At 40.8% G+C, this 137,039-nt stretch overlaps 5 protein-coding genes across 5 annotated transcripts; 3 read left to right on the top strand and 2 right to left on the bottom strand.

The window, feature by feature from the left end:
• Nucleotides 1–13,752: 13,752 nt before the first annotated feature.
• Nucleotides 13,753–14,346, top strand: LOC139455571 (uncharacterized). Its single transcript, XM_071237121.1, has 2 exons — nucleotides 13,753–13,939; nucleotides 14,126–14,346. The coding sequence occupies exons 1-2, from the start codon at nucleotides 13,753–13,755 to the stop codon at nucleotides 14,344–14,346; spliced, it is 408 nt and encodes a 135-aa protein (XP_071093222.1).
• Nucleotides 14,347–44,183: 29,837 nt separating this feature from the next.
• Nucleotides 44,184–50,992, bottom strand: LOC139454936 (adhesion G-protein coupled receptor V1-like). The gene is made up of 4 exons (XM_071236534.1): nucleotides 50,920–50,992; nucleotides 47,333–47,562; nucleotides 46,797–46,893; nucleotides 44,184–44,350 (listed from the first exon to the last, which is right to left on the bottom strand). The coding sequence occupies exons 1-4, from the start codon at nucleotides 50,990–50,992 to the stop codon at nucleotides 44,184–44,186; spliced, it is 567 nt and encodes a 188-aa protein (XP_071092635.1).
• Nucleotides 50,993–66,669: 15,677 nt separating this feature from the next.
• On the bottom strand, nucleotides 66,670–90,843 carry LOC139455570 (coadhesin-like). Its single transcript, XM_071237120.1, has 11 exons — nucleotides 90,774–90,843; nucleotides 88,092–88,318; nucleotides 86,429–86,525; nucleotides 83,370–83,534; nucleotides 77,082–77,246; nucleotides 75,393–75,557; nucleotides 74,265–74,429; nucleotides 73,166–73,330; nucleotides 70,475–70,639; nucleotides 69,030–69,317; nucleotides 66,670–66,684 (listed from the first exon to the last, which is right to left on the bottom strand). Exons 1-11 carry the CDS (start codon nucleotides 90,841–90,843, stop codon nucleotides 66,677–66,679), a joined length of 1,680 nt encoding a protein of 559 aa, XP_071093221.1. The 3' UTR covers nucleotides 66,670–66,676.
• An 8,422-nt stretch (nucleotides 90,844–99,265) lies between these two features.
• LOC139455569 (uncharacterized) lies at nucleotides 99,266–100,919 on the top strand. The gene has a single exon (XM_071237119.1). The coding sequence runs from the start codon at nucleotides 99,374–99,376 to the stop codon at nucleotides 100,832–100,834; it is 1,461 nt and encodes a 486-aa protein (XP_071093220.1). The 5' UTR covers nucleotides 99,266–99,373; the 3' UTR covers nucleotides 100,835–100,919.
• A 12,319-nt stretch (nucleotides 100,920–113,238) lies between these two features.
• On the top strand, nucleotides 113,239–128,045 carry LOC139455567 (armadillo repeat-containing protein 5-like). The gene is made up of 6 exons (XM_071237118.1): nucleotides 113,239–113,573; nucleotides 115,838–115,868; nucleotides 118,318–118,504; nucleotides 122,391–122,531; nucleotides 123,195–125,300; nucleotides 127,259–128,045. Exons 1-6 carry the CDS (start codon nucleotides 113,307–113,309, stop codon nucleotides 128,043–128,045), a joined length of 3,519 nt encoding a protein of 1,172 aa, XP_071093219.1. The 5' UTR covers nucleotides 113,239–113,306.
• The last annotated feature ends 8,994 nt before the right edge of the window (nucleotides 128,046–137,039 follow it).

The raw sequence follows: 137,039 nt of genomic DNA, 5'->3' as shown, positions 1-137,039 counted from the left end.
AATAGCTGGAATATTACTGAGTGCGGCGTTACACAAACAACCAACCAACCAACTACTTACTTCGCGTACCAATTTTGTCAAAAAGATACAATGACATTTTCACCAGTATTATGCATATCACTTCCAAAAATGATGTGATTGTTCTTGAATAGTTATTTATAATGCTTGTGTATCAGATTGGTTGTTTGGTTTGTTTGACGCCGCACTCAGCAATATCCCAGCTATATGACGGCGGTCTGTAAATAATCGAGTCTGGAGCAGACAACCCAGTGATTGACATCATGATCATCGATCCACGCATTTGGGATCGATGACATGCATCAACCAAGTCAGTGAGCCTGACCACCCGATCCCGTTACGGGAAGCATGGGTTGCTGAAGACCTATTCTACCCCGGATCTTCACGGGTCTGTATGAAAGGTAAACTTGGACATTAAACATTCATAACTAGGGTCATTGAATTCAGGTTGTAATATTGACCTAGCGTTAAAGTTACTATGCTGTATGCACCCATGGAAGAAAAACATTTAAGGTATCTAGTATAGTGAGTGAGTTGGGTTTGACGCCGCGTTGAACAATATTCCAGTTACATGTATATCACGGCGTGTCAGCTCTATGTGGGACGAATGCCCGAAGTAATGCAGGTCATAGATCACTTCAGTGAAACCCATGAGCACGGGTATGGTGTAGAAAGCAGACCCATAAACATAATCGGGGTGAACTTTGGTATAATCTAAACCCTACACAAGGACGATTGTGTATGAAACCTGTGCTAAACATTCTAGAATATGCGAATTAGAGTAAAAAATATAATAACTTAATAATCATGCTGGAGCATATTCTGAAGCAGAACGGGCCTTAAAATGAAATAGTGAGTATTGTTTTACTCATCTTTCAGCAAAGTCCAACAATTGTCCCAGGTTGGACGCCAGAGCTGGGTTTCACATATTGGAGATAAGTAGGGAAATCACACTTGGCAAATGAACCAAATTTCAAAAGTCCCCAACCTGCATCGCTGCACAGTAAGCCAAGATATAACAGAAGCACTGTTCAAAGCGGCGTAACAGGCAACTCGCATGCTCAACTATGGATGTCAATCTAAATGAGAAAGCTCACCTGCTATGAAGAGTCACCTTGCAGTCCAACGCTTCTGGATATGTCGTGGAGACAGAAAAGGGCCATCTATATACCACACGTTACGCTTGGATTGGTTAGGGCGGATAGACAATGCAACGCAAGACAGTGATTGTGATAATGCGTTTAAACTTCGTTAGGGTGTGTCGGGTATTATCTTTTTTATCCATTAAGCTGGGTTATTGACGTAAGGTTTTCATTGATATTTTGGCTAAATAATGGTATGCCATCAGGCAAATAATAAATTGAGAGAAAAGAAATTTCACACATCCTATGTTACTGACCGGTTCAAGGATGGTGGTACCTTAAACAATAAACTCATATTAACCCAAAAAGGGTTGAGCATCGATCAACGCATTTGTTTTACGACGACATGCAAAAACCAAGTCAGCAAGCCTGACCACCCGATCCCTTTAGTCGCCAGGTGCGTGTCTTAATAATTAACTATTACTGAATCAAATCTTGTTCATATTTTCTTTTAAATGATGGCAAAATAAATCTGCCCTGAACATTATGTGGTAATACTTTTCACGGATATTTTTTTGGAATGAACAGACATTCTATATAGTATATAGATATTTATTGAGTAGACTGCAGTATTTGTGTCCCCAAACTTTTCACGTCCATCTCATCTTTGGGGTCGTTATGGCTCACAAATACCTCCAAACGGTAGTCGGCTCGCTCTCGCGTGCGCGTTTAAATATACTAGCCACATAAAGAAACTGTGCACGGAGAAAATATGGATATAAGGGCACACCGTCCACATATGAAATATAAGTTTGAACACAGCAATTATTGGAGACATTCAAACGCTCATGCACGTGCCATGCGGTATGACGTCATTGATGGGGGCCTATGGACGTGCAATGTGGTTATTCAAAAATTCAAAACTTCTCAGGCGCAGACACAAGCATATCACAAGCAAATCATGCCAAGATTGACAGCTGCACAGCGTCATGAAGCCATTGGAAAGATCCGAGCGGGAATGAGGCAACAACAGGTGGCAACAAATTTCCAATGCCATCGTAACACGATATCGGCATTGGTGAGGCGTTATCAGAACACAAATGACGTTGCCGACCAGACACGTTCAGAACGTCCCCGAGTAACGACGCCAAGACAGGACAGATGGATTCGAGTTACACATCTCCGACACACGTTCCAAACGGCAGTAACGACGTCCCAGACAATTCCTGGACTGCGCCGTATCCATCCTAACACTGTCAGGAATCGTTTACGTCAGTACGGGATTCGACCACGACGCCCTGCCATACGTCCCATCCTAACACACCGTCAACCTTTTAAGATGGTGTCGAAATCATGTTCGCCAACCTCGAATATGGTGGAGAAATGTCGTCTTTACAGATGAATCGAGGTTCAACATTTCCCACAGTGACGGGCGCCAACGTGTCTACCGGCGTTTGGCGTTTAACGTTATCGTTTTGGAGGTGGCTCTGTGATGATTTGGGATGGGATAACAGCACGGCACCGAACCCCTTTGGTGGTTGTTCAGGGCAATCTCACCGGTGTTGGCTACAGAGATCAGATTCTGAGGCCTGTGGTCATTCCTTTCCTGCAACGTCATGGCCCGGGATTGACATTTCAACAGGACAACGCTCGTCCTCACACGGATAGGGTCGCAATGGATTCCCTTCACCATAACCATGTTACTGCCATGGCCTGCAAATTCTCCAGATCTCTCCCCAAAAGAGCATGTGTGGGATGAAATGGAGCGCCGTCTGCGTCGTCTTCCACATCCTCCAGATAACGTCCATGACTTGGCACAGGATTTGAGGTGGATATGGCAGGCCATTCCCCAGGCCGTACATGCCTATTTGGTGGACTCCATGCGTCGCCGATGCACTGTTGTGATTCACGCACAGGGTGGTCATACCCGTTATTGACATTGTTACTTTGTCGTTTGACCCCCTACTCCATTTTGATCTTCTGACGTCATCGTAACAGATGTTGTTCAGGTTCCGTTGACATTTTCTGATGGTCCGATCATTCAGCTGCTACAGCGTCTGCCGCATTTTGTTCTTGCTGTGTTTTATTTCAATCCAGAATATATTTTCTCCGTGCACAGTTTCTTTATGTGGCTAGTATATAAGGCAGCGTTTCATTACAGAAAAGACCGAAGTGGGAATGGTTTGGTTGGTTTGTTGTTTGACGCCGCACTCAGCAATATTCCAGCTATATGACGGCGGTCTGTAAATAATCAAGTCTGGACCAGACAATCCAGTGATTAATACCATGAGCATCGATCCACGCAATGAGGAACGATGACATGCATTAACCAAGTCAGCGAGCCTGACCACCCGATCGCGTTAGCCGCCTTTTACGACAAGCATAGTCGCCTTTTACGGCAAGCATGGGTTGCTGAAGACCTATTCTACCCCGGAATCTTCACGGGTCCCGAAGTGGCGACCCAAATACTGCAGCGGACCCAATTTATTGAACAAAATCCAATAGTTTGGCTCTTGGCCAATTAATGCAATGTACGTCTTGACCTTTTTCATCTTCATATTTTATCTTCTTGTGAAAAGCATTATGAAACCGTGTCTGATTATTGCATCAACAGTTCATTGATGTTTCATAAGATCTAGCCTGGAATAGGACTAAGCAAACAAACCCTGTAAACTTGCTTCTTGTATACCCAAGATAAACTTTAAAATAAACGTTCATAACTGGCCTTTTTTTTAATTCTGTCATGCATACCTCGATATCTGAGTGTAATATCTATTTTGTGTTGACGTTATTGTTATGAAGCCAGTTGTATGCACATGTTGATGAATAAATTTAAGTTGAAGTTATGATCTAAACCGTACACAAGGGCGATTGTGTATACAACCTGTGTCAAACATCTTACTTGCATATATTTTCGTTAAAAAACATTCTGAAATATGTCTAAAGCACAGCAGTCTCAAAGAGACTATATTCACTTTTGTGTCAACTGTGTTTGTATGATTGTATGCCTCATTTACCAATGTGTACGTATCATCCCTTCAGTACACCTGGGTTTTACATAATGATGTCATGTGGGGAATCAAACTAGACTTACGGTGTGACGATACAACGCTTTAACCACAGGACTAGCTAAGTTTAAAAATCCCGGTACCTGCATCGCTTCCACAGTAAGCCATGATTAACCGAAAAACAAAGTCACGTAACGTAAGTTTAAATAAGAAAGCTACGCAACGCAGAATGTGGTCATCATTGTACAATGGCGTTACAATTTGTTCGGTTAGAGCAGATAGGCAATGCAATCTTTTGATTATATTAATGTTCAAAGGTTTGTTAGGGTGTGCCCAGTAATATAATTAAGCCAAATCCAAACTAAGCTGGTTTATTGACATTAAGGTTTTCCATGATCGCACATTCTTTACAGGCGTTCCCTGGATCAGCAAGGGCAACGACACGGTTCACTGACACAGGATGTGGCTTTCCAGATACCAGCCTTAGTAAAGGTATTGGCCTGGTATCTCAGGGAAGATCATCCTATAAAATAAAGGGACAAAATTCATTCCAAAATCCAAAGAAACATCTGCTAAAAGCAGAGTCCATTGTATGATTCCGACTGCATAATTGACAGCCGTATGTAAATTACTATCAAACAGTGATGATACCAGCTGTTAGCGAAAAGGTGAGCGTATCAAGCCCCATCCCTGGCACCCATTACAAACACATGCAAAGGCAAGTCAACTGGTCACCTTCAAACACACGGGAATATTTATTCTCCACATGTCTGTTATATAAGCTTCACTGAGAACTTGAATGATGTAACCTTCATCAAACATTTTTTAGTGAGTGAGTGAGTGAGTGAGTATGGCTTGACGCCGCTTTTAGATAGCAATATTCCAGCACTATCGCAACGGGGGACACCATAAATGAGCTTCACACATTGTACCCATGTTGGGAAACGAACCCGGTCTTCGGCGTGACGAGTGAACGCTTTAACCACTAGGCTACCCGACCGCCCCTTTTTTCAAAGAGTTGCATGACACCTCTTTTGAAATATTCATGGAAAGAGCAGGCTCAATTGAACCTCAAACTTAGTGACTTTTATATAGTTCATATTCAGTACTATAACAATACTTGAACAATTTTTTTATTTCCCAGGATCAGAGCGTACTCTAAAAATCTTTCGCATGCTAAAGTCCATGATCATAGTGGGCCATGTCATATCTTTATATCGTCTACGAGTAAAAATTCTAGCTGTGGTTGTAAAATCATGGAAAGCATGGTCAAAACAGATTAGTTGACGATAAAACCTCACGAGCATGAATTTCCTAAATGTATCCGTTGTGACATAATGTTACTATCAAGCATGTTTGTATAGTGCAGATTCTATTATTTACAGATCACCATCCTAAAGCTGGAGTATTGTTGAGTGCGCCCTTAAACTAAAACAGACATGAAAACATATGGTATGACACAAGGGTTAGTAAGTAAAAAGCGTTTGCTTTGTTTCATTTCAGTTAACCCCTTCCTAATGCAAGGCAGCGGATTATCTTTTTAACATCTATAATATCAGAATCAATTTTAATATATTAACTGCTATAACAGTGATTGATGTTTCATTTGTTTTCTTTGATGTTTGACGCCCCAGTCAGCGATACTCAAATCTATATGATAGCGGTTTGTAAATGGTCAATCTACATGTACATCTGACCAAACCCTGAACAATGCGCTGAACTCCGTAGGTATTCTCTGTCAGATATAATCCCCAATGTTTTCACACTCATCTATATGACAGCGGTCTGTAAACTGATCTTCTGGGCCAGACAATATATTGATTGACATCTTGAACATCGATCCTCGTAAATAAGGATACGATGTCATACAATGAACCATGTCACCTGGTCCACACCTACATCAACTTCCACACCTACATCCACTTCCACACCCACTTCCACTGCTACATCCACTTCCACTGCTACATCCACTTCCACTGCTACATCCACTTCCACACCCACTTCCACTTCCACACCTACATCCACTTCCACACTCACAACCACTTCCACACTCACAACCACTTCCTCACCTACATCCACTTCCACACCTACATCCACTTCCACACCTACATCCACTTCCACACTCACAACCACTTCCACACTCACAACCACTTCCTCACCTACATCCACTTCCACACCTACATCCACTTCCACACCTACATCCACTTCCACACTCACAACCACTTCCACACCTACATCAACTTCCACACCTACATCCACTTCCACACCCACTTCCACTTCCACACCCACTTCCACTTCCACACCTACATCCACTTCCACACTCACAACCACTTCCACACTCACAACCACTTCCTCACCTACATCCACTTCCACACCTACATCCACTTCCACACCTACATCCACTTCCACACTCACAACCACTTCCACACCTACATCAACTTCCACACCTACATCCACTTCCACACCCACTTCCACTTCCACACCTACATCCACTTCCACACCTACATCCACTTCCACACTCACAACCACTTCCACACTCACAACCACTTCCTCACCTACATCCACTTCCACACCTACATCCACTTCCACACCTACATCCACTTCCACACTCACAACCACTTCCACACCTACATCCACTTCCACACCTACATCCACTTCCACACTCACAACCACTTCCACACCTACATCCACTTCCACACTCACAACCACTTCCACACTCACACTCACTTCCACATTCACAACCACTTCAACACCTATATCCACTTCCACACCTACATCCACTTCCACATTCACAACCACTTCCACACCTACATTCACTTCCACATTCACAACCACTTCCACATTCAAAACCACTTCCACACTCACAACCACTTCCACACCTTCATCCACTTCCACACCTACATCAACCTCCACACTCACACTCACTTCCACTTCCACACTCACACCCACTTTCACACCCACTTCCACACCTTCATCCACTTCCACACCTACATCCACTTCCACATTCACAACCACTTCCACACCTACATCCACTTCCACATTCACAACCACTTCCACATTCACAACCACTTCCACACCTACATCAACTTCCGCACTCACAACCACTTCCATACCTACATCCACTTCCACACTCACACCCACTTCCACATTCACAACCACTTCCACACCTACATCCACTTCCACACTCACAACCACTTCCACAGTCACAACCACTTCAACACCTACATCTACTTCCACACCTACATCCACTTCCACACTCACACCCACTTTCACAGTCACACCCACTTCCACACCTACATCCACTTCCACACTCACAACCACTTCCACATTCACAACCACTTCCACACTCACAACCACTTTCAAAAAAATAAAACCACTTCCACACCTACATCCACTTCCACACTCACAACCACTTCCACACTCACAACCACTTCCACACCTACATCCACTTCCACTCTCACAACCACTTCCACACTCACAACCACTTCCACACCTTAATCCACTTCCACACTCACTTCCACACTCATATCCACTTTCACACCCACTTCCACACCTACATCCACTTCCACACCTACATCCACTTCCATATTCACAACCACTTCCACACTTTCATCCACTTCCACACTCACACTCACACCCACTTCCACACTCACACCCACTTCCACACTCACACCCACTTCCACACTCGCATCCACTTCAACACTTGCATCCACATCCACACCTGCATTCACTTCCACACTCACACCCCCATCCACAGTCACACCCACATCCACACTCACATTCCGTTTGATACAATTTTCCTGCGAACAATGTATTGATGTGTCAACACTTTAGTCAACACCCATAGTATAAAACGGTCAGTTCCTTATAGAAACTGGACGTATAAATAATACACTGCATAACCGAGGAAGTAAAGCTGCCCTGTAAGGTAAGATAGTATCTTTTTACCCCGCTATGAGAAATTTTGTCATGTTCTCCAACACAGAAGTATCATTAGGTTCATATCGTTTTTCTCAGTCGATGGCGGTCTGTCAATGACCATGGTAGAATTGAGATTCTGGTAGATTCATGGTAGATTCTGAAATCTGAATCACAATAACATCTTAGTATTGGTATGATTAACAGCTTGCAAACTTTAGCCCCAAACTAGCATGTTATATGCACACTTATGTACCAACAAGCGGGCTAATACATGACATATGCAGTCAGTATACGTTAGTGCCGATTGTCTTTAGGAGTACTTGTGACAGAAGATATACGCGGAACACCTTGGGAATTCCCTGTTAGAATAAAGTCCAATGTTTGCTGAGACAGTCGACGAAAATGCTTCTTCCCAAGGCTACCTTTTCAAGGTATAATCATAGCGTCACCCCGTTTTGGACTCGAGTTTTGTCCCTCGCAATAAAAACGCAATGTCCAATCAGATACCTCTTTGTATTTCGAATGGGGGGCGGTCGGGTAGCCTAGTGGTTAAATAGTTCGCTCGTCACGCCAAAGACCCGGGTTCGATTCCCGACATGGGTACTATGTGTGAAGCCCATTTCTTGTGTCCCCCGCCGTGATATTGCTGGAATATTGCTAAAAGCGGCGTAAAACCTCACTCACTCACTTGTATTTCGAATGGCTTCACAAAGATGAATATCATAGCAGATAACGAAAATATTTAAGATTTCACTCCTGACACGCACAGAATGACAGATTACCACAGTAAGTATATGTATTACTGCTGCATTGTGCTCTAAAAATACCAGAGGCATACAGACCATCGAGACAACATCCTTGATAGTATCAAGGAAAACTGCACATTGCGTCAACATAAAAGCGCTCATCGGGTGGTCGTCGAAAATATTATTGCATCTCCAACACCCACCTGCCTGGTGTAAACTTATCAATAAAAACAAGATTGAACGTGGGTTCAATATGTTCAATTCGCCGTCATATAGCTGGAATATTGCTGAGGGCGGCGTTAAACAACAAAGAAAGAAAGAAAGATAGAAATACATGTGTTGACCACAATGCAGCTTACCGGTGACACTTCCGGTTAGTCCATAGTAGACCGGTGTAAACTCAATATGTTCACATCTCCCCTTTGAAGTTAAATTTACTCAATTTAACATGTGCAATGTAAATTGCATTTACTTGAACAGAATATCTATAACAAAACATATTCAAATCATTTTTAAGCAACACTGAAATCTAAATTAAAGTTACTTAACACTTTTAAAGTCGTTTGTTGTTATTTTGACTAAGGCACTTTCAACAGTCCATATTCATATGAACACTTAAAACAGTCCATATTTTTCACTTTCACATTAACACTTAAAACAATGCATATTTCTTCCTCCCTGGAAAAATGATTATGAACTACAGTGTAATTAGTCACAACTTAACTTTAAAGTCATTTTTCAAATAATAATCATTGAAGTCATTTTGCCTAGACAAACACATTTATCACATATGTACAGTTTATAAGTCAAGTCTTTTTAGTGGTTTTACACGACAATAGAATAGGTCTTCAGCAAACCCATACTTGCCGCAAAAGGAGACTATGCTTGTTGTAAAAGGCGACTAACGGGATCGGGTGGTCAGGCTCGCTGACTTGGTTGATGCATGTCATCGATCCCAATTGCGTGGATCGATGCTCATGATATTAATCACTGGATAGTCTGGTCCAGACTCGATTATTTACAGACCGCCGTTATATAGCTGGAATGTTGAGTGTGGCGTAAAACAATAAACCAACCCACCAAACAAGACGACCACATGTTGTGACTTTAGGGTTGACTGGAGGCGCTAATGTGCCGCTGGTTGCTGGTTGTGAGGATCGTTGATGGTGTGGTGTTGGCAGCGGACGGAAAGGAGTCGTTGCTGTTGACGACGATGTTGCTGCTGCAACTGAGGTGGTTGGCTCTTGAATTGGACAGAGATGTGTTCAGTTACATCGATATTCATTCCTGCAGTTGTTACTACACTGAAGGATCTAGGGGATTCTAGTTTTGTTTTTACATGAGCTGGTGTCCATTGTTTAGTCTTTGGCACATAGATGCTTACTGGTTGTTTTGGCACAGGATTGGATAGCTCGTTTGATGCATGTTTGTGGCATTGTTGTATTTGTTGAATCTGTCTTTGCTCTAGTTGATCCATGTTGCCGTAAGAGAGAGGTCTATCTCTGGTTTCACCATCTGCCAAGGAGGAGAAGACAGAAGACCATAAGTTGATATTATATTTAGATCTACATCTGTATTTTAGCTGCACTGGTGTGTGGTTGAATTCGGATTCCAAGTGAAGGAATCAAGTTGGACAGATTTTTAAACAGGTTTTCATACTGAGGGTGGAAAACGCAGTGACGAGTCGAATCTGAGGCCCAGGAATTTGGCCTCCTCTACTACCTTGTAAGGAGTACCATCAAAAGATAGTTCTGGGTCCTTTTGGGGTTTATATTTACGACAAAAGTGAATGCAGTTTGTTTTGGATTTTGATAATTTTAAGCTGTTTTCGTTCGCCCATTTTTGAATTTTGTTAAGAAAGAAGCAGTAGCTGTCTTTCTGTTGTATTCACATTCTTACCACGACAAGAAATGTTGAACCCGTCTACAATAAGTGAACCATCAGCACTATTGTTTAATATTTAAGTTATACTATTAATTTTGATGCTGAAAAGTGTGACTGATAGTATGCTGCCTTAAGGGACACCCTGATTTTGATCGAAATGATCAGACAGGGTAGAGCCTACTCGTACTTGAAACTGAGATATGAACTTAGGCAATCTGCCCTTCAATCCAAATTCATGCAAATGTTTTAAAATACCATGTTTCCACGGTGTATCATATGCCTTCTCCAGATCGAAAAAAATTGATACAGTATGCTGTTTGTTGGCAAAGGAATCTTTAATAAATGATTCTAAACGCACCAAATGGTCAATGGTACTGTTATTTCGGAAATTACACTGAATGTCACCGAGTAGGTTATTGGTCTCCACGTACCAGACTAATCGATTGTTGACCATGGTCTCCATGGTTTTACAAACGCAACTAGGTATTGACATTGCACGGTAGTTGGATGGATCTGTGTGATCCCGTCCAGTTTTTGGAAAAGGAATAATAATAGTATTGTGCCATGAAGAAGAAAAAATTCCAGTTGTCCATATTTCATCAAATATATTAAGTAAAGTTTCCAAACATGAATCTGGAAAGTGTTTCAGGAGCTGAAAGTGTATGTTGTCGGCTCCTGTGTCATAAGCTTGCCCTTGGGCAGTATGTAATTCATGGAGTGAAAATGTTTCATTATCGTCCTCACCATTATCAGAGTTAAGATTGACTAAGGAAATTGGTCTGTATAATAAATATGAAATATGTATGTGGATAATTAAATGCTTGTTTTTAAATTTGCTATTATCAACTGACATTATTGAAGGCTCTGTCCAAGGGGTTAAAGAATCGTAACATTATTGTCCCCCTGTGTAACACGTAATCCTTTCATAATCAATGTAACTGTCATCAACCAGTGTTTTTAAGCCAACTCATTATTGAATATTGGCTAGTATTGAGCACAACCACCAGTAGCTAAAGTTATGACATAAATCCTGCCGGAGTATCATGCAGGAAGTAAAGGATAAAACACGCCCCAAATGGTTTGGTTGAAAATGTAATATTGAGGAAGAGGGACAAAAGGCAGAGTGTTTACATTTTCAACCAAACCCAGAAAATACGAAAAATGCACTTTTACATGACAAATTTTATTTGGGTATTTTGTATTTGGAAAATTGTAATGCAGGGAGAAGGGAAACTCAGAAACGAATACACCCAAGCACATGCGCGGGCATCAGACATTCCATGATTTGCACGAGCTGGAAGTTCGCGATTAAAGTCGTACACGTGGGACGTCTTCTCATTTCTGTCAGCAGTACAGTGCACGACAAGAAGGATGGAGAGAGGAGACGGCGATGATATTTTGTGACTCGGTCGAGCGCTATTGAAATTGAGGGAAAGGATGATAGTGACCGTGAGTTTCAGTTTAGATTTGGTGATCCTCTGGACAGCATGGACATTGATAAGGAACTCGAAATTTGTGTACCTAAATCGACAAGGTACAAAAGCGACTGGGCCCTCACGGTTTTCCAAAGATGACAAAAGGAGAGAAGACAAAGGGCTATGGATTGCAATTTGGATCTTCCGACTGAATGTTTGACACAAAATATATTGGAAATGAAGCCTGAAAACATCGGTATAGCAATGAAATTTTTCGTATTTGAAGCACGAAAACAAGATGGAGGCCTCTATCCATCATATACTATTTACGGCATATTCACTTCACTACAGTCGGCTATCAGAGCTAAAGGTTCCCACATAAATGTGTTTGAAGGCGAAGAGTTTGAAGACAGTCGAAGGTGTTTGTACGCCGTCATAAGGAAACGTTCTGCCGAGGGTTTGGGGGCATCATGCAGAAAGCCTACTGAGACCATCACATGTGAGGAAGAGGAGCAGCTTTGGAAATCTGGGATGCTGGTGACCACACACCAAGACAACTGTTGGACTCAATTTTGTACCTTACAGGCAAGTTACATTTTAGTGTATTTGTCGTTGACGTAAGTGATACGAGTTTTACTTAAAAATATAAAATTGTGTAACGAAAGTGTAAATTGCACCTAATTTTACAGACCACATTCTGACCATGAGTGAAATTCAAATTGTAATGACCCGGATTGGATAGTTGATCCGTGAAATTCTGTACATTTAAACCGAAAAATCACAATAAGTCAAGATTAGAAACTATGTGAAACACTTTAATTCTTTTCAAGCTCTACTTTATTTTCGTGTGTGTTGCAAGTACATAGACAGATTTTGACCCGGCCAGTAGTTTTTAAAAAAAAGCAAACTGTTTGTCTTGACCTTATAATTCAAATGATTTGTAGTAGTTCTGTATAGCAAAGTTTCCATAATTAACATAATTACATTTCAAGTATATTTGTAGGTCTGCACTTCACGCTGAGGGGAGGAGCACAGGTCCTTAAGGATGTTCAGGAACCCACAATTACCGGACCACATAAGGACCAGAACGGGCGACAGTTCCTTCTGTACACGGAAGATGTGTCCAAGACAAACGCCGGTGGTTTGAAGCAGCGGAAACAAGCCCCTTAGCAAGTGCGTGCCTACGAAAACTGCGAAAATCACGACCGCTGTTATGTACGACTGTTTGTGAAGTACAAGTCACTGTGGTGAGTATGGTATACATTTGTATCGGAACTTTGTATACAAACTCAGTATTAATCATATGTATGTTCCCCTGTAACTGCAAGTACACAAAAATCTTAAACGAACTTCAGGCTTTCTTTCAAATCGACATTCAGGTATATATATATATATATATGCTTCAAAGATGGCGAAATTGGTCTATGGAAATATCACCTATATTTTAAATTGTTTTCAAAAATCTAAACTCAAATTCAAATTGCGAAGTAGAATAATGTCATCTTTTAACACTTCGTCTTATTTTTATTTACCTTAAACAGGTAACCAGTTTAATCATTGATTAGACCTCAAATGGAATATATTTCATGTTGTATTATATTGTTGATGTTTATATTTTTACTGTTTTTGTAGTGAAGACGGAAAGAATACTGACTACTTCTATGTCACTCCCTGAACCATGCTGAAGGATGGAAAATGGTACCTACAGACACCTGATGGGCATAACACGCTCAAAGTCACGGTCAAGCGCCTGTGCAAAGAAGCTGATTTGGAAGGCACCAAGACAAACCACTCTCTCAGAGCCACGGCTGCTACAAGGCTTTATCAAGCCAACGTAGATGAACGGATGATCTGCGAGATAACTGGTCAGCATAAGGATTTGCTTGTTCTTTTTTAAAAACTACAAATTTTAGTACACGAAAACGCCTACATTATGTCCCATGAATTCGTCATATTTTCCTGTTCTCGCACCTTCAGTGTTTCAGTAATGTGACATTAATTCCACACACTCCATTTGTTACCAGTTTAAGAATATTCCTTTTTCCATGAAGGTCACAAGAGCGAAGCTATGCGAAGCTACAAACGTACATCGGATGTACTGAAGGCTAACATGTCTGACATCCCGTCAAATACACCTAAGCAACTTCAGTCGGAGACGGCGACAACTGCATCGGAAGGGACAACCGGGTGCGTGGTAACGGCAAAGACGGCTACAACCGAGTCGGTGAACAAGGACAAGGCACATGTCGTGTTCAATGTTACAATCTCGTAAATGTAACGATTGGTGTTTCAAGTGAAATAATAAAATTTTGAAACATGTTTTTTTGTACTTTATATATTGCTTTAATGCCCGGGAAATTATGTCTAACATCCCTGGGTCATTCTATAGAATATCCCTGGGATGAGGGACGTTTTATAGAATGTCCCTGGGATATTCTATAGAATAACCTAGAGAGTAGGGATATTCTATAGAATAACCTAGAGAGTAGGGATATTCTATAGAACAATGATAGCTGCCACTGGAAGTTTATATGCAGAGGTACTGTAAGTCCCCATGATCCACAGCGAGGTGGCCTAGCTTTGGTTACTGGTGGCCTATAGCCCATGTTTTAAACTGTATTGTTATGCTCAAATATGTTTCATAAAATGTTTTTAAACATAGTATGCTCAAATAATTCATAACTTGTTTTTAAACATAACTTTTGCATAAATAACTAAATTGTGAATATATTCACTTGGTCTCGTAGCTATATGGCTGAAATAATGCTGATGTGACGTTGAATTTTAACTCGCTCACACCATGTTGCTGTCGTCAGATTCATTGCGTTGAAGGTGACCACTGCAGGGAAGTTGAGTAGTGTCGCATGTGCAGGTAGTTTAGCATAGACAGGTGTTCTGTAGGTAAGTAGTGCTAAGTAAGGACATGCACCTGATATTTCTGATTTCTTCAACAGGTTCTTGACAGTCTGTACCATTCTTTTGATGTGACCGTTGCTTTGCAGGTATAATGGCGAACTTGTTTGATGAGCAATTCCCCATTTACGCAAAAAGTGGCGAACTCTTGACAACTGAACTGGGGTCCGTGATGTGAATGGCTGGTACTCTATGTACTCTGCAAAGATTGACTTCAGGTACTGTATTACTGCTGCTGATGTGTGGCTCTCAAATTTCCTTTCTACCGGAAACTTGTTGTAATAATCAGATACAAGTAAGTATTGATTACCTTTATAGTCAAATAAGTCGGCTCCAATTTTCTGCTAGGCATATGACGGTATGTTATGATCTTGTTCAGGAAGGAAGGTGGTTCCTTCGGCTGTTTCTTGGCAAACTGTTAACAGGTTCTGCATTCTGCTGTGACCTGTTAGTTATCAGATGATATGATATCAGTGGACACTTTTCGCTTCCATTTGTGTCACTATAGATCCCTGGTGTCCCTGATGGATCAGATTCGTTTGTTGTCAGAGTGACGGCGGCGTGAGGATGCGATATCCTTTAAGTATTATTCCATTTACTACACATAGACTTTCAACATACGTCCAATATTCTCTCAGACCTGGAGGACTTTCTGTGATATGTTCTGGGCATCCATGAAAGATGTCTTTGAGGTGATTCAGGGTTCGATCTTTTTGTGTTTCATCATTGATCTCACAGGCAAAGTGTTGATATCAATGTCGATCATAGGAGTCTCACTTGGACATGGTGGGAATCTTGCAACTACATTTTTCTTCGCGGGGTTGTAGGTAATGTCTGTCTCATACTTCGCTAGTCGTAGAAGTCTTCTCTGTAAACGAGGGGGTGTTTTTCCAGATACTTTCGAGTGGTTTGTGATCAGTCTCTTTTACAGTATATCTTCCATAGACGTAGTGATTCAGTTTCTCTAACACCCACATAATCACTAGAAGTTCTCTCTCGATATTGCTATATCTCTTCTCAGGATTGTTGAGTGACCTGCTGGCATAGCACACTGGTTTTCCTTCCTGAAATAGAACACATCCGAGGCCTTTTAGACTTGCAGCTGTTTGTATTAGATTCTTCTTCTTAGCATCATAGTTTGATAGTACTGGTGATTTTGTTTCATCTGCTTCAGGTCCTGGAATGATCGATGATGTATTGCTTCTCAGACGAATGGTGTGTCCTTCTTCATCAACTGACGAACAGACTCAGAGGCTTCTGCTACTTGAGAATCTGTTCAGGTAATTGATCACATCCATGAATGATTGAACTTCTGTGAGATTTGAGGTGTTGAGAGCATGATGGTCTTGCAGGATTTCACTCTTGCCATGGATCAAAGTATCATCAGCTATTCCTGTAAGTCCATCCAGATGTCCAAATACATTATCCATCTTCTCCTGGAAAGTATCACTACTGAGAGACAATCGAAAGGGTAACCTCGTCCATCATTATTTTCCCCAGGGGGCGCTGAACTTGCAAAACTTACTGCTTTCATCATCAAGTTTTACTTGCCAGAAACCATTTCAGGCATCCATAACAGTGAAACAAGTGGCGACGTCATCGACTGTTCTCATGTAGAATGGGCTTCTTAGGAGTGCTCTATTCGAGTCTCTCAGATCCAAACACATCCATATCTTCCCATTGGCTCATGTTGTCAGTACTGTAGAGCTGATCCACACAGTATATTCACTGTCGACATTTCTTCAATATACCAATGCTGACGAGATTGGATAGCTGCTCTCTATACTGTTCATGCATGTGAACAGTAACTTTTCGTGCTAGATGTTGTACAGGTTGTACGTTTGGGTCGATATTGATATTCTGTGGTTCTCCTGGAAAGCACCCTACTCCAATAAATACATCCTTGTATTCTATGACATAATCTTCAGTCAGAGGGAAAGGATGCTGCTTGCCTTTCACGTCATATAACTTCAGATTCCACAGGTTCAGATGATAGTGGGAATGTTAGTTTCAACTATCCTAGTTCTTGGGCAGCTCTGTTACCTATTATCACTGTCCCATTTACATCAGCAACTTCTACCTTGATCTGTTCTGTCCGGTTGCGTCCAGGTATCATCCTGTGAATGTGACAGGTTCCAATATTTTCTACCAGAGTTCCTCAATAGGCCTTCAGCTTCACTGTTGGCTTCTTCAAACAATCATTGTTCTTGGACAGCTTCTAGAATAAGGATGCTGGTAGGATATTACATTCTGCTCCCGAGTCGATCTTACACATGAATTTGTAGCGAGTGGAATCTTTCTTGGCTGTTAGTGATACGTCGAGGTGTGATTTCTTGCAGTCAGAGTCTACTGTGTCGATGGATTCTTCAATCTCTGTTACTTCAATCAGGCCAAGGAACAGTTCATCTTCATCCTCTGATAGATCGTTTGCTTCTAATTCATGAACTTTCTTTTTTTTCATACATGCTCTTGAATAATGACCAGTTCCTTTGCAGTGATAGCAATTAGCATTTCTTGCTGGGCACTCTGATCCTTCATAATGAACAAGTTGGCAGTTTCGACAAGTTACCGTTGTTTACCGGTGTAAGCTGCCGTAATCTATGCCCCTTCAGAGTATATATACCTGGGTAGATTCTGGGAGCTCTGGGGGTGGGGTTGTTGCTGGTTGTGGTGCTGGGCTCAAAGGTCTCTTCTGCATTTACTTCTGCTGTATTTGATGACATGCGTTGAAGTTGTTTACTAGCTGATACCTTGGTTTTGGCTATACTGATGGCTTGTTCTAGTGTTCTAGCTGTTACCTTCCTTCAAGCATTCTTTTCTGACATGATCAGAGTTCATTCCAAACACTAAATGGTCCCTCAGAAATCTATCTCGCTGTTCAGCAGGAAAATTAGCTTCAGTTGCTAAGTAAGGATAAGAATTATTGGATGAACAACTTCTTTATTACAATTAAGAGTGACGTTTCGGTGCAGGTTCTATCACAGTTATCAAGCAAGTGGTACAAGCATATAAATATACATATACATATGTATATGTAGGAGGCAATGTTTATACAGTAGAGTAGATATTAGATGTAGTTATATTTGGGAATGGAGAAGCCTGTTATGTACACACAATATGTTTTTGTTGAAACAAGTTATTCCATTAGCATAATTAGGCTGTCCTACAACTTTAGGAGCCAAGACCCAAGTATTGTACATATTTAGATCAATTACTGAGTTTAATTTTTAATATTTCTTGTTTTCTTCAGGATAAATTTGGCTTTAAGAATGTAAATTCCAATTAAAATTTAAACATAGATCTAATTATACATGACTCATAAAAACATTTTGGTAAGCAAGAAAAATCGATAACATTCATTTTCCTAAATAAGTAAATACATCCCTATAAAATTATTTCAGCTGATGTTTGATAATTTTATCTTCTACAGAATGTGTCCCATCTTATGCCTGGAACCACATGCAAGACTGTTTTGAATCAAGGTATTGGCGAGGATCTGCACATTGATAATGTTGATGAGATTGCTTCACACATGGAGGATACAAGTCTGTGTGATGTGTCTGCAGGGGATTCACGTATACCTGCAGGAATTGTATCGAGACTTGAACATTCCCTCAGAACATGTCACATCAATTGGATGTCAGACATTAGATAATGAAAGTAGCTATTGTAATGCAAGCACCTAAACAGATGAATCATCAACTCAGTGTTGGTATTCAAGCTGACAGACCAACATTGACCTATTAGGATATCAGGTGTTCTAATGAAAGTGTTATGTTTTACACTGGAGTGACAAATTCATCAACATTTGAAGCATTGTTTGAAGAAATGCACGGTGATGAGCATATTTACTCTGACACATCCGATGGTGGGAGGCCACATGATATGAGGCAAATTGATGAATTTTTCATGATTGTAATGGGACTGAGATTAGGTCTGTTACTAGATGATTTAGCATACAGATTTAGACTTTCACGTGCAACTTGCAGCAGACTCCGCAAGAAGTGGTTTGACTCTTTGTATGTCCAGCTTTCATTTTTGGAGCAGTGGCCAAGTAGTGAAAATGTAAATGCAAGATTCATTTAGTAGAAATTATCCTACCACTAGAGTGGTTGTAGATTGCACAGAGATAAGGACAGACTCCAAGTTCACTTCAGCTAGTCACTTTTGTTCAGTGACTACAGGGCATATATGACCTACAAGGCATTGATTAGGATAAGTCCAGGTGGTGTTGTAAAATTCTCTTCAGATTTGTATCGTGGTAGTTTCAGTGGCAGATCATTAGACTTAGTGAACTGTGTGAGCAAGGTGATGCTAATATGGCAGATAAAGGTTTTCTGATCTCTGATTTAACTACACCTAGAGGTATTGACCTCATTATTCCCCCATTTAAAACTAAAAAGCAACAACTGACTTAACATGAGGTGAATGTAACCAGAAAACTTGCCCATTTGAGGATTCATGTTGAGCGCCAAATGGAAAGAATTGAAAACTTTCGCATATTACAAGGAACTATTCCCATCACAATGGCTTCACATGTAACAAAAATATGGCATATATGTATATTGTTTAGACATTTGCAACTGCCTTCTGTCCTTAAATGATATTCATTCACATGAAAATGTAATATGGACAGATTCATGAAATAATTGACTGATGGCAGTACTAGTATGTTTGAACATGTGCCTCTGTTTATATTGTGCAGTACACCAGTGAACAGTTAAGCCCACACAAAGGGAGATAATTTCCTGAAACGACTTTGTAGTGCCTTGTGACATGTTTTGATTCATGCTCTATGTATCCATGTGTAAATGCCAAATAATTATTTTTCATATAATTTATATTCATGCTTGTAAAACATACTCTGAGTCTGAGGCCTAAATACTGCGATGACTTGACTTAAATTTGTTCGACTGAATGGTCTAGAAAATTCAATAGTAATAACCATGTTAAATATTAAATAATATTAATAACATTAATAACAATGTCTCTCTAGCTGTTCAACAGCAATCCACATTTTACCCATGTTGCTAACAGCGAGTCAATATTGATCCGAACATAGTGATCAGTTCATCATTAAAATAATGTTGGTGATCATGGTTTTGACATGAACATGTTTAAAAGCATGGCGTATATTTGAGCTGCAAAGCTGCTATATGCTATCATGGCAGATGGCTATGGAAACACAACAAAAAGACTTATATGAACTAAATATGTATTGTTTGTTGAATTAATATTTATCAAGAGGTGAAGTAATTTACTTACAAAGACGTTTCAATAACATTGTACATTTAAGCAGTAACCATCATTACATGTTCCAGTCATGTGCGCTACCAATATCCAACATTATGGAATTTTTAACAGATTGTTCATACAGTATATAATACACCTATTTCCATACATATCGGCTGCAGTCCTTTCTTTAAACAATATCAGGTTTAAACAATATCAGGTTTTAGTATCAACTGATCAAAATCGTACAGTTCAATACATGATCCATTAAAATGTACCAGTCTAACTTCCTGCAAACAAAAGCCTACAAAAAAACAATAGTATGCACATAGCCAACATTACATAATAGTCATGCACATTAATTTCGAGCAGTACATCGTCTAATCATCAGATTGTTCATACAGTATACGAGCACACAAGTAAGACTTTGGCATATATACATGGATATACTACATTTATTGACCTATTTGCATACATATCGGCCAGTCATATCTTTCACTCCCATCAGGTTGTAGTATCAAAGTCGTACAGTTCAATACGTAATTCATTCAAGTACATTAATCTTATTGCCCACACTGTGTACATGTAAGCAGTAGCCATCATTACATAATCCATTGAAGTATGCCATAAATATGTATCAGTACATCATCCATTCATCTGGACCATAGGCAGATTATTCATATCGTATATGTGCACACAAGTCAGACAGTGGTGTTTAGATATATATGCATACACTTCATACATACACCTGTTTACATTTGAAATCTTAGTACTTCATTATACAGTGGAATTTTCACTCTTCTTGAGTGTAATTCTGGTAGGACATTAGTGAGGTAAAATTTGTTTAAATGAGTCAGCATGTCATTCTAGACTTTTTCACCACAATCCAATTCAGTCACCAGTCCAACCATTCAAATTCCAAACCATGAAATCACACCAGTTTTTCAGTAATAGCCATTTGACCCTGAATTTGATAATATCTATGAGACTCTTTGAGCCCAACATAGCCTTTTTCATCAAGAGAACAGAAGAATCGAGGATCCTTGGCACACTCCTTGGGCTCCATCTATTTCCAGTCACAGCGTGGTGGACACTTTATCTCAAGAACACCACCTGTATGTCTATCAACAGTTTGTATCAAACCATCTGGGCTAGCACCTGGGTGAGGATACTTTGGATTAACGATAAGACCTACCTGTTCCACACAGACACAGTTCTGGTTTTCTGTTTGATAGACCTTGCATGCTGCAGGTTCGTGGCTGGTTCCCCATTTACAATAACTAATATTAGAAATGTCGCTGTAGTCACATACATCTTTCAGTAGATTATCCGGCTTTGTGTCTTTAGGTACCAACACAACATCTCCAAATTTAACAGAAGTTCTTCACTCCTGGCATCTAACCACAGGCCAGCTTTATGCTGACCTCTTGTTAAAGTACCCGTGAAGATTCCGGGGTAGAATAGGTCTTCAGCAAACCAATGCTTGCCGTAAAAGGCAACTATGCTTGTCGTCAAAGGTGACTAACGGGATCGGGTGGTCAGGCTCGCTGACTTGGTTGATGCATGTCACCGATCCCAATTGCCTGGATCGATGCTCATGATATTAATCACTGGATTGTCAGGTTCAGACTCGATTATTTACAGACCGACGTCATATAGCTTGAATATTGCTGAGTGCGGCGTAAAACAACCAACCATCCATGCATACAATCGAATGATGCCTGACAATAAGTGGAATGAAGAGCTACATGATCACAATATGAAAAGAAAATGTTACGAAGGGGAGGTAAAGAAGGTTTCATGTTTGACGGTGTAGAAGTGTCTGTATAAAACTTTAACTAGGCAGCATTTGAGTTACTTTCAAGTTTCTGTTTATATCTGACAGTTGATAATGGGTTTAATGTCAGATGCTTTTTCATTACAACTCGTATCTGAATTTGAACTAATATACATCTTTTTTCCCTCTGTATGTACATCACAGGATGACTTTCTAAAGTTATCATCTTCGGGTCTCTTCGGACTAAGTTTCATCTTGTACGGTTGTTCCACTTGCATGGTTGGGATGTGCATGATGTAGTTCCTGCTTTCCTCCTTGTTGTTACGTCAACTAAACAGTGGCACAATGTAGCAATATCATTACAAGCTTCACCGGCACTGAAAGATAGACAGAAGCTTTAAGAAAAAATCTCAAAATTATGCACAGTTATGCATAATTATGATTATTTGAAGTTTTGTCTTCATACCATATGGCACAAAAAATATTTCTCATGCTTATTATAAATATGCATTTTTTTTATTTGCACATATTTTGTCATGGGCACTATAATGATTGTTTGCCTTGAAAGTAATAGGCGGAGTGTGAGTGAAGTAATCTCTTTACCAATGATTACGAGGGGAGCAGAAATATAAATATGAAAAATGCAAAAAAGGACCACTTACCCAGCTGCACAAGCGCAGTCTGCAGGTTGAATCTTGCCTGCCAAATTTGACAAACTAATCCATGTGGTGTTGTCTGGGCATTCCTTCCTGTTGCTTGTAGGCAGTGATGGTATAACCTTGCATCGAACAATAGCATGGCTGCATACATCTGAGACGGGGCTAAACTCAAGTGAGTGCGCGTGTCTGTCTTCAAAATATACAAAAGACTTATGTTGTGGCTTCACGTTCACGGTTCACTTCCTCAGCGGTACAGCACGATCTTCTCTTATATTAATCGTCTCAAAACTCATTAATCCCACCCTGACACCATGTAAACATATCAATAAAGACAAGACTGAATGTGGGCTCAATGTTTACCCCGCCATGCTTACATGTGTTGACCACAATGCATCTTACCCTTGACACTTCCTGTTGGTCCATATAAAATAGTAGACCGATGTTAACTCAATATTTTCATAAGTGCCCAATGTTTTAATGACCTACACATAAAGGCATGTGACATACTCTATAGTGAAACACAAATGCAGGTAAATGGCCTATCACTAGCAACCTACCCATGTATGTGTGTGGCTGATCTATAGTGACACACAAATGCAGGTACGTGGCCTTATGGCAACATATACATGCAGGTGTGTGGCCTAATCTATGGCGTGCAGGTGTCTTGCAAATCAAAAGTTTCATGATTAACAAAAACGTTCCAATTCTAAATCATCATTGGTCACATGGTAGGACGTTGTGTTACGAGCGACAGTGCGACAGCGCGACAGTGTCACAGTGCGACAACGCGGCATTTTCCAAAGCTAAAATATGTCCCAATGGTTGAAGTAACAAACCTTTACTGCACACATGATGAGTTGTGACGTATGATGAATACACGAAAAATGACAAAGGTCAATGTCATGTGAACTCAATACATCCTGTGTCCAGCATTTCCGTCGAGCACTGCCTGGCATCTCCTGCTCCTGCACTAAACCTAGAGTCCTATTCACAGGTAAGGTCTGTGGTGCATTTGCAAACTTTTGCAGTGTGCGTTCAGAATGACGCAGTCGTACCGGTGATCCAATTTTAGACGCCACAAGAGGGCCTTTCATAATGGTACCGTAATAATGCAGTTTTTATTTGTGATGTAATACTAACAATAAGAATAAGAAGGCTATTTATATAGCACAAAATCCACATCACTGAGGGACAAGCTCAATGTGCGAATTCAGCATATGTACATATATACAACAGAGAGGGGGGCAGTAAGACAGCAATAATATACACATTCAGTTGTAGCGTACAAATAGGTATGTTTTGAGTCCAGACTTAAACATAGTGATATTAGGTGCACTTTTGAGGATGAAGGGAAGGGAGTTCCATATAGAGAGGCGCCAGCATGGGAGAAAGATCGAGCACCAAGTGAGTGGGTGAGTAAGTGAATATTGCTTAACGCGGCTATTTGCATCAAGAAATGTCTTTTGTGCAATCATAGATCAACCAATACAATAAAAGTGATTTTGAAAATCACTAAAATCTCAGTCATGTATAACATTCAGAGGTAAAAGACTGACTGTTCGGGTTAAGATCTATATTTCATCATAGAGTTTGATTTCCTGTAAATACGCTAAAATCAAGTGATTAGAAACTGTGGTAAAAAGTTCAGATAAGGTCTGAACATTATCATAAAAACGTTGTCTGACAAGTGCAAAATCAACACATTCCAGCAAAATGTGCTTCATAGTAAGAGGGCTATGGCAAGGTATACAAAAAGGTGGATCTTCACCCTTAAATAACAATGAATGTGTATAATAACTGTAGCCAATGCTGTGCCGCTGTAAACCAACAAATCATGACGATACAAACCAGAATGTGCGTGGTTTAAAAGCATGAAGCTTGTTCAGAGTCTTGGTATTTCAACTATTTTGCAAATGATCATTCACATATTGTCTTATGGTAGGTTTTAGATCAGAATATGGGAAGTTTGTGTTTGAAGTTGGTTTATTTTATTAAGAGTAGCTTTTGCCAAAGAATCTGCTTTACAGCTGCCACTCATGCCAACATGACGGGGCAGTAAACAAAAAAATATATCTTTTCCAGCTACGGATAAATTGAGATGACACCTTAAATTTCAGCTAAAAATGGATGATCTACTTTTCGGTTTTTGATTGCCTGTAGACAGGACAGACTATAAGAAAATATGTCGAGCACCAAAGGACTATAGTCTATATTTTGGTACAGACAGAAGTTGGCCATTTGATCGGAGATTTCTGGTAGATTTGTAGTGGAGAAACATTTCTTGAAGATAGACAGGGCTAGACTGGTAGACAAGAGAGAGGATTTCAACATCAATCGTCTCACAGATTCGCAGTCAATGCTTTGTTTTTGTTACTATTCGGGCAGCGCTATTCTGTATCTTTAACAGTCGGTTCAGCTGATTCCCTGATATTCCTACAAGTAGGCTATTGCAAAAGTCCAAACGAGACAGGATGAGTGATCTCTCCAGGGCGGCTGTAGCATCAATAGTGAGACGACTGATCCAATATTTCTCAAATGTAAATGACATGTCTTCAGTGAAAATTTACGTATGGTTTTCACAGTTAGGGATTAATCAATAAAACTCCAAGTGAAGAAAAAGGAATCAAGGATTGTCCAATTGTTAGGTGGGTTTGCTGAGATTTTGTTGTCTTGAGGGCGGAGCGATTAGGATTGCCTGTTTTATCATCAGATGGCTTAAGCATGTTGGAGTCATCCAGGATTTGACATTGTTTAGACAGCTTTCCATCTGCATAAAAGTGATGAGCCTCGTGATCTTCTGATATCAAATGTTTAAGTGGTCTTGTGTACAAGATGAACAAGATTGGTCCCAGCACAGACCCTTGAGGGACACCACATGTGAGCCTTTGACTGCAACAGTTCTGCATCACTGGTGAGGCCATAATCTGGGTTCTTGACACCATTGACACTTGACGATGCTGTTGCACGAAAACACCTCTGACGGATCGTCTAGCTCCAAGACTTACGGGGCGGTCAGGTAGCCTCGTGGTTAAAGCCTTCGCTCGTAACACGAAGACAAGGGTTCAATTCCCGACATGGGTACACTGTTTTGTCACATTTCTTTCACATTCCTGGACTTTGTTGTAAAAAATGTTGTGTTTCACTTTTATTGCAAAAGACATAGCTGCATGACGTGCCCTACACTTTAAAAAAGATATCCTTAAAGTTTACAGTTTAGTTGACATGTAAAATAGAACATGGATATATAATGAACTACGTTGACAGGAGAAATCAGTTCGTTATATACCTTTTCTATCGGAAACGTCTGCTATTTTTGGATAAAACAAAACACAATACACGTAATTACAGCCTGGGCGAGTATTAACACTTAGTACAAAGCATTAAATTAATAACATTCATTTCAAAACGTTTTTGGAACATCGTATATTAAATATGCATTTAGCATTTCACGAGTTACATACGTAAAAAGCTTCCTGTATGTCCACGAAACACACATGTAGAAAGTTTATTGATTTTCCTGTTTTTCCTTTTGTATACGCAAAGCATTCAGTTATTAAGTACATTTTTTTCAGGGTCTAAACCATCCTGTTCCTACACAAAGATATCGTTTGGTTCCAACCAGCCTTGTAATCTTCGATTTTAAAAATGCGCTGTAGACTTTGTACAATCTCATTAAAATCAGTGAGTGAGTGAGTTTGGTTTTACACCGCTTTTAGCAATATTCCAGCAATATCACCAGAAATGGGGTTTCACATATTGTACCCATGTCGGGATTCGAACCCGGGTCTTCGGCGTGAAGAGCGAACGCTTTAATCACTAGGCTACCCGACCGCCCCTCATTAAAATCAGATGTAAGTTCTTGCTGCTGCTAAACAAAGATCTGAGGACATCCCATTACGACCGGCTGCAGCTTGTGACTGACTTTCAAGGGCACCTCATGTATCATATTATATATCAAGTTGATCTCAATGGGAATTTGAGAATACACTATTTATGGGAGCTGACATGCATTTTGTCAAACCACGTATGTGTGAAATCGTGTACAAAACAGTCAGAAGCTGCTGGAAATGGACTGGTATCATAAAAGGTGAACACTGTCAGACCATGTGAGTTACAACCTACAATTAGGATATCTCGCACTGGAAACATATCCACATTTTCAATATAATCAGAAGCGTCTCCCAACCGGCATACAGGCAGTCCAGAGCTAAGACTACAATTTTACTCGCACTTCAGTCAGTGATGCAAATATGTCTGCGATTTTATGCTCAAATATATCTTCTGAGCTGTCTATTCTACTGGAAAATGGGGTAATTACTTCTTTAAATTTAGACAAAAGCTGAGCAGTATTTTAACGTCATTGTTCCCTGTAGATCTGCTTTCTTCTTCAGCAATTTCTAGTCCATGTGTGTCTTGGTCTTTGTTTGAACAAACCGTGAAGATCCGGGGTAGAATAGGTCTTCAGCAACCCATGCTTTCCGTAACAGGCGACTATGCTTGTCGAAAGAGGCGACTAACGGGATCGGGTGGTCAGGCTCGCTGGCTTGGTTGAGTCGTGTCATCGATCCCAATTGCGTGAATCGATGCTCATGTTGTCAACCACTGGAATTTCTGGTCCAGACTCGATTATTTATAGACAAGCTCCATAAAGCTGAAATATTGTTGACTGTGGCGTTAAACAAACTTGCACACAAAAGTTGAATGTTAGCCAACTGACATCAACCTTGATACCCTGTTGCAGCCTCTATGATTTCTCCAGCTTCACCTGGACTTACCCTATCTATTTTTAGATATGTCCACCACTTCCTGTCACCGTGGAGCATCTTGACTTCTTTTAATACCTGTCTCATGCTACCTTTCTTCTGATTGGCCCTTTGGTCCACTTCTTTCAACTTCCTTTCTCACCTGCCCTCCTCATGCATTCTGCATGAACTCTTTATGGAGGGAGGACTCTTCTTTCCAGGTGAGAAACATTTCAATATTCTTATCTCTTTCCATCCTGCTTTGGAAACAAATATATTCATAGAAAGGGTATCACAGCTTTTCATTAAAGTAAAATATATTTAATTGCATTATTATTTAATTTGTTCTATCTAAATATTTGCCAGTTTACACATTTGTGTTACATTTATTGAGCACATGGTCTTCAACCATGCGCTACCCCACTTACCCATATAAATCATAGTCTTTTTCCTTAAGTTAAATTATATTATTCTGCATGAATTCTTTAGGGGGGGGGAGGCGACTAATGGGATCGGGTGGTCAGGCTCGCTGACTTGGTTAATTCATGTCATCGATCCCAATTGCATGGATCGATGCTCATGATATAAATCGCTGGATTGTCTGGTCCAGACTCGATTATTTACAGACCGCCGTCATATAGCTGGAATATTGCTGAGTGCGGCGTTAAACAACAAACCAACCGAACCAAGTATATCAAGATACTAACGTGGGCATCCTGGGAGGTTACAATCCACAATTCGGCTGTCGTTGTTTGGCTGTGCACATTGACGGACTCGCCGTCATATAGCTGGAATATTGCTGAGTGCGGCGTTAAACAACAAACCAACCAACAACCAACCCATCATCACCTCCTTGAAACAACAGGAGGCGTGGCAGGTACCTGGTCGCAGTAAGTGAGTGTTGCGTATGGGTTTACTTGACATTAAGCTGCTGTCATCATTAAATTTACATATATATGTAGCAGACAAGGTCGAAGTGTGTAGCAAGGAATGCATGTGATCGAATAATAACAAAGACATTTTCCAACCTTCCATTATTACACTTCGTAAGTTAGTACCACGGGAATAATATATTTTGATCATATTTAGACATTGAGGCCGAAACCATTTCTTTCTTTTTTTCTCAAGTTGCACTTTGACTTTTATCTGTATCATGCTTGTCGTATTTTATACCGAATGTGGTGATTTTGTACCCCCAAACAATTTTTTACACAAACTTTCCGGTGATTTTGCACCCATACCAGAAGATCTATTGCATTAGGATTAGTTTCTAAAATATGCACTAGGCCTTGGCCTCATGTTAATATACTAAAGTGACATTACTATGGACCCGTGAAGATCCGGGGTAGAATAGGTTTTCAGCAACCCATGCTTTCCCCAAAAGGCGACTATGCTTGTCGTAAAAGGCGACTAACGGGATCGGGTGGTCAGGCTCGCTGACTTGTTGATGCATGTCATCGATCCCAATCGTGGATCGATGTTCATGATGCAATCACTGTATTGTCTGGTCCAGGCCACCGTCATATAACTGGAATATTGCTGAGTGCGGAGTTAAACAACAAACAACATTACTATGACTTAGCATGTCAAAGTGTACAGTTAACTTAAGTTTAACTAATTTTACTAGCCTCTTATTACAGTGACAAGATGTCATTTTCCTATCAAGGCCAATCAATGTGTTCCTATGCATTAATTAGTAATAAGTCTATATTGATGGATCTCATACAAGCTCAATCTAGTGATGCATAGTCACATAAGAAACTTGAAATGTTTTTTTTATGTTATGCACATACAGTCTTGTTAACAATATAGTTGTTGCTAGCGTGTTTGTTGTTTGATATTCATCAATATTCCAGCTATATGACGGCAGTCTGTAAATAATACTTTATTTCAGAAATCAACTTAGTTTTAATACCAGTTAGGAAAAGACTGGATATGCATTTTCATGGTACATTACTTCATCATGCTATGTATGTCTACGTGTTCTTTGGAGATGTATTTCAGGTTTCCTTATACCTTGAGTGTTAAGTGTTTTCCTTCATAATAAAATGTATATATGTATATTTCGGGGTATATTGCAGTTCAAGGGAGATAACTGTATCAACCCTGTTAGCAGTTTTCATTCCACTATCATGATACAAGGGAGACAACTCTGTCCATTACTATCCCCGCCACTGCGTGAAATGGTGACAAGTTTTCTCAGAAACTACTGGAGTTACATGGATGAACGTTTGCATGCTTATCTAAGACATACTTCTCACGACTGAGTTTGTGCAACTCAGTACATTTTGTTTGTTTGTTTTGTTTGTAGTTTCATGCCTCACTTAGCAATATTCCAGCTCTATGAGGCCAGTATATTAAAAGAGGAAAAAATCTGCAGAAAGTGCATCAGCACGATCAAGTTTTGGCTCTAAAACCCGTTGACATGTCTATTTATTTTATACAGTAAACTACGGTTATAACGAACTCAAAGGGACCACTAATTTTAGTTCGTAATAACCGTAGTTCGTTGTAAGCATATAAACAGCATACATGTATATACATCAAATGCCCGGACTAAAAAATAAGTTCGTTATATCCGTAAGTTCGTTATAAGCGTGTTCGTTTTAAACGTAGTTTACTGGATTTCAAAGCTCCATGATCATCCGTACATGGAGAGATTGGGAGAGATTGCTGGGTCCTGCAAATTTACCACCAATTCTGTTTCGAATATTAGCCAAATACTAAATACATTCAAAGAAAGTATTTGAGACAAGTGGAAAACATCCCATGTGGATGGTCAGAAACTTTAAAGATTTGCTTGACTTTTTTCCCATGTTGAAATATATCAAAACATTTCATTTTGCAAATTTGTACGCCTCTATCCCATACGACAAACTTAAGGGAAAACTTCATTCCTTGATCCATTGGGGTTTTCTCACAAAACGTGGTGTCCATAGGCATGGTTACATATCTATTTTCAGAGGTTCAGGAAAGCAAATATCATCTTTAATATACTGTTAAGTCACAATGTTTGAAATGCTGGACTTTCTCACCGATGACATTGATAACTTTGGCGGAGGACATTTTGGCAAGAAGTAGGGATCCACCTAGGGCACCAATGGGGTCCCCTCTTTTGCCGTTCTGTTTCTTTGTGCATATGAATCAGAACTCCTGCTCGGATTGCCATAGTTAACAGAAGATTATTCTATCAAGGACCCTTGAAAATCCGGGGTAGAATAGTTCTCCAGAAACCCATGCTTCCCATGCACCCGGAATCGGGTGGTCAGGCTCGCTGACTTGGTTGATGCATGTCTTCGTATCCCAACCGCGTGGATCAATGCACCTAACGTCAATCACTGGGTTGTCTGGTCCAAACTTGATTATTTACAGACCGCCGTCATAGTGCGGCGTTAAAGAACAAACTAACAAAATTGACTAAGAAGTGTAACTTAAGCTTCCAATAAATCGATGATCTGATATCGCTCAATATCCATCAAAAAGCTAATATCCTGCCACTGATTTACCCAACTGAACTAGATATAAAGGACACCAGTGACAGATCTATGCAAAAAGATCTCCACACGACTGTATGACAAGAGGGATGACATCAACTTTCCAATGGTCCAATAGTACAGCTTGCTCTTTCTTCAAAGAGTCAAAGAGTATGATACGGCTCTTGCTTAGAAGTTTTAGAAGAAGGCTACGAATAAAGCTTTCAAGATGTTTTATGGTAGACAAATTTCCGCATCAGTGACAAAAATGATGTCCAATGTAATTCCATATTTTGACTTACAATATGTTCCCTTTATTGCAGGTGAAGAATTGACTTCCATTTGCATGTGTTTGTGATGGGTTCCCAATTGTGAAGGTTCGAACGAAAACCGTCAGATACTTATTCCCCCGGAATATCCACGGTGATCATTTAGTTTCATGGCAATGGGGCATAGTTAAGGGGAAGTCAAATGTCATTTCATGGTCGCCGTTTGATCCTGTAAGCTGACCTCTGTGATTGTTCCTGGTTAGAGTTGATCCTCAGCAGCCTGTGTTCGTGATACAAGGTACATAGATCTGATAGTCAAGTTCGATTAATTTCATTGCGTGTTAAATTCCTAAAATGGCGGTGGACGTTGCACATCATGTCGATGGGTCAATGATCCAGTGAAAGGGATCTCCATTTCTGTATTGATGTAGCCGTCACATGGCCAGCAACGATAAACGTCATACAAACAACATTTTGGGTTTACAGATCGAAAAGATCCGCATAATAGTTGTGTCTTCAATTTTACACCTGTGATGATTCCTGGTTAGAATTGATCAAATGCAGCCTATGCTGGTCGTGAGAGGCAACCTAATGGGATAGGGTGGTCAGGCTTGGTTGACAGCACGCACGCACGCGCACACTCACACACCATCATGGAGGGATGGGGGCGCCTTAAATGGGCTTCGAATATTATGATCATGATGGATATCAAACCCCCAACGCCGGCAAACGAATGGTAACCCTACCGCCCCATCATTGAACAGAATAAATAAGGCTAGATAAACTGCGACAATGAAGCATTTTGTTGCAACAAAAATACAACATGGCATAATCGAGTCACTTGTTTGGTGTTGGAGAATATTAATAACTTGACACTTTGTGAGGTGCACCTTTTATTTGGATCGCTTGAGCAAGTTTTACACCTGTGTCAGAATAGTTGCTTCTGCATGGATCCGTCTAGTCATCTGCAACAGAGTTAATGTATTGTATAAATGACGACGAAATAACACATACTGTCATCATCGTGATCGGTAGGTCAGGCTCGCTGACTTGGCTGATGCATGTCATCGATCCCAATTGTGTGGATCGATGCTCACGATATCAATCACTGTATTGTCTGGTGCAGACTCGATTATTTACATATAGACCGCCGTCATATAGCTGGAATATTGATGAATGCGGCGTTAAACAACAGACAAATTATTTTTCTTATTCATTACAACCAGAGACGGTCAGATACAACGCGAGGTAGACATGAGGACAATACAAAGTTATCCTGAAACTACGACAATGGTAATCTGTACACTGACCTTGACCCTTGAGAAAGCGTAACCTAAAACGTATTTGTTAGAATTGTCTTTTCTCGTGACCTTGACCCTTTGACATACCATGGATCAAAATCACTGTTAGATATTGTCTTGCGCCACATTCAAGAGATGTTACAACTTCATGTCACAATTTCCCTAATGATGACCTTGTTTGTTGGCATAACTGCAGTTGACATGTGTAAGAATTTTTTGTTTGCTTGTTTGTTTGTTTGTTGTTTAACGCCGCACCCAATAATATTCTCGCTATGTGACAGCGGTCTGTAAATAATCACGTCTGAGCCAGACAGCCCAGTGACTGACATCATGAGCATCGGGATACAATGACATGCATCCACCAAGTCAGCGAGCCTGACCTCCAGATCCCGTTTTCGACAAGCACAGTCGCCTTTTACTGTAAGAATGGGTTTCTGAAGACCTATTCTACCCCGGATCTTCCCGGGTCAATGTCCATGGAAGAATAATAACTAATGTCAGTTATCTTTGTGACGTAGGCCTCGTAGGAAAATGAGTCAACAGTCAAATTCCAACAAAGTCTTGAAGCAGTCTCATTTCACGCGCCTGCTAACTATGCCTCGAAAATAGGTTTGTGTGTTCGATTATTAACGCCGCATTTAGCAGTACTCCCATGGACTGTAAATCGTCCAGTTTGATATCTTGACAATCGATCCACGTAATTGAGATACGAGATGTAATTTATTAAGTCAGCGAGCCAAACTACCCGATCTATTTAGTCGATCTTACAACAATAAGGTTGCTTGGGACCTACGCTTTTACCTCAAATCCTGACGGGCCGAAAAGTATAAGAAATCATATGCCTTGATATCAATGTCCTTATCATCACGACCATCAGTTGTATCCTCATCATCGTCAGATATACATATTTATACATATATGTACGTTGCATTTGTGCTGGGGTAGCACAAAACAACCACATAACATTTTTTTATCTACTTACGTTTACGTTTTTATCCCCAATAAAATCTACGCCGCCATGACCCTCGCCGTCTGTTCCTTGTCGACCCTGACCATCTGTTCCTTGTCGACCCTGACCATCTGTTCCTTGTCGACCCTCCTGACCATCTGTTCCATGTCGATGCTCCTGACCATCTGTCCCATGTCGACCCTGACCATCTGTTCCATGTCGATGCTCCTGACCATCTGTTCCATGTCGTCCAAGCAGTATCTGCAAAAGAAAAGGTCTGTTGTTCAACGCAGCATCCAGCAATATTCCAGTTATATGACGACGGGCAGTTATGGTCAAATCTGTACCAGACATTCCATTGATTGACATGATGAGCACCGATACAATTATTTGTGATGCGATACGTTGATATGCTTTCAACCAAGTCACCGATCCTGACCGTCCGATTCGTTTAGTCGCCGCTCACGAAAAGTACAGAGTCTCGACTTGCAATTGTTTTTCATATTAAATGTACTTGTACGAACACGTACATGTTATCATAATAACCAGAACATTGTTACGATATCAGATCAGAAAGATTAACTCTGACTGATTTCGGTTGTTTGGAAATTACTCAAAGGTAACCTTTCAGTTTTCAGTTATATATCCATATAAAACTGTTGACAGTAGGTTTACTTTTAGGCAGTTTCAAACAATGAATACACAATGCCATTTAGAAAGTGGTCAAATGTAACAAATGTGCGATACATGACTGTTCACTTGTTCATTTGCAGAATGACTTTAGAGTTAGTGTTTACACTGCTCCAGACATTTCAACGGTTTTAAAGGAACCTATAGTAAGATATAGAATTTAGCCATATACATAATGACCGACCATTGATTATTGTGGAGGGGTGTTGAGTGATTGGGGTTTCTATTATAAAACGTTCATTTTTACTTTGGTTTCACAATAACACATTGTTCACCGGACTTGCTGGATTTGTATTTTAGCTCCTAATTTCTAGGAAGGACATTGAAGCACAAAGTTGTTGTTTTTGTACTTACGACACGGGGCTTGAGTGCAAGTGACCGTTCTCTCCTCGCGTTTAATACAGTCAGGGGGCATGCAAGTATTAACACAGACCCGATTGCGAGCCTGCATCTGTGTCCCACATCCACATGTCACAGAACACAGACCAGTATTACCCCACGGGCACCAGGGGCCGATCACTGAATATGAAATCAAGACAAGAAGTTTTGGAAATCGAAAGTCTATTTGTAGCCTTCTTACAGCAAGTATTGATCGATTGCAAAGTTCGAATCATGATTTCTGACAATGGTTTACCTACACCATTTCTTGCTGACAGTCGCGACATGACCCTTATGACCTTCATAAATCCCGTTTATATTGAGGTTGCCGATTACCCCCCGTATTGCCTTGCGTTTCTTTGCTTTGGGACTGAGCGACCGCCCGGAGAGGGGAAGGCCCGGGGTTCGATCCCCGGCCGCGTCATACCAAAAGACGTTAAAAGATGGTTCTTGTTGTTACCCTGTCTGGCGCTCGGCATTAAGGAGCTAAAACAAGGACTGGTCGGCTCGGGGTCAGTATACTGTGTCTGAGTGGGGTATTCATGTTAAACTGTGGCATGGTATCTCAGTGAGCTAGCACTATAAATCGGCATCAGTCCGGACTAGTATAAGCAGCCACACACACACATACACGTGCATGCACGTCGCTATATAAGTGCAATAATCTTGGACGCGACGTTAAACCCCATTTCACCTCACCACAACCTTTGGGACTGAAAAACTGTTATCGCTATACTCCCTAATAAATGTCACCATCTATACGTGGACCTGACATAATGTTAATACCACACAACCTTTATAAATCCCAGTAAGATTGTGGTGGCCGATTCTGTGACTGTATCCGCTATACTCCCTTATACATTTCATATCCATGCATGTAGCTGACGGGTCGACATCTTGCCATGGTGCGCAGGTGATTTCTACTATCAGTATGCTGTACTATCTTTGCCGTAGACCATAGCGGAAAACACAAAGTCAGGTCTCTCTTTGTTGGCTATAAGTTATTAATCAATACGTGCAGCCAACGTATTGTACTTGCATAGCACAATGTAACTGTTTTACTTACAACTTCTCCTCACCTGGGCATGGACAAATCTCACACTTATTATTTCGTGTCTGGCTTGATTCAAAGTTGGCCGGGCAACAGGTCGAATCGGTACAGGTCCGGTCCCGTGACTGCATCTGTGTCCCCATACCACAGGTCGTTGAGCAAGGTCTTACATCAGTCCATTGCGTCCACGTGCTGATGGCTGCAAAGGGAATCAAGATCACAATACACATCAAGGTTTTGTATGAAAAAAAGCTACTAAGCTGTCACGTACAAAGACTTTGAACATGTGCTCGGTTGATGACACACGTCCTGGCGATGACTTGAGTAAGTCTGTATTCAAATTGTATAGCTGACTTTCCAGATCAAGATATCATCATACAATCTAATGTTGGTATAAGAATGTACGCCTTTCTTGCAATGAGTTGGAAAGGGTGGTATGTCCATGTTGAGAAACAAAATAAATGTGATGTTCTTTCCGCTTTGTATATTAGGAATCATCAAAAAAGGTCGCAGTCAACTGTTTCGTCATGATATGGCTGAAATATTGCCGATGTGACGTTACATTTCACTCACTCACTCACTCATATATGTACATATCCCTGATGATTGCTCCAGTGTTTTAGTTGGATTTCAAGGCAAAACATCGCAAATAGTTGCTATGTCCTCTCAGTATTGTGAAGGGTGGTATGTCATGAAGATTTGATTTTATGGAGAAACAAACTAAATGTGATGTTATATTGGCGTTGTACATGATACATATCAATCGACATGCTGAGAAACTATGTTTAAGTTGCTTTATGTACCATACACGTTTCCCCATTTATTACTTTGTACAAAGAATTTTCCTACTCACTTGGGCATTGACAAATCTCACACGTATTATTTCGTGTCTGGCTTGATTCAAAGTTGGCCGGGCAACAGGTCGAATTGGTACAGGTCCGTTCCCGTGACTGCATCTGTGTCCCCGTACCACAGGTCGTTGAGCAGGGTCCTTCATCAGCCCATTCAGTCCACATGCTGATGGCTGCAAAGGGAATCAAGATCACAATACACATCAAGGTTTTGTATGAAAAAAAGCTACTAAGCGGTCACGAACAAAGACTTTGAACATGTGCTCGGTTGATGACACACGTCCTGGCGATGACATGAGTAAGTCTGTATTCAAATTGTATTGCTGATTTTCCAGATCAAGATATCATCATACAATCTAATGTTGGTATAAGAATGTACGCCTTTCTTGCAATGAGTTGAAAAGGGTGGTATGTCCATGTTGAGAAACAAAATAAATGTGATGTTCTTTCCGCTTTGTATATTAGGAATCATCAAAAAAGGTCGTAGTCAACTGTTTCGTCACGATATGGCTGAAATATTGCCGATGTGACGTTACATTTCACTCACTCACTCACTCACTCACTCATATATGTACATGTCCCTGATGATTGCTCCAGTGTTTTAGTTGGATTTCAAGGCAAAACATCGCAAATAGTTGCTATGTCCTCTCAGTATTGTGAAGGGTGGTATGTCATGAGGATTTGATTTTATGGAGAAACAAACTAAATGTGATGTTATATCGGCGGTGTACATTATACATATCAATCGACATGCTGAGAAACTATGTTTAAGTTGCTTTATGTACCATACACGTTTCCCCATTTATTACTTTGTACAAAGAATTTTCCTACTCACTTGGGCATTGACAAATCTCACACGTATTATTTCGTGTCTGGCTTGATTCAAAGTTGGCCGGGCAACAGGTCGAATTGGTACAGGTCCGTTCCCGTGACTGCATCTGTGTCCCCGTACCACAGGTCGTTGAGCAGGGTCCTTCATCAGCCCATTCAGTCCACATGCTGATGGCTGCAAAGGGAATCAAGATCACAATACACATCAAGGTTTTGTATGAAAAAAAGCTACTAAGCGGTCACGAACAAAGACTTTGAACATGTGCTCGGTTGATGACACACGTCCTGGCGATGACATGAGTAAGTCTGTATTCAAATTGTATAGCTGATTTTCCAGATCAAGATATCATCATACAATCTAATGTTGGTATAAGAATGTACGCCTTTCTTGCAATGAGTTGGAAAGGGTGGTATGTCCATGTTGAGAAACAAAATAAATGTGATGTTCTTTCCGCTTTGTATATTAGGAATCATCAAAAAAGGTCGTAGTCAACTGTTTCGTCACGATATGGCTGAAATATTGCCGATGTGACGTTACATTTCACTCACTCAGTCACTCACTCACTCATATATGTACATATCCCTGATGATTGCTCCAGTGTTTTAGTTGGATTTCAAGGCAAAACATCGCAAATAGTTGCTATGTCCTCTCAGTATTGTGAAGGGTGGTATGTCATGAGGATTTGATTTTATGGAGAAACAAACTAAATGTGATGTTATATTGGCGTTGTACATGATACATATCAATCGACATGCTGAGAAACTATGTTTAAGTTGCTTTATGTACCATACACGTTTCCCCATTTATTACTTTGTACAAAGAATTTTCCTACTCACTTGGGCATTGACAAATCTCACACGTATTATTTCGTGTCTGGCTTGATTCAAAGTTGGCCGGGCAACAGGTCGAATTGGTACAGGTCCGGTCCCGTGACTGCATCTGTGTCCCCGTACCACAGGTCGTTGAGCAAGTTCCTTCATCAGTCCATTCGGACCACATGCTGATGGCTGCAAAGGGAATCAAGATCACAATACACATCAAGGTTTTGTATGAAAAAAAGCTACTAAGCGGTCACGAACAAAGACTTTGAACATGTGCTCGGTTGATGACACACGTCCTGGCGATGACTTGAGTAAGTCTGTATTCAAATTGTATAGCTGATTTTCTAGATCATTTTTTTGTTTTTGTTTGTTGTTTAACTCCGCACTCAGCAATATTTCAGCTATATGACGGCGGTCTGTGTAAATTATCGAGTCTGGACCAGACAATCCAGTGACTGACATCATGAGCATCGATCCACGCAATTGGGATACGATGTTAATGACACAAGTTCTGGCGATGGTCATACCAAAAGGCATACACAGATTCTAGTTCTTGCTTGCCCGGCGCAGGGGCTTAAACAAGGACTGAGTTGCAAAGCATGTCAAAGGGTGGTATGGTTTGTCAGGGGGCTAGTACATTTCCCCATTAATTGCTTTGTACATAGTTTTTGTTTCTACTTACTTGGGCATAGACAAATCTCACAATCGAAAGTTCTCGTCTCAACTGATGTGAAGTCATCCGGGCAATTAGCGGTACAGGTTCGGTTCCGAAACTGCATCCGTGTGCCAGGCCCACAGGTCGTTGAGCAAGTTCCATTATCAGTCCATTCGGACCAAGAAGTGATAACTGCAAAATAGATAATTTTGTAGTATATAGTATTTGAAATAAGAAAGCTAAACAGAGTCTAAAAGTTGTTGTCTGTTGATGACAAATTCTGGCGATGAAATGAAGGTGGTATGTATTCCAATTTGATATGGGCGATTTAGACATGTGATCAAGTATTTTGTAAATGGAAAGCAATAGAAATGCCATACAGATATAAACAGAATATATCCCCACATTATCCAAGCGTAAATCTGAAAGATCTCTTTTTCCTGTGTCATTTTATTATCAGCTATTTGAAAGAAATTGGTCTGTATATAAATTTTAAATATGTATGTGAATAAAAAAATGCTTGTTTTTAATTTTAGCGTGATGCTATTATCAACTAACATTATTGAAGTCTCTGTCTGAGGGATTAAAGCATCGTAAAAGTATTGTCCCCCTGTGTTACAAATACATGTAATCCTATCATAATTGATGTAACTATCATCAACCAGTGTTTTTAAGCCAATTCATTGCTGAGTATTTTTCAATATTAGCTAGTATTCTGCATAACCACCAGAAGCCAAAGTGATGACGTAAATCCTGCTGGAGTATCATGCAGGAAGCAGCGGTACCGTAAATCCCCATGATCGCCAGCGAGATGGCCTAGCTTTGGTCACTGGTGTCCTATAGCCCGTGTTTTAAAACTGTACACATCATATTGTTATGCTCAAATATGTTTCGTAATTTTTTCTAAATATATTATGTTCAAATATGTTTCACAACTTGTTTTTAAATAAAACTTAAATAACTAAATTGTAAATATATTAACGCTCGTCTCGTCTCGTCGCTATATGGCTAAAATTATTCCGATACGACGTTAAATTTTAAGTCACTTACTCACTCTGGCGATGGGCTTGAAACGATTGCAATCCATTTTCTATCCTAGCTTGTTTAAACATTATTGTTGATTTCACATGATTATGAAAAGGGTGTTTGCGTTTATACAAAAACAATATCTTAATTTGCGTTTACACTTAATTGATGGCTAAATTCCGTATCATTGCCAGCAGCTGAAGTGATTGTGTTGGTTGGTTGGTTGGTTTGTTGTTTAACGGCGCACTCAGCAATATTCAGCGGTCTGTAAATAATCGAGTCTGGACCATACAATCCAGTGACTGATATCATGAGCATCAATCCACGCAATTGGGATCGATGACATGCATCAACCAAGTCAGCGAGCCTGACCACCCGATCCCGTTAGTCGCCTCTTACGACAAGCATAGTCGCCTTTTACGGCAAGCATGGGTTGCTGAAGACCTGCAATAATATTACAGACTATGGCCCAGGGGTATTTCTCCACAAAAAACATGGATGATTTTACTGCCACTTCATTGCATTTCTATGTCAGGTACACACCAATATGAACAGAAACAAAATCAAACTTCTTGCCACGGAAACGGATTTTTTTTATAAATTCTAAAGATGCCTAAATAGCAAAAGGGCACCAGTTGATAACCTGGTCTTGATGTGTGCAGAGTTTCATGAAAGAATAGGGAATGGGTGACCAAAGCTAGGCCACCTCGCTGGGGATCCTGGGGACTTACAGTACCTCAGCTTCCTGCATGATACCCCAGCAGGATCTACGTCATCACTTTAGCTACTGGTGATTGTGCGCAGTACTAGCTAATATTAAAAATACTCATCAATGAGAATAACTTTTGATGATTGGTTTGAAATCACGAGTTACGAGTTACCTATTATGCCTACATGACTTGGTAACCAGCAAAAGACGATGTCCCATTAGCCAGTAGAAAGATCATTGAAAAGTTCTAAAATATCTAGGATTATAGGTGATTTGAGGAGACACATTTAAGTGCCTGAAGCCATGACAATGAATCGGAGAAGATGATGAAATTCTTAGATTGGTTTTGACGTTTGATATAGGTCACAGCTGTAAAGATAGCTTTGGCCTCAGCAGTAAAAATTTAACTAGAATCTGGTATTCTTGAGGACACAGTTCTAGATCCAATGATGGTGGCACTTGCAACTTTGCCACAATCCTTGGACCCGTCTGTAAAAGTGGGCCTGTGAGAATTATATTGAGTTCGCAATTGGTCGTACGCTTTTTGATAAACCAAAGGATTTGTTTCGGAGTTTTTGAGTTGGGTTTGAGTGAGGTCTACATGTACCTCTGACTTCACCATCTGCCAGGAAAGAGACGACAGAAGACGGTAAGGTGATATTATACTTAGATCAATTTTAGCTGCGGTGATGTGTTGTTCAATTCTGATTCCAAGTAGTGGAACCAGGTTTGATAGATTTCGAAACAGGTTTTCATACTGAGGGCGGAAAACACAATTGTATGTTGGATTCATTTTAATTGAGTGCAATTTAGTGATGTATTGCAGTGAAAGTTTAATGCGGCGCAGTTCGAGTGAAGGTTCATCGGCCTGCACATACAAACTTAGGCCCTGATGGTGTATTGTGTCTAATTTTTCTAAATTGCTTTGGCAGGCTCCACCATTGACAGTGGAACAACATTCTAGTTTTGAGTGTACCTTGACCATAACATGCAAACGGATATTAACCCACCCTATAATACACAGATACATTGTATACATTTGTTTGTTATGAAGAGAATAATACATTTATGCCAATAGGATTCGCCCTGGGGGTAAAAAACTGATAAATATATAAACTAATACGGTAAACTACGTTTAATGAACACGCGAACAACGAACGGACAGATACAACGAACGTATTTTTGGCCCCGGCCATTTGCTATATATTTGCTGTATATATGAAGTAAGACGAGTTCTATGGATGAACAACTTCTTTATTACAATTAGTGCGACGTTTCGGTGTAGATCCTAACACCTTTATCAAGCAATAGATGGATAAGGCTTACTTACTTACTTACTTTGGAGATTTAACGTGCGCTTTCCGACTGATGCGTATTTCGCACACGGGCCCGGCCAGGCCATTTAATGTGTTTCCGAAAGGGGCGAGGGTGGTCTGTGCAACCCAAGAGGGGGCTTTAGGGGTTGCTTATATAGAATTTGGGAATTTTGAGATTTGGAATAGATGCCGATGGGGTTGGGGAGGAGAACTAAGGGAGCTGGGTATGGTGGATGATTGTTTGTTTATGTGATTTTGATTTGGATAAGGCTAAACAACATAGGTATATATATACACTTATTGACATCTAAGTTGTTACAGTGACTAGTTGATGGGCACAGAGCGATGATTAAGTTAATTGGAAGCCAGTGGATGACTAATGAACACAGAGTAAACAAGCAGACAGATGGAGATGATGGAAGCCACTGTATTAATTGGATGGACAAAGGGATTTAGCAATTAGGTGATGGTAAGCAGGCGGGATGTAATAGCCTTGGTCTCTGTTCATTGCTGGCTGGATCCTTTTGATGCAGATGGCTTCTATGAGTTATAGGAGAAACATCCAGGCCCCTACCCATTAGAATAAAAGAACACAAGACCTCAGTACAAAAAAATGACTCAAAATCAGCCATCTCCGACCACACCCAAACCCACCCCGATCACAACATCCAGTAGAACAACATCAAGATCCTGACCAACAACCAATCAGACCCTTTGTCCATCCAATTAATACAGTGGCTTCCATCATCTCCATCTGTCTGCTTGTTTACTCTGTGTTCATTAGTCATCCACTGGCTTCCAATTAGCTTAATCTCTGTGCCCATCAACTAGTCACTGTAACAAATTAGATGTCAATAAGTGTATATATACCTATGTTGTTTAGCCCTAGCCCTGTTTAAGCAACCCCTAAAGCCCCCTCTTGGGTTGCACAGACCACCCTCGCCCCTTTCGGAAACACATTAAATGGCCTGGCCGGGCCCGTGTGCGAAATACGCATCAGTCGGAAAGCGCACGTTAAATCTCCAAAGTAAGTAAGTAAGTAAGTAAGCCCTATCCATCTATTGCTTGAAGGTGTTAGGATCTACACCGAAACGTCGCACTAATTGTAATAAAGAAGTTGTTCATCCATAGAACTCGTCTTACTTCATCACTCCAACTTCTAAATGCCAGTGAAAGATGCTGTATATATGTTTATAACGAACTGCGGTTATAACGAAATGAAATAAGTGATCCCTTTGAGTTCGTTTTAACCTCAGTTTACGGTAATTTGTCAATTTGACATCTGGCATCTAGATATGAGATCAAGAATGTATGATTCTGTGTCCTAAGGTCAACTTAACCTTTCCCATCATACATACTGGATATATAACGTTATAAATGGGAAGATTAAAGACCCGTTAGCCGCCTCTTTCGACCGTGCAGTCAACAGTGACTGAAAATGGCTCAATACACGTGTGTGTGTGTGTGTGTGTGTGTGTGTGTGTGTGTGTGTGTGTGTGTGTGTGCGCTCTCCCTTTGTTGTCATTTGTCAATTCCTTTTCAAATAGTTCCTGTACAGAAATAACGCAACACCGCAATTGTCATTGACGGCTTGAACAGCAGATCTTTTCAACAGCGTGCAATGTTCTTCATTGCCAAAACTCATAACAATTACACAAGCGTTTGTTTCTTTTGAAGTATGTCCCTGACGCCATTATTATCATAAAACACTTCTTCCAATTGCGAAGTGACATTTAGTATAATCATGTAGCGTTTCAGCCCCCAAAATGTGATATTTTTGTTTCAGGTAATTTTCAAGTAAATAATAAGAGATAAAACCCTTTCCATAAAACATATCATATTCGAAATGAAAACCACGTTAAATTCATCACATGTATTTCTGTGCCTAATCTTGATAAAAGATCTCAATACGAAAAACATCATATAAATAGTGCGAAAGAAAACAGCATTTGTACAGTGAAGGTCCACACCTCGGAACCCTGTTGGACTGGAAACCATGCTTCCGGATAATCGCTGTTGAAACCGTTTGAATTCAATGCGTGTGAAAGGTGCGTTATAACAAAGTAAGGATTTGTTAATCATAAATATTGTTAATCGGGACAAGTTAACTGGGAATGATGCCGTCCGAACTGAAGGGGTTTCGCTGTAATTTGCATTGGCTCCTTGGTCAGTGGTATATCAAGAGACCCGTGAAGATCCGGGTTAGATAGGTCATCAGCAACCCATGCTTGCCGTAAAAGGCGACTATGCTTGTCGTAAAAGGCGACTAACGGGATCGGGTGGTCAGGCTCGCTGACTTGGTTGATTTATGTCATCGATCCCAGTTGCATGGATCGATGCTCATGATATAAATCAATGGACTGTCTGGTTCTGACTCGATTATTTACAGACCGCCGTCATATAGCTTGAATATTGCTGAGTGCGGCTTTAAACAACAAACCAACCAAACCAAGTATATCAAGATACTAACTTGGGCATCCAGTGAGGTTACAATCCACAATTCGGCTGTCGTTGAGTGTCTGTACACATCGCTCGACTCGTACTGAAATGCAAGTCCTATTCCTCGTTTCTGTCTTGTTCGCTGGACCACATGTCACACTGCAGTCACCGACCCATGGACCCCAAGGGGAATCTGAAAAGCAACAAAGAGATAGGAGTTAGCCAGCAATCAGACATCTTCATTTCACCCTACAAACTTCATTTTTGCATTAAGCAACAAACACTATTGTTGCCATCGTAGGAACACTTGCTAGAATACAAATCACACTTGTCGATTTTCTTAAACATAATTTTGTGGTCAGGCCAGATGACTTGGTTGTTGTGTGGAGTTGTATTGCAACGGCTCATAATTTCAACGACCATTACCATTTTTGCCAAGAAAATATCTGGAATATTGCTACTCCGGCTTATAACAATAAACATTATTCTATATTTTTTACTTTTTTGTTTTTATTCATTTTTAAGAATAAAGTAGGTTTTTTGTAACTGCTTCAAGATATACAATTTTAATTTCTCTGAAAAAAAGAAGCTCAAAAATATATTTTGCAACTACAATACATTTTGTTTTAGGTCATCAATCCATCTCCAGAGGGAAAGGAGTTTAAAGTCCCATTTTTCACCCTTGCCGAACTTGTAGCTCGTTTGTAGCACCACCAGTTGCTATTACGCGAAATGTACCTTCTATGTTCCTCCTATTTACAAATCCGATTCCACCTCACATATCACTTACATTTGATCACAAAACGGTGGCGCCCACTCTACACGTTCTGAACAAGTTAATCGAAGAAAAGTTTTACATTCCGTCACATACGTAACACTTAGCAAAATAATTAACGATAGTAGCACAACACAGCAAGTCGATTAAAAATATGAAAGGGTTTGGAAAATAGCTGTCGGCGACCAGAAGACGTAACACGTTTTTTGCATATACTGCAATCGACCCAATTCTGCTTGACAGTCGCCATGATATTTTTGAACCGGATGTCGATTTACTTACGCGAGTCTGTATTGTACTCTGAATAGAATAGTTAGAATAAAATATAATTCCAGTCTAGTTCGACAAGAGTGGAAACTGAACTTTTACAGTCAGTTAAATGACTGGCCTCGGGAAGATAGGCATCCAACAAATCCATTGAACAAATAATTTGGGGCGATAATAATGGAAACAAATTTGTTTGGGGGCATATGTTTCTCAACAGTGAGGAGACAGGTGGACTATTTTATTGAAAACAAACGCGATGAGGGACGAACACGGTTAGTATTTTTTCCCCACAAAAACGACCTAAAGATCCAAATGGGCACACACTGAACTCGGCTCCTAAATACAAAGTCAGTTCTCAAGCATGGATAAGCGAGTGTGCCTGCGACTTCGTATATGTGAGTGAGTGTGGTTTTACGCCGCTTTTAGCAATATTCCAGCAATATCGCGGCGGGGGACACCAGAAATGGGCTTCACATATTGTACCCATGTCGGGAATCGAATCCGGGTCTTCGGCGTGACGAGCGAACGCTTTAACCACTAGGCTACCCGACCACCCCCTTCGTATATGTGTGGCCACTGGTGAGTTAGGATACGCTCATTTCTTTGCTAAAACACCTGTCGTTATCACTATTTGATAATGATTCATAATCACGTGCTTATGATTCAGTCGCATTCGTGCAACTGATTCTGCTTTAAGAAGAGAATTCTTTATGGAAATTGTTTTGAATACGATTTGTCAATTTCAGTATTTGTTTTTTTCTGATGTTCGTATAATGAGAATATGAGTGAGTGAGCTGACTCTAACGCCGCTTTTAACAGTATTCCAGTTATATCACGGCGTGTCAGCTTAATGTGGGAGGAAAGCCCGAAATGATGCAGGTCTCAGACGTTTACCACTTCGGTGAAACCCACGAGCACGGGTATGGTGCTGACAAACCTAGAAACATAATCGGGGCGAAGCGGAAGTCGAACCCACAATCATAGGTCTCTGGTGTGCCCAAGGGACGCAACTCTGCAAAGCGAATCGCGGCGCCTTAGACGACTGGGCCACCCGTGGCCCCGTTAGGATATGAAATGAAGGAGTCGAAATGAATATTATACACTACATTTTGTACTGAACGTTTTGGTTTGCTAGTTGTCAGTATGTCCGTGCATACTTTGTGACATCTAACAATCAACCATGAGCCTAGATAAAACATGCTATTTTCCTGACACGAATGTCATCAAAAAGTAAAATTGTTAATGGATTAACAGATTCTGGGAAACAATTCACCAATATGTGATCTTACATGTATTTTTCATCGTGTGATTCTGGTTTAGAATTAGTTCTAGCAACCTATGACGATTATGATAATAGATCTGGTTCTCAGGTTCGGTGACTTCGTTGATTTTCCGCTGCTGTATCCCGGCGGTGTTGCTCATAATATCAATCACTGGCTTATGTGGGCCGGACTCGGTTATTCGCGCAGGCAGTTGGGGTTATTGTCGGCACAAGTACAACAAAAATATACCCAGGGTATCCTTTTGTATACACAGGTGTACCATATGGTGATACTACTAACGGTTTGTAGAGTATCAAGGTAAATAGCACACTTACAAACATCATCATCCGCGATGATTGCAGAAGTACTAGTTTCGGCACCAATGGAATCACCACTAAGAATGATACGGAACTGTTCGGAGTCTTCCTGTTCCTGCAAATAGAAAAAAGACGAACATATATATGACGCGGCAGATTCGCAAGTGAGATGTTTTGATAAATTTACGAGATTTGCTTGCCCTTTTGTTATATGAAGGTGGTCTGAAAATATATTCTTTTATTTCCTTCATTAACCCAGAGAACTAACACCTTACACCAATATCTTATGATTTGGACAATATATTTCATCAAAACACTGGGTCAAAAGGATTTCAATATTTATACTTTCTAGCAACAGAATGTATAAGCTGTATCTCACTTCTACTTGTAACTACACATATGCCAAATTCATCACATTTGAACAAAACATGGCGGGGGAAAAGCATGTGCAATTTCCGTCGGAATCGTACATCTGCTTTAAGTCGAGATTTATGAATAAGGTTTTGTATTTTGCCGTTTTTATTTATTAAGAATATAAGCCCTTAAGTATTTACATCGTCGTCATTTATTTTAACTGAAATAGTCGCCATTGTCTGTCCATCCACAAAAGTGACTGTTCCGCTTCTTTCTCCCATTATGTCAGGAGGTTGTGTTGTTTCGTCGACGAGAGTGTAACTGACAGTAACATTTCCCTGTGTGCCTTGTTTTCGTCTGAGTTTGAACACGACTGGACCCTGGTCTTCGTTAGTGTTGCCTCTTGATCGGATGACGCATACTCTGCCACCTGAAGGGATAACATAAAGATTCAGTACTGTCTCACACATTTCTTTTTAATTTTTGAATGAATAAAAACATATTCAGGTCGTGTGTAAAACGTTGTGAAAAAGAAACAACATTCTCATTTTCAATCGCAGACAACTTTTTTCATTTCAGAAAAAGATCGGACGCAGAGAAAATAAAACCTTCAAATACTATGTTGATTGATCATTTAGAAAGGTTATTCTTTAAAGTAACCTTAAGATAAATGAATAATATCAATTCAAGCAACTATCTTAAGCTCCAATCCACAGTTGAAAAAAATAACTGTTCTTTATGTAAAGATCAATAAAGATAAATGTATTGTGAAATTAAATAATGCATCTTTTTAAACTTTTTCATGAAGACATCTCGACTTTAAGGTTGTGATTCACAATTTGCACGTGCAGCACGGCACACAATTTGGATCTGAGCATGTTTGAACATACACGTGGTTTTGTTTGCTGTTTGTTATTTAACACCACACACAGCTATTTTCCAGCTAGGACGGCGGTCTGTAAAAAATAGCAAACAAACACACCTTAATCGAGTCTGGACCAGACAATCCAGTGATAAACATCATGATCATCGATCTGCGCAATTTGGACTCGATGACATGGATGAACAAAGCCTGACCACCCGATCCCGCTAGTTGCCTCTTACGATTGCTGAAGACCTATTCTAACCTGGATCTTTACGGGTATGCTACCTTGTGGGACACCCTGATCTTGTTTGTAAAAATCAGACAAGGTCCCCCCTACACATACCTGGAGGGGCCTATCTGTTTAAAAAGTGTTTAAATGGTTAATGGTACTTCTACTTTTTGTAAAATCACAATCAACATAAAAAAGGTGTCTCTAAACAGGAATCAGGTAACTGTTTAGGTAATGGATATTATAAGCATCTGTATCGGTGTCATAAGCTTGTCTGAAGGTGATATTTAACTCATGAAACGAAAAGATTTCATTGTAATCCTGACCATTTTATAGCAATACAATTTATTTTCCGTCCATCTTGTCCTTTTAAGTTCTAAAATGTCGGCACATAATTTGATGAGGATAAATGTTTTACTTTAGTTTCTCCTAGTTTATTTGCTGTATCACATTTATCGGTTAGTAGTGTGTCACTCTCTGAACAATAGGTTTGAAACCGTTTATCCTTTGGGCCACATTCCAAACCTTGGATATTGGTGTTCGCGAATTTATTTTAGAAACATAGGTTCCCAAGATTGTCGTATATATTTGTTTAAATGTACGACGAGCTTTTGCAATTAAAATATTAAATTCATTATAGTGGTAGCACAGATATTTTTCCTAGCTTGTTTACAATCGGTACTAAACCATGGTTTACGTGTATGTTGATTTGCAGAGGACTTTGGTATACAGTCATCATTTCATTTTAAACAACAGTACAAACTGATTATGTCCAGCATAATTACTGAAACCATTCGTCACCACTCGCCCCTTTCCGTAACCTGCAAGAAGACTCGTCCCCAATTCGTCACCACTCGCCCCTTTCCGTAACTTGCAGGAAGACTCGTAATACATTTTGATTTTACATACGTCTTGCATCTAAAAATATACCCAAGAAACAGTTAAATGTGTTCAATCATACTGTGTAATTCCCCACGTGTCCCGATGTGCTTTCAATTGCATCTGAAATATATATAATATATGGGAGAATAAATGTGAACCATTACGCAACGAGTTTACAATTGTTTTAGGTATGCCCGTTTGCGCTAAGACGGAACCCGGTCGCAAAAATGGCCATGATAGGGGCTCGAGCCGCTATTCGGCTTGTCCCGGAATAACACGAGTTGGTCACGAATATGTACTGAAACACTCGGGTTTTACCACTGATAACTGATCATAGAGAGCTTGAAGCTCAGACAGCTGACGACCTGACGAAGGCGAAATATGCAGAGGGCACAATAAAAGCAACCCACTACAACGTCGTACTACAACGGCTTAAAGATTGTTATCTTTTTAGTTTGACAGGGTTGTGTATAGCATCCTGCCAATGATTGAAGATCCTCCAGTGACCCTATCACAGGGAGGAGAAAAATAATGATATGCACTGAACTGACGTAGGACATACAGGATGTCCAGGATCCAAACTTATGAAATAATTTGATTTGATTGTCTGACCCCAATTGATTCAATGTTTGATTGCGTCATGTTAGCAATGAGTCATGATAAATAAGGCAACATTGAACACAACTATGTTTGATCATTATACACACCAATCATAAATAAAATGTTATGATCGGTCGGCAGGAGAAAGGTCAGGTTTGAAAAATGACAGCTACCAAACCAAAACCGAAACGCCCCAACACACCCGAAACATTGCACATTGACCATGCAATTCCTCCGGGGCCTAGGGTCATTACTCATTTTGACATTCCAGTGAGACCCGTGAAGAATCCGGGGTAGAATAGGTCTTCAGCAACCCATGCCTGGCGTAAAAGGTGACTCTGTTTGTTGTAAAAGGCGACAAACGGGATCGGGTGGTCAGGCTCGCTGACTTGGTTGATGCATGAAGACCTATTCTACCCCGGAATCTTCACGGGCCCCGCCGCCATGTAGCTGGAATATTGCTCTTTGAATTTCTGTAATCATCTGTCATTTTCGCTTACTTGTTGTGGAGGGTATATCAGTAATTACACAGTGGAGAGACTACACGTATTTAAACGGAAAAGAGAGGAACTTATGTCCTTATGTAGTTATCCTGACAATAGATTATGCTATATCTTCGATATGAATACACAATGCCATATAGAAAGTGCTCAAATGTAACACATGTTATATTTGGGATAACACTTTCTTAGTGGAGTACAGATTCTAGTACTTTTTTGAGTTGAGTCCCGTCCGGGATTCGAACCCACACTTGCCAGAGTGAGGCACCTAATCACCAGCACACAAAGACAATTGAGAACATGTCTACATGTCAATATGTCAAGCCTGCAGTATTGATCCACGCAATTGGGATCGATGACATGCATCAACCAAGTCAGCGAGCCTGACCACCCAATCCCGTTAGTCGCCTCTTACGACAAGCATAGTAACCTTTTCCTGCAAGCACGGGTTGCTGAAGACTTAATCTACCCCGGATCTTCACGGGCCTCCAGCACGTAGTCGACATGTCAAGCTTGCAGTCATGAGACAGGCAACCTCACAAAAGGGACTGTGGGGCGTGTAAGCCGTGTCAGGAAATGGGATTTTCCGTGTGGTGTAGTGTGGCGTGGCGTGGCGTAGCGTGGTGCGTAGTGTAGTGTGGAGTAGTGTAGCGTAGTGTAGCGTAGTGTAGCGTAGTGTAGCGTAGCGTACTGAAGTGAGGCGTAGCTTACTTTGTGCTTCTGTCTGATGCACGCAGCAAATTAGAAATAACGCAAAGACTGACAGGAGAGTTGAAGAGGACATCTCTGAAAAATAAAAAGAAATTATCCTCGATTACATTTATGACATGTTTTCAGTATAACTCTTATATACAGGCATTGTTGATGATGGATTATGTAAGAACAGCTACTGCTTCTTTCATTAATAATGCACAAATATCCGTTTCATAACACCTAAAAGGCTTACAGCTTTTTCTCCAATTCCGAAAATACCAAAAAGTTCACAGATTCATGGACTGTCCTTGCTCTCTTGTATGGTAATCAACAGTGCATTAGTTGTATCCTTGCCAATCAATACCATCCTATTGTTAGATAATTTTACAGATGTCGAGTGATAATACAATAACATGAACTACATGTAGCTATGCGATAAATCGTAAAGAACAATGAAGAGCGAAGCGTGGTTTATTACACAATGTATAACATTGTTCCATCATGACGTCATTTCTCAAGGTTTGATGACATGATGTCACATGATGACATCGTAAATTGGACGACGTTGTTTTTGAGAGGGAAGTGTCTAGTCAGCTGCTTCCTTGGACCGATAACTGAGATGACTACCATCACCAGTGTTGGCTCAATACCTTGTACGGTTCCTCGTATCAATGAATTTTCCTACCTCACACAAATCTAGCTTTGCGTTTCTTTTTTTTTGAAGAGTACATAAAAGTATTTTAGAATTTATGTTCCCCCTGGATCCTTGGTATTGCAAAATGGTTGCTGGAGCAGTCAACATCTGGATTCCCTAGCTAACTTTTGATTATATATTGCGACTTCATCATATATGATTATACATGTAGTTGCATCGTCCTGACAACGAGTGGCCCAGACGTTTTTAGGCGGTGCAAATCGTTATTGAGTTGCGTCCTTTGGACACGCCAGAAGTCCTGGTCCGCCCGATTGTGCTTCCAGATCTGCCAGCATCATGTCCATGCTCGTGGGTAAGCATGGCAAGGGTCTGACACCTGCATCATTTGGTGCCTCCCTCCCACATTAAATTGACACTGACACATTAAACTGTTAATACTGTTAAAAGGTGGTCGACCCAACTTACTCAATCAGACAAAGACTACACATTCGATTTTCTTGCCCGCCCTAAAGACTGGGTTATGTATTTTTGGTTTTATTGTGATTTAAAACCTAGTAGTTACAGAAACGAAAGATACAAATCATGCGCATGAAATGTAAATGCTGTTGTTTTCCACCGTTAAGAGATACTGCAAAATTATCTTTATGTAGCTAAATTATGTATCTAAATGTTTCTGGTAATTAAGTGCCATTATTATCCCCTGCCACGAAGTGGAAGGGGGATATAAGAATGGGTGCCGTTCGTCCGTCACGTTTCGTTTCCGGAGCAGAATTAAAAAAACCATGAGAAATAACCTAACCAAACTTGGCACTTGACAGGTCAAGTAGTGAACCGGTGCCCTTTGATACGTTGGGAATTTTGAAAAAAAATATTTTTCGAGTTTCCCTGGCAAAGACTTTGACTTCGACTGAAAATCACCAAACTTGGCAGAGATCTTGAAACTGTGCAATATGTTTTCGCCAAACTTAGTACATAAATATGTCTAGTGGTAAACTGGAGCCTTTTGATAGTGTGGGATTATTTAAAAAATATATATTTCGAGTTTCCCTGGCAACGACTTTGACTTCGACTGAAAATCACCAAACTTGGCACAGACCTTGAAAACCGTACAATATTTCTTCACAAAACTTGGCAAAACTGGTGCCTGTTCATAGTTTTGGATTTTTAACAATATTAGTCTTTGCCTTAACTGGTGCCTTTTGTTAGTTTGGGAGCTTTTACGAATGTTTCCTTAGCAAGAGCATAACTCGGAAGCCGTTTACACAATGTCATTCTTCAAAAATATCTAGGCAGGGTTGTCTGAGAACCGTTACCATTATTACCTAATAGAGATGTGTACCACTTGACAAAGGAACTTGAACAAGGTATATACAATTATATACAACGGTGAGCTGAGTGAAAAATTGAAAGTTGAAGATTTCTTTGATGTTCAGAAAATGAATCAACTCATTCACTCTCTAACTTATTGTCTTGGAGCTACACTGGACTTGTTTACTGATCATGCCAGTGATGTAGCATTCCAGATTCCAATCTACTACACAGATTTCGACCTGTGAAGATCCGGGGTAGAATAGATCTCTAGCAACCCATGCTTGCTGTAAAAGGCGACTGTGCGTGTCGTAAGAGGCGACTAAAGGGATCGGGTGGTCAGGCTCGCTGACTTGGTTGATGTCGATTTGGTAGCAAAATCATCATCATCCATTTTTTTTTGGACAAATACTCCTGCGCCATAGTCTGTATTATTATTGTAGGCCTTCAGCAACCCATGCTTGCCGTAGCAGGTGACTATGCCTTTTGTAAGAGGCGACTAACAGGATCTGGTGGTCTGGCTCGCTGACCTGGTTGATGCATGTCATTGATCGCAATTGCGTGGATAGATGTTCATGTTGTCAATCGCTGGACTGACTGTCAAACTCGATTATTTACAGACCGCCTTCACGTAGGTGGAATATTGCTGAGTGCGGCATTAAACAACAAACCAACCATCAGATTATCAAAAGTTTCAGATTATTGCCATGGCGTTTTAAATAGTATTCAACAGTAACAGATGCATGTACCTATACTGCAGCATTAAAGTTTACAGGGTGGAAAGATATTTCATAGATAATCAAAATATTGAAACTGTAAACTACATCATAGGTGAGGTGAGGTGAAATTGGGTTTAACGTCGCGTCCAAGATTATTGCACTTATATAGCAACGTGCATGTACGTGTGTGTGTTTGTGTGGCTGCTTGTACTAGTCCGGACTGATGCCGATTTATAGTGCTAGCTCACATACCGCAGTTTAACGTGAATACCCCACTCAGACACAGTATACTGACTCCGAGCCGACCAGTCCTTGTTTTAGCCCCTTAATGCCGAGCGCCAGACAGGGCAACAACAAGTACCATCTTTTAACGTCTTTTGGTAAACTACATCATAAAATGAATAGGTGTTGTGTACTCCCCGCACCCCAAAGAAAATACATTGCACCAATATGTACCACCACTTTCACATATGACGTCGACATCACGACAGGTACCCTTTTTTCACAATATATCAGTGGTGGGATGTGTATTTTTGTGCCAACACATCTCCCATTTTGTACGACTTATTTTGGCATATGGAGTCATTATTAGCACCTTCATTTACTCTATTATTACCAAATGCCTCATTCTGACAAGAGCAAAAGCAAATCATATTATGTGATTATACATATTTTGAGTATGTGCATCTATCTTTTTTGTTGGCACGATGCAAATAGAGCAGCTGTACTGAGAAAGAGTCGTAATAAATATTGCCTTTTGGCATACCAGCCTTGTCTCCTTTGTGGTAAATATAACCAAGTTCATAACATGCCTTTCACTTCCATGCATGCCTTGCAGAAGCTCCGTGTAGTATATTCAAGCTACATTTTCTCCCGTTTCATTTGCCAAGCATTATAGTTTTATACCTTGCCCAAGTAGCATCATAAGTATGCATTTCTCAGGCATAACATATCGTGGGAAACTTTTGATGCTCTGCATCAACGTTTTTTGTCTGTATGTTAAGGCCGGATCGGATGGTCAGGCTCGCTGACTTGGTTGATGCATGTCATAGTTTCCCAATTGCGTAGATCGATGCTCATGATGTCAATCACTGAACTGTCTGTTCCAGTATCGATTATGGTGTGTTTGTTTGCTGTTCAAAGCTGCAACCAGCATTAGTTATGCTATATGGCAGTCTTAAAAAGATCGAATCTAAACAAGACAATTCAGTGATCAGCATCATTATTTTGGAGTGAGTGAGTATGATTGTACGCCGCTCATAGCAATACTCCAGCAATATCACGGCGGGGGACACTAGAAATGGGCTTGACACATTGTACCAATGTCGGGAATCTAACCCGGGTCTTCAGGATGACAAGTGAACGCTTTAACCACAAGGCTACCCGACCGCCCTCATTATTTTGGAAGCAATCAACCAAGACACCGAGTCTGAGGACCCGACCCTACAGTCGCCACTTGTGACAGATATGAAATCTGTGCTTGTTCCTTTTCAATGAAGTATTACTGAATAACATATTGTTGATATATTCTTTATGATGCTCTTTTAAACTAGACCTGCCCTATACAATATAAGACACGGTGTTAATGCATTCGTTGACTTATTACTGCTTGAAAAATCTACAGTGATATCTCAAAGCTGATAAATGAAAATACCTGATAAAACACAAAAACTGTACGTTATAGAATTATGACAAAAAGATGCAATGATAAAGTAGGATGTTCTTTATCGAAATATTTGCAATGTTTTCGGCGACTTCTGGAAGTGGACAAACAAGACAAATTTTCTACCACGTATGTATGGTATGTGATATATATTGGTTCAGTTGTCCCATGTTTGATGAAGACTCAAATCCACACTCGAGCATCCACTCTCTTTACAGCACCTTATGTTCAAATTAACCCAGTAGGCCGGGTGTAGGAAGTGTGAATACAATTCAGCAGGCTAAAGTTTAAGATTCGATCTTCCTCGAAGTCAAGTCAAGTCAAGTCAAAGAAGTTTATTGTACTAAAGGCCACCAGCCCATATAAAAGAAAGAGTTACGCATGTAGATAGAATCATATGTGTTACACATTGGGATATACACGTTGTTTGATTAATTCATTTCTTTTGGCTAATGCATGCTTAATATAAAGAGAAAGATTTAATATATTTGATTCGTTCTTTGACGTCAGCATAACTACAAAGGCGTTTATCGGTGACATTGCTATTAAATAATCTTTTATATATTTCTTTCGGAAATCATTGTAAAATGGACAGACAAACACAAATGAATTTCATTTTCTATCTCTAGATAACACAATGGACAAATTCTTTTCATTTTTTTAATGGACAGTTTTCTTCCTTCATTTACAAATAGGTCTAGCAAACCAAGTCGATATCTAATTAACTGTTTTCTTAAGTTTTCCGTAGTGAGTACTGATAAATATATTTCTGGTTGAAATAAAGTCTTGAAAGTTTTGTAATATTCATAACGTGAACTACCCTCTAAAGTGGAGTGCCATTCTTGGTAGAACATATTTATAGACCGATTCCGAAATTCATTAAGAAACATATTTACATTTCCAACTGACTGACATATCCATATAAAACCAAAACCATGCGAAAATAAAAGATTAAATAAAAGTGTTAAATGAATGAGTATGGTTTTACGCCTCTTTTCGCAATGTACAACAATTACCCCGCAGTGGATGCCTAACTTGGCTTCACGTGTTGTAGATATGTAGGGAATCACGCTGAGCTTATGACCAAAGTTTCAAAAGTCCCCGCCCTGCATCGCTGACACTGTGAGCCATGATATAACAGAAGTACTGTTCAAAGTGGCATAACAGGCAACTTACACACAGAACCATTGATGTCAATCTCAATGAGAAAGCTTACCTGCTCTGAAGAGTCGCCTTGCAGTCCAACGCTTCTGGATTTGTCTTCAGAAGAGGACCATCTTTATAGCAAATGTCGTTACGCTTGGATTGGTAAGGGCGGGTAGGCAATGCAGCTGTCTATTGATCATATTAATGCGTTTAAGCTTCGTGAGGGTGTGTCCAATAATATCTTAATCCAATTGCGTAATAACAACTAAGCTGGTTTGTGGACGTGAAAGTTTTCCATGATCCCACCTTCAGTGAAAGTGCAAAATTTGGTACATGGAGTGGACTGGCTCACCTCAGAGAAACTCGCCCCAAACACGTGCTGAAACTAAGGGTAAGAATTGTCACGAGTTATATATGGACACGAACCTGTGGAAAATCTAGACTTGCTTCATTTACGGTCATGGCATTTCTGTATGAGGCGGGCAGGAAACTAAAACAGCAAAGCTACCCTAAAGGCTCACGATACCCCTGCAGAAGGATTTGGTTGGTTTGTTGTTTTATGCCGCACTCAGCAATATTCTAGCTATATGACGGCGGTCTGTAAATAATCGAGTATGGACCAGACAATCCAGTGATTAATATCATGAGCACCGATCCATGCAATTGGGATCGATGAAATGGATCAAGCAAGTCAGCGAGCCTGACCACCCAATCCCGTTAGTCGCCTTTTACAACAAGCATAGTCGCCTTTTACGGCAAGCATGGGTTGCTGAAGATCTATTCTACCCCGGAATCTTCACGGGTCGACGCAATTGGGATCGATGACATGCATCAACCAAGTCAGCGAGCCTGACCACCCGATCCCGTTAGTCGCCTTTTACGACATGCATAGTCGCCTTTTACGGCAAGCATGGGTCGCTGAAGACCTATTCTACCCCGGATCTTCACGGGTTCCTGCATAAGGAGAAATTCCACGTTACAGTAATAGTTCTTCGTCGCAGTCACGTGTATTATTTCCTGTAAGGGTGGCATGGACCCATGGCAAGCCTAATACAATAAGTGAGTTTGATTTTACGCCGCTTTTAACACCAGAAATGAGCTTCACACATTATACTTATGATTTAAACATATTTATTCACAAGGAGTGAACGGGATTGGGGGACAAGTTCTTCCAACTTAGAATGCCCTCTCCCTGGTATTTACAAAATATTCACAATTTCAAATTCAATATATATGCATAAAACATAAAACACTATAGATGAGAGAGAGAGAGAGAGAGAGAGAGAGAGACAGACAGACAGACAGACAGACAGACAGACATTGTTGAATGAACAGTTCTTTACACAAATCTTTTAGTTGTACATATATAATGTTGTACTGCCTTAAATATAGCTTCATTTTCTGTAACAACGTGATCTGCATTGCCGTGTAACAGTAAGTGTACATCAATAGGTATGTTATGAACAATATGTTTAAGGCTGTTTAACATAATTTCACGCTGATGACTAAAGAATGGACATTCCATGAGATAATGATATGCATTTTCACATGTATTCGAACATGTACAGTTCGGGTGATCTTTTATACCAATTCTATATAAATCATAATTCAATTGACTGCACATGTATACATTATACTTATGTCGGGAATAGGCGTGGCGAGGGGTTCTACAGAACAATTTTAACAAATTACAATTTACTAATTCAAAGAACTTCTCCCCTGATGATGATAAAGGTACTTGTGGACCTATTTCCGAAAAGGTAAGCGTACCCTGCTCAACCGGTGACATCAGTCATAAACACATGCAAAGGCAAGTAAATTATTCACATGACAAAAACTCGGGAACACATGTTACACGTCAAAATAGGGTATTGCATCGGACATCATTTTTGTCACTGATTAGGAAATATATATCTACCATTAAAACTTTTGAAAGCTTTTCTGTTACCTTGAATGTTGTAAACCTGATCAACCAACATTTGATAAAGAGTCGTGTGGCGCTTTTTGAAATCTTCAAAGAAAGAGCATGCTAGATTATGCTTTAAAAGTTGTGAAGAGATAGACACCAAAGGCTGGACCTGCTGGGAGTTCTGATAAATAATAGTGTTTTAGAAAGGTTGGAAGGTAGCGAATTGTGACAAATGATTAGCAATGGACAATGTGTAGAAGTACAAATGTTGAGGTATGTATTTTCCTCCCAAACTGTACTCTCTGGAGCCTGAGACACTTCTGTGCAAGCTCAAAATGTCAAACAATTTCTTAGTAAATTAAATTTAAAGATTTGCCGATTGGATCGGTTGGATTTAAATTATTTGAACAACCGATATTGTTTTATGGTGCAGAACTATGAGCCATGAATAAATTGATCATGTAATTATTACACGCATATTTTCGTTAAATGCAGTTTACAAATGTGGCCGTTTCTATTATTAATAATTGGTCCCAGTAGAGTTTCTGGATAAGATTTGCCAGACAGCCATAAACAAGATACTCTAGAAGGTGAAAAGATTTATTAAGATAATTACAGGGACGTAAACGGTGTATCTTCTGGATGCAATCAATTATTCCAAAACGGTTTTGGGCACGTCAACGAGAATCAAAATATGTACATTATTCTGTGTCAAATGTATTATTGCAGCTGAGACACATAGTATGCCAATCTTAACATAAGAGGAGCAAGATTTTCTGAGACCCTTGATATAAAAAATACAGCCTGGTTTTTTATATATTGTGAACATAATGCAGATCAATATCATCAATGCTATATGTCTTGAATGTATTAAAGAAATGATTCTTTGCCTCAATACCTTGTCAATATAACATTTCGTGAAACGTTTAATATTTTACACACTAAACAGATGCTGTGGATATGTCGTTTAAGCTCTGGTGTGCCATATACAAGTATCTACTATGAGGGCTTAGAAGCTGTCATAAAACTGAAATGAAGTACTTGTTTTGTAAACTCGTTCTCATACAGTGTAAAGTAACGATGCAACGGATTTCTGTCGTGTTGGGTTACGACAAGGATGTACCTTGAGCCCGATACTGTTCTCAATTTTTATTTGTGAATTGAATTATGAAACTATATCTGACGGTAAACATGGTATTCAAATGTTCCCAATTGTAATAGAAATTTTGATGCATCTTTTTGCACATGATGTCATTTTAGTATCAGATTTTGTTGTTGGACTTTAGAAACAACTTAACGTTTTAGATTGTTCAACCAAAGAGTAGAAATGAAATGAAAAATGTTTTTTCGATGGTAAATGTGTTAATGTTCTGTGTCATTATACATTTCTTGAAAAGTGGTTCGGACCTAATATTACGTGCAAAGAAAGCCTTCATTAATTATATTTCTGTTTTGCAGAAAGTGGAAGTTTTTGCATTGAATATGTTTGTTTAATTACTTGATGCCCAAATCCAACCAATCCTGTTAAATGGATCAGAAGTATGGGGATTTCAGCGATACGATTGTCACGAAAAACTTCATCTTTTAGCCTGAAGAAAATGCTTTTCCGTTCGCCCATCAACACCCGATTGTATGGTCTATGGCGAGTGGGTAAAGTTACAATTGCATCACATATTAGAAACCTTTTGTTTATTCATGGCTACGGCTTTGTATGGTTAAACAAAACATTTGCTGATGTTAAACTCTTTGTGAAACAATTTCGTGAACAATCTAGAAAACAGCTTTTACCAAGAATGGAATTCCACTCAACAAAACGGTTCAAGGTATGACTTGTATAGAACGTTTAAGAGCCTTATTCAAACAGAAACAAACTTATCTATATTATCTCATGACAAATGCAGGAGAAAGAAAAATGTCCAACGAAAAATCAAAGAGGTTATGCCAATTATGTCATTCAGTTGTGAATTATGTCATGAAGTAAGACAAGTTCTATGGATGAAAAACTTCTTTATTACAATTAGTGCGACGTTTCGATGTAGATCCTAACACCTTTATCAAGCAAATGATGATGATAGCTGAGATTGCCACGTCTCCATGTAGACGACGTATAACTTCTTTAAGTGGCATTTAGAAGTTGGTGTGATGAAGTAAGACAAGTTCTATGGATGAACAACTTCTTTATTACTTGCTTGATAAAGGTGTTAGGATCAACATCGAAACGTCGCACTAATTGTAATAAAGAATTTGTTTTACTTCAACTTATATGTATCTCCTTTGTTTAGGGGCCGGGGGCAAATGCAATAAATATTTTTGACTCTTGACACTTTGACTACAGTATTTTCTCAATGCAAAGCTTGCGCTACAACTGTGTTCACTAGTGTTGTGTACATGTTTGTATTGGTTTGATGGTTTGTTGGTTTGTTGTTTAACGCCGCTCTCAGCAATATTCCAGCTATATGACGTCGGTCTATAAACAAGAGGCCTATAGGCCCGTATCGCTCACCTGGATACTTACGCAATCATGACAAAATATACATTTGTATGTACATGTATATAATACTGCAAATATTTCGTAATTTTGACTGTCAGCAGTTAAAATGGGTTGATGGCAAATCTGACAGCATGAACGTGTATTTCTCTACATACAAATGTAGCATAAAGATCTGAACCGTTTCCATGTTATAATCAAGGATAAATCATATCAAAGGTATTACTCTCTTCATAACAAACAAATGTAAACAATGTATCTGTTTATTTTAGGGGGGGGGGATTATATCGGTTTGCATGTTATGGTCAAGGTTCAAACTCCTTTGGGAGTGGCGGACAGATGAACAGAAGGGCCAGTCCTGGTAGCATATGTGCATTCCTCTCATTGTAGTCACAATTGTACATATGGTTATGGACCCGTGAAGATCCGGGGTAGAATAGGTCTTCAGAAACCCATGCTTGCCATAAAAAGGCGACTATGCTTGTCGTAAGAGGCGACTCACGGGATCGGGTGGTCAGGCTCGCTGACTTGGTTGATGCATGTCATCGATCCCAATTGATGTTGAGTTTTTTTTAATTATAACTTTGAAGTACATATTCAATATGCACGAATATTCCAGCAACGTGACGGCGATCTGTATATTGTCGATGGTTGATGCATGTCATCGTATCCCAATTGCATGGCGTTAAAAAACAAACCAACCAACAAACCGTTGACCCGTGAAGATCCGGGGTAGAAGAGGTCTTCAGCAACTCATGCTTGCCGTAAAAGGCGACTATGCATGTCGTAAAAGGCGACTAACGGGATCGGGTGGTCAGGCTCGCTGACTTGGTTGATGCACGTCATGGATCCCAATTGCGTGGTTCGGTGTTCGTGATGTCAATTACTGGATTGTCTGGTCCAGAATCGATTATTTACAGACCGCCGTCAAATAGCAGGAATATTGCCGAGTGCGGCGTTAAACAAAAACATTTTAAAAATTAAAAAACATCCCCTCAGGAATCCGGGTTACAGTAGGTCCCCAGCGAACGACGACGAAAAGGATCGGGAGGTCAGACTCGGTTGATTGTGTGTCATCCTTCCCCTACGGCGTAGATCGTTGCTCATTATTTCGCTCACTGGATTTTCTAGTCCATACTCGATCATATACGGGCAGCCATTTTGTGTAGGCATGTCGCAGTGCGAGGTTGAAATAACCAAACATCAAAACATATTGCCTCACACAAAAGGGTTCGTGAGTACAAGTCGTTTGTTTGTTTTATTTCAGTCACACCCTTGGTTGTGAGAAGCGGGGATTATCTTGTCAACACACATCATATCAGGATTAATGTCGATAAGTTGGATAATATTTTAATTGTCTGAGCGAAAGCCACCTGGGTTAAGGGTTTATCATCAGCATTGATAAACTAATACCATTATTCCATGTTGTAAATCAATTTGTTTTGTTTGTTTGTTGTTTAACGCCGCACTCAGCAATATGCCAGCTATATGACGGCGGTTTGTAAATAATTGAGCCTTGACCAGACAATCCAGTGATTGACATCATGAGAATCAATCCACGCAATTTGGATACGATGACATGCATCAACCGAGTCAGCGAATCTGACCACCGGATCCCCTTTAGTCGCCCCTCACGACAGACATGGGCTGTGGAAGACCAATTCTAACCCGGATCTTCACGGGCCTTGTAAATCAATATACAAAGGGGATATAGGTAGCCTACTATTACTGTTACTTCGTTTTTCACCCCGAAACTATATTATAATATATTGATGTATGAATGTTGTTTATCACGTGAAGATCCGGGTAGAATAGGTCTTCAGCAACCCATGCTTGTCCCCCGTGAAGATCCGGGGTAGAATAGGTCTTCAGCAACCTTTGCTTGCCCTAAAAGGCGACTATGCTTGTCGTAAGAGGCGACTCACGGGACGGGTGGTCAGGCTCGCTGACTTGGTTGATGCATGTCATCGATCCTAATTGCGTGGATCGATGCTCATGATATTAATTACTGGATTGTCTGGTCCAGACTCGATTATTTACAGACCGCCGTCATATAGCTGGAATATTGTTGAGTGTGGCGTTAAAAATCAACCAACCATCGTTTTTTTTAAATTATAACTTTAAAGTATATATTCAATATGCACGAATATTCCAGCAACGTGACGGCGATCTGTATATTGTCGAGTCTGGAACATGTGCAGTTAATTTCATATGAGCTGCACCCCACATTTGCGTCAGGTGAGGAATTATCTCGTCATGTAGGATTAAATTATGATATCTAAATCACATTAACGTATTAATGACTTAATGAACAGTATTGATATGTTGAACAGCTTGCAAACTATAGCCAAACCCAACATATCATCCCACATGCACATTAATGTGCATTAATCAACAGGCTTCCATGTACGCGACATATGCAGTCAGTCAACATATGTACCTTCTGACCTTGGGTGTGGATTCCCTGTCAGAATAAATCACCTGTGTAACGTGGTTAGTATGAGAGCCGACAAAAATTAGGGTCTTGGTATCACGTGTGATAGTGTGTCGTGGTACATGTACCCATCCTCGGACACAGTGGGATTCTGGGTTAGAATCAGTTCCTTAATGGACTAAAGTCAGGTGGTCAGGTGGTCAGGTTTGGTGGTATCATTCACTGGATTGTGTTGTCCTGACTCGAATATTGGTGCATGGTGAATATATGCATCAAAGTGCGGCGTTGAACAATAAACACACAATCTATCTGTAATAACCTACACATGCAGGTGTGCAGCCTAATCTATAGCTACCTACACATGCAGGCATGTGGCCTGATTTATAGCAACATACACATGCATATGTGTGGTCTAATCGATAGCAACCTACACATGCAGGTGTGCAGCCTAATCTATAGCAATCTACACATGCAGGTGTGTAGCCTAATCTATAGCAACCTACACATGCAGGTGTGTGGCCTAATCCATATTAAACCTACACATGCAGGTGTGCAGACTAATCTATAGCAACGTACACATGCAGGTGTGTAGCCTAATCTATAGCAACATACACATGTAGGCATGTGGCCTAATCTATAGCAATCTACACATGCAGGTGTGTAGCCTAATCTATAGCAACCTACACATGCCGGTGTGTGGCCTAATATGTAGCAACCGGCACCTGCAGGTGTGTGGCTTAATCTCTAGCAACCTTCACGCGCAGGTGTGCAGCCTAATCAAAAGCAACCTACACGCAGGTGAGCAGTCTAATCTATAGCTAGCTACACATGCAGGTGTGCAGCCTAATCTATAGCAACGTATACATACAAGTGGCATCCTGGCCAAGCACCCTGGCCAAGTCGACCTCATGTGATTCAATGCATGCCGTCTTTTGGGAGTACCGAGTCAAGACGACCTTAGGTGATGCAATGCATGCTATCTTAAAAGCATCCCGGGTCAAGTCGACATTAGGTGATGCAATGCATGCTGTGTTGAAGGCATCCAGGACCAAGTCGACATTAGGTAATGCAATGCATGCTGTCTTGAAGGCATCCGGGACCAATTCGACATTAGGTGATGCAATGCATGCTGCCTTAAAAGAGACCCGCGCCAAGTCGGCCTCAGATGATTCGATGCTGTCTATGAATTAGGAGATAAACATACTGTGTTTTCAATGTAGAGCTAGGTTACCTGTAGATTTAACCCCGCTAAATTGAATTTTGAACCGAACGCGAACCGATGGTTTTACTGCTATCACACCAGAGACTCTGTAGTCATTTACGAGCATCTTTGCTACTACATGTCGTGTTTCATTTGAGAGGTCTAATACTACTGTTTATAAATATGAAAGTTTTGTTTATCACATTACTAAAATAATGCATTTTTTTTTTAATTAAGTTAGTTTTTAATAACAATATAAGCTAACACATTCATAACGTCCAGATTAGGCACCTTGGAAGCGAAATTTCTTGCGATTTTCGGGGATATCTAGATTTTATAATGGAGCTATCCACTAACATATTTAATCGGAAAATGATTATAAAAACATTTTTAAGTACGATCTACCTCCGTTTTAGAAGCTTTGTATAAATAACACGCGCGAAGATTCGTTCGATGTTTCTTATCTTTAGAAAGCTCTGAATATCAATGATATTACAGGGACCTGCTTACTTGGAGTATATTGGACAGAAAATGCTCTTATGACGCTTTTGTCGTTATCTAATACAAGGATCGGGATTGGTCAAATCCAAGCACATGACCTAAGGCAGCCAGTCAAATTACAGCTGTGGATACCGTCCTCGTGACGAAAGTCTTTGGTCAGATTCTGTCATTTTAAAGCAGGAATCGCCACCTGTGTTTAACATATGGGACTTCGTGGACATATCGTGCCAGGTTACGACCCGTGACAAAGATTTCTCATGCATATGTTTTGGCATTAAACAACGTGTCCGGGCCTAAAATTCGAATCGTCAAATGCCGAGATGTCATTTGAAAAACATTACACAATCGGATGAAAAGTTGGAAATAGTAAACTGATGTAAGTTTCAAAATAATGAGAAATGATTTGTTGATTTTACTTATCACTTTATTTAATGTATTACTTAAACTACTACTTAAAACTTTCTATTGCTCTTTGACATATTCGATGAGGATCCATTGTCCCAGATTTTTCTTTCACTAACATTGCGGTAAAGTGTTCATAATGAAAACTGTTTCGATCAAATAAAATAAATTGAAATGAAATATGTAATTTCTAACTTTGTGAAAGGTGACAGATTTGACAAACGAATGATATGACTGGCAGGTTCTTGAAAGTATATATGATTCTGACGTGGCTACAGTGTGGCCGGTTCACCGGTCTGACGTGTTGAAAGAGTTAACGAGCGGAGTACTTTGAAGCTGGTCCCTGCTGTACTAGGCAGTCTCAGTGTTATGATCCAATTACCATGTTTACAGCTTAAAATAAACTGCAATCCGTAAAGACCATCTCAAATTTAAAACAGTCAGCCCGAGAACAAATCTGTCGGCCTCGGGCCTACAGACCGACGTCTATTTCGAACACTGGATCATAGGATTGTTCGGACAATTAAAAAATCATGATTATAAGAACTGTATGGTTTTACAGCTTCAATATTGTAAATGTGTGTACAACAAACCAACACTGTGTCAATTCCGGATCAGGACAGGTCACCAGCTATGCTAGTCGTAAGAGAAGACTGCAAGCATTGGGGTGTGACCTCGGTGATTCACGTACCTTTTACCCCGACGGCGTTGACGTTGCTCTAGATTCAGTCACGGGACTCGATGGTTTAGAGACCATCGTCATACAGCTGGATGCATATACAACATCCTGCTGAATAGCAAAACACGAACTTCGATAGTAAGATAGAGCCTTTATTAACTTGTAGTACTCAAACATAGACTCCCATATATTTAACCTTAAAAATCCATCACAACAACAACGCAGTACAGGAAGGTTTATTAGAAATAAAATGCCGGGCAAAAAAATATACACCAATGTTTGATAGCGGCTAAAAATGAATCCACCAAGAAATGATTATTCGATAGTGATGTATCTGATTCTGAAATCAAAGTTGTTTTGAACCTTACGTCCGCGGTGTTTCAGCGTATGTTTTCAGCCTTGTAACGTCTCGATAACGTTTGTTATTTCTTTGTCGGATACAATATTCAAGTGCATAAGTGTTTGGGAAAAAGAAAATCATTTTTAAATATAGTAAAAGATTGAATTATCATAGTTTTTATCAGTGAAATATTTGTATCTGTGCGTCGTGACTTCTGGGTCCATTAACAGTTAAATCAACACAAGCAGTGACTTTAAGAGTTTGAATAACGAAATATCGGAAAAGCATCAGCAGACTTGACGTCAGAATGTTGCTTCGGTAATGTTGCGTCTAGCCATCTGGAACAGATAAGAATCGATGTGTCCCTTTAATACAGTTAAGACCCGTGAATCCGGACGGTATTGTTGACATACAATCGTCCGGATAATCAAATATCGGGATTAACGAATGAGGATTTAGAATCATATATTGCATGCTGGAGGAAGTGTATACGGATTGACGGCGTCCGGGCTAACGAGGTTTCTGTACACGTAGCTGCACAGTAGACACCCACGTATATATACATACACAATGCTGTGTATAATGTCTCAAAACCCATGAAACAAAGAAGCCTGGTGCTGCTTGTATCTGACCCGTCGTGAAAAAAACCAACGTCGTTTATTATGAGTTTATGATAGGTAGGAACTATTTGCCGTGATCAATTTGTAATCGTCGTCGTATAACTGTTCATATATTATCCGGGACCGCCTCCGTGGTCTAGTGGTAGAGCGTCCGCCCAGAGAGCGGAAGGTCCGGGGTTCGATCTCCGGCCGCGTCATACCAAAAGACGCTAAAAATTGGTACTTGTTGTTACCCTGTCTGGCGCTCGGTATTAAGGGGCTAAAACAAGGACTGGTCGGCTCCGAGTCAGTATACTGTGTCTGAGTGGGGTATTCATGTAAATTGCGGCATTTTATCTCAGTGTGCTAGCACTATAAATCGGCATCAGTCCGGACAAGTACAAGCAGCCACACACGGACGTGCATGCACGTCGCTATATAAGTGCATTAATCTTGGACGCGACGTTAAACCCCATTTCACCTCACCTCATATATAATTCTGGTTTTAACAGGACAATATAGCGTTTGTCAGGGGTTCGGCAAGGGTTTTGTCAGGTGGAACAGGCAACTAAGGCGCTACTATCTGCTGTTCAGAGTTTCGTCCCTTAGGTGTGGCAGAATCATGTGGTCGTTGGTTCGAATCCTCAATCTGATTGTGCTTCTTTGTTTTTAAGCATCATGCAACATTCCATGCTCCCAGGTTTCGGTAAACGGACAAAGATTTGCATCACTTCCGGCTTTCCTCCCATTTCAAAGTGAAAGTTGCATTGATATTCTAGAAGTTAATTGGTAAATAAGAAGCGTACAACCTTATGGATAACTCTATTGGAGGCTAATTCAAAAGTCAACAAAATACGTGTACGATATCGATATTATATAGAGAATACTTCACTCATTCTCGTTAGATACCATAGAAAGTTAACGAGTTTCGTGAAAATGGTATCTAACGAGAATGGGTGTGCTATTTTATTTATTACCCACGTTAAACATATATTAAGGTATAAATACATAACAACTTTCGTTCTTTGACAGACTTAACTGAAACCGGTTGCAAAACCTGGTTGCGCATGAATATTGATATATGCCCAAATATGGGCATTGTTGACATTTCTATGCATACGCATTAACAACATGCGCCTGCAATTGTGTTCGCAAACATAACAGCATCGACGCTTAAGATTCTTTTGGAAGAATTTCTTCGACTTAAGGTTATTCAAGCGCCATGTTGTTAGTACGCGGGACCCCTATTAGAAAAATTGAAGAGTCACATTAGCGCCCCGCTTTGAATATCGGACCAACAGTCGGTCACTCGCACTGCCGGTGTTCCGTCTGGCATTCAAAATGGTTCAGTTTCCTTGGTCTATCAGCATAATTTACATCATGTCCGTACCATTTGGAAAGAGGGAATCAGAGTGTTCGCCAAAGACATTCATGTTAACTGTACTACCCTATACTGAAGACGTGAAAATCAACAAACTCAAGTCTGCTTGCATGTCAGTGACAGCTTCGAACGACTGGCGAGGTCACCACCGGAATAAGAAAAGACAACCGTGATCTTCTCACAGCTTTTTGTACGCTAGAGATAGGGAATGTTATTGTTCACATTTGAGATATTTTGGGCCACATAATCAGAAATCAGGCACGGGTATGGTGCTGACAAACCTAGAAACATAATCGGGGTGAACCGGGATTCGAACCCACAATCATAGGTTTCTGGCGTGCCGAAGGCACGCAACTGTGCACAGCGAATGGCGGCGCCTTAGACGACTGGGCCACCCGTGCCCCCGTGTTCAAAGGAACTCTTATACATAGAGGTTAGGAACCTTGTACTTAATACACCGGGAGTCCGGATTACACTATGCTGGTTGCAAGAGGCGACTTAATGGATCGGGTCGTCAGATTCGGTGACATGGTTGATTGTGTGTTATCGCGCCCCAACGGCGTGGATCGTTGCTCATACTATCAATCACTAGATTGCCTGGTCCAGACTCGATTTACAGGTCGCCGTCATATAAGTGGAATATTGCCGAGTGGCGCGTTAAACAACATACAAAAGATTCTAGAATATAAACAGAATTACTTACAATATCTGTAACGACGGCAGTGAGAGTTTGTGAAGCATCTTTTGTAAAATCGCTGCAGACTTCCTCCCGAACAATGTCCACGCGGGCAACTGCGTCTCCGCAAATATATCTGTCTGCAGTTAGACATGCATAATCCTCCGTTTGACCAGCTGCTCCATCCGGACCACCCCGAACCTGAAGACGGACTCGAGCCGGATCCCGTCCATCTAGTCCATGTGGTCAGATGTGTGCCAAACCTCCCATGCCATCCCCTACCCGTCCATCTGTTGTATTTCGACCACCCGGAAGCTGCAAATCGACAAATACAAATGCCAGGAGACAGCATTAAGTGTAAGAGTGAGTGAGTATAGTTTGGTTTTATGACGCTTTTAGCAATATTCTAGCAATATCACGGCGGGGAACACTAGCAATGGGCTTCACACATTGTACACATGGGGTAATCGAACCCAAGCGTGACGAGTGAACACTTTAACCACTAGGCTACCCCACCGCCCCTTTTAAATTTAAGAAACATGAGTGGCTGAAATAGCCTAAAAAGTGTGTGAGAGACAAAATACTGGTGGCTCGGTGACTTGGTTAAATGTGTGTCATCGTACCCTGGGGATTATAGATATATTGCTTAACGTCGCACTCAGCAATATTACAGCTATATGACGGCAGTCTGTAATATATCGAGTGTGGACCAGGCAATTCAGTGATTGATATCATTTGGTGAGTGAGTTGGGTTTAACGCCGCTTTCAACAGTATTCCAGTTATATTGCGGCGTGTCAGCTTCATGTGGAAGGCAAGCCCCAAATGATGCAGGTCTCAGACGTTTACCAGTTCGGTGAAACCCACGAGCATGGGTATGGTGCTGACAAACTAAGAAACATAATCGGGCTGAATCGGGATTCGAACCCACAATCATAGGTTTCTGGCGTGCCCAAGGGACGCAACTTTGCACAGTGAATCGCGGCGCCTTAGACAACTGGGCCACCCGTGCCCCCGATATCATTTGGGATACGATGACATGCATCAACCAAGTCAGGGAGCCTGACAATCCGATCCCGTCAGTCGCCTCTTACGACAAGCATGAGTTCCTGGAGTCCTATATTGTGACCGCCTCCGATCTCCGGCCGCGTCATACCAAAAGACGTAAAAAAGATGGTACTTGTTGTTACCCTGTCTGGTGCTCGGGATTAAGGGGCTGAAACAAGGACTGGTCGGCTCGGAATCAGTATACTGTGCCTGAGTGGGGCATGGTATCTCAATGAGCTAGCACTATAAATCGGCATCAGTCCGGACTAGTACAAGCAGGCACACAAACAAACACACGTGCATGCACGTCGCTATAAAAGTGCAATAATCTTGGACGCGACGTTAAACCCCATTTCACCTCACCTCACCTCCTATATTCTATAACCTGAAACCTCCCCGGGCTTTTGTCTCCGATAAACGAACTTACTGGAACATGGAGCCATGGTGCAATTCACTTTTCTCGTCTGGTATTTGACAAAATTGGCTGGGCAGTTGGCATAACAGTAGCGTGACCGGACCTGCGTCTTAACACCATTTCCACAATAGACAGAGCAGCCACCATACGTCGTCCAGCTGCACCACTGGCTGATTTCTGCAAGGAATTCATTTTAGGAACTGACCATTTGATGTTAGTGGTGGGGCCTGGATTGTATCGAAAAAAAATAGTTTCCCTTAAAATTCTTGAAAATATGATCATGTTTCAGACTGTTGAAAAACAGTGAAATTGCCTGCCACAAAAGAATAAATTGAAGAAAGATTTGTTTGAAGTTTGAAATAAAAATCTGGTTCTGTTGCCGTAGCTTGAACTATATCTATTGAACAGGTTAAAAAGCATCGCAAAAACATTTAAAAAATGGTAACAAAATCGTAACAAATCAAACCGTTGATAGCTGCAGCGATGTAGTTGGATATTATATAAAGTCTGTGACAGAGAACCATTAGCTGGAAAGGAATTAATAGAGAAAGGACGTTTCACATTTATCATCAGAATGTTTCAGGACATTTCATATTTTTCATTGGATTGGTTCGTTGATTAGTTAATGAATCAGCAGAGAGGTAAGATACTTTTCATTTGTAGGATCCGGAGTGAGTCACAAAATCAATAGAGAGATGCTCAATCTGCCACGTAGGCTTCGGTATTTTTCCGATTACGACACACATGAGATCATGGTCAGATCTACTTTTTAACGAATCATGATCAAGTTGAGGCATTATTACATGTGACAAGGAAAGGTCAGACTTGAACACTTAAACAAGATACGTTCAGCATTAGGGTTTGTCCAGTCTATGACGAGTCTAGCCTGTTTTGTTTAGAAGTTGTATTGTGAAAATGGACTGGGGAGTTATTAAACATATGTTAGTATAACGAATGAGTTGTGTTTATTCCTGGTGAGTGCAAGGGTCGGTACGTGCATGCTGATAGAGACAGTTCGGATTAAGAGTCGATAAACCAATCACTCCTTGACTAAGATGACCCTATTATGACCAAGCGAGTTGCTAAGTCATGGCTTACCTTGACTATGGAACGACAATGAAATAGGTCAAATACCTACAATCCGCTATTTCCGAACATATCCTCTATAACCAAGGCCATAACATCATGTGGGACGTCACCTGAGTCATTTCTACCAACAACAACTGGCGACAAAGAAAACTACAAGAAGCCATTGTCGTCAAGATACTCCAGCCAGCCATGAACCGTGACCAGGGAACCGATCTGCCCTGTGGTTGGGACTTTTTACTTTAAATATTGTCTGTGCTCTCATTTGTCCATTGCAATTTCCATTCTATTGTCTACCAGTACTAATCACCCTGACCTCCAGTTTGTCCATTGTCCATTGTCCATTACCTATTACCAATCAGTCCACTGTCCCTTGACTTTACCAATCAGAGATAATTTAAGTCTTGGCTTCCATTTGTCTATTGCTATCACCTAACAGCGCCAATTAACTGTTGGCTTGCCTTGTTAAGTTTATATGTTCTGTGCTTCTTTATATTCACCTGATGAAGGAGTAAGTATATACCCGAAACTAACAAGTTCTGCGTGGGACTTTTGGTCATGTTCTTTTCTGGACAGAAGTCTAAACGTGAGCTGGGTGAGATCTTTCCCTGGATCTTGAACAAGTGTCACCGCTTATCAAAATAACAAACACCGATGGGAATGAAAATTTTTTATGGATGTCAACTTCTTTATTATGAGGATGAATGGATGAGAATGGTTTTACGCCGCTTTTAGCAATATTACAGCAATATTACGGCGGGGGACACCAGAAGTGGGCTTCACACACTGTACCCATGTCGGGAATCGAACCCGGGTCTTTGGCGTGACGAGCGAACGCTTTAACTACTAGGCTACCCGACTGCCCCTTATGATGAGGAACACAATTTTTTACCTCATGAAGTAGAAGCATATACTCCGAAACGTTATAAAGAAGCTGACATCCATGAATTCTCATCACTTCTTAATGCCTTTCAAAGATTTGATTCATGGGAAGGTCCGAAGGACCAATCAATCGAAAGCAATTTTGCCAACTGTCTTGCTAGCATGTCGCAACCCTGAGATTGTTTTGTTTCCTAAATGTGTTTGTGTTTGGTTTTTGTTACGTGTGATCTATTGATACCGAACTAAACATTGAAAAACACCAAAAGGGCGTTAACTAATTAAATTCGGTCGGTTGGGATGATACAATCATTAATCATCAATCCGTTCCCAGCACAAGTCGTGACAGATGAACATCATTATAGATTGGACGCAGTTTTTGTACATGATATGTAATAAAGTGTCTATGTAATGTGCTAAAGAAAATTAGTTTTGATCACAAAACATTTTTACCCTCCGTATTCTTAAGAAAGGTTAGTATGTTTTGAATTCAAGCAGTGACAGAAAATAATTTTCTGACTTTTAGCAATCTTCAATTAACAAATTGAAAATGCTAGATCTAGAATTATGAGGTATATCAGCCAATGATTTATTTGTTTGTTTGTTATTTACTAAGGCGTCACGTGAAAACTCCTGGTTAGAATTCACACACACACACACACACACACACACACACACACACACACACACACACACACACACACACACACACACACACACACACACACACTTACTTACTGGGACATAAACCATTGTTGCATTCGACAGTTCTCGTCTCTGTTCCCATAAAATTGGCCGGGCAATTAGCGGAACATGTCCGGTTACGAACTTGCGACTGAGTCCCAGGCCCACATGTCGCCGAGCAAGAACCATCATCAGCCCATGCGGTCCATTCGGTGATAACTGCAAAGGAGATCAAGACCTAGTCACACTACCATGTAGAATTTGAAAATGGAAAAGTACAGAGAGTCATACAGACAGTACTGGAATACGTCCTGAGATACTGACACGAGTTCTGACGATTCCTTCTCGGTTGGGATGATGCCATCATCAATCATTAATCGGTTCCCAACACAAGTCGCGACAGATAAACATCAGTATGGATAAGACGCTGTTCTTGTACATGCTATGTAATAAAATAGCTTTTGATCCCCAAACGTTTCTACCCTCCTTATTCTAAAGAAAGGTTGGTATGTTTGGAAGCAGTGTCAGATAATTATATTCTGACTTTTACCAATCTCCAAAGTAATAAGTTGAAAATACTGACATACTTCAAGTTTATGATAGATCTAGAATCATGAGGTATATCAGCCAATGATTTGTTTGTTTGTTGGTTTGTTTGTTACCAACACCTCCCTTGGGGATTCCGGAATAGAACTGCCACACACCCCTCCTACCCTACCCCACCCCATCCCTCCGCAAACCTTTGCTTTTCGTAAGAGGCAATTTATCGTCTCGTGTGGTCAAGCTCCTCGACCTGGTTGACTGCGTGTCCACGTAACCCGACGGTGTGGATCGTTGTTCACAATATCAATCACTAGATTGTCTGGTCCAGATTCGTTTATTTACAGGCCGCCATTATATACATGGAATATTATTGAGTGCGACGTTAAACGAGTAGCAAATGTGAACGCACGCACGCACGCGCACCACACACGCACAGATTACACACATACACGCACGTACACACGCACATCATACCACATACACACACGTGGGCACGCACGCACGCACACATCACAGAGACGCATCACGCACCTATCACACGCACGCACGCACGCACGAACGCACGCACGCACGCACGCACGCACGCACGCACACACAAACACACACTTACCAGGACATGGACCATTGTTGCATTCGACAGTTCTCATCTCCATTCCCATGAAATTGGCCGGACAATTAGCGGAACATGTCCGGTTACGAACTTGCGACTGAGTCCCAGGCCCACATGTCACTGAGCAAGAACCATCATCAGCCCATGCGGTCCATTCGGTGATAACTGCAAAGGAGATCAAGACCTAGTCACACTACCATGTAGAATTTGAAAATGGAAAAGTACAGAGAGTCATGCTGAAACTAGTTTTGATCCCCAAAGGTGGGAAATAGAAGAGATATAATTTTAACCATTCCGCTTCTCCTGAGATGCTGACACGAGGGTTGACGATTCTTTCTTGGTTGGGAGGATCCCATCATCAATCATTAATCGGTTCCCAACACAAGTCGCGACAGATAAACATCAGTATGGATAAGACGCTGCTCTTGTACATGCTATGTAATAAAATAGCTTTTGATCCCAAAACGTTTCTACCCTCCTTATTCTAAAGAAAGGTTGGTATGTTTGGAAGCAGTGTCAGATAATTATATTCTGATTTTTACCATTCTCCAAAGTAATAAGTTGAAAATACTGACATACTTCAAGTTTATGATAGATCTAGAATCATGAGGTATATCAGCCAATGATTTGTTTGTTTGTTTGTTGGTTTGTCTGTTACCAACACCTCCCTTGGGGAATCCGGAATAGAACTGCCACACACCCCTACTACCCTACCCCACCCCATCCCTCCGCAAACCTTTGCCTCTGTAAGAGGCAATTTAACGTCTCGTGTGGTCAAGCTCCGCGACCTGGTTGACTGCGTGTCCATGTAACCCGACGGTGTGGATCGTTGTTCACAATATCAATCACTAGATTGTCTGGTCCAGATTCGTTTATTTACAGGCCGCCATTATATACATGGAATATTATTGAGCGCGACGTTAAACGACAAGCAAATGTGAACGCACGCACGCACGCGAACCACACACGCACACATTAAACACATACACGCACCTACACACGCACATCATACCACATACACACACGTAGGCACGCACGCACGCACACATCACAGAGACGCATCACGCACCTATCACACGCACGCAAGCACGCACGCACGCACGCACACACAAACACACACACACTTACCAGGACATGGACCATTGTTGCATTCGACAGTTCTCATCTCCATTCCCATGAAATTGGCCGGACAATTAGCGGAACAGGTCCGGTTACGAACTTGCGACTGAGTCCCAGGCCCACATGTCAATGAGCAAGAACCATCATCAGCCCACGCGGTCCATTCGGTGATAACTGCAAAGGAGATCAAGACCTAGTCACACTACCATGTAGAATTTGAAAATGGAAAAGTACAGAGAGTCATACAGACAGTACTGGAATACGTCCTGAGATGCCGACACGAGGGTTGACGATTCTTCCTTTCTTTTCCTTTGTGGTATAACGCCGCACTAAGCAATATTCAAACTATGACGGCGGTTTGCAAATACTCAAAAGTGTACCAGTGATTGATATCATGAGAATCGATCCTCGCAAATTGATACGATAACATGCATCAAGCCAAGTCAGCGCCCATGACCACCCGATCTTGTCAGTCACCTCTCACGACAAGCATAGTCGCATTTTACAACAATGGGTTGATGAAGACCTATCCGTCACGGGTGAGTTCTGACGATAGATTGCGAGGGTTAATGTGAGTCCGTATCCCAGTATTACAATATCCCCAGCCTGTCATTATGGTTGTTGTGGGAGGAATTTCTTATGTCTTAAATATAAATATACACGCTCCCATTCATGGAAACATCTACAGACCTTGTTCGTTATTTCACTTTTGATCATGACTCACTGGCTAAATATTATTTTGGTCTCTTGAAAACGTTTTTTTTTTCATATCAAACTGTGTAATAAAACTGTTTTAGATATACGAGTGAAAATTGGCATTTCTGATCGAAACTTGCAATTCTACAATAGAAGACGGATAGGAGAAATAGGTCAATAGATGTCGTTGATGATTTAGAATATTATGTAACATTGCTAAATTTACTTCAGTCCAGTCATATCAGGAAAACCCTGCTTTATCCCGACATTATTTATATAGTATGTTTTGCATATACATGTTTCTACACCAAGGCATTTCATAGGGTCACCTGGTTTTCTAAACATACGGGTCGGTTTTAGATGCGAAAGCGGAACTCATTTGTATAATAACGTCAACACCGTCGATTACTGTATATTTTGTACTTTTCTCAGTATCTTTAAAAAAACACGTTTCCAAGCCCTTTTTAAAAATCTTTTTTCCGAGAAAATACTAGCTACTTAGGGCATTGTGTGAGCGCTATGTTGATACTATGTGACATTTCACTGTCTCTATATACTCCCGCTTTAACATACATCGTTCTCTAACTAAACAAATGCAAGTGCATATCGCTAATATACGTAAACATACATAATAACCTAAGAGTGAGTTAGTGAGTTCAATTTAGTTCAAGTCACGTCGGCAATATTTCAGCGATAATGTGGCTTGAGCAAGTTATGCAATATTAATAATCTAAGAAAATCAGCTTCTTCCGAAAACCGGAAAAGGGTTTTCTGTTTGGATAGTATAAACCACCAAAATAAGGTGTTTGGATTGAGATGATGAAGTGTTACCCCTCCTTGGGTAAATTTAATGCCGTTGTCGAGATAAACGGGTTATTTCCGACCAGATTGAACTGTTTTTCCCAGTTGGGAATTACATATCTTAGAGTCGAGACACTACACGAGTGACTAGGTACATGACGTTCCATTCATGTGTATATAACTTTAATTTGGACTACATACCTGGACATGGCCCTTCGTTACATTCGATATTTCTCGCCTCGGTTCCCATAAAATTGGCCGGGCAAATACCGGAACAGGTCCGGTTACGAACTTGCGACTGATTCCCAGTCCCACATGTCGCTGAGCAAGAACCATCATCAGCCCATGTGGTCCATTGGGTGATAACTGCAAAGGAGATTAAAACCTAGTCACACTACCATGTACAATTTGAAAATGGAAAAGTACAGAGAGTCATGCTGAAACTAGTTTTGATTCCAAAAGATGGGAAATAGAAGAGATAAAATTTTAACCATTCCGCTTCTCCAGCACCAAAGAAATTCAAGTCTTCAAGATCAGTGAAGAAAGTTATGGCCACTTTATTCTGGGATGAAAAGGGTGTGATCCTTGATGTTTACTTAGAATGTCAAAAGACGATTTCCAGTGCCTACTATGATCGCCTGAGAGATCCTATCAAAGAAAATTGGCAAGGAATGCAGACTGCTGGAGTTCTTCTTTTTCATGACAATGCCTCTTCACACCTCTTGACATGCAAAGGCTGCTGTGCGACAATGTGGGTTCGAAGAGCTTTCTCACTCTCCCTACTTGCTAGACCTGGCACCTTGGGATTTCTACCTATTTCCTAAACTGAAACAACACCTTCGTGGAAAGCACTGTGACAACAACGATGACCTCGAAGCTGCCGTGAAGGGTTTTTCAGGGTAGCTTCAGAAAACTTCTTGTTGAAAGATAAAATTAAAACCACTTTCACAATTGTTGCTTTTGTTTGTTAAGCTTAGAACAGTTTGACCAGCCCTCGTACCTCAGTGGTATAGGGCTGTACCCCAGGACGGTAGTGGGTTCTGCGCATGCGCGAAGTGGGCATGCTGGGTTATGCGTTCGCATCCAAGATGGCAACACTTCCGATTCCGGGAGGCGTGTGCATCCAAGATGGCGGCACTTCTCAGTCCATTAGCAACATCCTCTGTTTTAAATTTCCTGCACTGTAAAAATGTGTTTAGATCCTAAACACAATCCTAAAACACTTGTCCCATAATTTTGATATGGTGACAGCTAAAAGCGTTGAGGTTCTGAAAAAATCCTGTATGAGAGAAATACAATTCTTCATACAACATCACATATGAACACAACACTTTTAACACCTCGGCAGGATACGAACATGCAACCTCTTGATTTGTAATCTTTCATTCTACCACCTTTGGTTCCGGAGACATTTGTCGTCACAAAAGTCTATTTCCTAGTCACCATTAGCTTGGTTTATTTGTAAATGTATATGTTAATATTGTACCAAGTTCATTGTCGGTCCTGATGGTGTATGTGTTGTGCAAGTTCCTAAGATTTGCACATCTAATTTCAATTCATATACTGTCCCCCCAAAAAACGCATAGGTGTTACTGATATGTCAAAACGAAAATAATACCTATTGTATTCATATTATCGTCAAAATATGTATCAATATTGGTAAGAGCATCAATTGACACACTTCCGTTTGCAACAAATCGATTTTGCTTGAAAATGTTGACTTTGATGTGATTTTTTTAGAATGAGTAAGAAATGCATCGCCACAACGCAACAAGTGGCATCTTGCACGTTGAAATTGGGCAGGAAAAGCATGCAGTGTTTGGCAATAAAAAGCAAGCTTGCTTTCGGAAATAGGCCTACTTTCAGAAGGTGTTTCCAAGCCAAATGAACATGCCACGTCTTATGCTGCCACAAGGAACATCGCCATTGGAAGACTGCAGGCTGGAGAGTCCCAATCTTCTGTTGCCCGACGTCTGAATGTTAGCCAAAGCACAATATCACGGCTTGCAGCTGGCTACAACCAAACAGGCACAACAAATGACCGTCCCCGTACAGGAAGACCTAGAGTCACCACACCAGCCCAGGATCGCTACATCCGGGTCCTCCATTTGCGTGACCGTACTGCTACGGGTGAGAGCACTGCAGCTAGGGTGTCAGGACTTAGGAGGATATCAGGCCAGACTGTACGGAACAGGCTGAGAGAACATGGACTGAGAGCCAGGAGACCCTACGTCGGGAACGTGCTACGTCGTCACCATCATGCTCATCGTCTCCGTTGATGTAACAACGTGACTGCCTGGAACCTTCGCAACTGGCGACGCATTTGGTTTAGCGATGAGTCCAGATTCCTGTTGCAGAGACCTGATGGTAGGAACCGGGTCAACAGACGTGTTCATGAACGTTATGCCCCTAACTGCGTGCGTCAAGTGGACAGATTTGGTGGAGGGATCGTAACGATCTTGTCCACGTCCAGGGAAACCTGACGGCTGTACGCTACAGAGACACCATCCTGCTACCACACCTCATGCCAGCCATTGACGTCTAACGTGAGATTTTCCAGCAGGACAACGCCCGGCCCCACACGGCTCGTGTCACAATGACCTTTCTCGCTGCTAACAATGTCAACGTGATCCCCTGGCCGTCCCGTTCCCCGCATCTTAACCCAATAGAGCACCTGTGGGATGAACTTTATCGCCGTCTCCGTCAGCGTCAACATCAACCCCAAACTCTCAAGGCACTAGCTGCATTTCTGCAGGAGGAGTGGCGGAGGATTCCCCTGGCCGTTATCCAGCGTCTCATCCAGTCCATGACAAGGCGTGTGAGAACTATTATTCGTGCACGTGTAGGGCACAACAGATATTGATACTCCTTTCACGTTTGAGGAATATTGTGAATCCCTTACCTCAAGTTATGGACATCATTGTATAGACATTGATGTCTCCTAAACGGATGTAAAATGTCATGTACTCAAGATCATTTCCTACCAAGTTATTCATGTTTTAATATACAACATTTTCTCAGCAAATACGGGTTATGCGTTTCTTTTTTTGAATAGTATATTATACATATTATCCACATTTGACGTAATGCCTAATAATATGAATTTTGTAACATGTTTAAACGTGTTTAGATGTATTTAAATTAAAAACCCATAATTACTCTTATTTGGTCAGAATGCGAGCACAGTTATGCTGTGGTTTGTTTTTTGTTTCTTGTTATCGTACAATTTGACAGTTTTGGGCAGAGATTTATTATGGTCATGGAAAGGGGTTTGTTTCTGTAATTGACACCACACTCACACACAGCTACGTTAGTGCTGTCTGTAAAATATCAGGTCAGAGTGAGTGAGTTGGGTGTGACGCCGCTTTGTACAGTGTTCCAGTTCCATCACGGCGTGTCAGCTTAATGTGAGAGGATTGCACTAATAATGATTCATGCTTTCCTAGTCATACAACCAAGATTATTACCTATTATATTTTTTGTGTTTAATAAATAATAATGATAATAATAATAATATTGGATTGATGATGTATGACACTACGTGGTGAGCCTAGGTAGGTAGGGTGTATTCCCGTGAACTAAACGCACATCACCCAGTTACCCCCCGAAACTTGTTCAAAAGTGCGTAACAGAAAGCCAAGACGAAATTCATCTCCGCAGCCCATTCAGCCTCCCTCCGGTATACAAATCACCCAAACTGGAAATGCGACTTACCCCAGGGGGAGGCACAGAACCCGTCCAGGATACCTTGGACACGGCAACGTAAGCCCACACTTCTTGAGTGTGCAAAAGCAACAAGATGGCCAGAATACCAGAAGTAAATGGCAAATTGCTGAAGAAGCATTGGGACAATGCCATGCCAATGTATGCATACCTGACCTGAGAACAAAACATCCGTGACCAGCTCCAGGGACTAAAATTACATGTGTGCCGTGAACCTGGTTCACAAAATGAAATTCCCGATGGTGGCCTCGAAGATTTGGTGTTTTCTCCCGATTAAGACCGCTCTTCCGTCAATGATCTTTCTGATGATCCCTTGTATATTTTGTTCATGTCTATAATCTGTGATTTACCGATTGAGAAACGGAGGACATTTAAACAATTTCATTTCCACAGAATCAACTTGATAAATTAAATGACATTGTTTCTGTCACTATTAATGCGGATTGTTCTCTGCATAGCATTAACTGTTGCGTGTATGCTGCTGCTCGAACCATGGAGGAACTCCTCATAATCGCCAAAGACAATGAATCACAAAAAGGAAATGAACAAAATAATCAAAAGAAAATCCGGTTCCATGTAAAACCAAATGAAACAAGGAAAGCAATATCCTGGATAGAACTTTGTTTTAAATTTTTTGGTCAAAACGACAAAAGACAATTTTAAAAAAGTAATACAAGACAACAATTCTTGATTCTCTGAAGGCAAAGTTAAAGGTCTGGACAGAAAGAAAGAGAAAGTGGGATAAGAAAAATATTTCATTAAACAAAATAAACTAATGAAAAACATTTTACAGGCAATTAAATGCAACCAGTGGCAATGATGAGAAAAGATCCATCATGAACTCCAGTGAAAGGTTTTGGAAACAGTTGTGGTCTATACCCTGTAACTGCTACCTCGAGGAACCATGGATAGAGGAGTGCAATACCTCACGAATAGATTTTGAAGTCACTGAAATGCTTTGAACTCCCCGAGCAACTTCTTATTTTACTCAAGTCTTTAATGAATTGATGGTCAACTCAACTTGAGATATATTCGCAGGGGCAGGTGGTGATTTCGGAACCCATTTCTATTTGAAGAGGTTTATTTCAGGGCGATTCTTTTACTCCTTTGCTTTTCTGTTTGTCACTAAATCTTTAAGGTTTTTGCTTAGCAAAGAGGAAGGTTATCATTCTTGATATCCTCAGCACACATCCCCAACACCACTTACTCACCTCTTTTATATGGATGACCTTAAACATATTGCCAATGGGGGATCCACACTAAAAAACAGATTCTCCTTATCGAGTCCTTTTCTAATGATATCGGCGTGTCTTTTTGGACTCGACAAATGCAACATTCTTCATCTGAAACGTGGCAAGGTAGAAGAGGGAGAATCAGTCAGTTTACTTGGGGGAGGAGTTATTGACCATCTCGTGGAATGCAGGTTAGGGACAAACTCCTGAATGCCCATATCAAGGGCATACTTCGAGTACAAATGTAGACTTAAGAAAATCTGGAGTTCAGAGCTGAATGCTCGCAATAAAGTTGAAGCCACAAATACTTAGGGTATTGACACCCTCACACGAAGAATACTGTCAGACAATTGATCCCACCACCCTCGTTCTTCCCTCAATCGCATATATTTACCAATTTTACATGGAGGGCATGGTTTGATTAACGTGGAGGCTCTTCATGATAAAATTGCATTGTGTACTTTTGCACACATTTATTTGTCTGATGATCCTTTTGTGAAGCATGTCAAGACTCATGATGAAAACAAGGCATTCTACAGTTTTCTTAAACAAGCCAAGGATGTGGGACACAATCTCAATGTCAAAGTTGACTTTGTTGATGGTTCTGTACTGCTGGACGGTATAGAAATTTGTGTCAACCAAGCGAAGTGCCACATCAAAACGACCCAGACTTAATTTTCTGGGGGAGTCTTTCTGAACGACCACTGCCTCGAGATTGTGTGCAGTGTATTCAGAACATCAGCAACCCTGCAGGGTCCTTTGCTTTGATGAAGTCGGCTTGTCCTTTCTGATAAATCCAATGAAATCATTTATATCATTTAATTTTCTGTCCCTTTTTACACTAATGTGATTGACAAGATTCAGGAAAAACATTCCAAATATGCAGACATTCCAAATATGTCACGTTTGCATCCCAAGTTGTCCAACTACCCATTGTTCTCGGTGCCTTAAGTTTGGTACCTCCTAATCTGTTGACTGACATTGGGAGAGTACCCGGGTTTGCTACCAGGAATACAGCCCTTCTGACAATCTGGGTAATGCAGAAGTCTGCAGTGTTGGGGAGTCTTCACATTCTTCGAAAAGTTCTGGGTGGGGTTGACTAGCTATAGGCAGCGCTTCCTGGGAGAAGTCCCATTCGCTGTCTGGGCTGCGTGTAGAGGTGACAAGGGCCCTGAGCTTAAAATGTCAAAACCCTTTCCATAGCCAATAGAAATCTTTGCATAAAGCAAAGTCGATTGTACGACTACATCATGAGTTTATGAATCACTGTTACTAGTAATCACTAACACACGTCAGTTCAAATCGGAGATAAATGTGTGTGCACTTACCTTCAACCTCTGCCCCAAAGCTGACAACCACCACCGACACTACTTGTACTACTACCACCATCCTTAAGCAATTACATTTTCAAAACCTATTTTGAAATGTCTTATTTCTGACATATACACTTCTCTGCCTCTTCCTTTGGCTCTAAATGGCTTCCGTCACGCCCACGCCCAGGTCCACGCCCACGCCCAGGTCCACGCCCACTCACCCGTGCAATCCTCGAGGTTACATGGATTGGTTCGGGTGTCCGTCAGTGGCTGGACGCATAAGTTTGCGAATGGTGACACACATGTCCTGTCTCTTGTGTCGGTCTTGGTGCCTGGATCACACGTGGTAGTGCACGTTCCGTCTACCCACTGAGACCATGGCGAATCTGAAAAGTAACAAGATATCAAATGAGTTTGAAGCATATTTATTCATGATAACATCCTAATTTAAGGATATTAAACATGTGTAACAGAGAAAAGGAAGTTTGGAACCGAAGCTTTTATATATTTTAGTTTTATTTGAAGGAAGAATTAGATGGATAAACGTTTTTGAATGTATTACTTGAGATGAATTTGTTTCATATTTCTGAATATTGTTTGAAACACAACATATCACTTTAAGCCACTTGAATTTGTAAATCTTGGATTCGAACCCATGATCTGGTGATGCAGGCACGATTAAGGAACGAGACTGTCCCGAATTGCCCCAGGCGACTAGAGTATCCGTTCTCCCATTATGAGAATGAAGACGGTGCGACTCTTGCTCAAAAGTTGTTTGATCAGGGTTAAGACATTCAATGACTCACTATAGCTCTAAAAATGTTTTTTGACAAAATTTGACGCACCAGTGAACATAATGATGTCCGATGCAATTCCCTTTTTTACGTGTACCACATGTCCCCGTGTTGTTGTTATTTTCTACGAACAATTGACTTGCCTCTGCATGTGTTTGTGACGGTGCCACCGTTGGGGCAGGATACGTTCATTTGTTCGCGAACACATGGTGGCATCGCCTTTTGATGGTGATTCATAAACATATACACACGTATGATATAGTGCATCTTCCCGAATCAAGGAAGTTAACTGACTATAAAAGTCCAGTTTCCACCCTTGCCGAACTAGGCTAGTATTATGGAGTTACATTTTGGCTGGACTAACGAGTCTATGCATAGTCCAATCAAAATCGCTCAATGAAATCGAAATCCGGTTCGTAAACTGTCGTGCAAATTTCGATCGATTGCAGGATTTGCAAAACATGTGCACCGCCAACTCGTTGTCAACAGATATTTTTCCAAATCCTTTCATGTTTTTAATCAAGGTGCTCACCTGATTTGATGAATTTCGCGATGTAAGACCCGTTTCATCACAATATAGACCTTGATTATCGATCAGATCGTCTTGACTGGGAGCCACTGTTTTGGTTGAAGCAAATGCAAGTGATGCGAGAAGTGGGATCTGATTGGTCCATAGGAGAGGCATAGAAGGCACATAACTCGTAATTGCCACTGGTCGCGCTATGATAGAGCCCAGGGATTCCTCGAGAAGTTGGATATAGTGAAGTCGCACAGCGGACCTATGGAATTCTTATGCTTATGGGAAGGGTTTTGTTGTTTCTAATAAAATAAAGTTCTGCGCAAACGCAACAAACAGTGCTGAAATGGTAAATGTCGTTACGGTATTCCCACTCGCATTTATAATCAGCAAGTGCACTTTCGGTAAAATAAAGTATGCGTATTTGGAGGAAAGTGATTAAGTAAGATATTGGAATACGGGTTTTATTTTCCTTATTTGTTATGGGTTTGAGAATATTACATGGGGGCGTGGGCCATGGGGATGAGTATCGTTGTTAAGACCAAACTTTTAAAATAAACTTAATTTGTGTCTCACATAATGATCTGCGTACATACGAAGTATATAAATAATAATAAAAATATTATTTAAAACATTCCTGACTGTAAATTATTACACAAAACATGTTTATTGTATTCGGCAACAAACAAAACAGGGAGCCACGTTCTGTCCTAGACTGGTTTACCTGCCCTAGAGCGCTTGCGCTCCTCGCCTGCAGCTGCTAGGAGACGTAAGGCAGGGTACCAGTCTACCTATATTCCTACTTCTTTCCCATACAGCATTTCGCTGCGGTGAAACGTTCACACATTTCCGTGAAGCGGCTCTGTCTGTCGAGAAGGACGAAGACAGGCCTACAGCAAATCGCTTTGCGGGAAACGTTAACCCAGTTTCCGTGCAACGAAATATTTGCACTCTTGGACAGTGTGAATAATTGACGTGTCAGGCTACAGGAGTAAACATATTACGATTGGGGAGGCAGCTCTCACAGAGAAGTATGGTTCGTGGTTAAAAATAACACACGCACTCACAACGTTGTTGATTTCAGTGAGCAGATCTACTTTCATTATATGAATAATATTACAAAATTATAACTAATACTTTGAAAATATTAACTGTGAAAAAATATTAAATAGCCAATGTACCAATGTAGATATAGCAATATCAGCCGTATCTTGTATACCTCTATGATTGTGTCAACTTAATACCCCATGTTCCTTGAAAACAATAACAAATGTTTCAGGGAGGCACTACTACTATTCTTGTTTTCATAATGTTTGTTTTCTACTTTTATACTACATTAAAATTTTAAACTGAAATGGCCTTGTTCTCATTCTGAACGTACCGCATGCAATTACAAATATTTTAAATATTTTGTTATTTGTTGTCATTCGAGGTGGTGAGGTGAAATGAGGTTTAACGTCGCGTCCAAGATTATTGCAATTATATAGCGACGTGCATGCAAATGTGTGTAGGTGTGTGGCTGCTTATGATATTCCGGACTGATGCCGATTTATAGTGCTAGTCCACAGAGATACCATGTCGCAGTTTAACGGATACGGCGTTTTAAAAAAAAACAAGGGGGGGGGGAGGGGGGGGGGGGGCATAATAGCGGTGAAAAATTTATGAATGGGTCACTTACAATCACTGATGACACAACGTGATTGTGAAAAGTTTTAGCATGTTCTGCCCTCACAATTTGCATGACAAGCAAGTGAAACAAGTGTTTGTTTAAAGTTACGACTGTAAGGCATCTGATGAGATAGAGTGCGCACCCCCACCGACTACTCTCTCTCTCTCTCTCTCCTTCTCTCTCTCTCTCTCTCTCTCTCTCACACACATATACACGCCCCCCCCCCCCCCCCCCCCCCCCCTCCTCCTCTGTGGAACCACGGTTTATGAAATGCCAGTTGTCATGGAAACGAGTACTTACAAACATCATCATCTTGGATGCTGATCAGCACGTTGCTGTCGGGACCAACGTTCGCCCCGTTCAGTATAAAGCGGAACTGTTCTGTTGGTTCCATTAGCTGCAAGAGGAATTGATCCACTATGACAAATCGCAGAGCAAGGACACCCTAACATTTAGCCCTTTATCTTTAGTCCTTTTTGAATGAGGAAGTGAATCAGTTTAACGCCAGTCAGAAATATCCAAGCTATATCATACCGTCCTTTGCGAATTTCTGATGATTATGGAAAGGGTATGTTGCTTCTTATGTTTTAGTAGCAGACGGTTTGTTTTGTTTGTAGTTTTACCCAGCACTCAGCAATATTCCAGCTATATGACGCCGGTCTGTAAATAAACAAGTCTGGACCAGACAATCCAGCGACTGACTACCCGAACCTGTGATTCGCTTCTTATGTAGCAGGGCGTGGAGTCATCCCACAGATGACATCCTTACCTTGTCAGCTTGCTGACGGGGTTAACCTCTTTGGTCATGTGGACAAGGCATCCGACCTCTGATCAAAAGATCCGTGGTTCGAATCCCATCACGGGACTCGGAAATGTTTTTGCCGCTATAAAAAAATGTCCGAGTCCCGTGATGGGATTCGAACCACGGCCCTTCTGATCAGAGGTCGGACGCCTTGTCCACATGACCAAAGAGGGTAACCCCGTCAGCAAGCTGACAAGGGAAGGATGTCATCCGCTACACTTACAACAAGCATGGGTTGCTGAGGCCTATTCTAACCTGGATCTTCACGGGTGAGAATTATTGCGACCGTCCAGCGAAACATATGGTGGTTTTTTATCCATATTACTATGAAATTGTTATCATATCATGTGTTGGTGGTAGATATTTAACCAAATCATATTTGTCATATGCAGATATTTCTAAAAGATACATGGAAGTTCAAGACCTGATGCAGAAGGGACGTTGCTGAACAATTTTCAAGCTGTATATCACCAGAGTACCTGAGGTTTAACATGGATTCATACAATTTATCACTCTCCTACCCAGAGTTCCATGCGGCAGGCAGCCAGCTAGCATAGTACCTCTGCCACAGGTCAGCGCCATGTGACGATTCGTCACATCTTCCACAGTCCATTCAAGATATTGCATATGCTTTTCATCCGTTTCATGTTTGACAAGTCTACACATTTTCATAAACAAATGTCAAAGAATGGTTAACTTTCATTGAGAAAGTATGCAAATACGTAAAAATCTACTTGTTTTTGCGTAGTTATCCTATGTTTACATTGGTTGTACGGCTCGAAGTGCTGTCATCGAAGCCCAACGGAGAGCTGGCGACACGGTCACTTTGATACATAAATATATATATTGTCATGCAACTCACTGTCGCAGTTGTAGTAGCATATCTTTAAAGTTATGCAAAACAATATGTAAAGCGCCCCCAAATACTTGCATTAGTCCGTTCTATACAGATTTCTGAAAAAGCGCGTTTGTTTACAAACAAGAGAAAAGTCCGGTCACGTGATATGCAAATTAGCCTGTGGCAGTGGTGTTATGCGCAGTCACCACTGCGACGGAGTGTGACAATTTATGTAAATATATGTCTCTGTTGTCGTGTGTAGATAAGTCACAGTGTGAGTTGGGTTGGTTTTACGCTGCTGACGTTCGATATGAAGATCTCACCGAATCATCCGTTATAGGAATGTCAAGGGACGCGGTTGTCTCCCCATCGTTCATAGTGATTGTACCAGTGGGGCTCCCTCCATAGTCGGCAGTTGTTGCTGACAGAGGACTTATGGCGTAGGTGGCTGTAATGGTCCCGGAAGTTCCTTGTTTACGAGTGAAGGTCAAGGTGAGTGGACTCTCATTTTCGAATATCAGCGGCACAGGGTCAACACATATGATACCGCCTAAAAAGACGTAAAATGGAAATATACGAAAAAGGCCATTTACATATTGGAACGGTTGCAAAGTTCTTGAAATCGTTGTTAAATGGTAGATATAGTGGTCCAAAAAGGTTTTTTATCTTACCTTGACAAACTGCTCTTAGTTTCATAGGAATGAGAATAGACTATTTCAATTACATCATTTGTGTGTTCCAAACATAAATTTCAGAGGTGAGGCTAAGTGTGTTTGAAATGGCTGAAATTATAAAATTTTAGTGATATGGGTTTTTTTTAAATATTGCAATATAAAACTTCAACAGAGCTGTTTCCTGATGAGATCTAGATACACACAGTTACAAACATTGGGCGAACAGTCATCTTAGGTCACAAAATGAAACACACATCTTTTCGAAGCTGTTAAAAAGAATACCACTTTAAAACAATTTAGTTAACATGCTTCTCTGTACGTGCTCAGCTGTGTCCTTTGTCCAAACCTTTAGTGAATGCAGCGATTCTTTCTATGTTGCAGGAGTGAGTGGGTGAGTATGGTTTTACGCCGCTTTAACAATATTCCATCAACATCACAGCGGGGACACTGTGCTTCACACATTGTACCCAAGTGAGGAATCCTCGGCTTCAGCGTGACGAATGGACGCTTCAGCGTGACGAATGGACGCTTCGGCGTGACGAATGGCCGCTTCGGCGTGACGAATGGACGCTTTGGCCTATCTCCCAAAATTTCAGTATATACACGTTGGGGTCAATTAACATTGGTGTACCAGACTGGTGGCATGCTTTACTTGATTTCCAAAATATCTACAGATATCATATCATTGCACATGATAAGTCTATTATAGATAGGCATCAATGGTTGACTGAAGCAGGGGGCACGGGTGGCCCAGTCGTCTAAGGCGCCGCGATTCGCTGTGGAGAGTTGCGTCCCTTGGGCACGCCAGAAACCTATGATTGTGGGTTCGAATCCCGGTTCGCCCAAATTATGTTTCTAGGTTTGTAAGCACCATACACGTGCTCGTGGGTTTCACCGAAGTAAACGTCTGAGACCTGCATCACTTCGGGCTTTCCTCCCACATTAAGCTGACACGCCGTGATATGACTGGACTACTGTTAAAAGCGGCGTTAAACCCAACTCACTCACTCACTTGACTGAAGCATATTCAACCATTTCTACCCTGAGAGTATTTCTTACGACGATAGAAATGTTATATATCAGTTATATGTAGCATGCAACCTGGATCTTTAATTTAATGATTCAAACAGTCAGTGATTTTGCTTTACTTTTTTCCACGAATTCTACTGCTATCATATCATTGCATATGATCTCAATCCTTAAGCCTATTAAAGTTAGGCATGAATGTTTGACCGAAGCAAAATCAACCATTTATACCCCTTTATGCCCATAGAGTATTTCTTACGACGATAGAAATGTCAGTTATATGTAGCATGCAACCTGGATAAATTGAATGATTCAAACAGTCATTTTCGCGTCCCATATAAAGTATGTGCGTCTGTGTGGGTACAGGAGGCAAACGGTTGCCTCCGGTTAAAACCTGGTTCGGAATATTTAAAATGGCTAGCAAAGATTTCCGCAAAATTTTGTCACACTATTTCCATTACGCTGCGTCAGTTTGGAACTGGCTCTCACATTAAGTTGGCGCGTGGTGAGTTCGTAGCGTTGCGGCAAAGTTTGTCATGGGTTGATGCTCACGTGGTCGACCACAAATTCCCTTTTGAATCACACTGTTCATAAACTATCGGTGACGTCATCCTCTTGTGATCCAATCAGGATAAGGGCAGTGGGGTAGCCCCGTGGTTAAATCTTTCGCTCGTCACGCTGAAGACTCGGGTTCGATTCCCCAAATGGGTACAATGTGTGAAGCCCATTTTTGGTGTCCCCCGACGTGACATTGCAGGAATTTTTCAAAAAGCGTCGTAAAAACCATACTCACTACCAATCAGATTTAATTTTATTGGGGATGTAAAATCTCTGGGATTTTATATAATATCCCAGTTATTGCAATTGAAAACAAGTTGCATTAGGAATGTTTTTGCAATGATGTAAAATCAGATGTTTTCTTTATTTTTCCGAGGATGCCTTCGTATCAGCAACTGAGTGAGTGAAACAAAAGACACATAGCGATGATAAATCTTAGTGATTTTAAAAATCTCTTTTGCTCAAATGCATGTACGCCAGCAAGAGATATTTTACGTCCGTTTCCTTAGACTCATGGAAAGTACGTTCGAAACATAAAATTGTTTTGATAAATGTTGGGTTTTTTTCTATTTATAACGTATAAGTTGTGACACTTTCTCTCAGGCTTTTATAAGAGTTAAATCCTAGGATTTGTTTTTTCAATCTTATTGAAAAAACGGTTGTGTTTTATCCGACAAACGCTTCCCGCCTCTCTGGACAGTAGCCTGTAGAGACGTCAAATGGCAAGACCCCGAATAATACACTCACTTTGTGCCACAGCTCTGTGTAGGATTAATGACAGCAGCGCAAAGGCCGACAGGAGGGTTGAAATTGACATATCTGAAAATGAAACTAGTTATATCAGTATAAACCACAAATGCATACAGTTCATTACGCGCCGACCTTCTTTACAAACTCACATTCTAACAACCACAAATTCACAATGACACCCACCCTCACAACCTCACATTCACAAGAACACCCATCCACACAACCTCACATTCACAGTGACGCCCATCCACATAATCTCACATTCACAATGACACCCATCCACAACCTCACATTCACAATGACGCCCATCCACACAACCTCACATTCACAATGACGCCCATCCACACAACTTCACATTCACAATGACGCCCATCCACACAATCTCACATTCACAATGACGCCCATCCACACAACCACACATTCACAATGACGCCCATCCACACAACCTCACATTCACAATGACGCCTATCCACACAACCAGACATTCACAATGACGCCCATCCACACAACCTCATATTCACAATGACGCCCATCCACACAACCTCACATTCACAATGACGCCCATCCACTCAACCGCACATTCACAATGACGCCCATCCACACAACCTCACATTCACAATGACGCCCATCCACACAATCTCACATTCACAATGACGCCCATCCACACAACCTCACATTAACAATGACGCCCATCCACACAATCTCACATTCACAATGACGCCCATACACACAACCTCACATTCACAATGACGTCCATCCACACAATCTCACATTCACAATGACGCCCATCCACACAATCTCACATTCACAATGACGCCCATCCACACAATCTCACATTCACAATGACGCCCATCCACACAACCTCACATTCACAATGACGCCCATCCAAACAACCTCACATTCACAATGACGCCCATCCACACAACCTCACATTCACAATGACGCCCATCCTCACAACCTCACATTCACAATGACGCCCATCCACACAATCTCACATTCACAATGACGCCCATCCACACAACCTCACATTCACAATGACGCCCATCCACACAACCTCACATTCACAATGACGCCCATCCACACAATCTCACATTCACAATGACGCCCATCCTCACAACCTCACATTCACAATGACACCCATCCACACAACCTCACATTCACAATGACGCTCATCCACACAACCTCACATTCACAATGACGCCCATCCTCACAACCTCACATTCACGACGCCCATCCACACAATCTCACATTCACAATGACACCCATCCACACAACCTCACATTCACAATGACACCCATCCACACAACCTCACATTCACAATGACGCCCATCCACACAACCACACATTCACAATGACGCCCATCCTCACAACCTCAAATTAACAATGACGCCCATCCACACAATCTCACATTCACAATGACACCCATCCACACAACCTCACATTCACAATGACACCCATCTTCACAACCTCACATTCACAATGACGCCCATCCTCACAACCACACATTAATAATGACGCCCATCCACACAACCTCACATTCACAATGACGCCCATCCACACAACCTCACATTCACAATGACGCCCATCCACTCAACGTCACATTCACAATGACTCCCATCCAAACAACCGCACATTCACATTGACACCCATCCACACAACCTCAAATTAACAATGACGCCCATCCACACAACGTCACATTCACAATGACGCCCATCCTCACAACCTCACATTCACAATGACGCCCATCCACACAACTTCAAATTAACAATGACGCCCATCCACACAACCTCACATTCACAATGACGCCCATCCACACAACGTCACATTCACAATGACGCCCATCCACACAACTTCAAATTAACAATGACGCCCATCCACACAACCTCAAATTAACAATGACGCCCATCCACACAACCTCAAATTAACAATGACGCCCGTCCTCACAACCTCTCATTCACAATGACGCCCATCCACACAACCTCATATTCACAATGACGCCCATCCACACAACCTCACATTCACAATGACGCCCATCCACACAACCACACATTCTCAACGACGCCCATCCACACAACCACACATTCACAATGACACCCATCCACACAACCTCAAATTAACAATGACACCCATCCTCACAACCTCACATTCACAATGACGCTCATCCCCACAACCTCACATTTACAATGACGCCCATCCACACAACTTCAAATTAACAATGACGCCCATCCACACAACCTCAAATTAACAATTACGCCCGTCCTCACAACCTCTCATTCACAATGACGCCCATCCACACAACCTCATATTCACAATGACGCCCATCCACACAATCTCACATTCACAATGACACCCATCCACACAACCACACATTCTCAACGACGGCCATCCACACAACCACACATTCACAATGACACCCATCCACACAACCTCAAATTAACAATGACACCCATCCTCACAACCTCACATTCACAATGACGCTCATCCTCACAACCACACATTCACAATGACGCCCATCCACACAACCACACATTCACAATGACACCCATCCACACAACCACACATTCACAATGACACCCATCCACACAATCTCACATTCACAATGACGCTCATCCCCACAACCTCACATTTACAATGACACCCATCCACACAACCACACATTCACAATGACGCCCATCCACACAACCTCACATTCACAATGACACCCATCCACACAACCACACATTAACAATGACGCCCATCCACACAATCTCACATTCACAATGGCGCCCATCCACACAACCACACATTAACAATGACGCCCATCCACACAACCTCACATTCACAATGACACCCATCCACACAACCACACATTCACAATGACGCCCATCCACACAACCTCACATTCACAATGACACCCATCCACACAACCTCACATTAACAATGACGCCCATCCACACAATCTCACATTCACAATGACACCCATCCACACAATGCAGCCACGCCGTGATATAAATCCAATTAATTCAACCAAATGAACTAAATATCACTATATAGATATATATAGATGCTTTGTAAAATGATGAACGCTTAATTCGTTTTTCATTGCCAAAATGTCATTTGACCAATACAAATAAAGAAAGAAACACATTTTCTTCTGATGCTAAACCACTATAGAACTAAAACGTAAATATAATTCTCTTCGAATTGAAATGAATTTCTATGAATAAAGTAAATTCAGTCTCAAAGTTTGTGGTCGTATTTAATCTCTTTTTAAATAATGTTTCATTTGTTTCCATGTGAATGCAAAGTCCTTTCAACATATTCAAAATGTACATTTTTCTATCAACAAGGAGGTTTTTGGTGAGTAACAATGCATACTTGAGGTGAGGTAAGGTGAAATTGGGTTTAACGTCGCGTCCAAGATTTTTGCACTTATATAGCGACTGGTCCGGACTGATGTCGATTTATAGTGCTAGCTCACTTAGATACCATGCCGCAGTTTAACATGAATACCCCACTCAGACACAGTATACTGACTCCGAGCCGACCAGTCCTTGTTTTAGTCCCTTAATGCCAAGCGCCAGACAGGGTAACAACAAGTACTTTTCATATGACGCGGCCGGGGATCGAACTCCGAACCTCTCGCTCTCCGTGCGGACGCTCTACCACAAGACCATGGAGGCGGTCGCATACTTGAGGATGACTTTGTACAGCACATAGTCAACAGTTATATTCAACATAATTATTCTGCTTTACAGCATATCAAAGTATTTCTGCACCTGCCGGATACCACTTAACCAAAATACAAAATGGACCTGACTAGTCTCAGACTAGTATTTGAAAACATTATCAGCAACAAAACGGTTGTTCATGGATATCAACATTGTATCGGTGTGTGGGTATAGTTCAAGTTGTATCATTAAGTCTCTATGTGTACCAAACTAATAGATCAATGTGACCCATTGTCTTATGCTTAATCATATAATTCTTTTTTTATTTGATATAACCTTTTCGACTTTATAGATACCCCTTCAATATACCCGTAGTCTAGTGGTGGAGCGGCCGCCCGGAGAGCGGAAGGTCCGGGGTTCGATCCCCGGCCGCGTCATACCAAAAGACGTTAAAAGATGGTACTTGTTGTTACCCTGTCTGGCGCTCGGCATTAAGGGGCTAAAACAAGGACTGGTCGGCTCGGAGTCAGTATACTGTGTCTGAGTGGGGTATTTTTGTTAAACTGCGGCATGGTATCTCAGTGAGCTAGCACTCTAAATCGGCATCAGTCCGGACTGGTACAAGCAGTACAGTACACACATACTCGTGCATGCACGTCGCTATATAAGTGCAATAATCTTGGACGCGACGTTAAACCGAATTTCACCTCACCTCACCTTGAATTCCTCTGATTTTTTTTTTCTTAATTTGCTCCATTCAGGTTTATATTTTGAAAGTTCTACAATTTTTACCTTGCTGTTTTTGGAAATCATATCTAATATTACATTCTATATCCTTAGTGTTATTATCTTATTATCTAACTCTTTGCATGTATTTTGATTGGGCTTTTTTATGTAGGATGAACAAGGATTGATTTTACTCTTAATTTCATTATTAACGTTTCCCGAAACGAGCAGCCTCCAATATTTAGTTTAAAGTTGAAATTATTTTCTTTTTTTCCACTTTTTTGGTTGGTTTCTATGTTCATATCTCTCCATACATCAACTAATTCGTAAGATTCTCTATTCCATTTTCTAAAAGTGGGTTTTCTTGCCTTTGCGTTTTTGATATTATTGTAGTTTTCAAGATCCAGTAAAGGGTTCAAAATTAAACTCCATTTCTCGGGCCATATGAAACTTATTATCGACGTTGTCAATATTACCAAATAACGCTTTATAGAAAATAGAATTATCAGAGGTTTCTCCATAAATATTCACAAATGTTAATTTATTTCCATCCATATTGATGTTTGTAGGTATATAATTGTCATCATCATCTATCTCAGTTTTATGTATAAATAAATATATGGTATGAATAAATGGTATCGCTTCTCTTCTAGTAGAGTAGCAGTATTCCAGCTATATGACGGCGGTCTGTAAATAATCGAGTCTGGACCAGACAAAACAGTGACTGATATCATGAGCATCGATCTACCCATTTGGGATACAAAGACACGCATCAACCAAATCAGCGAGTTTGACTACCGGATCCCGTCAGTCGCCCCTTACGACAAGCATGTGTTGCTGAAGACCAATTCTAAGACAGATCTCCACTGGGAACTCTGAAATGGATGTAATGAAACCGATATGTATATCTATATTCTTACCTGCACGGACCAGTCACCTTGCGGTCAGGCTATCTAGATATGAACAAAGGACAGCCCAGAACACTATATATGACAATGTTACAGTTGGTTGATTCAGGGCAGAGAGACATCTGAGTCACATATTGATGGTTTTAATGGGACTAATCACCACGTGGGTGAGAGTAATTAACAGTATTAACATTTAATCTTGAAGAAATAAATCTGTCACACGATCGAAAACATTTATTGAAACAGTTGTGAAGATCAAGCAAATATTTTCTGGTTTGATTGTTTTTAAATAAACTGCCGGGCCAAAAGAAGTTACACTTTGAACTCGGATTTGACCGAAGAATTACAAACATTACTTGGCGGAAAACAGTCGGCGGTTGTGGGAATCTCATTGCTATCATGCATGTAATATCGGCTATGATACCCGTATCAAATACACCATAATCGAATAACCATTTCTTGTTTGTTTCATTCTTACATCATCAAAACAACATGGGTGTATACTTTCTTTTGTCCGGCAGTTTACATGTATAGTGAATTCCAGTCGGTATGTTCCGGTGAGGTAAGGTGAGGTGAGGTGAGGTGAGGTGAGATGTAATGGGGTTAAACGTCGCGTCCAAGATTATTGCACTTATATAGCGTGCATGCACGTGTGTGTGTGTGTGTTTGTGTGGCTGCTTTTACTAGTCCGGACTGATGCCGATTTATAGTGCTAGCACACTGAGATACCATGCCGCAGTTTGACATGAAATCCCCAGTCAGACACAGTATACTGATTTCGAGCCGACCAGTCCTTGTTTTAGCCCCTTAATGCCGAGCGCCAGACAGGGTAACAACAAGTACCATCTTTTAACGTCTTTTGGTATGACGCGGCCAGGGATCAAACTCCGGACCTTCCGCTCTCCGGGCGGACGCTCTACCACTAGATCACGGAGGCGGGCCGTATGTTCGGAGTCAAGTCGTACGGATTAAAAGGTTTTCGTATTAATGATTCACGGGAACGGAGAATTGTCCGTTTGAATCTATTGTTTTCTTTGTTTGTTAATTGTTTACCCCGCACTCAGCAATACCCAGGTTATCAGGCCTGTAAATATTCAAGCCTGGACCAGACAGACCAGTGATTGATATCATGAGCATAACCCCACTTCGTCGGATCATGATGACACGCAATTAACCACGACTCCTAGCAATTCTGCGTCCCTTAGTTATTGTCTGAATCCTATGATTATGGGTCCGAATCCCAAATTTGACCTCATCATTATTATCTATGGTTTGTCTACCATCCCCAACCCCCTTCCCGCGGTGCCCTATGCACTTTAATTACATTGAATATAATATTGTGAAAATATTTTGTTCCACTTTAGAAAAGAACTGTCTTGGTCATAAATTGACTCAAAAAACGTTCACACGAATCTGATGATTCGTTCTCCTCTGATGATGGGGATCCTTCTGCACCTCTTATCAATCATGATAATTGGTCTCGACATCTTGCTGTGTCTGCTCTGGTGGTGCTCCTCTTAAACTGAATCCGTTTGCCATAGCAAAGACCATTGAAGGTTCAGTCGGAGAAGTACAGGCAGTTACCAGGCTACGGTCTGATTCTCTACGGATCGAATGCAGAAAACATATTCAGTCTAAGATTCTCCTTTCATCCAAATCACTAGCTTATGTTACTGTTGATATTTCTCCTCACAGGACATGAATAGTATTAAAGCACTGTCCGTGATATCGGACAACGTCTTTCAGACATTGACACTGACATTGTGACAGAGCTGCTCTCCCAAGGAGTTACTATCATCAACCGTTTCACAGCTAAAGATTATACTGAAGTCACCAAACAAACACATATCTATTTACATCTTTCTTGCGTCAAGAATCACTGAAAGCTTACTTTTGCAACTTAAAGGTGGATACTACCCGTGAAGATTCCGGGGTAGAATAGGTCTTCAACAACCCATACTTGCCGTAAAAAGCGACTATGCTTGTCATAAAAGGCGACTAACGGGATCGGGTGGTCAGGTTCGTTGACTTTACATTTATAAGTCATATTGGACAGAGTGTTGTTGATTATATCATAACAGGCCCTGACTTGTTTACATCATGTGACCGCTTCGATGTCCTATCTAGGTCAGATTCAGATCATCTGCCTGTTGCGTGTTCATTTGTGTCACGTGATATGGCTTCTGTGGGTGCTAGCGTATGTAATGCACGAGATGTGCGTGACAACTCCCGTTATGTGTGGAATGAAGATAAAGTGTCAACATTTAGAGATGTATTACTTTCTGACAAGTCAGCTTCAGTGTTTGATCAGTGTAATGAACATATTTTATCTGGAAAATTTGATGATGCTGTAACTTTATTCTCAGATTTATTAGGTAATGCAGCAGAATGTATGCGTAAGTTTTGCCCATCTGCTTGGTTAGTCGATAAGCAACCTTGGTTTGATAAAGAGTGTGAATTTCTTAGATTTGAAAAGCAAAGACTGCTTAAAGTTTATAGACTACTTGGGGATCATTTGGCACTTTCAAACTATCTACATGCAAGAAATAAATATACAAATATACTCCATAACAAAAGAAAAGCCTACCAAGATAAAATTCTTAGTAATATGGTGACAGGCATACACAACAGCAAAATATTTTGGTCACAATTGAAGCTACTCTCTGGTGAGGGAAGGAGACGCTCTCCTAATATAGAACTAGGAGATTGGTATCAGCACTTTAAGAACTTATTTGGTGAATACTCTTCTTCAGAGGTTGAGGAGAATTTAGTTTTTGACGATGTTAATTTTGACGAAACAACTCAGAGTATTCTTGATTCCCCTATTTCACAGGATGAAGTGCTTGATGCGATTACAGGATTGAAAAATAATAAAACTGCGGGAGATGATGGACTGATAGCAGAAATGTTTAAGTCTTCTCCTGATGTTCTGGTTCCTTTTTTGACATTCTTCTTTAATGCTATATTTGATTCTGCATATTTTCCCTCATCTTGGGCTGTTGGCCACATTGTTCCTATATATAAGAAAGGCGATGCCAATTCTCCCACTAATTATAGGGGTATCACTATCTTAAGTGTATTCAGTAAACTTTATATTTCTATTTTAAACAGAAGACTCCAGTTTTGGTCGGAATCCTATGATAGACTAGTAGAGTCTCAGGCTGGTTTTAGGAGTGGATATTTCACAACTGATAATATTTTTGTTTTATATTCAGTAATAGAGAAATATTTGGCTAAGAAACGAGGTGTGATTTATGCCTTGTTTGTTGATTTTGCCAAAGCCTTTGATTCCATAGATAGATCCAAATTGCGTATGGTACTATACAAAAATGGTATTTCTCCGAAAATGTTCTGTTGTATACAGTCAATTTATAAACAAGTTTTGGCATTGGTCAAATACAATAACTCATTTTCTGATATGTTTAGCTGCAGTAAGGGAGTTCGTCAAGGATGTGTCCTTAGTCCCATTTTGTTTGCCTTGTTCATAAATGATCTTGCCATAGATATTGAATCCAGTTGCGCACATGGTATCCAATTTCATCCAGATGTAGTTCAATTGTTTTTATTACTTTTCGCAGATGATGTCATTCTCATAGCAGATACTGTTTATGGTCTCCAGAAAAGAATCAATGTGTTAGAATGTTATTGTAAAGATTATTCATTAACAGTCAATATTGATAAAACTAAAGTAGTAGTTTTTAAAAATGGGAGTGTTCTTTCAAAATATGAAAAATGGGTTTACGATGGAAAATTGTTGGAATGTGTAACTACATATAAATACCTTGGTGTATTATTTTTTCGAAATCTATCTTGGAGTGCACATATATCTAATGTTGTTAATCAAGCTAAAAAGGTTTTGTTTAAGCTTTTGAAGTCCCTACAGCTAATTAAACCTACTCCTATGAATATTTTCTTTAAAATTTTTGATGCTAAAGTTGTGCCAGTACTTCTTTACGGTGCAGAAGTTTGGGGTTTATCTTTATCGTTTTGCGAGGAGATTGAAGTTGTTCATACACTTGCTTGTAAACGTATTTTAGGAGTTAAGTCAGCAACTTCCAATCATGTTGTGCGTGGAGAGTGTGGGAGATACCCTTTGTATATCTATGCTTTCAAAAGATGCTTGAATTATTGGTGTAAGATTTTAAAGATGCCCGATTCGCGTTATCCACGAAAAAGTTACAATATGCTTGTGCAGCAGGCCATAGCAGGTAAGACTAATTGGGCCTCTAGAGTTAAATTACTTTTGTACGCCTATGGCTTTGGCTACGTATGGGAAAATCAGCATCTTGTTATTTCTATTTCATTTATTGATGAGTTCATACAAAGATTAAAATGCTCTTATGAACAAGATTGGCATTTTGCTTTGACCAATAGCCCCAAGTATTCATCATATCTTTGTTATAAATTTAGGTTTAGCAGGGAATTTTATTTATCGGCTATTACAATCAATAAGTTTCGCGTTGCACTGGCACGTTTTAGAGCTAGCTCCCACTCGCTCCACATAGAAACCGGGAGATATTTTGGTATCCCAAGACAGCGAAGGTTATGTATGGTTTGTAAAACAGGCTATGTTGAGTCTGAATACCATTTCGTATTGGTTTGTGAAAAATATTATGCTCTCCGAGTGACATATATTCCTCAAAAATATTATGTAAATCCATCAATAGAACAATTTTACATACTTATGTCGTCTCTGCATCAGTCAACAATTAGAAGTCTGGCTTGTTATATTTACCACGCTTTTAAGTTAAGGAATTCATTTTTGCAGAAGTAATATTCTTTATCTATGAATGCCTTGCTGTTGTGTATTTAGGTGTACACAGTTGTATTTTTATACATGTCTGGTGAACCGAATTGTACTATGGGCCGCTGGCCCACTCATGTACTGAATAAACAGATTAGACTTGGTTGATGCATGTCATCGATCCCAATTGCGTGGATCAATGCTCATGATGTCAATCACTGGATTGTCTGTTCCAGACTCGATTATTTTACAGACCGCCGTCATATAGCTGGAATATTGCTGAGTGCGGCGTTAAACAACAAACAAACAAAACAAACAAATTAAAGGTGGATACATTTATCCCTAATCCCTTGAAATACTACACTTGCAGAACGTATGGCTGAAAGTCATGCCATCATCCAGGTACATGTCATCGATGTGCTTGAACGAGACTGTAATCTCTGTGACAAACCTCCTGCATGTGTTAACTGCTCTGGCAACCATTCCTCTTCTTCCAAAGAATGCTTTACGTTATACTGCAATCCAAAATTCGCGAGTATATGAACGTAACATTTCTTTTTGGAAGCAAAGAGGGTTGTTCCTGCCAGGTACAGCCGGGTCCATCTTATTCTAATGTTATTTCTGCTGCTGTGCAGGTATCAAAGCCTGAATGTATTTCATGTCATTTTATTGGTTACCAGACCGACTAGGATTTGACCTCTCTTCTTCCCCTTGTATCTGCTGCAGTCCAGGTGGGAACCCTACAAGAGACATCTAGGTCACAAATCATCTCTACATCATAAACAATCATTCAAACACAGACATCTTGTGATATGGATCCATCCTTATCTCCTATCCGTGAAGAACCGGGTTAGAATTGGTCTTCAACAACCCATACTTGTCTAAAGAGGCGACTATGCTGACGGAATCGGGTAGTCGGGCTTGCCAATTGTGTAGATCGATGCCCATGATGTCAATCGCTGGATTGTCTGATCCAGACTCGATAAGTTGCACACCGCCGTCATATAGCTGCAATATTGCTGAGTGTAACATTAAACAACAAACATATCATCTCAGGAACAATCATCACCTAAATCAGTTGAACAATCTAAATCAGAAACAAATGTAAAAACTCAAACCAAGAAAACGTGTCAAAGAGGAGCCTACAAAGCGACGGGTATCCAGATCAAAATGTTTAATACGTTTGCATTCCTTGATGACATGGATGTGTGTGTCCGACAACAGCCATCATAGGGCACATAGCTTGTCGTTTGCATTCCTTGATGACATGGATGTCTGTGTCCGACAACAGCCATCATAAGGCACATAGCTTGTCGTTTGCATTCCTTGATGACATGGATGTATGTGTCCGACAACAGCCATCATAAGGCACATAGCTTGTCGTTTCCATTCCTTGATGACATGGATGTGTGTGTCCGACAACAGCCATCATAGGGCACATAGCTTGTCGCCCCCAAGGAAGGTGATTTGTAAATCTCCCGTCAACTCTTCCGAAGAGAAAGCTTCTTCACATATAGTACAATGGAATTGCAGAGGACTGAGGACTACTTTTAAGGAATTACAGCAGGCTAATCTTCAAGCTCACGACGACCAACTCCACACACCCTATGAATGATTTAAATGGCCACAACCCATTCTTTGGTGAACAAGTACAAATACGAAAACTAAAATAATTGAGGATTTCATCTCCAACAATGACCTGTGTACATTTAATGATGAATCAAGCAATTATCTGCACCCTGCAACTAGCATCTACTCCTCCTCAGATTTGTATCTTACGTACAATGACCTACTCAATTAATCATAATTGTCAGTCCACAATGACCTTTGTCGAAGTAACCATTTCCCAACTATCCTTTCAGCATCAAATCCATCTGATACTCCGCCTTCAACAAGATGGAATTTTACAAGGGCAAACAGATCGTTGTTTCAAACTCTATGCACAGCTAAACTAACACTGTATGTTTCAGAAATGTTGCTGATCCTATTCAGGTTTTTCTAACGGTTTAAATGAAATTGCCGATGGTTGTATACCCATGTCCTTTACAAATCGACATATTTCAGAAATTTAGAGAACAAGAAGAAGAAGCGAAACTTCATTTTAATTCAGATAATTGTGAGGATTATAATTAAATATTTCATTTATTGAGTTGCATACCGTCCTAGGGTTGGCTCATCATACTACTAAAGGTGCTGATAATATTCATTATCAGTCACTAAAACTTTACCTGATTCATGCATAGAAACACTGCTAAATATATATATTTGATCATATCTGGACAACAGGAAATTTGTAGTGGCGAAATGTTGTTATCATTCACCAAAACCTGGCCGGGATCAAGATCTTCATGAGATGGAATTTTTCTTAAATTTAATATCAGTTTTTAACAGATAGAGATTTCAAGGTGCTTGTGTTGTCCACCTTGTCTGATTTTTACTATCAAGGTCAGGTTGTCCCACAAGGTAACATATTATAAGTTAAGTTGTTTAGTATAAAATCAATAATCAATTTAAGATGTAAAATTACTCTTATGTATAATGTCGTTTATGTATAATGTCGAGGTATAAATATGTACACGACGTAGAGACAGTTGCAGCTTAGTCCAAAAAATCAATGACAGGTCACAGCGTAATGGCTTTATATTTTCTAAATAAAAAAATAATTGTATCCATTTTCTATCGAAAATATAAACCACATGGTGACCCAGAATAACATCTAGTGAGCAGTCCAATTAAAGTTGTAAATGAAGCAAAATTCTATGGAGGGTATTTTCATCACCATCTTACCTTTCTACCACATATCAAATATCTGAATGCTAAATGTCTGAAGCTTAAGGCACTGCATGTATTACAAGTTGTTTCTGATCCCACGTAGAATAGGTCTTAAGCAACCCATGCTTGTCGTAAAAGGTGACTATGCTTGTCGTAAAAGGCGACTAACGGGATCGGGTGATCCGGCTCGCTGACTTGGTTGATGCATGTCATCGATCTCAATTGTGTGGATCGATGCTCATGATATTAATCCCTGGATTGTCTGGTCCAGACTCGATTATTTACAGACCGCCGTCATATAGCTGGAATATTGCTGAGCGCGGCGTTAAACAACAACCCAAACCAAACCTTCCTTCACTTGCATAGATCCCTTATCCAACTGCGGCTCCATCATTTAGAGCCTACAAAAGAAACTTTGAACTGCTAGATTCTGCCCACTATCAAGGTCTCAGACTTTGTCTTGGATCTTTCAGAACATCTCCTATTGACAGTTTGTATTCTGAGGCTGACGAGCCATCTTTTAAACATCGTATAAAAATATATTTACAATACATCACAAAAATCCAACCCCGTATGTAGTTGTGTGTTTAATCCCCTTTATGGGGATCTTTGCAATAATAAATCATCTCTTATTCCAGCTCTAGGAATATGATTAAACCTTTCGTTTCTGCTGCTAATATTGAACTTATCTCCTTTCTGCCTGCTTTCTTTTACTTCTTGGCAAATGGTAAAGCCACAGAGGGACCTTAACTTATCTAAGCAAGAAAATATGAGAAATAAACTACAATACCAACAAGAATATAATCAGTTAAGAAGCACAAACCACATACCAAAGTTAATCAATATTTGCAAAAAAATCCAAGGATGTTGACGCTGTTGCCACCGTCACTTTAGTTGGATCCAGAACTTCACCAGCTAGATACCGGATGACTTGTATTTTACAGCAGGATCAAAGGTCATTTTAACAGCTAAAGAATATATGAAACAGTCTAAACATAAGTCATTATTTTTTCAGACTCTCTATCATGTCTTGTCTTGTCGGTAGGATGAGATGGCAATGTGGCTGTTAACCTAGCGCTATGAGCATCCACTTGGTGAATGGAATCTGGCGCAATATAAATGCACTTATTATTATGTCTTCAGGCTATTATTATGTCTTTCAGTGATTAGATGTTACATCAGAGATATAATGCAAAAGAAAAGGGACACCCAAGTAGGTATAAATATGTAACATGAAATCAAACCAACTATCGGTTCGGTTGTTAGTCCAGGTTATAATGCGACGATGTCGTGTTGGCCATTCACGTAAAACACATGAGTATATATCGAAAGGTGAGTAACCTCCTTTTTGTATCCCTTGTGATGGGGGAATCATGCTTGACCATGATGATTTTGCCATCACGAGGGATGTTTATTTCAAAGTTTCATCCATAAAAGGGGATTTTTAATTATATTATTTCTCATTTAATTATTGTTTTTTAAAGAAACAGAATCGATTGAAAAATAATTACGTACATTGTTGGGTTTTTTATAAATTGGTAGCTTGTTATTATTGATTGAGATTGTAAGTGGCTGTGCCCGTTTTTATTGTGCATTGTTATGTTTAGTAATATCTTTTTATGGTTTCGGTCTCTGGATTCTCTGGTGCTGGGCGTTGAGATGTTTTGCTATTACCTTTCAGTGCTAATTGCCCCCTGCCTCCCGTTTGCCTATTACGAACAGTGTTAAGTCCTGGCTTCCATTTGTCCATTGCGTTCACCTATCAGCGCCAATTAACTGTTGAGTGTTGACTTCCATTTGTCCATTGCGTTCACCTATCAGCGCCAATTAACTGTTAAGTCCTGGCTTCCATTTGTCCATTGCGTTCACCTATCAGCGCCAATTCACTGTTAAGTCCTTGCTTCCATTTGTCCATTGCGTTCACCTATCAGCGCCAATTAACTGTTGAGTGTTGACTTCCATTTGTCCATTGCGTTCACCTATCAGCACCAATTAACTGTTGAGTGTTGACTTCCATTTGTCCATTGCGTTCACCTATCAGCACCAATTAACTGTTGAGTGTTGACTTCCATTTGTCCATTGCGTTCACCTATCAGCGCCAATTAACTGTTGAGTGTTGACTTCCATTTGTCCATTGCGTTCACCTATCAGCACCAATTAACTGTTGAGTGTTGACTTCCATTTGTCCATTGCGTTCACCTATCAGCGCCAATTAACTGTTGAGTGTTGACTTCCATTTGTCCATTGCGTTCACCTATCAGCGCCAATTAACTGTTAAGTCCTGGCTTCCATTTGTCCATTGCGTTCACCTATCAGCGCCAATTAACTGTTAAGTCCTTGCTTCCATGTGTCCATTGCGTTCACCTATCAGCGCCAATTAACTGTTGAGTGTTGACTTCCATTTGTCCATTGCGTTCACCTATCAGCGCCAATTAACTGTTGAGTGTTGACTTCCATTTGTCCATTGCGTTCACCTATCAGCACCAATTAACTGTTGAGTGTTGACTTCCATTTGTCCATTGCGTTCACCTATCAGCTCCAATTAACTGTTGAGTGTTGACTTCCATTTGTCCATTGCGTTCACCTATCAGCGCCAATTAACTGTTGAGTGTTGACTTCCATTTGTCCATTGCGTTCACCTATCAGCACCAATTAACTGTTGAGTGTTGACTTCCATTTGTCCATTGCGTTCACCTATCAGCACCAATTAACTGTTGAGTGTTGACTTCCATTTGTCCATTGCGTTCACCTATCAGCGCCAATTAACTGTTGAGTGTTGACTTCCATTTGTCCATTGCGTTCACCTATCAGCGCCAATTAACTGTTGAGTGTTGACTTCCATTTGTCCATTGCGTTCACTTATCAGCGCAAATTAACTGTTGGCTTCCCTTGTGAAGTTTCCAGCTTTGTTATGTTATTACTTATGTTGTTCTTACAGGTACATATATATATGTTCTCTGCTTCATAGCATTCATTCACCTGATGAAAGAGTAAGCATATACTCCGAAACGTTGTGTTCCTCTTTTAAAGAAGTTGACGTCCATATTTCTCCTTCTTGATCTTTGGGGCGGTCGGGTAGCATAGTGGTTAAAGCGTTCGCTCGTCACGCTGAAGACCCGGGTTCGATTCCCGACATGGGTACAATATGTGAAGCCCATTTCTGGTGTCCCCCGCCGTGATATTACTGGAATATTGCTAAACGCGGCGTAAAACCATACACATTCACTCACTCTTGATCATTGAGGTTTCGATGCATAATTGAGTGATAATTTCAGCCATTTCATTGCGTTGTGACACCAGATATAGGCTTTAAACATTGTACCCATGTGGGGCATCGAACCCGGACGAAGAAGGATTTAACAATAAGGCTTCTCTACTGCCCCCATCGAAGGATAAACGTATTGACACCATACGTATTTTTAAACTGTTTTATACATATGAATGGAGTATATTTCACATAACTTAATTAACTGTATCAAATTACAGTAAGTGAATCGGTTGTTAAAACCTGCTCTCTATATATCTAGTCCCCTATTGTATAGGATGAATGCCTATCAAGATTCAGAACATTTGCGATACACAAGGGGTGGGGGGATGTCTAGTAAAATCAGGCACGTCAATTTGACATGACGTGTTGGCTGTTAGCACAATATACAGTCATCGTGCCTTTCAAAGTGATAAGGACTGCTTCCGTGGTCTAGTGGATAGAGTGTCTGCGCGGAGAGCGGAAGGCCGGTGGTTTCATGCCCGACCGCGTCATACCAAAAGAGATGCTGCTTGTTGCTACCCTGCCTGGTGCTCGGCCTAAAGGGATGTACCAAATGACTGTGTCTGAGTGGGGTATTCAGCTTAAACTGTGGCATGGTATCTGAGTTGGCTAGCACTATAAAACCGGCATTACTCCAAACTAGTACACACTAGTGTCGCTGATTTCTTGTCAATCTTGACATATGGTAGCGATTCAATAATTTGCATTCAAATACAAATCTAAACTGACCTACTACTACTACTACTACTACTACTACTACTACTACTACTACTACTACTACTACTACTTCTACTGCTACTACTACTACTAATACTATCACGATGCCAATCTCTGGTACTACTAATACAACTACTATCACTCACTCACTCACTCACTCACTCACGTCGCCATATAAGTGCAATAATCTTGAACGACTATATCATGTCAATTGTTTAACTGCCGGGCAAAAGAAAATATGCTCCCATCATGTTTGCTAGTGGCTAAAAATAGAACAAACAAGCAATTGTTATTCCATAGTGATGTATTTGAAACGCGTGTCACAGTTGCCTTTGGGCCTTAAGTTTGCAGTGATTCGGCGACTTTTTCAGGATAGTAACGTTTTGATTAGAAAGTCTTTGGTCAAATCTAATTTTGGAGTGAGTGAGTGTGTATGGTTTTACGCCGCTCTTAGCAATATTCCAGCAATATCACGGCGGGGGACACCAGAAATGGGCTTCACACATTGTACCCATGTCGAGAATCGAACCCGGGTCTTCGGCGTGACGAGCGAACGCTTTAACCACTAGGCTACCCGACCGCCCCAAATCAAATTTTGAACAATATAGCAGTTTCGCATGTATGTGAATACTCTGGGTTAATATGCCCCAAGTACAGATTACAATTTCTGTATCCGGTATACAAGCTGTCGACAGCTTGTTAAACAAAGCGTCATGGGAGATTTAGTCATTGACAACAATATCGACAGGCTTTACAGATTTATTGGAATGTCGTCTTATCTAGATTGAGCTGACACTTATACTTGAGCTGTTGAATCTGGTGGCTGTTTTGTTCATCAATGATATTTTTTGCTTTTAACAAATTATTAAAGACCTATCCACGTATGACAGACATATGTGGTGAACGCCATAACCAGTTAAACACAGAATACACACATGGGGCATAGGATACATTGTCATGGTCAGGTTCAACCTGGGAGTGAATACTTGTAGTTATTGGGGCGGAGCTAGGACTTTTTCGAAAAACAAATCCCAGAAAAGGCTTGAATCAACATTTATGCCTCAGACTTCAGAAAAAAAGAAATTGCCTACCACTAAAACTCATTGTTGGAAGATACGTTTTAAAAGAAAATGTTAAGTCTCGTGGTTTTAATTTAAATAATATAAAGTTTTGCAGATGAAAATATATCCAGCGTCCATTCCGACTCCAATTTCATTCTCAGCTTCCTGGCTGAGTAATGGGGACTGACTGACTAACTGACTGACTGACTGACTGGCTGGCTGGCTGGCTGGCTGGCTGGCTGGCTGATAGTAGTTGTAATAGCAGTACCAAAGATTGGCAGTAGTAGTAGTAGTAGTAGTAGTAGTTGTAGTAGTAGTAGTAGTAGTACTGGCCGGCTGGCTGATAGTAGTTTTAATAGCAGTACCAAAGATTGGCATTGGCAGTAGTAGCAGTAGTAGTAGTAGTAGTAGTAGTAGTAGTAGTAGTAGTAGTAGTAGTAGTAGTAGTAGTAGTAGTAGTAGTAGTAGTAGTGGGTCAGTTTAGATTTGCAAGCTGTGTAATTTATCGAAACATACTGAAAAGCAGGGTATGAAACTCCCCAAAATTTCAGCCAGACCACAGGACTGGCTAGCTGAAATACTTGCCAGCCCTGACCAAAACCTGCCTGCCCACTATAATCATATGTTTCTCAGGATAAGCTAACGGGGTTTCTTTTTGGTTACATTTTATCATTCATCTTTACATGTGAATTAATGCTTATCATCGGGAAATATTTAGAATATTTTCACATATGAAATATAACCCGACCGTCGGGCAGGGGGATTTGAAAATCTGGCAGCCCGAGTTGAAATCAACCCGTCTCGGACGGTCGGGCAGGCAGGTATTTCGAACATTGTGAAAAGAAACGTCAATTTTGTCAATGTTTCTAAAACTTAACAAAACCTTGTCCGGAAAAAAGTGAAATTTGATGATAACAAAACAAAGCAGATGACAATAAAACCAACGCCCAAACGCATCACGGCAACGACCATGGTAACCAGATGCACGTGAGTTCCGTGCAAATTGAAATGCACGTGCGTTCCCCCATGTCTTGCCCTACAAAAATCCACACAGATCGGATAACATTCATTCGTTATTAATTGCTACCACAAGATTGACATGAAATCGGCGACACCAAGCCCTTGGACGATTGCAAGCTGGACAAACCGCCCGGCAAGTAGCCAATGCATTTCACTACAGATGACCGACCACGTGGTAGACCAAGGGTCACCACCCGACGTCAGGATCGTCAGATTGTGCGACAGCATCTTCAAGATCGTTTGTTACCGCTGCGGAAACTGCTCGACAGTCCATGGGGACACACCAGCGACATATAAGTGCTGACACAGTGCGTCGACGATTGACGAGCAGACACCTCCACTGTCACATGCCACACTGAGGACCCATTCTGACACCACATCATCGCCGGGATCGTCTTCAGTGTGCAACACAGCACCAGCATTGGCGCCACCAGCAGTGGAGAAGTGTCCTCTTCTCAGACGAGAGCCGTTACTGTATCTCAACAGCAGATGGCAGAGAGAGTGTCTGGCGACGCCGTGGGGAACGTTATTCGGATGCTTGTGTTGTTGAGAGAGACTCGTTGGGCGGTCCGAGCATCATGGTGTGGGGTGGAATTGATCTTGCAAGGAGGGTCGGCCCTGTGGTCTTCCAGAACATCAGTCCAGGGAGAGGCAATGGTGTCACAGCAGTTCGGTACATTGATCAAGTCTTGAGACCACACGCCATACCTCATTTGGCACGTCGCCGCAACCACGAGTTTCAGTATGATAATGTCCGTGCCCAGACTGCGAGAGCAACAAGAGGCTTGCTCCAGCAGAATGGCATCAGAACCATGCAGTGGCCTGCCCTCAGTCCCGATGTAAATCCCATTGAGCACCTGTGGGGCGAGATTCAAAGACGGCTGAATGACGAGATACTGACTTATGATGCCATTTTGTCAGAGACTAGTGTTGTGTTTCTCTTTAGGAACATTGGACACTTTAATTTCAACCTTGATGATCAGTTTGCCAAGTTTCGTTTTTTATATGTCTCAAAGTATGTTGACAGTGTTTGGACAAATAAGGTTTCTCATATAGCTATCCATGGTGACGTTTCCTTTGCGGTTCAGTATATATTTCATTCAAATGTCTCAGCTTAATCCTGATATTAGCGGTAGTGACAAGACAATCAATCGGATGATTCAGGTCCATTATATCAAACCAAATGCTCCGTTCTACACCGGCCAAGTCTGTTCACATGAATCGAGTGCGAGTAAATGGGTTTAATCCAGTACGGATGTGAGTGTAGTTCTCAATTTTGTAACTTTGCAGGAAAGTTTTACTAACACCAATTTGAGGCATTTTATTTGCACTACATTTTTAAAGTGAGAAATAGTGTACTGATCTTTCACGTATTTGAGGCCCCCGTGTACTGGCAATGGTACCTACATCAGAAGAATGTATAACTGGACCAGTACTTTTCATTTACATTCTAGATGCGACGCCTGGGGTGTCAAGTACGCAGATTATGGCCTAAACAGAGATGCTGCGTCGAGTCAATAGGAAAACCAGGGTGAACCGTCGCCATGGACGTTTTGCCGCCAACTACTGGGACGTCAGACAGTACTTGACGCTAATGGTGGACACTGACGAAGTCTCAGGACCTTGACCTTTTTCATTTTTCGTGTAATGTCTTGTATCCATTTAGTCTAACTTGTCCTATTTTAATTATGTCATCACTCGTCAAATTTTCAGACGTTCGGTGCGTGTTGTGACACTTCCGACACCAAAAGTCTGGTTGTGCGTTTCTTTTTATTAAGAGTGTAGTTTAAATTAGGGAATCGGTTGTCATTTCACCGTCCATCATTGTTGATCCAAACCGATAAATCTCTGGTTATGAATTAGAAATGGAAACATATGTTTGTGTCAGAAAAAGGTTTGAAGCAATCTTAACAATAGTTGATTTACCGATTGAATTCGTGTTCATTCAAAAGGACATCAATTTAGAGAAAATCAAATTAGAGAAAATGGATCAAAGTTTATCTCAGCGACAAGTTTACTATCATGTGTATATTATGTAAATGCGATTTTTATGTGAAAAAAAATAAAAATTAAATAATTAAAATTAATAAAATCTTACTTATTCGTAATGCACATTTGCCTGGCTTATTTCCCAACCACTCTTATCATTACACTTTTCCTTTAAAAAAACCCGATAATGACGCCCCTTGTGGCTACACAAGAGCAATTACTGAACTGAATTAATGCTGACAATGACGACAATGCTTTTGTCGATCACTGTGTCTAATTTCATTTGATTGTGTTCAAGCATATTCTGCGTAGATACTTTTACATCCGCTTAATGAATATCCTTATTTTTTAACTATGCGGGTTTTTTTAAGAGTGTAGATATTAACTTAAGTAATCTTTTATTTAACGATAATCAACATACCTATTAGAGACGCTGTTGGAATGAATAACTTGACAGGCTGATGCAAGAGCTACATTGAAGCTTGTAGAAATCTTATAATGAATGAATAGTGTTTCGTGGGTATTGCATGACGAGCACCAAGTGGAGCGTGTGTGAAATCAACAATGTTAGAATTTTGAGTTTGTAAATGTTCTGATTCCTGCTTGCTAAGGGCTCAGTGACACATTCAGGATTTTTACTGCCGTCCTTGATAGGACCATTCCCGATTAAAATTTGTCAAAAGTCTGATCAAGATCCTGTGATTCGTGGCGGGAAATTCATAAACAATCAGATATTGTTCAGGAAGCGTCCTGATTCAGCTGTATCCAGTCGGATTCGTCCCGATTCTCCCGATCTCATTCTGAATCTGCTCCGATTTGTATCTTCCGCATGGTAAAAAACGATCGAATCTGTCCCGATTCTCCCGAATGCGATCCGACAGAGATCAGGCAGTGACCGGACAGTGAACCGACAAAGACGGTTCGCATTCGGCAAGATCTGGACGCAATCTGGATTCAATCAACAAGAAACGGCAATGAACAATTCATGCCCGTTCATCACGACAGCGTCCCGATATTTACAGGACACCTTCCAGACAACACAGGGCATTAGCAGAATCTGTGACGACATAGTCACGATTGTAATCAGACTAGACAAAATCGGCTGAGTTTCCCGAATGTTACGGGACGCACCATACTGTCGGGAGTGCTTGGCCGACCTCTCTGGACCTTTCCCGATCCGTAGGACTGTTACGAACGTATCCGACTGCGTTCAGACATTGATAGGTCATTCCAGATCTTTGAGGATAGTAATCCGACTTTTCGTGTCATAGCTCTGTCTGATCTCAAACGGGAGCCATAATCGGCACTGTGTGAACCTGGCCTAACATGTGAAAACGTTGCGTGTTAATATAGGAAATGTCAGTGAATGTGATATATATATATGAGTGTTTACTAAATCTGAAATGTCTTCGTTTCTAATAAATATATGGTGGATTGCAAATTGTTGTTTTGTTTTTACTTATGGATAATTTAAAAAATGAATCTAAATGGTGCAATTTTTTCCAACGACATTTGCTGCTTACGAAGACTTGAACGTGCAACATACATGCAGACCCACACGACCTGTCCATGAGGCAGGGAAATTAGAGTGACGTCCCTTGAATGGCAGAGTTATCAGTGACAGCGCATTCTATTGACGAGAAAATTACATCGATGGAATTTTCTCAAACTGAAAATGAGCAGTTCAAAGGAAGATTTAAGGCAAATAATCTCTAGTTTATCTAGCGCGTCGTCAAGCAAGGTTTACAATGCTCTCGTTCATGTAAGAACGAAGGCAATAAAATCGCAAACCGTTCTGAAGAAAATTCTGTCACAAGGATTGATTCCACAAATCCTCAAAATCTTGGACAATGCTGACACGACAGAGAAGAAGCCGAAGATTGCCGATATTGCCCTTAGTATCCTTGGTAACCTTTGCATGGAACCAGAGACCAGAAACGATGTGAGAAAATATGTCGTGTTATGACGTGTAATTTTTTTCTATCTTTTTTTTTTATTCATAAGACCCAGCCTGTGGATACAATGATAGATTGGACCGCAAGGAATTGAAAATAGAAAAGAATCAAGTTCAATTTCAACCACAAGTTCTCCCTATCGAATGTATGTCTCATTATGATTATTATGGACTGGTCATGACAAAAGATATGGGGGTCACAGGATTGTAATTTCAAATCCACATGTGGTTCTGGAATCATTGCTGGTGGGATTCTATCTTGATACGAATCGGAAAAGTGTCCTTGTCATTGCACACTAGGGATGGGACGGGTCCAAATTTACTACCCGGGTACCCATCACCCTATTACCCGACCCTACCCGGGTACCCGTTGTAGATATTTAGAGATCGGTACAAACTGTCCGATTTGGAAAGGTTTGACCATAACCCTGGCAAAATGTATATAGATACATGTGTAAAACGATCCGCTCATGCATACACTGAAGTTTAATGCATGAAGTTTTATCTTTATTCAAACATATAAAATTAAGAAGGAATGGGTGCATTGTCAGAAAGAAATGGGAATATTAGTGACTTATAGTGCAACCATAGAGTGTTAGATAATTTTTGTCATTAAACAATATATATCACGTGACTAATCACGGGTCCGGGTAGTCCTGTGGGTACCCGGGTCCTACTCAGGACCTCCCCGACCCGAGTTACCTGTCCCAGCCCTATTGCACATCATAAATTAAACAATCGTTAATTAGTTTGGTCATGGTAAAATGTGATGATAACTGAAGCCAAAAAACCAAGTTATCCCATCATAATCATGACTACCCTGTCTGGTATCGACCTGTGAAGATCCGGGGTAGAATATAGGTCTTCAGCAACCCACGCTTGCCGTTAAGGGCAACTATGTTTGTCTTAAAAGGGGGTGACTAACATGATGGTGTGGTCAGGCTCGCTGACGTGGTTGATGCATGTCCTCGACCCCAATTGCGTGGATTGATGCACATGGTGTCAATCACTGGATTGTCTGGTCCAGAGTTGATTTCTTACAGACCACCGTCATATAGCTGGAATATTGCTGAGTATGGCGTTAAACAACAAACAAACAAACTGTCTGGTATCATTAGAGGAGGCAACTCTAAATTGTCACTGTATTGTGAATTTTGGACACACACTCACAGACGTTATTTCATAAAATGTTCCTCCGTCTTAACCACCACAAACTAACACCTAAGTTAACACTGAATTGCAGCATAGGCATATGATAGAATCAATGCTAAAACCCCACAACTGACGAACAGAACACTTATTGCCAAGTCAAACTAGTTATCAACTGTTTTGAATATGCTCAGCTGGATAGTGAGCCTGTGGGCAAAGATATATATAGATCTATGTACGTCTTTGTGGTGAGGAACCGAAAAGAAAATAGACAACAGGGATACAGCACCCCCCACTCATTACTAATTTCAAGGGTCCTTACAGGAAATATGTTTGTTTGTTTGTTTGTTTGTTTAACGCCGCACTCAGCAATATTCCAGCTATATGACGGCGGTCTGTAAAATAATCGAGTCTGGACCAGACAATCCAGTGATTGACATCATGAGCATCAATCAACGCAATTGGGATCGATGACATGTATCAACCAAGTCAGTGAGCCTGACCACCTGATCCTGTCAGTCACCTTTTACGACAAGCATAGTCACCTTTTCCGGCAAGTATGGGTTGCTGAAGACCTTTTCTACCCCGGAATCTTCACGGGTTTACAGGAAATATGAGGGTCCTGTACGGTAATGAAATGGTGTAGTGTACTGTACTGTAAGATTTGATAATTACTTTAATTACAGGAACATTATATGTCTTGTCAAGAATTTGGTACGATAAGTATTATTGGGACGCATTATATATTATTTTCTGCGTCCTTTCTCTACCATGTGACAATTACTTTTATGCCATTCAACTAACAATAAGGGCCATCTAGATCATGATAATCATATATTTCATGTTTTGTCAAAATGTGAAGTTTTTCTGATACAGGTTGTAAATTCTCATCAGATGAGACAAGGGTGGTCATACTACTTAGATGATATGCATGAACATCATATGTCATCATTTGCATATGCAAATATATCAATAAATATCGTACACATTAATCATGTTGATAGTTTCCAGATAAATAAAAAACTGTGGAAATAGAGAGTTTGAGTGTTCCATAGATGACCTGTTTGTAAGACATGAATGGTATTGTTTATCTTTTGTTTCAGGTCATTACAAGGAATGGTGTTGAAGCTTTGGGTGAGTTAGTCTTGCATGTCTCATGTCAAGTGACATACTATTGAGTCAGTAGACATCAGTGTCAGATCGGTACCCTCTTTTAAAAGTTGCATGTAGGCTGGTCAGCGATAGAAGTGAGTGAGTGAGTGAGGTTTTACGCCGCTTTTAGCAATATCCAAGCAATATCAAGGCGGGGGACACCAGAAATGGACTTCACACATTTTACCCATGTCGGGAGGTCAGCGATAGAAACTAACAGTTTCAATCCACTAGTCCTTATAATGATAGACCGCCTCCGTGGTCTAGTGGTAGAGCGTCCACCGGGAGAGCGGAAGGTCTGGTGTTCAATCCCTGGCTGATTCATACCAAAAGACACGCCACGATATAACTGGAATACTGTTAAAAGCGGCGTTAAACCCAACTTACACTCATACCAAAAGATGTTAAAAGATGGTACTTGTTGTTACCCTGTCTGGCACTCAGCATTAAGGGGCAAAAACAAGGACTGGTCGGCTCGGAGTCAGTATACTGTGTCTGAGTGGGGTATTCATGTTAAACTGCGACATGGTATGTCAGTGTGCTAGCACTATAAATCTGCATCATTCTGGACTAGTACAAGCAGCCACGCACATGCACCTCGCTATATAAGTGAAATAATCTTGGGCACGACGTTAAACCCAATTTCACCACACCTTATAATAACAACATTTAGCAAAACCCTTAAAAGGGCAAATTTCTACTGGTACGTATGATGCCTTAACTATTGGGCAAGGACTACCGGACTAGTGTCAATGTCTAAAGCTGGTGGTGGAATGAGATGAGTTTTTAATAGTATTTCAGTTATGCCAAAATGTCAGCCTATCAGTGGTAGAAACTAACATTTTTTGGTCCACTAGTCCTTATAATGATAATATATAGCAAAATCCTTAAAAAGGACAAATATCTACAAGTCCTTATGATACCTTATCTATTGGGCAGTTTGGCAAAGACTATAGGACTAGTGCCAATTTCTAACCCTGCTTATTGTCAGAAGCCTGAGTTAGCACTCTGTGTGTGCGTAGGTACGTTCACACACCCATCAACCAAGTCCCGCCTAAACATCCAATCCATTTAGTCGCCCCTAAGACCAGCATATGTTGCTGGGGACCTATAATCTTCCCAAAGTCTATACAGGTTAATTAACAAGTGACCCTATTGGTCATTGGGAGATCATAAGGGCAACTTTTGGACTCAAACCCACGACAGTGTCATGGCCAGCACAGCCAGGGACCACTTAGCTACACATACCCTCAGCAAAACGGGTTCATGATCTTCTCATTGTTGAAGTTACTCTTACAGTGCATGTTCTGGGTTTTACTGGATGCAACATACATGCATCCTATACACGTTAAAAGGACACAGTTAATCTACATTGTATGATCCATGTGACACAAAACAAAATGGTTACAAAACTCTAGAGGGCATGTATGTGACACTCAACTTGCTCGAAGTTCTCTCCCCAACCCCTCTTTGTATTGGGAACTCTCAGTAATAAATTTGGGGGTCCAAGTCACGAGTCATAGACATGGTTTCCATATAAATTCCAATGCTGGCAGCATGTGCATTGGACCTTCACTTGACTTACAAGAATTTTATTGAGGTCATGTCGCACATGCTCTTAAGCCTTAAGCCTATTATAGGTAAGGGTTACAATGTTAGATTAAAGAAAATAAACCATTGACACTTTGTATTTTGACCAGAAAAGAAATTTCATTTTTTGTATGTAATTAGCAGTCTACAATTTTGATAAATTTACAATCTCATTAAAATCAGACCTTAGTTCTCGCTACCACTAAACAAAGACCTGAAGACATCCCATTAGGGGTCACATCAGAACGACCTTTCATCCGACCAATGAGAGCGTCGCTTACCAGATCATGAAAGTGACAGTCAGAATGTGATTTCTGATCATACAACCTCAAAAACTTCAACATGGGGTATTCCAACAATAGTTACAGGTTTAACCACTGAATCCATACAATCTAGACCATCTATTAGCCATTCCAGAATGTTCTTTTGTTTAGGTTTCAAATTTGCAATCGAGAATTTGTCAAAATATGTTTCGTATTGAGTTGCCAATTTGAAATTAGTGCCGTAAAGCACGAGAAAGCTGCCTACTGATTGGGCTTTCTTTTGGTCAGTCAAAGTTCGCGCAAAGTGGGTCTGACGTGACCCTTAAGGGGATGTCCTCAGATCTTTTTTAGCAGTAGCAAGAACTAAGGTCTGATTTTAATGCGATTGATCATAACTACAAACTTTGTTGAACAATGGATAAATTTAGTGCTTTAAAATGGTAAGTTACTTGGCATCCCACTTAAAATATTAGCGTTCATTCTCAATATGTCTGTGTACAGGATGTAATATTTTGCGTCTGGTAAAACCCCACTCGGTAAAAAAACCTGTCCTGTGAAAAATACATATTGTGTTCCAGCCCGCCATCTTCTGGAATCGTCAGTAGAGAGCATACAGAACCGAAGTTGTCGAGGTCTGGCTAATTTGGCCCTCACTCCGTCAGCCTGTTCCCAGATCATCAGCTTAGAAACATTACCCCGGGTTGTCAAGCTGCTCGATGAGACCAAGTCTAAAGAATGCAAGCTCACATACTGTCGAGCATTCCGGTAAGGCGTTAATATTTACTTGCTTTTGGGACTCACTGACACAAAATGTGGCAGATTTTGGATAAAATTCATTCTTTAGAAGTTTTTTTCTTGACATCAGTAGAGGAAGGGAAATATCCATGATTCCCAAACATATTTTCTTTCATTTTATTTTTAGCTCACCTGACTGAAAGTCAAGTGAGTTCATGTCATGGCCTGTTTGTCCGTCATCCGCCATGCTTCGTGAACATCTGCTCCTCAGAAAACACTGGACCAATGCAGCTGAAAGTTCACTTGCTTGTCCCCACCAATGATGAAACCTCAATTGGTTCGGGGCAGTTCAATTCCAGACATGGGTACAATGTGTGAAGCCCATTTCTTGTGTCCCCCTGCCGTGATATTGCTGGAATGTTGCTAAAAGCAGCGTAAAACCAAACTCACTGTAATCCTCAATTTGTTGAAAAGTTTCAAATCCGATTTTCAATTTTCTAGAATGAAAAATTGAAATTCAATTGAAAATGTATTTGTGGCCGGTACTCAATCATTATTGTTCAAAATGTATTAAAATTTTGTTCATGTGTAGTTCATAGAGGGGCAAAAGATTCTTTGTAGATTTCCCCTGCAAAATCGAGGGTAGAGTGGTATATTTTTAAGAAATTTCTTTTTTTCAATACTTGGTATTGCATCCAAAATATCCTATCTTCCCGAGGCAAGAGAGGGAACTGTCTTTAAAAGTCCAGTTTCCACCCTTGCCGAACTAGGTTGGAATTCCTGGGCTCGATCCTAGCGCCACCACTGGGTATTACGAGTTATGTCCCTTTTATGCCTTTCCTATTGACCAATCAGATTCCACCTCTCGTATAACTTGCATTTGCTTCAAACAAAGTGGCAGCGCCCAGTCAAGATGATCTGAGCACCTTGAGTAAAGACATGAAAAGATTTGGAAAATATCTGGTGACAACGAGTTGGCAGTGCACATGCTTTGCAAATACTGCAATCGACCCAAATCTGCATGACAGTTTACAAACCGGATTTCGAATTCGTTGTGTGATGTGATTAGACTCTGCATAGACTCGTTAGTCCAGCCAAAATGTAACTCCATAATACCAGCCTAGTTCGGCAAGGGTGGAAACTGGACTTTTATAGTCAGTTAACTCCCTTGCCTCAGGAAGATGATATATCCCACTGATGTAGATGCGTGGTGGCCCAGTTGAGTTGGGTTACATGCCAAGACCTGTTGGCCGTGGGTATAAATCTGACCTTGGTTTTTCATACCATAGGTAGAATAGGTCTTCAGCAACCCATGCTTGCCATAAAAGGTAACTATGCTTGTCGTAAAAGGCGACTACCGGAATCGGGTGGTCAGGCTCACGTACTTGGTTGATACATTTCATCGATCCAAATTGCGTGGATCGATGCTCATGATATCAATCACTGGATTGTCTGGTTCAGACTCGATTATTTACAGACCGCCGTCATATAGCTGGAATATTGCTGAGTGCGGTGTTAAACAACAAACCAACCAACAAACCCATGTACTTGTCTTTCATCAAAGTGGTGAGCTTACTCATCTTTCAAGGTTTAATGTCAGGTGTGCCGTTTGTTTTTTTCAGGGTTCAGTGACCTGGGTTTCAAGGTTATTGACCCTTGAAGAAAACAAATAACACTCCTTTTCTGAGCAAATTGATTCCACTGTCAATCTGAAGGAGAATAGTCTCATGTATGATGTGATCAATCCAGTGATTGATATTGTGAGCAACAATCCACGCTGTTGGGCTACTATGACCTGCCATCAAACAGTCAACAAACCTGACCACCCAATACATTCTGTCACCTCTTACGACCAGCGTGGCTTGATGAAGACCAATTCTAACCAGGAATTCCCACAGGATCACAGCTAAGTAGGGGTACAACAATATGGAAGACCATGATAAGATATGTATCTCGACACAATGGTCATGATAAGATATGTATCTCTACACACTGGTCACGATAAGATACATGTCTCGACACACTGGTCACGATAAGATACATGTCTCGACACACTGGTCACGATAAGATACATGTCTCGACACACTGGTCACGATAAGATACATGTCTCGACACACTGGTCACGATAAGGTACGTGTCTCGACACACTGGTCACGATAAGATACATATCTCGACACACTGGTCACGATAAGATACATGTCTCGACACACTGGTCTCGATAAGATATGTATCTCTACACATTGGTCACGATAAGATACATGTCTCGACACACTGGTCAGGATAAGATACATATCTCGACACACTGGTCACGATAGGATACATGTATCGACACACTGGTCACGATAAGATATGTATCTCTACACATTGGTCACGATAAGATACATGTCTCGACACACTGGTCACGATAAGATACATGTCTCGACACACTGGTCACGATAAGATATGTATCTCTACACACTGGTCACGATAAGATACATGTCTCTACACACTGGTCACGATAAGATACATATCTCGATACACTGGTCACGATAAGATACATGTCTCGACACACTGGTCACCATAAGATACATGTCTCGACACACTGGTCACGATAAGATATGTATCTCTACACATTGGTCATGATAAGATACATATCTCGACACACTGGTCACGATAAGATACATGTCTCGACACTCTGGTCATGATAAGATATGTATCGCTACACACTGGTCATGATAAGATACATGTCTCTACACACTGGTCACGATAAGATACATGTCTCGACACACTGGTCAGGATAAGATACATGTCTCGACAAGCTGGTCACAATAAGATGAGTAACTTGATGCACTTGTCAAGATAAGATGCGTAACTTGATACACTGGTCATGATAAGATACACATCTCGTCACAATGGTCATGAAAGGATACATGTCTCGACACACTGGTCACATTAAAATACATGTCTCACTGGTTACGACAAGATATGTTACTTGGTACATTGGTCACGATATGATGTGGAACTTGATACACTGGTCACGATAAGATGCGTAACTTGATACACTGGTCACGATAAGTTGTGTAACTTGACACACTAGTCACGATAAGATATATGTCTCAAAAGACTGGTCACGATAAGATATGTCTCGTCACACTGGTCAAGATATGATGGTCATGATAAGATGCGTAACTTGATACACTGGTCATGATATGACAAGTGGTCACGATATAGTAATGCATATTTCAACACACTGGTCACAGATTGTTTCTTCCAAGTCCACAACAAAAAATAAACCTGAGTTTTTTTAGGTAAACTTGATAGTATTTAGGTTGCCATGACAAAGCTTGTATATTGCAGATTCCCTTGTAAAACAACATTCATTCACTTTTTTTGAAAATGTATTATGCTCAGGCTGAATTGAATAGCAAGTTAAAGAGTGCCTATTCAATACATGGGGGAATGGATGACCCAGCCTTTTAAGGACTTGCTATTCACTGTGCAGAGTTGTGTCCCTTAGCCATGCCAGAAACCTATGATCATGGATTTGAATCCAGTGTCACCAACGTGGTAAACATCTTTGCCCCCTGGATTTGCCCCTTGAAGAACCGTGTTGGAATTGGTTTTCTGCAACCAATGCTTGTCATCATATCCCAATTTCGTAGATCGATGCTCATAGTGTGAATTACTAGATTGTCTGGTCCTGACTCGATTATTTACAGACCACCATCATAACATTGGAATATTACGTCACTGGAATAGTGTGGTGTTAAACAACAAACAAACAAAAACACACCTGGCTTTCCTCAGAAACCAAGCTGACAAGCTGTGGTACAACTGAAATACTGTTTGAAGAATATCAACCCACACATAAAAAATGGGGTATACACAGATATGCATATGGCTGCTGTCTCTGAGTCATTCCTATGTGATGTTTCAGTCTTCTAGGACGAGTTCGTGATAACCAGAGGAGAGTTGTTGAGTCAGGTGCTGTGCTGCAAGTTGCTAAGCTGCTGAAGCATGACGATGCAGAGATTGCTAAATGTGCACTGAGGACGGTGTCTGAGCTTATTAAGCCTGGGTGAGTTGACCAAGAAAAAATGACAGGCCTATATCTTCAAATTAAAAAGAACAGTTTTCAACAAATCAGAGCACAAACTCCAATTCACTTCATTGTAAGGTCATTTTCCCTGATCAGTGCTCATTAACCTAATTGATAGTTCCTTACATGTCAAGTCAAGGTTGAAAGTTGACAAAATCAGTCAATTATTAATAGATTTTGCCACAGTTATTGTGTGGGCAATTCTGACATTAACAGATCAGATTCAGTAAGCCAAATCAGTCAATAGTGACAAAGTCACATGATAATGACAAAGTTGGCAGTGCTTGTTTCCTGATGATCTGCCAACTTATATGCCTAAAGGAATATTGTAAAGTAAATAGACCTTTACTCACTCACGCATCATGTCTGTATATCCAGAAAGGGGTGGTAGGGTAACCTTGTGGTTAAAGCGTTTGCTTGTCTTGCCGAAGACCTGGGTTTGATTACCCACATAAATACAATGTGTAAAGCCCATTTCTGGTGTCCATCGCTGGAATATTGCTAAAAGCAGCGTAAACCTATACTCACTCACTCACTCACTCACTCACTCACTCACTCACTCACTCACTCACTCAATCACACTCACTCAATCACACTCACTCACTCACTCAAGAATTAAAAAACAAACTTTTTCTCAAACAGATGCTGTTCAAGCTTTGCTCGACAAATTATCGGCGCTAATATCCTGGACAAACTTGTGTCAACTGTTGATAGTGACAATGACGATGATTCCCACGATGCATTGTCAACACTTTACAACCTCACCAACCAAGCTGACGTCCGGGCAGCCATCGGAGCAGCAGGAGGTATTCAACTCTTTGTACGTCTGCTGCAGCAGGAAAACAACAGAAGTCACATCAACGAGATATCCGTCATCAATGCTTTGTGTTTATGCGGCAAAGAGGCTGTCAATCGGATCAAAATACGACAACAAGGAGGTCTTGAGCTGTTTATTAATGTGCTTAGGGAGCGCAAGTTTGCTCAGATCCATGACCGAGTAATCAGTGGGTTGGTCTGCTTCTTGTATGACTTTGACAGTATGGATGTGCTTCTTGAGAACAACCTTGTGGAAGTACTTCTCATACACCTGCAGAGATGTGGAGATTTTAAGTCATCTGTTGAAACCATTAGATTTCCTAATCACACAGGGAGGAACAAGTCGTTGAAGCCCTCAGAGAAGCTATCTACCTCACGTGTCAAGTGTGAAGTTTCCTTGTGCTCATTGGATGAAGACCAGTCTGACCTATGTTTGGAGGCTGCTGCAAGTGGCACTGATGAAAGAGGTGCTTTATCTTTGAGACCAAAAGATCTGGCCATAGATCAAGCTTATGAAGTTGAAAATGAAGACATTGAAAGTGTTCCTTTGGACAGTGCATCTTTTCAGGGACACCCACCGAAGCAGCTTCACAAATTTAGCATAGACAGTCCTTCTTATGAAGTCAACACTGAATGGAATCTTGAAAACTTTGCTGGACAGACATGTAAGCGGAGTTTCAGCCAACACAGTGACCTGAGGTCCCCCTCCCCCGAACCACCTCTCAGTCCGCTCAGCCCCCTCAGTAATGACACTTACTTCTCCCCCGCCCAGTCATCCCCGTCTTACAGCCTCCCCAGGAGTCCTGAGTCTTTGCCAGGGAGTCCATCAGCCTCTAATTTGGACTCTGAATACCATCCAGTGCTTAGTGTTCCATATACTTGTGGCAGTCCTGAGAAGTCTCCCTCTGACTCAGAGTCCACTAGTGCTGTGAATGTTGACCAGCAGCCATGCTACTCCTCAACTGAAGAAGATGATATTTGTGATACTATAAGACAGAAGGATGAAGCAGACAAGGATGAAGCAGAGAAAGATGAAGACTGTCCATCTCTGGACACAACGTCTACAGATGTTTCATCCGAGAAGATTGAGAAGCCAGAATCTGTCGAAGATTCAGAGCCAAGAGAAGACGAAACAGTTGAAGTTATCAGCAAAAATGTGTATGGAAAGCGACCCCTAGCTTTGAGGTCACCTTCTTACAAGCTGGTCGAGTCGTGCACAAAGCGGAAAAAGACAGAATCAAAGAGGTCGGACATCATGAAGACTACGGAACACAACCTTCTGATCCTGTTGTCCAGAATATCAGTGAAGACCAATCCCTCCATGTATCTCATAACGTCCACTGCGATGTCCTGCCTCTTGGACTACCTTTTCTATGTACCCCTACCTCATTCCCGTTGTGTCAGAACAATGTCCCGCTTATTCAAAAACCCTCACTGCCTTGAATCGTGCCTTCTCCTCACAGTACCCGTTATCATCTACAAGAAGATCATCCTTGATGTGGATGGGATTGACAAAGAGACTTACGAACACTTTAGTCAGCGATCATCCCATTCCCGCCGATGTAGCCGAGTGAGCACGTCATCCGAGGACTCGTTCTGTGGCGGGTATTTGACGAATTTGGAGAACAGCTATCCTGGGTCCACAAGCGGTACCAAAGACAATGCTTTGGACTTCACCCATGGGCTTCTAGCATCACCAACGTCTCCCCGGAGCGAGACCGAGATCAGCTTCAAGGTCGGCCAGTCACCAATGTCCCAGAATGCAGCCGAGCTCAGTGTTGCTGATGTGGGACAAAGTGGGTTGAGTTTGTTGAAGGATCTGAGTTTCTCTGCCGAGTCACCGTATGGGAAAGGGATCATCTCCTCCATCCTGGTGAGGGGATCTCAGAAGGACAAATTACTGTGTACCGTCTCCCTGCTCTTCCTGTGTTGGTGAGTATGATATGCAATATTTGAGTATAACATTAACAAGCAATTGTGTGGATTAGTAGTTGGACTATAGGATACGATATAGTGGATCACGATTTTTGCCTTCTAGATACAAGTATTGAAAACAGTCGCACACGAAGTAACAAATATTGATTATTACCTGAAATGTTTGCCTTTACTGCAGGGTTCACTCCAGGATTTTTCTGACATGGGCCCCTTAATTGAAAATTTTAAATATTCAGCAATACTTGCCCATACAGCACAATGCTAAATTGCCCCATTGTCTTTAAAAATGTGGGCCTTTTTTTTCAAATTTAGGGGCTAAACGCACAAGGTCCCACCCTAGAACTATCCCTGTTACTGTTACACCAAACCCTAATTAGCAGTGCAATTTAGTAGTGAAAACGTAAATATCTTCATCCATTGTGCCATACTTGACATTGCCAACTGCCAATCGTCCGTGTGTGAGGTATTTGGCCATCGTGAGCACGGGCGAGTATTGTGATTTTTATCAGATTTTGAGAAACGTATTGTGATACATTTCGAATACATTTTCGCACAATTGGTGTATCGTCCCAGCCGTAATGGGGATTGGGTGTCATACCAAGACGATGTGGGATGCTGCTCATAATGTCAGCCACTGGTTCTTTTGGCCCTGAGTTCAGGTGTTTAAGAGATGAATGGGCCTAAACACGAGACCGAAGGTAGAGGGTTGTACACAAATGTCCAGCTGTGACTCCTGTGCACCCCACTGATGACACAAGTAGCAAATGTATCATTTCACATGGTACAATACAAGTTGTAGCAGTATCCCTCGGGGTACACGTGATTTTATGTGGTATAAAACCGAACAAGGGATGCTTAAAACCACATGTTCCTTGAGTGACAAATTTATGATGCTGATATGTTTTAATCTCTCAGCAAGATCTTAAAACAAATTCAAAATTAATTGAAAACAGCTGTTTTTTCGATTGAGCTGAGGTTAACTTGTGCTATGTAATGTGACTTTCATTGACTCGGAAAAAGTGTGTGACTTTTTGCTTTGAAGCTGGGTACAAGGGATTTATTCTCATGTTGAGAAATCCACGTGCAGCCTGTTTTCTTTGTGGCGGGGTTTAAAGTATTTAGTCTCCCGTTGAGACATTTATTTCCCTCCAAGGCGGGATACATCATATTTTATCAAATTTACTGAACCAATCAGATCTTATCATTCTGACATGGAGGTATGATAAAATTTAATGTCTGTGAAATATTTGTGTGACAATTGGATCTATCTTGTGACCGCCGTCAGACTTGATGGCAGCTTGAAGTGCGAACAGATCAGTTGTGACGTAAAACAAGTGGTGTCACACCAAACATTATACGATCATGATGTGTACAGGCCAACAAGACAGTGACTAGCCATTCAGACAGATTCTGTCAACAGTAATTGGAAAAGTATTTTCAGGCTCCTGTAGCCATTGTAGCTGGAATATTGCTGACTGCAGCGTTAAACATGTTAAACTACAAACAACACAGATTATCATTTAGTCAATGTGTGATGTTATGTTCAAGGGAAATCATTCGGTCAATGTATGATGTTACGTTCAAGGGACATCATTCAGTCAATGTATGATGTTATGATCAATCAATCAATCGTTCAATCATTCAATCATTCAGCCAATCAATCAATCAACCAACCAATCATGATGTTATGTTCCAGGGGCATCACTTGGTCAATGTGATGTTATGGTCCAGGGAACTCATTCAGTCAGTGTATGATGTTATGATCAATCAATCAATCAATCAATCAATCAATCAATCATGATGTTATGTTCCAGGGGAATCACTTGGTCAATGTGTGATGTTATGGTCCAGGGAACTCATTCAGTCAATGTATGATGTTATGATCAATCAATCAATCATGATGTTATGTTCCAGGGAAATCAATCAATAAGTCAGTGTATGCTGTTATGTTCCAGGGGCTCCGTGATGCAGAAGCAGTACTTGATCCGGTACCGGGTTCTGGACACAGTCCTGGAGCTTCTCAAGGCAGAACTCCTCGACCCAGGACCAGTTTTCATGGCCATCGTTGCTGGTCTCACATTCATCTGTAAACTCAACAGCATTCCTCTCAAACTGAAGCAGGAGAGATCGGACACAGTGTTCAAACCTGCCACTCAGTCCCAAAACTCCAACAGTCACCAATGCATATATGAAGGTCTTGATGTGGATCTTGTATTTAAAGTTGACAGTAAACAGATCCATGCCAATCGAGAAAAACTTGTACAGTCGTCTGCCATGTTTCTGGCCATGCTCGAAGGTCATTATTCAGAATCAAGTCAATCGGAAATCGCCATTCAAGACACGTCGCCAGAGGCATTGGAGTATGTGCTCCATTATCTGCAAGGGTGTAGTCTGGGGTGCTCTGTGATGAAGAAAGTCAACTCAGACACGGATGATGTGACTGTTGAGTTTCTTTTAGATGCTCTAGCCCTAGCAGATAGATTCCTCCTCTCAGACCTGGTTCAGTATCTGAAAGTGTCGATCTCATCTCACCATCTGGATTCAGAATCATGTGCCACAGTGTTTGGGTTCGCGTCGTTTCATGAGTTCTCCGACCTGGCGTCGGACTCTGTGAAGGTGGTGCTGTGTTCGCCGATCAGTCTGTCGGACAAGTCGCAGCTGTTGGCACAGATGCTGAGTGGTGAGTGTGCCGAGATATTTGTGGAGATGCTGAAGACTGTTCTGAGGGAGGGAACAGAATGATTTTGTCAGTCATAATGAAATAAATTATTTTGAATCATTGTTTGGCCATGTTTTACTCGATGAAGAACCTAATGAGGACCTTGGTTAGAATTGGTCCCCAGAACTTGAAAGAGGCAACCAAATTGGATCCGGTCATCAGGCTTAGTCATTTGATGTCATTGAACCACTGTAGACTGGGACATTAATTGCTCATATCAACCAATGTGTACACTGAAAGGCAATAGACCCGTGAAGATCTGGGGTAGAAGAGGTCTTCAGCAACCCATGCTTGCCGTAAAAGGCTACTATGCTTGTCTTAAGAGGCGACTAACGGGATCGGATGGTCAGGCTTGCTGACTTGGTTGATGCATGTCATCGATCCCAACTGCGTGGATTGATGCTCATGATATCAATCACTGGATTGTCTGGTCCAGACTCGATTATTTACAGACAGCCTTCATATAGCTAGAATATTGCTGAGTGTGGTGTAAAACAACAAACCAACCAACCAACTGAAAGGCAATAGAAGGTCCCTCCTGACTGGACGTGAGTGAGTATGGTTTTACGCTGCTTTTAACAATATCACACCAGAGGATTGTGAAAGTGACAACTTTGACTCTGTTTGGTGCACAGTCAATCTATTATAACTTGATCTTTGTGAACACATTTCCTATGTTGAATATGGTCAAAGAGAAAAGTCAGTGAAATGAAATTAAAGGGGCCATACACAGGAATGTTACAGAAAACACAAGTCATCCAAGGATGATGATAAGTAAGAGGCAGCACACAGTCCTATCCAACACTGGTCCTTGTTGCCTTTCCCGCCTGCAATGCCCAGGATCAGATGAAGGATCTAATGGTCATGAGGGGGCACGCATGGCCCAGTCGTCTAAGGCGCTGCGATTCGCTGTACAGAGTTGCGTCCCTTGGGCACGCCCGAAACCTATGATTGTGGGTTCGAATCCCGGTTCGCCCCGATTATGTTTCTAGGTTTGTCAGCACCATACCCGTGCCTGTGGGTTTCACTGAAGTGGTAAACGTCTGAGACCTGCATCACTTCGGGCTTTCCCCCCACATTAAGCTGACATGCGACGATATAACTGGAATACTGTTAAAAGTGGCGTTAAAACCAACTCACTCACTCACTAATGGTCATGATCTGATGAGCCAGTGTTTGACAAAAAGGACATCGCAATTCCCTTTATGGAGTTGCATCCCAGGATGCCATGTTCCTGAATCCCAGACCCAGACTTGTCTGATCATGACCCTTGCCATTCACCACACCAGTCAAGGAGTACATGGGGGTTCACTAAATGTTTATCATCAAAGACCTGCATCACTTTGGACTTTCTCCCCATTTGACGTATGGTAACAAAACTGAAGTGGCCAAACCTTAAAACCTTGAGGTAGGGAGGGGGGTAGGGTCCAAAGTCCAAATTTACTACCTGCGTACCCAACCCTCTGTTACCTGACCCTACCCGGGTACCCACTGTAGGTCTCAAGAGACAGGTACAAAATGTCTCATTTGGACTAGTTTGACCATAGCCCTAGCAAAATGCACTTAGATACACATATTGAACGATCTGGTCATGCATACACTGAATTTGACTGAACCTTGATCTTTATTCGAACATATGAAACTTAGAAGGAATGCTTGCATAGTCAGAAAGAAATGGGAACATTAGTGACTTATAGTGGAGCCAAGTAGTGCTAGATAACTTTAGTCATTGAACAATATATCACGTGACTAGCCCTTGGTCCGGTCGGTCCTGTGGGTACCCAGGTCCTACTCAGTACCCACTCGACCCAAGTTAACCGTCCCAGCCCGACCTTGAGGAGATAAATTTATACTTTAATTTTCAGTTCAAGGGAGCAAAACACTCTCTTGGAGGGTAACACTTCCGGGTCCCATTCCACAAAGTGATCCTAGCATTACATATTATCGTAAGCCTATGTTAAAGTGTAGGAGTTACCTTAGCCCTAAGATCGCTTTGTGGAATTGACCATCAAGGATATGTCCAGCCTAAGTTGATGGCGTCTCCTTCAGGGATCCTCCTCCACACAGTGTGCCATACACCACGGTCAGTGCTGAACTGGTTCAGTTATCTTAGCACTAAGATTGCTTTGTAGAATGGGGCCTTGACCCTCTAGGATATGTCCAGTCAAAGCTGATGGCGTCTCCGTCAGGCATCCTGCTCCACACAGTGTGCCATACACCACGGTCAGTGCTGAACTGGTTCAGTACAAGCAGCACTGCAGCAGATGTGGGGATTCTGGGTTAGAGTCGGTCCAAAGCTACCTTAGTGGTAGGAAGAGGTCAAGCTCAGTGACGTGGTCAATTATGCGTCATCGTACCCCAACAGGATGGATCGTTGGTCATGATATCAATCATTAGACAACAAATTACAGCATAACGGTCACACCAACTGACCAAATTAGCATAAGAAGGGTTTTACACTGTGTTTTGATTCAGCCATATCGATGTGGGGAACACCAGGAAATAAAACACAGAAGATGTTGCTAATGGACTGAGAATTTATTCACAATTGCATGGTTTTGTACGGTCATTACGAGACAATGCTATGATCAGTTGGTACAACAGAGGCTTCAGCCAAACATGTCACACACAGTCAAGGCCATCTCACCCGGTCAGTCAACGCCCTGAACCAAACAACACAAGGAGCTCCAACAGACAGGTCAGGTCCACTGAAGTGAGACCAGAATGCTTCATAAATACTATAAGGATAACGCTATTTTTCAAGGCATTATCATTTGCAGAAGCATGAGGTCTTCCATTAACTGCCCGACGAAGGAGGGCAGTTGAAAAGACCGAGGGCTTCTGCAAATGATAATGCCCTGAAAGATAGCGTTACCGTTATTATAGCTAAAATGGATGGAATTTGTTATCAAATAAAAAGAAACAATATCTATTTTGAAACATTTACTGCAATCAACACGAATGTCACTGACCCACTTTTACAAATATGGAAACGTCATAGAACAAACCAGATGGCGTCACTATTGAACGTGACATCACCCATCCCTATCCTATGACGTCACCTAACAACAGGGGTGATAATGGCCCGTTGTCAAGTAATATGAGGACTTTATCAAGTTACAGTGGCCCGCTCATTTCTGATAACATGTCTGCGTTTTTATGTTAATTCTATCCATTTTAGCTTTTTACGCCTCACACAGTTTCCCAGGTCATGATCAATTACCAGGATCACAAACACATGGGTTTCCCAGGTCATGATCAATTACCAGGATCACAAACACATGGGTTTCTCAGGTCTTGATCAATTACCAGGATCACTAACACATGGGTTTCCCAGGTCAGGATCAATTACCAGAATCACAAACACATGGGTTTCCCAGGTTGTGATCAATTACCAGGATCACAAACATGGGTTTCCCAGGTCATGATCAATTACCAGGATCACAAACACATGGGTTTTCCAGGTCAGGATCAATTACCAGGACCACAAACACATGGGTTTCCCAGGTCAGGATCAATTACCAGGATCACAGACACATGGGTTTCCCAGGTCATGATCAGTTACCAGGATCACAAACACATTGGTTTCCCAGGTCTGGATCAATTACCAGGACCACAAACACATGGCTTTCCCAGGTCATGATCAGTTACCAGGATCACAAACACATGGGTTTCCCAGGTCAGAATCAATTACCAGGATCACAGACACATGGGTTTCCCAGGTCAGGATCAATTACCAGGATCACAAACACATGGGTTTCCCAGGTCAGGATCACAGACACATGGGTTTCCCAGGTCATGATCAGTTACCAGGATCACAAACACATTGGTTTCCCAGGTCATTATCAATTACGAGGATCACAAACACATGGGTTTCCCAGGTCATGATCAATTACCAGGATCACAAACACATTGGTTTCGTGTCAACTTACAATTGGTACAAATTAAATCAAGTACCTTCAATCAAGCCCTGGTCAACACATTTATCATGTTTAGGCTTTCATCCTGCAAAATATTTCTCCCCAAAATGACATAACAGTAATTGTTACGTGCGTGTGTAACAGGTTTTTCAGGTTGTTTTTTTGTTTAGGAATTCTACAACAAAATGAATCTAACGCTATTTCTATGCCAGGACTGCGAACATTTAGTAGCAAGCAGATGCAGTTTTAAATAGATCTTTGTTCTTTCGGACTTTTGTTTGTTGTTCAATGCTGCACTCAGCAATATTCCAGCAATATAAGGCCTCACTTTTTTAATCTTATGTTTCACGGACTTAATCCAGCTTTGCGACACAAGGTCAATCGAAATAAAAATAAATATCAATTATTATTTATTTACATGCAAGTCATTTGCAGTTGGCCACTTGAATCTGGGATAATGATGTATACATAGAATTTATATGTAACATATATTTTTCTTGTATAAGAGGGTCTATTGAAAATGAAAATGATTATGTTTAGGTTTAATATATTTCTTAGACTGGCTGCTTTTCAGTAGTGGCAGCGGGCCCGAGAAACGAAAAAAAAACCGTGTAGCCTAACAGCTGCCTGTAAATAATAGAGACCAGACAATCCAGTCAGTGAGTGATATTATAAATAATAATCGACACCATCGGACTGTGATGACAAGCCATCGGCCAAGTCAACAAGTATGACCAGCCTAGGTTGCTGGGACCTATTTTAACCCAGAATCCCCATGCTTTCTGTATGCAGATTTCACCTTCACCTCAACCAGTTAACTGAACATTGAACAGTTTCTATCATTACCATGGTTATCAAACAAGGTTACAGAAGCAACACAATAAACTGATACATCTAACTATTCTTTTCTTACTGTGAATAACAGTTCTTTTTCATATGCTGATACAGTAGTCTAGTAAATGTCTCAATATGTATCATACAAACGTGCCATCGATGTATGTTAACAGTTACGGAAACTAACATTTTCAGTCCACTAGTCCTTATAACGATAACATATAGCAAAACCCTTAAAAAGTGCAAATTTCTACCAGTCCTTCATCCTCTATTTCTCAAGGGCTCGCATTTTGGTAGGTTAACCGAAATGCGAGCACTGGAGATATAGGGGATGCTAGTTCTTATGATACCTAAAACAGTTCGGTGAGGACCAGAGGACTAGTGCCAGTTTCTATCGCTGAATATTTAAAATGTCGGGTTCAAGGTAAATATAACACCATCACAAATAGGTTTTTGGAAGGGTTTAAATATTATCATCATGTAAGACTCCCAACAACAGGGAAATATAATATACTTTGCTTGTTGGATAATTGCTGGTTATGCGGTCATGTTTCCATGGAAATTATCACAAAAGCAAATGGCATATGTCACCCTGTTCACAATTCTACAAGTGGGAAGCTTACAAAGCATAAATGCTGAACAATGAGAAAAACATTCTGACAGTATCACTCACGATAACTCAAGAAATAAAACACCTATTCTAAATAGCAAAAATGTCAAAAACACCTTTCCATACAAAATTATGTCTATTAACTATACAATGTAAAAATATTATGGAAACACATTTGGCCATGGTGTTTTCAAAACCTAAATTTAACAAATGACCACTGGAGATCATATAATCAGTTGTTTTAATATCAGGTCAATACACACTTGAACAGCTAATCTATTAGATTTCTCTAATTTTGTTTGACAGTTGGCCATGTGTGCGTGTTGATTACTCTCAATCATGTTTGTCTGATCATAAGTGAGTGAGTGAGTGAGTTGGGTTTAACGCCCCTTTTAACAGTATTCCAGTTATATCGCGGTGTGTCAGCTTAATGTGGGAGGAAAGCCCGAAGTGATGCAGGTCTCAGACGTTTACCACTTCGGTGAAACGCACGAGCACGGGTATGGTGCTGACAAACCTAGAAACAAAATTTGGGCGAAGGGACGCAACTCTGCACAGCAAACCGCTGCGCCTTAGATGACTGGGCCACCCGTGCCCCTGTCTGATCATAAGACATTATCTGATTTTATCATTACATGAGAACAAGTGAAATGAATGGAAGGCATCTATCACAAGATGCAAACAGATCTCTTTACGAGCTTTGTGTCCGAGATCATATTTGTGATCACTTGATTCACGTTATTGCAAGGAAATCCACTAAAAAGGACATCATCACCTGACATTTCCTTCTCGATTACAAATTACAAATGTCCAGTCATGTAAGCAGTTCATTCAAAGAATATACAGTCGAACCCCATTATCTCGAACCTAGCGGGACCATGTTGCAATTTCGAGATAATGAGGCATGAACATTTATATAGTAAAGTGGACGGGACCGGAAAACAGGTTCGAGATATCGGAACATTCGAGATAACGTGTTCAAGAGTGAGTGAGCGAGTGAGTATGGTTTTACGCTGCTTTTTGCAATATTCCAGCAATATCACGGCGGGGGACACCAGAAATGGGCTTCACACATTGTACCCATGTCAGGAATCGAACCCGGGTCTTCGGCGTGACGAGCGAACGCTTTAACCACTAGGCTACCCGACCACCCCTCGTGTTCAAGATAACAAGGTTCGACTGTATTATGATAAAACTTCTTATAGGTGAATAATGCTTGAACTTAGACACTGGAAATTAAACAAACATTTATATATACTACATAAACACAAAAACTGTACAGTGCAACCTCACTAATCTGGACCCTGTTTTTTCCAAACATCCCACCAGTTGTACCATATTGTCAAGAATGCCTACTTAAATACAAAGTAACATTACGCTGAACTATGTTATGATAAATTCATTCTTAAATCTGTTAATCTGGATGATTTCACTCAGCATGGCTGTGTCCAGATTAAGAAGGTTTCACTGTACAGGGTGACATGTCCCAGCTAGAGGTGAGACTACAGGTTGCAAAGTCTCTCATTTCTCACTTTTGTCCCATCTATTTCATTGCTCCTATTCCAGAACTGTGGTACATACAAAGTATGTTACATATAATTAGGGCAAGTGAACTTTCTTTTACCTAACTGACAAAAATAGCAAAATAACATATCATCATTTTGCTAACCAGAAACAAAATATGTTTATTTAAGATAATTAATCAATTAAATATTCAATGGCCCAGAGAAAAATCTACAATCTGAAAATAAAATGAAATAAGTTTCATCTTTTTGACTTAATGGCCCGACTACAAAAATCATCTACAAATACAGTAAATATTAACCTTTTTTTAAAAATATATATCAATTTTAACATCAATTTAATGCCCATGAAAAAGTATGTTCAGCTACACAAATCAATGTCATTGGTTAGTAAAACTAACATATAACAAAAATACGTCTTACGTTCAGAGCTTTGTTTCAGTAGTGTCACAGAAGTGTCAGTTCAAAATGGTCTCATGTTTTCCTGAACACTACTTGCAACTATTACAGTAACTCATCAACCGCTGACTGAATTAACCGTGACCAGATACTAATATCATGGGCCTAAGCTTTCAGTTCACCAACACAGAGTACAAGAGCCCAACACAGGAGTCCAATACATCAAGACCATCCACATCTACCATACAAGTTCTACACTAGCCAAAGCAGTTGTGCACATTCACCATCATACTTGTAAAGCAGGGCTGGGACGAGTCCAAATCTACTACCTGGGTACCCACCCCCAATTACCCGACCCTACCCAGGTACCCAGTGTAGGTCCCATGAGATACAAAATGTTCGATTGGGAATATTTTTACAACAGTTGCAAAAGGCATTTAGATACATGTATTAAACGATCAGGGCCCCGTTCCAAACAGTGATCTTAGCGCTAAGATGATCGTAACAATCATAGCGCTGAGATCGCTTTGTGGAAAGGGCCCCTGGTCATGCAAACACTGAAGTTGTCTTAAGTTATATCTTTATTCAACCATATGAAAGGTCAGAACGAAACGGTGCATAGTCAGAAAGAAATGCGAACATTTGTAACTTGTAGTGTAACCATAGAGTTCTTGATAATTTTTGTGATCAAACAAAATATCACATAAATAAGCACGGGTCTGGGTAGTCCTGAGGGTACCCAGGTCCTACTCAGTACCCACCCAACCCTGGTACCAGAGTTACCTGTCCCAGCCCTATTGTAAAGCCCATTGAACAGTTCCCTTTCATGATGCTTCTGGGGAATACAGTCACACACTGTTGTGTCAAACTTTGATGTGTCAAACTTTCAGTTGTCTTGAAGTAAAAGCTTGGTCCCTGTGTTATCCTTCTTTATTCATCATTTTCAGTTGTGTCGAGTGAGTGAGTATGGTTTTACGCCGGTTTTAGCAATATTCCAGCAATATCACGGCGGGGGACACTAGAAATGGGCTTCACACATTGTACCCATGTCGGGAATCGAACCCGGGTATTCTGCGTGACGAGCGAACGCTTTAACCACTAGGCTACCCGACCGCCCCAGTTGTGTCGAACCTTGGATAACTCGAAGTATTCACATAGGCCCCTTCAATTCCGACACAACATGCAGTGTTTGACTGTATGACCCAGTAACACAATCCTTTCATATACTTGTACATTCACTGGACAATGAATAAAACAATCAAGACAGGCTTAGAAATACTCCCATCACAATACACTGTACATGTGTTACTACAAAATAGTCTGTGGTTAAATTTCATGAAAATATCTTTTTTCATTTACTTTATATTTTTACATTCCAAAGGAGATCAAAGTTCACGTGACTTTCAGTATACATACTGTATTCGACGCAATAAGCACCCCGCTCCAATAAGTGCCCACGGCCACATTTGCTAAGATATTGGCCAGTGAACAATCCCAATTAGCACCCTTCCGATTGATCAATATACAGAAGACTTATTTATTCGCGTATAAGGCGCACTCGTGTATTTATGCACCCTTAATTATGGGCATTTAATTCTGGAAAAATATATCTGTCTTACATAAACATTTCAGGCCATCAGCATAAACCACGAAATTTATCTTTCAACTCTTGTTTTTTCAACAAAATAATATTCTTATAAGAGCCCCCTATTTCTAATTTTGAGAGCGCCC

Source organism: Haliotis cracherodii, unplaced genomic scaffold, assembly GCF_022045235.1.
Source record: "Haliotis cracherodii isolate W230 unplaced genomic scaffold, xgHalCrac1.p SCAF_11, whole genome shotgun sequence".
Classification (NCBI taxonomy): Eukaryota; Metazoa; Mollusca; class Gastropoda; order Lepetellida; family Haliotidae; genus Haliotis; species Haliotis cracherodii.
The sequence above is the reverse complement of the archived record's forward strand: the minus strand, read 5'-3'. Positions and strand labels throughout refer to the sequence as shown.

What these genes read in the sequence shown, in the direction of transcription:
- LOC139455569 (XM_071237119.1), top strand. Translation starts at nt 99,374, where the DNA reads ATGGTACTATACAAAAATGGTATTTCTCCGAAAATGTTCTGTTGTATA.
- LOC139455570 (XM_071237120.1), bottom strand. Translation starts at nt 90,843, where the DNA reads ATGTCAATTTCAACCCTCCTGTCGGCCTTTGCGCTGCTGTCATTAATC. An exon ending in ACACAGAGCTGTGGCACAAA is followed by an intron (nt 88,319 to 90,773) that starts GTGAGTGTATTA and finishes ACGTCTTTTTAG; the next exon opens with GCGGTATCATATGTGTTGAC. An exon ending in TAACGAAGGGCCATGTCCAG is followed by an intron (nt 75,558 to 77,081) that starts GTATGTAGTCCA and finishes TCTCCTTTGCAG; the next exon opens with TTATCACCGAATGGACCGCG.
- LOC139455571 (XM_071237121.1), top strand. Translation starts at nt 13,753, where the DNA reads ATGCTGAAGGATGGAAAATGGTACCTACAGACACCTGATGGGCATAAC. An exon ending in GATGATCTGCGAGATAACTG is followed by an intron (nt 13,940 to 14,125) that starts GTCAGCATAAGG and finishes TTTTCCATGAAG; the next exon opens with GTCACAAGAGCGAAGCTATG.
- LOC139455567 (XM_071237118.1), top strand. Translation starts at nt 113,307, where the DNA reads ATGAGCAGTTCAAAGGAAGATTTAAGGCAAATAATCTCTAGTTTATCT. An exon ending in GAATGGTGTTGAAGCTTTGG is followed by an intron (nt 115,869 to 118,317) that starts GTGAGTTAGTCT and finishes ATTGTGTTCCAG; the next exon opens with CCCGCCATCTTCTGGAATCG. An exon ending in TCTGAGCTTATTAAGCCTGG is followed by an intron (nt 122,532 to 123,194) that starts GTGAGTTGACCA and finishes TTTCTCAAACAG; the next exon opens with ATGCTGTTCAAGCTTTGCTC.
- LOC139454936 (XM_071236534.1), bottom strand. Translation starts at nt 50,992, where the DNA reads ATGTCCTCTTCAACTCTCCTGTCAGTCTTTGCGTTATTTCTAATTTGC. An exon ending in GCATCAGACAGAAGCACAAA is followed by an intron (nt 47,563 to 50,919) that starts GTAAGCTACGCC and finishes TTATCCCTTCAG; the next exon opens with GTGGCAGAGTATGCGTCATC. An exon ending in TTAAAATAAATGACGACGAT is followed by an intron (nt 46,894 to 47,332) that starts GTAAATACTTAA and finishes TTCTATTTGCAG; the next exon opens with GAACAGGAAGACTCCGAACA.